The sequence below is a fragment of the Cornus florida genome, unplaced genomic scaffold (genome assembly GCF_030987335.1).
Source record: "Cornus florida cultivar Cherokee Brave unplaced genomic scaffold, ASM3098733v1 CherokeeBrave_3.0.0_Hap2_Chr10, whole genome shotgun sequence".
Lineage (NCBI taxonomy): Eukaryota > Viridiplantae > Streptophyta > Magnoliopsida > Cornales > Cornaceae > Cornus > Cornus florida.
The window spans coordinates 102,293,335-102,437,513 of record NW_026775580.1 but is presented as its reverse complement, the minus strand read 5'-3'; the positions used below and the strand labels follow the sequence as shown (position 1 = coordinate 102,437,513).

The window sequence follows — 144,179 nt, the reverse complement described above, 5'->3', positions numbered from 1 at the left end:
TTTAACCCTCTTGATTGCAACAATGAGAAAATAGCTCCATTGAAGAGCATTCTTCTTCTTTTTTTGACCGTCGAAGATTTTTTGCGATATGGGTTTCTCTTACATGAAATCGAAGCTGCTTCTGGTAAGTCCTTACTCAACTTCATGTTTGAACAAGATTGTGTCTCGCTCCCATCAGTATCTGGTTGAGAACACTATCAGTCCCATGAATGCAAGTTCATACATTCATGGACTCAAACATAACAGTTCGCCTCTTTTATTTGGTTGTGGAAGAAAATTTTACTCTTCAAATCCATACCCACTTGATGTTTTCACACACAGTGCTCTTCAAGGTTACATACTGAAGAAAAATTCATGGTGGCAATGGCTTAGAAATCGCAAGTACAGATTTGTAGAGCTCTTTATCATGTTTAATATACTCTATACCAGTTTTGAGACGGTTCCATACTCGAATCGAATCCATATGGTCACATCCTACGACAAATTGGAAAGATTTTTAGGATGGCTTCACTGGAAGAAGATGGAGGAGGAATACCAATGGAACATACTTCCTCCTTCACACCCACAAAGTGTTCGAGTTCAGTCCATACTGAGAAACATAGTTCAAGGAATGAACAATGGTCTAGGGCTTGAAAATGATTGCAATGTTTCTGTGTACGGATCTGAAGGCACTTTGCTTGCATCAAAGGTGGACCAGGAGTGCCAAAAGAGGCCAAAGAAATCATTCATCAAGTTTGGGACTAGGCATTTGGAAGGATTGAATTGGGAAGTGATGGTGGTGGACTCTTGTAAGACAAATGCTGAGCACCTCCCTAAGGGGAAGATTGTTTTTTATACAGGGATGCTTGAGTTTTGCAATTCAGATGCAGAGTTAGCATATGTTCTAGGACATGAGGTATGTATGTATAATGGCTGTGATTTATTCAAATTATAGTTGTTGAAATCCTATAACATTGGAGATATTTAGTGAATTGTACATCTTTCTTCTTTTGTATCAGGTTGGGCATGGTGTGGCAAGGCATGCATCAGAACATGTGTTAAGGGCATTCTGGATGACTGCCCTAATGTGGCCTTTTAATCGTCTGCTGATAGGACTTCTTCTACAACAACCAGTATATATGTACTTCAAGCGGAGGTATACCATATTACCATTTGGTTCTGATCCCCTAATTGAGATGTGTTAATATGCTTATTTTTCCTTTTCTTTTTCCAGAATTTTATAGCAGTGGTGCTGTATTTCTTGTTGCTTTGAAGTATCATATAGCTTCAGTGAGTCACTGTTTTTTTGTTGAAAATAATATCTTCTTGTTATTGTGCCTTTTTGTTTTGAATTTCATATGCACATCAGCGGAATCAATGAATCTCCTGATTTTGTCTCTTTTTAATCACCACCTGATTCACTGTGCATTAACAAGCAGCATTTGCGATAATGGGGTGTGTTGTAATTGACTAAAAGCTTCAGGTATAAACCAAATGTAGGCTATGCATGTTACAGTTTGTACCCTTTTTTTTAATTATTTTTTTGGTAGATTTTCATAATGATGTGTTGATGGCTTATATTTCTTGGTTGCTCTGCGTGTGTGTGTGGGGGGGGGGGGGGGGGGTTTGGGTTTGTGTTGGGTTTTGTTTTCTTCCTCTGACTTCTCTTTCTTGGTTAAAGTGGCTTGCTGTTTGCCTTAACAATGTACTGTAGAGCAGGATCCCCATTGCAGGCCTGCGTATCATTGGTTGGTTTTTCTGTGCCTTGGGCAACTGAAATATCTTTTGGAAACAGGCTTGGTAAATACAAATGGATGCTTTCATGTTAATTTCTTGTATCATCTATCCTTTTATGATAAAATGAATGGAACAAAAGTGTATTCAACTTTGATCACGTATATTCCTATTGTTCCCATATATGGCATATGTTTACAGTTCTTGCTGATGCTTTTTTTTTTTGGGTAAGTATATAAATTTTTATGCTTTTCACTGTGTCCAATCATACACATTCTACATATGTTCCTTTGTTGAGAGTTCTTGACCACATTTTGCTACATATAACTTGCTCATTCAATAATAACGGTCAGATTATTAAATGTCTAGAGAATCCCAATTTATTTACTAAATTATAATCTGTGATATTTCCTAACCATTCAAGAAAAGGACATAATTTCAACCCCCACCCTCTTCCTCCTGATCTTGCACTCTCTTTATACTTTATAACTTGTAAGATGCAAGAATGAAATACAAAATGGAGAAAGCAATAAATGTAAGAAAATATATGTGGTATAAACAAGTTTAATATTTAAGAGGGATGTTGTTATTGTCAAAGTAGAAGTGACTACTGCCAGATCAGATAATTCTACAGACAGTTGTATATGATGTTTCCACAGTTGTAAAGTAGAATTATAGAATTACTAAGAACAGGTTTCCAATTTTTGGAATACTTTCAAATTTCGATCTTTAAGGTGCAATTTTCCATGTACTTTATGAACTAGTATCAAACAAATTATTTGGATCTAAATATGTATGCTTAAAATTAGGGAATATTGGGGCTCACAGAGCTTGCTAATTCTGCTAAAGACCCTTCTGCTATTACTAGGCTGATTGAAGACTCTGTGAGGCTTAAGCTTAGCTAGTTTTAGAAGAGTTATTACTTCGGATTTGAATAAGAACATTCAACTCTGTTGGAACTTACATGCTTGAAATTTTTAACTCCATTTAGTTGGATGCCTTCTCTCTTGCCTCTTCAAGTTTTTTGGGGCTGCTTTTTATGGTTGATGTATTGGGCTCAAGTCTCCTTGAAGCAGAGGGTTGTTCAGTCTAATTTAGCTTTTCCTTATGGCGTCTTGATTTGGTCTCTTGATTGGCTTGGGTTGATTCCTTGCTTATCCTTCTGCAGCAGATTGCCTCTCTCTTGGAGCTCTAATTTTCCTTTGTACCACTCATCCTTTAGGGCTTTGTTTATGAGTTGCCTTTGGGCTTCTTGTTTTTCAAACCTTTTGCTTTTTTCATTGTTGATTGGTGGAGTATGCCCTATGATATCTGTATTGGGGTTCATTAGTATAAATTCAGCTTGCTTGTCAAAAGAAAAATTTATATATTGGGTGTCACAGCATTAGTGAATAAATTGGAGGTATTTGTAGTCTTGTATTATGTTATTGGCATTCTTGGATACTTGAATTTATTGTCATAATCCTAGCTGTTTAATATAAGTATAATTTCTTCCTCTGAGAGTCCTTGTTTCCCTAACCATGCTTCCTCAATGACAAATTGATTTACGGCACAAGATAGCACATGCCCTAAATATTAAAATTTTTGTTTGCAAGATTACACTAATTAGGGTAAACACCTACAAGTTTCACACTTTTCTCTCATGCTTCTTTCCTCTTGTTCTTTTTTGTACATCTTTTTTTCTTTTTTAATTGTGCTTTTTTATTGTTTGATAGGAGGGAATTTGAAGCAGATCACATTGGATTAATGTTAATGGCTTCAGCTGGGTATGACCCTCAAGTTGCTCCAAATTATGAGAGGGTTGGTTGGTTATTCTAAAGAGGATTGGTTGTCAACTCACCCAACTAGCGAAAAGAGAGCTAGGTTGCTGAAAGAAAACAAAGTGATGGGAGAAGCACTGGCAATATACAAGGAAGTGAAGTCTGGACATAGGGTCAAGTGCGTTGTTTAATCCAAATTTTCAATACCAAAACAGAGAATGCCACTTGATTATGCTCTTTGTCAAACTCAAGCCAAGTACTACCTCTGTCCTAATATAGGTGTCCATCTCGTAAACTGTGATTCACATAATTGTGAGTCACAATTTACGAGATGGACAATTATAATGGGACGAAGGGAGTAATATTAGTACTTCATTTTTGTGTTACTGCTGTTACTTTCTCTAATCCATACCAGCATTTTTGGAGTTAAAAAAGGAAGTGACTGAATTCTACCACGTTTCCTGCAAAACATTTACCTAGGTCTCATTTCTCTGAGGTTCAGTCTCTTTTCTATAGGAGTGTTTTTGTAGATTGTCAACAGGGGAAAAAAAGGGGGGAAAGAGAGACATTGATAAAATTGTACATCGTCAATGTCAATTTTCTTGTAGCTTTGGCTTCTAATTCTGATTATCAGTCCTTGGTCTCCAAACACTTGTATTTTGTCCTGTGATACCACTATAATTGTCTTTCAGCAAACAAGTTTTAGAATGCAGGCTGAGGATCAATTTGAATACTTAAAAGATCCTTGTTTCAATTCTGTTCTATTATACAGGCACTCTGGACAACTTAGCAAGATGTCCTTCATATTTTTGATGCAAAAGTACTAGTTTTGCCAAGAATTCAAAGAATATATATATGCTAAAATTAAAATAATGCCATTGTGAAGCATTTAACAAAAGTATCGTATGCTTTCATGTTACTACTTGGATTAAGTGCCGAACCTGATTAATCTCTTAATAGTTTAAGTTTTTGGATTGGATCAGGAAGCACCGTCACATTACATTAGGCCATTGAGTAATTACTTGTTTTTGTTCACTTTCATGCTTATCCACTAGTGTGGGAGGACGGATAATTTTCTGTATGGTAAAATAATAATAATAATAACATTAATTAGGATATTGTTGAGTATTTTGGTTGATTTTTTTTTTTATATATTTTTTTCCAGACAAACAAACAACACCAGTACAAAAACAAAACAGCATCACCAAACGGTACGGCAAGATATGGGCTACCCAGTAAATTGGGTCGGACTAGATGCACGAAGCCCAAATCCACCTGGTCTACTACCACTTTCTCACCCATCATTGGGCGTTGGATCTCCAAAGTTACACCCGTCGTATCAGAACCCTAGGGTCCATTTTAAAAGTTGATTTCGGAGTCAGTCATTGTCTTAGGCTTGTAATGTTGGATAGTTACTTGCTCACCGCGCTGATTGAACAGATCCATCATTGTTTCCGACTTTTGAGGAGCCTGACAAGCAAACACGGCTGCCATGGAGACCTAGGAGGTCGCATCATCCCGCCCACCGAACAGTAGGCAAATAAATGAAAGGGGAAAGGATGTAATCAAAATTACAAGCTTAAAATATATATAATGATTAAATTTGATTTTTTTTTTTTAATATAAAGCATAATAATAAAAAGATAAAATTTATTTTTGAGAGTACTAAAAATAGAATAATGAATATCTTATATGGGACAAGATAGTATGAATTATCTAAAACCAACAAGATTTATTTATTTTTTCACTTTCTTCTCTCTTTATCAATGAGGAATTAATGAAAAAGGCTTTTATGAACTTTAAATACTTTGTTACACGTATTATCAACTAATTATATTATATTATATAAATAAAATAATTTTATTTTAGTAGATTTATTATTATGCATCAATATTTAAAAAACTGCTAACAGTGGCACAATTAAGATTTGTTGTGATAAAATTAAGAAAACCCCGCCCCAACCCAAAATTTGACATTAATGCCCTCCTTGCTGGCAAGCTGTGCCCTTGGTAATCAGCAAAATGTGAAAGTTGCCTTTTCAGTTTCTGTCTTGTTTAACAAGCCATTCCATTAATTTCCTACTCTTTGTTTACAAAAGTAGTAGTAGTTCGATACATTATAAAATTCTTATTTATTGCAACAATGACGAAAGTTATGATCCATTGAACATCTCTTCTTTCTTTTTTCATCACTCCAATTATTAGGACATGGGTTTCTCTTACATGAAATCAAAGCTTGTTCAGGTAAATCCTTACTCAACTTTATGTTTGAAAAACATTATTAATATTGTGTCTCACTCTCACTCTCATCATCAGTGTCAGTATCAGTATCAGTATCACGTTGAGAAGGTTATGAGTCCCATGAATGCATATATTCATGGACTCAAACATATGAATGGATATATGGGGAAGTTTATACATGGTTGTGGAACAAGATTTTACTCTGCAAATCCATACCCTCTTCAGGTTTATACACCCAGACCTCCTCTGAAAAATTCATGGTGGCAATGGCTTCGAAACCGTAAGTACAGTTTCATAGAAATCTTTATCATATCTATGATACTGTTGACCAGATTTGAGAGAGTTCCATACTCGAATCGAATCCATCGACCACTGGGAAAGATATAAAGCACGGAATAACAGGGAGAGGACGGAGAAGCAGTACCAAGGGAGAACACTTGGTGCAACACACCCACAAAGTGTTGGAGGGCAGTCCGTATTGAGAGACATAGTTGAAGGAATGCACAGTGGTTTAGGGCTTAAACGTGACTGCAATGTTTCAAGGTATGGATCTGAAGACACTTTACTTGTATCATCAAGAGTACACCAGGAGGAGGAGAAGACCCAAAAGAGGCCAAAGAAATCATCCTTCATAAAACTTGGGACTAGGCATTTGGAAGGATTGAATTGGGAAGTGATGGTGGTTAAATCTGGTAAGATAAATGCTGAGAATCACGGCAACGGGAAGATTGTAATTTATACAGGGTTGCTTGACTTTCTCAATTCAGATGCAGAGCTAGCATATATTCTAGGACATGAGGTATGTATGTATATATATATATATATATATATATATATATATATGTATATATGGGTTTTGATTGGTTTATTGGAATTATAGTTGTTGAAATCCTTCCACATTAGGCATCTTCTTCTTCTTCTTTTCTTTTCTTTTTTATTTTATTTTTATTTTTTATTTTTTTATCAGCTTGGACATGATGTGGCAAGGCATGTATCAGAAGGCTTCATGAAGCTACTGTGGATAGTTGCCCTATGTTGGCCTTTTAGTCATCTGCTGATACTCCCATTAATATGGAAACCAATAAAAATGTACAGATCGCGGAGGTATATATATATATATATATATACACCATTTGGTTCTGATCCCCTTGCTGCTAATTGAGATGTGTTAATAAATAAATGTAAGAAAAATATGTGTGATATAAACAAGTTTAATATGTAAGAGGCAGGGATGATTCCCCCTGCAACTCTGTATTGGACTTCCTTCTTTAATTAAAATGATTTTTGTTATGCAATTTTACACTAATTAGGTAGGTAGGTAGGGTAAAATTAAACACCTACAAGTTAATTCACACATTAATTTGTTTCTCTAATTGGATCTTCATTTTGAAATGTATTTGGTAGGATGGAATTGGAAGCAGATTACATTGGATTAATGTTAATGGCTTCAGCTGGGCATGACCCTCAAGTTGCGCCAAAATATAGAGAGAGAGTTGATGGTTCTGAAGAGAATTGGTTATCAACTCACCCATCGGGAAAACGGAGAGCTAGGTTGCTCAAGCAAAACAAAGTGATGGGAGAAGCACTAGAAATATACAAGCAAGCGAGGTCTGGACACAGGGTCAAGTGCTTTGTTTAATCCAATATTAGACCACTCTTTCTCAAACTCGAACCTTTTACCTGCTACCACACAGCTTCAGAGACTCTTTTATAGGAGTATTTTTGTATATTAATTAATTGTCAACAGGGGAATTAAGGGGAAGGCACGGATGACATTGAAAATTTTGTATTATCAACTTTATTTTCGTAGCTTTGGCTTCTACCTAATTCTGATTATCACTAATACTTTGTCCTGTGATGCCACTATAAATCAATTTGGTGATTCATGTTAATGGCTTCATCTGGTTATGACCCTCAAGTGAGCAGATTGGTGACCGAAGAGGATTGGTTATCTACCAAGTGCGGTCTTGGTCTCGGTCTCGACACACACAGGGTGAAGTGCTTTGTTTAATCCAAATATTTCCAATAGAAGCAAAACGGAGAATGCCACTTGATTATGCTTTTTGTCAAACTCAAATCAGGTTGCTTAAATATTAGACTACTTCCATCTTTGTGTTATCCTACACTTTGAACTTCTCCTGTTCAAGTCCTGGTGAGCATGTGTTTACAAGTCTCTCACCATTGTGAAATCAAGGAGGTTACATGCATAAGGAGAGACCAGTTCTATATAATTACTATATTTTATTGTTGGCAAAGGAGAAATTATTAATAGTCCCGGATAAGTTTGATTCAATTTTTTCTTAGTTATGAAATAATTAAGTCAATCTTGGTGTGGGCAAAAACGTATGTGAGTTTATTTCTTGTTACTGTGAAAGTATATATATATATATGTTATTATATATGTATAATAATAAATAATTATTATAACATGTGTCCCTTCGGTTGCATTGAATTGTGACATATACGAGAAATTCTAAGGTTTCAAGTGTTCCAAGTTCCAACACAATTTGCAAATGTGAACATGGACAAGAAAATAATTTTCAACGTCCAACTTGTGCTTAAAAACGCAAATGTTATTACCAATGGTTGGAACAAAGGTTCCCCTAAAAATGCGCAAGTGTACCAGACTATGAAGGCTAAACTTGACCTTTACACAAATTTCAAGCATAGGAAGAAACTTTTTACTAGTATATATATCTCAGGCAATGTTCACAAGTTTCAATTGTTTCTATTTTTTTCAATGAATACAAGTATTACTTGTTTGTACAATACAGTGGCCGGGTCACACACACACACATATATATATCTGTAATGGACTCCATCTTTGACCACGCGTGACCCAATTTTTCATATCACAAACTCTAAACTTGGCAAAACTGGGATAACTTTAGTCTATGCATGTCATTAGTTAACTTTACCCAGCTTTGGAGTACTATAGTGATCAGGTCAGCCAGAGCTGCCCTACTCTGCTCTCTTTTTGGGTACACTCATATGCCAAAACCAAATTTCACTCTTTGTCTCCACTTTGATTTACCTTCTTTTTTCTACTTACAATATATTCTTCCGGAAATAGTCAAGAAAAATAGGTCATTGTTACCCTTGTCCCTACTGATTTAAGGTGTTTATGAATGCATTATAATAAACAAAGTGTTTATATATATATATATATATATGTATTGGAAAGAAATACATTATAATTAGCATAAAGTTGATTTGATGTACCAATCATGCCTTATTATTTACGTATATAACAATGAGACAATCTTACAGGCACAAGCAAGATTTCATTTTAAGGGACAATGTGTATTTGAAAAAAAAAAAAAAAAAAACTACTAACATGACAAACGTAGGTTATTCAAACCAAAAGGCAAAAAATATATATATATATCATTATAAAATAATATGTTAAGCAGTAAGCAATAAATAGAAAAAGTATAAAAAAGATAATTACTTACAAATATAAGAACCAAAATAATGATTCGTAATATTTATATTGAATACAATTACAATTATACAGACTAATTAGAAGAGGGAAAGTTACTGGACATTACTTACACCATAACCACTCACAAACGATCATATTTTGAGAATACTAAAAAGAATTTTCCTTGCAACTTGAACCATAGAGATGTATTCTCCATAATTTTGTGTTCCTTCATTCACCAAATTCCAAATAAGAATACACTACAATTTTAACACAATTTCCAAATGCTATTTCACCGGAAAGTCAAACCACTTACCTCAATTTGCTTTCATTTTCCCATAATTACTACATTTTTTTTTACATTAATTGAGTAATTATAAAACTAGTTGAAATAATTATTTCTGCATAAAATAACATATATATGTATGAAGAAAAAAAAAAAAAAAAAAATACACCTATCACGAGTTCTTGACACCCATCCACTTTTAAAGCGTCCTAATAGTAAGTCTGTAAACGGATTAAATTAATGTGGGTGCAACTAGGCCTATAAATGGATTGGATTTGGATCGGATCAGGCCTGATCCAATTTGATCCGAATTCGATAAATATTTTAGTTGATTCAATCCGATCTGATCCGATAATCCAATGAATATTTTGTAAGTTAATCCCAAATCCAATTTTGTTAATAAACGGATATTCAATCCGATAAAAATGTAGATTTTTTTTATTATATATATATATATATATAAATTAATGTTAAAAGAGAATTAAAAAAAAAAAGAATGATTATAAGAAAAAGATATAAAACAAAAGATAAGTAAAATATGAAAGGAAAAGAAAAAAAAATATTATTTCTTTTTTGTTAATGAATAAAGAGTATAATATTATTAGTATGTATATTAAGAGATTTATTAGCATGTTGATGACAATACCACACTATTGTATATATATATATATATATATAAAAAGTTTTGGGTTACCTTTAATACAAATCTGAAATGAGTATTGATATATATGTGTGTGTGTGTGTAAAATTATTAATAAATAATTTTATATATAATTATTTATACATATAATTTTATTTGGATTGGATCGGATTATTATCGGATCGGATCAACATAATTCATATCCAATTTGTTAGGCTTATGGATTATCGGATTCGGATCGTAATCGAGTTATCGAAATTTTTATTCAATCCGTATCCGACTAATCGGATCGAATCCGGATTAGGATCCGCTACATTGAGAGGTCTAGGTGCAACTCTAAACTAATAATCCTAATGCTTTAATGTTAATGACTCAAAAATGACTATTTAGTATAGCAACTCAAAATAAATACGGAGTATCAACTTTAAAAGAATATTGGGCATTCAATCTTGGAATGCTATTGAAATTATAACTCCGGCTAATTTCATTCGTTTCAAGTTCATTGTAGAGAATTTAATAGAACCGTAGCAAACAAAGTGAAGTAAAATTGAATATGTAAAACGAAATTTGGTACTCGACAATTATATGATCGAGATAATGAAATGCTCTAACATGTCATCAGACACATGTTTTAGGTTAACGTTATCTATTCTGATTGATTTTTTAGGTAAGTAATGAGTAATGGACTTCTTTATTTGTTTGTCAATCTCCTTGTCCTTGAACATGTGGTGAAATTGTAGACGAAATTTTTGTGCACTCCATAGAAATATGAAAATAGTGCTTAGTATGGTTCCCAGGTGTTGCTTTGGAATGCATGACCATTACTAAAGAAGAAATAAAACAAAAGAGCTGGCCCTGGCTCCATTATGGTGAAGGGGTGTCCAATTCTGTGCCCTTTTTAGTGCTTTCACACTTCCCCTCAATAACTACTTTGACTAGAAATTTAATTACATTTAGTAACAGCAACCTTCTATAATTATAAAATGTGTCTTTGAAATACTATATTGATAATATATATATATATATATATCTTTGAAATACCATATAAAATGATTTGTGAAGTGAAATAAGTAGCCATTTGATGTGTTGATAAGGAATCTACTTATTAAACAGTAAAAACTATTTTGTACGAGTTGTAGCTGTTAGATGCATTGATATAGAATCCATTGATAAAACGGCTAAAATTATTTTGTTCCATTTCGACCATTTGATGCATGGAATCCAATGATAAAATAGTTAAAATTATTTTGTCCGAGTTTTAGCCTTCTCAACTAATTGTTTTGGTCCAAATTGCTGGATTCACATAGAGTTTAAATGGGACTAACAACATTAAATGATTTTATAATTTCCCCCATCAGAATATTATTCCTATACAAATATTAAGTTTTTAAACATAGAAAATTCAAATCACACCATAGAATGATTGGTCAAGTGAAATAAAAACAGCACGTTGAAAGAGTTCTAGCCGTATGATGCAACGACATTGGATTCATTGCTAAAATGACTAAAAAATTCGAGTTGTAATCGTTTGATGTATTGACATAGAATCCATTAATAAAATGGCTAAAAACTATTTTGTTCGAGTTTTAGCCTTACCGATTAATTGTTTCGGTCTAAATTGCAAGATTAAAAAAAATTTTAAATAAAAAAAGAAGGAAAAAAAAAATGGGACTAATAACATGAAATGATTTTATAATTTCCCCATCAAAATATTCTTCCTCCACAAAATTAACCTAAGAAAATTCAAAATATTTCAAATGATAATAACCATAACAAACAATAGTGAACCTGATAACTCTTCCAGCTAAACTTGCTGTCTTTTACTTATCTCTTGGAGGACGATTTGGACATATCACATATCCCACAAAGATTATGCATACATTTGTCATCTCAAAAATGGTCACCTTTTAAAACCCTAGCTACTTCCCCTATCTTTTTTACTGTTTTTCACCGAGAAGTGAGAAAAGTCAGCATCTTTGGTCTTGTCACATTAGAGAGCATAGAGAGGAGAGAGACTAGCCAGCAGAGAGAGAAAGCCAACCATAGACAGAGAACCATATGGTCAGAGTTATAAACATGTAATGTAATGAAAGGTTGCTATTTTCATGATTTAAAGATGGCATTATAATTGAATCACAACTTCAAAATTTTTTTTTTTCTCCCTTTAAATGGATTAGAGAGAACTCAGAGAAGTTTGCTTTCTCTATTCAATTCTGATGTCAAATTGTGGATATTTTGTTCTGTGAATATATATATATATATATATATATATATATAATGTATATATATATGCTTATATAGAAAATATAATACTACAGTACACAATACACTACAGTACATATACCACCACCCCTTCTTTAAAGTGAGGCCAGCCCCCCTCTCTGTGTGTGTCTCTCTCTACTCCTGTTATTTCATTGGTAACAGTAGCAGTAGTATCAGTTGCAGGCGCCGTTTCTTTTCCCCTCTCTCTCTCTATCCTTGTTTCGTGGTGATGGCAACTCCACTAGTCCTTTCTCTATAAAACCTAGCCGTATTAGCCTCTCTCTCTCTCTCTCCCTCTGCCGAAGTTCAATAACGAATTGAAGATGGTGAGTTTTTTCTGTCTACTTTCTCTCTCTAGAACTGGGTTTATTTGGGTGCCTGAATTTGTATTTGAAAACTTATTGAATTGTTGTTTTGGCTCACAGTTGGATTATTCACATCTTCCTCGGTGGCTTGAAGTCCTTCTGAGTGAGAAGTTCTTCAACGCCTGTGTAATTCATGAAGAGGCAAAGAAGAATGAAAAAAACGTTTATTGCTTGGACTGTTGCGAGAGTATTTGCCCTCACTGCTTGTCTCCTCATCGCTCTCACCGACTTTTACAGGTCTCTCTCTTTAATTTCCCAACATAAATCATCAAATTAATTAAACCCCATCTCACCTTCTTCAATTCTCTCTCTCTCTATATATGTATGTATGATTTCAAATTTTGATTTCAGATAAGAAGGTATGTGTACCATGATGTTATAAGGTTGGGTGATGCTGAGAAATTGATGGACTGCGCTCTTGTTCAAGTAAGAATTTCAAATTTTAAAAAGTACCATTGCTGAGTTGTTCTTTAAATACTCTTTTAAAACAAAATTAAATGGGTTTTTCTTCTTTTTACAGTCTTACACCACAAACAGTGCTAAAGTGGTATTTTTAAATCAAAGGCCACAGACTCGGCCATTCCGAGGCTCCGGCAACATCTGCATCACCTGCGACAGGGGTCTGCAACACCCATACATCTTCTGTTCTCTCTCCTGCAAGGTACATACCCCCCCAAACCCTAATTTTCTGACAGCTCGGCAAAACCTCCATGATTTCCGATTCTCTCTCTTACCCATTTTTTAATTTCACCTATTCTCATCTGGGTCGGTCTTGCTTTTCTCACAGCTTCAACATATACTGAGAACTGCGGGTGGGCTCTCAAAGTATATCTTCGAGTGCAAGTACCTTACGTTGCCTGAACCGGGCTTGGACGACGGCCAAATGACGCCAGACTCGGTTCTTGAACCGTCCGGGTCTTTCAGGACGTCCTCCGGGTCGAGCGGCAGCGGCACCACCGCCACCGCCGGCGGTGGAATCGATTGCAGGACTGTTGCTTGCACCGCCACAACGGAGATTGTGAGGAAGAAGCGAAGCAGCTTGTCGGCTTTTCGGGCGGCGTGTCGGCCAATATATTCGTCGGTGACGGAAATCTCGGTGGCTATGATGAATCGCCGGAAGGGTACGCCTCACCGCTCACCACTTTATTAATTTGTGTACGGAAGAGAGAAAGGAAGTGAGGAGGTTTGGGACATAAAAACATATATGGTATTGAATTGTATTCCCAAGGTCTTTTTAGGGATGAAAGAATTTGAAACCCCCTCCTAATTTTGTAGAGCACAGAGTGAAACACTCTCTCTTTCTTTTGTAGATTTGTGTTGAATTGCAATGTTTTTATTGTTTACAAAGTTATAGTGTGACAATATACCCGTGTGATTGTTTCCCTTTTAATTTGTTTGGTGTTCTAGAGTAGGAGGGGTATAATTGAATTGTTCTTTGAATTAGACTGGTCCGTTGTTAATTTATTGCAATTTGATTGCTGTGTTTGGTCTGCTTATGATTGTTGAAATTAAATTTGGGTTTTCATTGACACAACTTGTAGGACCACCACCCATAATTGAAAGGGATCACTAGAATGTTTAGGAGGGGTATAATTGAATTGTTCTTTGAATTAGACTGGTCCATTGTTAATTTATTGCAATTTGATTGCTGTGTTTGGTCTGCTTATGATTGTTGAAATTAAATTTGGGTTTTCATTGACACAACTTGTAGGACCACCACCCATAATTGAAAGGGATCACTAGAATGTTTTGTCACTGCTTAGAAATAATACTCTCTCTGTCTCAAAATAGAGGGAGTAATGTTTACGAGGGCGTAACTTTGTAAATTGTGTGTAATTGTGTAATTTTTATGTATGTGTGTATATATATATTATTCATCACATTTAGCTGAACTTGTAAGACATATGGAAGAAGAAGACAATATTTAGCAAATATTGGGACTGAGGTTGTGTTTGGAAGCAGAAACCCTAGAATCAATGGTTACAGTGAGCACACCATGACCCACCAATGTTGATGGAAATCCTAGATTTGCAAAACCCAACAGGCTTTCCTTCTTTTTTGTTTCTTTCCTCATTTTTCTTTGTTTCCTTCTCTTCTTCCCAAGAACAGAATAATGACAAAATATAAAAAAGCTATTTTAATTAATTACCAACTGTTTTCCTTCCCCAAGGTCTTTTCCTTCTTTCTTGAGAAGGGAAACTGTCTAATTTTTAATTGTTAGTGTTTTTAATTATTAGTCTATGTTTATTGGGAGCTTGTTACATATACTTCCCTACCTCATATGTTTGTATTATATTACCATGCATCCATGTATGCGCATTAGTCATTGTCTCATTTCTAACACTTTAAAACTTTGGGTAATGCCATTTACGGCTATTTGCGTGGCCGAAGAATCTAACCGATAGGGTTTTTGTACTCTACTACTATACAAATAGGGGTCTAAGAATCATTTTTCTAAAATTTTTGAATGTATTGAAATTTATTTTTTGGCGCATTTATTTGCTTCATCTTCATTGATTTTCCTGAGGCTGCAGAGTCCTCAGATCTGTTTAAGGGCACTGTTTTTAGTTGCAGCCTTAGTTAGATACCATGGAAATATTAGTTTGGTCAACGGGATATAACATACCCCCTGCCAAGAATCAGGATCATTTCAACCTACTTCGAGTAAAAAAAAAATTTGCCCTAGTAACTTGTAACAGTGCTTATGGTACAACTTTGGAAGATATCAAATTTTACATTCGATTTGTTGTGGAATATTGTACCTTCATACGAGCACAATCAAATAAACATTTACATTAGTAAAGGATCTTATGTGGAACTTGGATTCTCTCATGTCTATTCAAGTAATAATATTACATCACTTACACAACAATTTTGATCCCCAATGATCAATACAGGAGGGTTTTATTTCATGGTGATTCTGTTTATACTGAGAATTTCATGATTCATTTGTTGTGTCTTCTATATTCATAACAATTCTTCTTCTTTTTATTATTATTGTAATTATAGTAATTAAATTAGGTTTGTTTGGTTCAGCAGAATCTTTGACCAATTATTTGACCATTTGGGCCATATTTGATTTAGTTTTCTGAACACAATTTTCATCAAGTCCTTACTTTTTTAAAGAAACGAGTTCAAGTTCAAGCGTGTGTGTAAATACTAATTAAGAAGAAAAAAAAAATTAAAAAAAATAAAATTCAAGAAAACAAAAGCATTTTTTAAAAGAAAAAAAAAAAAAGATTTGGATAATTGTAGAAAGAAAGGTATTTACATTATAGTGACCTTAAAAATTATAAGTTTGGTAGCAAAAGTCGCACCATTTCTCTCTCATTGCTTCTTTAAGATTTCTTTTCATTTCCTTTTCTAGCCTTTCTTGAACTTTGCAGTGCCACCTACAAGGTCTCAGTGAGCTTGTTGTAATGGTGCTTTACTGAATGACTGTCAAATACGCGCCAGAGCAGAGAAAAGGTGAAAAAGCTATTACAACAACTAATTTGCCTGCTTTTCATTTCAAATTGTTGACCAATTAATATTGTTATTATGCAAAGCTTTTTATCATTTTCCCAAATATATATATATATTTATATATATCTCATCTTAGAATAATTGACCCTCTGGCCTCTGCCAGAAAAAGAATGGCATGTTTGATTTGGTTTTCTAAGGGCTTGTTTGAGAGATGTTATTACTTCGTGTTTTGTGTTGCGGGTGGTGTATTGGTGGCGTACTGATAGAAAAATATTGCAATGCTTTTGGTAACTTTTGTCATTCAAAAACAATTGTTGGCGGTCTTTTTCTTAACTAGCCATTTTATTACTTAATATTGCGATGCTTTTTTATCAAATATATATATATTTTTTTTTATTTTCAAAAATTTTACATCAAAGTTTAGATTAGCAAACAAGCTTCCAATCACCATTCAACACACCACACAATAAAACAGAAATATGAAATAAAAACGGTTGCTAAAATGATATAAAACACTTAGAAAATGTAAAATTATTTTTAGAGAATTATAAAATATTGTTCTTTAAAAGCGAAGTCTATTTGGCTTGTAATTCTGAAAACAGTTGTCTAAGATCATTTCTAATATAAAATGCTATTTTTGCATGCCAAATCTATATTTTGAGAAAAGTTACAATATTAAAATGCTATATTTTAACAATTCTGCTTCAATGGTACATTTCATCCAAAATGTCATTTTTTTTATACGACAACCATTCTTTTTCAACTACCATTCACAATTACCAATTTTGTTGTGAGTGTTTATATTTTATTTAGTTTATTTGCCTTATTAAAAATAAATAAAATATAAATGATATATTTGATTATATTATTAGTAACCCTAAATCAAAAAAAAAAAATTAATTTTAGAGCAAAACTTGCCCTCTCAGCCTCCCCAGTCGCCTCCATCTCTATTCTTGTTCTGACTCTAAACTTGCCCTAATAATGTACATTTGGTAGACATATGAAAAGATTAATAAATCATATTTATTTTTTCATGCCAACTTAAAAAAATGTTGATCTTTTCAGTTATTGTAGTGTGATGTACTTGTGCATATTTATGTGATATTTTTTTATCTTTCAAAAAATATATATATACATTTAAATTATATATATTTAGTTGGATGATGCATATTTTATACAAACAGTGCTGGAAAAATAAAATAAAAAATACATATCTTATATAAATACGGAGTAAATTTTTTTTATTTTATTTTAAAGCACTTGTATGGATAAGTTTACATTTCACAATTTTTGTAAATTATTCTGCGATGAGTTTATGATTAATGATTATGATACGGGACTAATAATTAATTATGTGCCTATGTATCTCTCTCTCTCCTAAACAACAAAATGCATTCTCTCTCTACAACTGCAAACTACAAAATCTACAAGAATCAGAAGTTCAAAACCCATATATTTCAGTTTGGCAGAGGCAATAGTATAAGCTATATTTTGTGTTATATTTGGTAAAATATTTGATAAAATTATATTTTGGCAGCCCATTTAATAGGAGAGCCCGTGTTAAACTCACCTGCTATATTTTGAAATTGACAGCCCATTTGACAGTCCATTGGAGTTACTCTAATAACTCAAAAAATAGAAAATAATTTTTAGAAAACTATAAAATAAATTTCCATAAAAACAGTCATTTATAATTGAGTTTTTAAAAGACTGAACCAAGTAGAATGTTTTTAAATTTTTTTAATTTTCACTTCTTTGAAAACAGGTCGAAGAACCCAAGCAGACCCCAACATTTTTCATAATATTGTCAATCATTTTTTTATATTTTATATTATTTATAAATTTTAAACTTTAAAAAAAGAATTAAAGCAAACTCACCCGCACTTATTTAGACAATGATGAGTTTATGACACAAATTTTTGGTTGGAGGAGATATTTATTAATAGGATTTGGTGGGTATGATAAGCAATAAAGGCATATGATACCACATTAAAGCCAAATGCTGCAAATTCTGATTGTTCAGAGACCGTCCAACATGTTTCCTCCATAGGGGAATATCATTACCATGTATTATATTTATTGCATTATGCACACCCACCACACGTACTTACCATATAATTAATTTATTAAACTATGTATGTTTATTCTACAAATTTGAAACTTAACAAAATAAATACTTAGAATCTTTTACTCTTATATGATATCAATAATATATAGCAGCTCATGTGTGCAAACAATTTAGTATCTTCTACTACTTTATATAAATTTTTAATTGTGTAACATTTGGGTGGGATAAATTTTCTAATCATTAATTTATTACTCCTTCGTTTTGCTTGATTATCGTGATATGTTTCACGAAGAATAACAAAATAAGACAAGATTAATAGTCATTGTCTTATGTGGAGAAATTATATATATATTACATTTTTCTAATCTCATTTTAAACTGATATTCGTATTATATATAATGTGATTATTAGTCTTTAAAAATTTTAACTCATAAAATTTAATTTTCTCAATTGTATGTGAGACTCGTTTCATGATGGAATATAGAGGTACTCTCTAAAGATACACGGTTTTAGACAAAAATAAAAAGTATATTCATAAACGTTTAATCTTAACTTACAACTTTTTATTTGGAAAGTTGAAGACATATATATTACTCGTAAAAAGTTGGTGTTACTACTCATCATACTTTACTCTGTCCATTACATACACTTAAAAATATATGAGCTTTAAAAATAACCTGACAAATTATAATAAAAAAGAAAAATCCTTAGCAAAATGACAAAAACAAAGAAGAATAACCAAATTGCAAGTAAAGTGGTTAATACATATTATGGATGATTTCATATTGGATCACATAAATATATTTATTAATTATTTTTCTTTCATCGCTTAACTGACTTGGTTTTTTAAGTTGATTATTACCAATCATTGATTAAACTAGCATTTATAAAAATAATGTAATGACTCGGTCATTTTCCTTCTTTTCCATTCTCTCAAATTTTACAAATAAATTTTTTTTTCCGTTGATTTTTTTTTTTTTTCTGAGTTTTCTTTTTCCGTCATTTTTCACTGTCTTTTCATTTGAGTAACCTATTGGGTTGTGCTCGGATTTGATTCTAACCTTTCATGCATTCATTTTACTTGATTTCTATGTAATCCACATTTTTACTTTTGTAGAAAAATATGCTAGATGTTTACTTTTGCCCGTAGGGGTATAAATATAAAGATTCTTAAAAATTATTTTATTTACTTGGGGTATTTTTCGTAATTATCTTTTAATAAAATTTTGTATTTAAGATTCTTTTAAATGTATCTTTTGAATGTCATTTCATTTTGGGCTTTCTCAGAAATTCACTTTTTGAGTTTTTCAGTGGGGGGTATTTGTGTAATTATGAAAAGTTTTCAGAAAAATTTCTCGTTTTGGGTTCAAACTTTCATGAGGGGTTTATTTTCACTTTTTACTGACTTTAGCACTTCCAGAATATTTTTAGGATTTTTATTTCATTTATTTTGAATTTTCGAACCCCGTTAGTTGTCAATCTTATCCGGTGCATATGTCTTCGCTCGGGACTCGACTTTTGACCCCGTTTCTTCCATTGACCTTAGAATTCCATTTTGAAACTTTTTCGTTCACGGATCATCGGCATTTGAGCGCGTTTTCATTGATATCACTTTTTGGACCCAGACGGGGCCTATTTGGGACACCTTTTTGACCTATTTAGGATTAGCGGATAAGAGAGAAAGCATCTCTAACTTTTTATTTCATAAAGTAGCAGCCACTAGCCTCCATTGAAGAACCTTAGAGCTGCCCCTTCTCTTTCCTCTTTTCATCTATTTCATCTTTGATTTTCATCTTCGCGGTTTATACTTTTTTATCTCTTCAACGACGCAGTCATTTCTATCCGATCGGCTTCCAATTTGCAGCACTTTGATTTTTGGGCTGAGAGTTCAAGCTTGGATTTGGGTCTTCTCACTTAAGGATTCTTGCTCTCCTTATTGTCTCCATCAAAAGCCCGAAGTTTCGTCGCATTTTGTAGAGTTTGATTTTGGTGGGATTTGAAATTTTCATCTCAAGTGAGGTAAGAGGTGTTTCATATTTATAATCTTAGTGTTTTACATATTTTTTGAGGTTTATATAACTTATATGCATGTTTAAAGTTTAAATCTAGAAATAGTTTTTATTTTAATTAAATGATGATTTAATTTTATAGTTGAAACATGCTTAGATTTAATTAAGATTATGATTTTTGGAAAGCCCATGACTTGTAATTCAACATATATTATTTTTGAAATTTTTGGATAACTTTTGAAATCTAGAGATTTTTAATTAATTAAGTTAATTAAAAATTAATTAAGTATTTTAATGGCTTAATTAGACTTTTGATTTGATATTTGAGTTATTCATGATATGTTGATTATTATGTGTTAATTTCATGTCATTTAATTGGTAATATTTTGCAATCTAGAGAAATTAATTAATTTTTGTTTAATTTGTTTCCATTTAATTAATTTATGATTTATTTGCATCTTTGATGATTTGAAGACCTATTATATTACATGATTTGATATTTGAGTTATTCATGGTATGTTGCTTATTATGTGTTAATTTCATGTTGTTTTGTGATATTTTATGACCTAGAGAAATTAATTAATTTTTATTTAATTAGTTTTCATTTAATGAAATTATGATTTATTTGCACCTTTGATGTCTTCAAGGTTTATTATATTATATGTAATGATAATTGAGGACTTATGGCATGTCTTGTGTGTTCCTACATCTTGATTGTGTGTGATATTTGATTATGTGCATTTAGTATATGCGTATATACTTGTGATACACAACTTGTTGATTTTGGAAGGCTCGTAGGGACGTAAGTTTATGTGATGGCTAGGGTTCGGCTCTAGTACGAGGACACGGTCTCTCTTAGTCATAAGTGCGCACTAGGTAGCTCCTTGAAGGTCGTAATTACCCAGAACGGCTTACTCGATCTTGTGACTGCATGTCCTTATCCTTCCACTTGTTTGATTTCGCATTTCAAATTCCAAACTGTTTACTTTGTGAATTTATATTTTGTTATTTGACATTTGATGTTCAATGTTGTTTAGTTGCTTATATATTTTGGTTTATGATGTGGATGTTCTAATGTAGTTTAGGATGATCCCTTAGTCTTACCTTGGACATAGACGTTAGGTGGCATGAACCATATGGATTGATTTATATCAATTTATAAGGACTTGCAAAACTTTAGATTATACACATGTTCATTTTCTATGAGTAAACTTGTTTATTCTCTCTTATTGTTAGGACATTTTTCAGGTAAAGAACCTTACTTTTGGGATGTACAACATCCTTGAGCTTGCTTATGGCTTGATGAGATTGGAGTATTTCCATTCATGTACTTGCTAGCATGATTTTGCTTTATTTTAGGTTAAATATGTCAAAACTTGTAACTTCTATTTGGGATATGTAATAAGTACCTAAATGCATCATTTAAGACTTATTTGACACGTATGTGATGAGGCCAAGGGCCAAGAACCTCATGCTTTACTTTTATGCTATTTGATATTATGCTTAAAAATGAGAAAAAAATGGAAAATGCAAAACTTTAGCATGACAATTTCAGATTGGATGGTGGGAATTGTGTTTTATCATTTTTCATAGTATTCTTATATCATGTATGATGTGTGGCCATGAGCCAAACAATTCTTTGAATGCATCAATGATGGTTGACTTCAAATTTTGCTTAAAAAGGCCATTTTTCATGATTTTAGGACTTAAACATGTCGTATTTTGCATATGGTGTATTTTGATGTCATGGGTCATTGAGACGCATTTTATTATGTATATTATGTTTGCGAAAATGTTTACTTTGTACAAAATATCATGGTTGTATGTTGTGGTTGATGGTAGGCTTCAAATTTCCCATTCTCCATTTTTAAGGTTTAATAGGTCGAATTTTGCATTGGGCATAATTGGGGGTCATGGACCATTCCTGCATACTTTAAAATACTTATTACGTTTGCGTCCATAATCGTTTTAGCCCACAGCTTCATATTTAGTTATTTGAACACTCGGTTGCTCTAATTTTTACATTTTTCGCAAAATCTGGTTTAGGGGCATTTTGAAAATTTTCCTTTGAAAATAAATTCCGGTCTTGACATGGACACTTAGAAAATGTGATTTTAGGGGGGATTTCTTCACAACTTTTTTTAAAAAAATGTCGTCTCGGCCTCCAAAACCCTGTGTCAAATCTGATTTCCTGGTGCGCACTTCTTCAAGAAAAAAAGTGTGATCTTGAGGGTATTTTGGGGATTTTACGTCAAAAATAAAATTTTCTTTCGAAATGGTTAGTTTGAAAAAATTATTTTTAGGGGTTTTTTTTTTTTTTTTTTTTTTTTTTTTTTGTGTTTTCCAAAAAAGGTCATTTCGAGGTCCAAAATCACGTTTGAAGTCTGAATTTTCTAGGCACATAAAAGGTTGCAGCAACCCCTTTGGCTGCCGCGACGTCGATTTTTCGTCGGGTCTTTTCTCCCTCGTCCGGACTCTGTTTTGGGTGAACTTTTTTTTTAACTTCGTTAATTTTGCGCCGTTTATCCAATGGTGTGCTCAGTAGCACCCAAAACTTTTTGAAAATTATGATTTTTCCCCTAGGGCTAAATTTGTCCATTTTTAAAACTTCGTTTTCGCATTTTTGTTTTCTTTTAAGTTCCGTGGCTTCATGGGAAGCCATGTTTGTGTCTTAGGGATGACGTACATCTCTTGAGACTTTGTTTGCACGTGAAATGACCATTTTGCTCTTGGGGCATATTTGGTTTATTTTTACCTCTTGCATCTGCATTTGTTCTTGCTTCCGCTTCCGCATTCTGAATCTATTATCGGGTCAACTTTCAAGTCGCATTGACTTATCCGGGTTGTGAAAACTCAAAACGTCACAAATAGTAATAATAATAAATAAATGAGACCCCAATGAAGCTTAGAGCTGATTTGAGATTGCTTTTTAACCATTAAAAATGTACTTTTATTTTAAAAAATTGCATTAAGAAATCATATATTTTAAAACTGTGTTTTAAATAGATGTAAATTTTTTTATGGTAATTATATTGTTTTGGACAATTTAATCCCTCTTTACTTTTTATAATTAGGGGTAAAGTACATAGACATTCCATGAGGTTTGGTAAAAGAACACTCAGATAAAAGTTTGTCTATTTTGGGACAACCACACCCCCTTGCAAAATTTATCATCCAAACACAACCTTAAAACATGTGAAAGTTCTATTTTACCCTTCACTATTTTATTGATTTTAATTATAAAATATTAAAATACGTAAATGACCAAATTACCCTCAACACCCAATCAATCCAAAAACCCTACCACCACACCAAAATCCACAGCCACCACCATCCCCACCCCCAACCCACCGCCACCATCTCCACCCCTCACCACAAATCATCACCACCAATTAATTACAAAGCCAAACCAAAAAAAAAAAAGCAAGAGAGAGCAACTCATTTACAGAACAGTGAATCCATCACCATTGGATTTTTCTCCCTGGTCGTCTTTGGTTGCCGGTCGCCATCATCCAAAGCCGATTTCGCCGTCGCCACCATCCACAGCCGAGCCATGACATCACCGTCTTCAGCTTTGCATATTACTGAGCTCGCCGCCGCTTCCATCACAGCTGACATCATCAAAACTGAAGCTCTTCGCCGTCACCCTTATCTGCACCGCCATCGATTCATCTTTGCCATCGCCCATCACTGCCATCGCCCATTAGAGGAGGCAAAGTCGGCTTTAAAGCCAAGGACTATAATGGAGAACTCACATCCGCCAGATTCGTCCGGACCCACCTATTGAAGAAACCGGCAGCGTCTGTCCCCGTCGACGCAGCTCCGATTCTGCCTATATTTGACGCAATGACTCCCGGATCGTCCGTAACTTCAGTGCTTGCCCCTTGACCGGGAGGACCTCACAACACTTCACCTCCGATCTGCTTGTTTTCTTTATCGACGACGTCTTTGATCTGCCGCCGATCTGCTGGAAATGGTGGCCTTCTTTGAGTTACCGGCGGTGAAGAGAGAGTTGAGGAAACTCATAATCCCGCCGCCTTGTGTGTGTGTGTGTATATATATATGTGTGTGTGTGTTTGGATGTGTGTATATATATGTACGTGTGTATCTGTGTGACAGTATGTGTGTATTGGTGTTGGGAGGAAGAGAGAACAGAGAGGAGAGAAGGAAACAAATGGTTATGGGTACGAGGTTATAATGGTTATTTTAACATTTAAATTGGTTAATATAAAAGTCAAAGAGCAAAAATGTCAATTCATTACCATTAGGGTGTATTTGGTAGTTATATCAAGCTTGAGGGGGTGTTATTGTCCCAAAATAGACAAACTTTCATATGCTTCATTTTGGCAAACCTCAGGGGGTGTCAATGTACTTTACTCTATAATTAAATATAATTTTATCCCTAGTGATAAAAGAATATACAAAGATTATGTAAATCAATTTGTGTTGTCTGAAAAACTGGAACTTGCTAGTATTGTTGTTATTTTACCCTTCCCTTTAAGAAACCTATATATTAGAAATTTAGTATTATTCCTTTTAAGAAACCTATATATTATAAATTCAAGTTGTATTAGAAGTTTAGTTTAGTAGAAGTTGAGTTCCATAATCATCCATTTTTTATTTTTATTTATTTATTATTATTATTATTTTCCTCTACAAAATCTATATTTATATTATTTATGGTCTATATATCAATTATGGTCATTGAGATATTATGGCAACAACCTTAATGATTTGTGAAAGTCACATAAAGATACAATTAGTATATTCATGAAATAATTAGTAAAACTAAACTCCGATCTTGAATCTTATACCATTTGAATTTCATAAATATGATTGCTGAATGTTCTATTTTTTTTTTCTATTTGTAAGCAAGAATTCATATTATATAAAATCAAAACAAAATATACAAAATAGGGATACCATTAGTTAATTCGATAGTAAAAATATTTTAAACAACATTATTATAAAATAAATTTTAAAATACTTTAAATATAAAAAACACTTTATAAAATATATTATCCAACGCATAACATACTTTTTACTAATACAATTTTATAACAAATAGACTATTAAAAACGTTTTCATAAGTTTAACAACAATAGCAAAGGGGTACTAAAAACTCAAATTCAATATTAGCACTTTGGATTTGTTATAGTGATTAAATTCTCACTTGTCTCACCTGAGGTAAGGACAACTGTTTGGTATATATTGGTTTACTGCCAAGTCAGATACTGCTTTTGTTTTTGGCCTTTGTCTTTTATAAGTCTCATGTGTGTCCTCACTATATATATATATATATGAATTGACTATCGTGCATGCAAATGTTATATACAGTACATATTGTGGTCCAAGGGTACGTGTAAGAGTGACAATAATGTGACATACATATATAGAGATTTTTTTTTTCGGAAGGTTACATATATAGAGATTTGCAAACATGGTACTATTACCTCTTGTAATTAAATACACAATAGTCTCTGTAATGCATGCTTCCATATTGTCATCAAAACATATATGTATTGTATATAACATTTGCATATATGTACTGTATGACATACATATATAGAGATTTGCAAACATAGTACTATTACCTCTTGTAATTAAATTCACAATCCTCTGTAATGTATGCTTCCATACTGTCATCAAAACATATAGGTACTGTATATAACATTTGCATATATGTGGTCCAAGGGTATGTGTAAGAGTGACAATAATGTGACATACATATATATATATATATAGCGATTTGCAAACATAGTACTATTACCTCTTGTAATTAAATACACAATAGATTCTGTAATGTATGCTTCCATACTGTCATCAAAACATATAAGTACTGTACATAACATTTGCATATATGTACTGTATGACATACATATAGAGATTTGCAAATGTTATGTACAGTACATATATGTTTTGATGACCGTATGGAAGCATACATTACAGAGACTATTGTGTATTTAATTACAAGAGGTTGCAAATGTTACGTACAGTACATATATGTTTTGATGACCGTATGGAAGCATACATTACAGAGACTATTGTGTATTTAATTACAAGAGGTTGCAAATGTTACGTACAGTACATATATGTTTTGATGACAGTATGGAAGCATACATTACAGAGACTATTGTGTATTTAATTACAAGAGGTAATAGTACTATGTTTGCAAATCTCTATATATGTATGTCACATTATTGTCACTCTTACCTGTATCCTTGGACCACAATATGTACTGTATATAACATTTGCAAGCAGGTTAGTCAATTCATTTAGACCATATATAATTTTCCCATCCACCACACTTTAAGGCTTTTGGAATTTATAATTTGTGTTTAATTTGATACAATCACATCCGATCTTTTCAATCATATTTCAGCAGTTGCATGTAATTTACCTTCTTTTGTTTTTACTATGATTTACAGTTAATCAAACATGTACAGTGTGTTTGATTCATGCTATAATTTATGTTTTTTTAGAGAGAGAAGATGCGAGGGTAAGAGAGGAGAGAGAGTAGAATATGCAGTAAAGGGTACAATTGGAATTTCGTTTGAGTGAAAGGGGTGACGATTACATGGATTCGCCGCGTACGGGGAGATCCTTTGAATTGACATGATAAAATAGACCCGTGGATTTCTAATTTTTTAATTTGACTTTCTTGTTTCCTTGTACATAGGCAAAATTGCACTAAATCTGTCTGAAGTATAAGATTTTTCGGAATACATTTCTGAATTAATTTGTATCGATTAAATTAAAAATTATTATTTTATATCAATTAAATTTTTAAGAAACAGTCCAACTATATAACCTTTTGGATGATCGTCATTGTACCAAGTGGTGAGCTAGTCATTTTAGACATTTATTCTTGTTGCGGTCGAATCACTCTGACTATTGTCAACCTTATTTATAATAGGATTCAACTTAGCGTGAACATTTTGGCTTGATGCCTTGAGAAACGGTGAAACTATATTCCTTCCGATGATGGCCGTTGTACCAGTTGGCATGCTAGCCTTTTTACATATCTACCCTTGTTGAGGTTGAATAACTCCATCTCCCTTCCATCTTAACTATATGGAGGATTCACCTAGTGTGAATATTTTAGCTTGATGCCAGATCATCCAACTTAATAATAGGAGCTTCCGATAACAACTCAGAGTGTGAATATTTTTGTGTGACACCGAATTAAACGAGGGGGCTTATGTTATACCGCTACAAGCAACTAATTTTAGTATCTTCTTTTCATTTACATTGACAATAATGTATGCAAATTTGTACTAAATCTATCTAAACTATGCAGGTTTTTTGAAAACTTTTCTCAACTATTTTGTGTCAATTAACCCCTTAATTTTTTTAGAAGCTGTCAAACCAAACCCCTCCAAGGGGAGGACCTCCAAATGGGACAAAGATGACAATGAAAATATAACTATTCTTTTGCCCATAGTCCATGCACAAAGATGACTATGAAAGTATGACTGAGCCTTTCGTCTGTTACAACTCTCTCTCTCTCTATTTCTTATATCATTTTTTCTATTAATTTTTAATAATATATTTTAATTTTTATAATATTATTTAATTCAATAAATATATAAAATAATTCTCTTACTAATAGTCTCCTGCAAATTCTATATCAACTATACTAATAAAATTCTATACTCCACCAATTACTCCTAAAAATTTTATACACAAAATTATTTTTATGTTTAATTTTTATAATATTATTTATTTCAATAAATAGATAAAAGCAATTCTCTAAAATTTCATATCAACTACTATAAGCATTCAATGCACAAAATTATCTTATATTTAAATTTTTTTATAATGTATTTTTTATTTTGTATAACTTTATTTATTTCAATAATATATAAAAACAATTCTCTACTCCTAAAAGTTCTATATCAAACTTTTCAACTTATCCTAAGAATTCTATAGACAAAATTATTCTTATATTTTTGTTTTTGATCATTTTTTTTTACCTTTTAAGAATTCTAAATTTTATCAACTACTCCTAAGAATTCTCTCTACGTGGAAAATTATTCTTATATGTTTTTCTTATCATTCATAATTTTTTCTTAATTTTATGATCATTTAACACTTTCGCTCACGGCATCATATGTATTTTTTACTAGTGTTTGATGGTTAATTATTTATTTAGAAGAATCAGTGAAATTGGATTGAATTTATAGTTTAGACTATAGCATTACGATCAGAAATTGCAGTCCAGAACGAGACATTCCAAGTGAGTGATCTTTAATATATTTAAATTTGAGGCAAAAGATAAAATTTATACTTATTTGTTAACACAATTTTGTGAGAATGTCTTTTTTTTTTTTTTATATATATTAAAAAAAAAATTTAAACAAGAGACTACTAAATAAATTAAAAAGGGTGGAAGAAGAGAAATGGAAAAAGGGCGTATGCAACTTCTTGCTATAATTATGCAGAAAGTAAAAAAGCGAGGAAAAGGTGGAGGGTATTTTATTTGAGCTCATTATATTATTATTATTTTCTTTCCAAAAGTTAGTGAAAAGGAGGATTATAATAATGACCTTTTCTTTTTGTTTTTAAGTTAAAAAAATATACCCTTTAAACAACACCCTTCTTTTTCATTTACTTCCTCCAACCTCCCTACATGTTTAACCAAACAGACTGTTGCAAATTTCTTTTACCTTTCTTAGGGGATATTTCTCCTTCCTACCTTTTGTTCTTAACAAATTTTTTATTTTATTTTATTTAACCTTCAGCTAAACTATTGTAATGTAAGGAAATAATTATAGAATCAAAGCTTCTTTTTTTTAATCTATGATAACTTGGATGAGGGTCTATTAAGATACTTCTCTCTCTTTTCAAAACTTTGAATTGATTTTAATTCTTTTTATTTTAAATTTATGATAGTAGAATCTGGTTATAATTATAAATGTTCAAACTAAAAATACTAAAAGTATTATAGAACAAAAAAATTTTAGAGTCTATTTGGTTATATAGAAGCAAATTATGGAAAATGAAATTAAAAAAAGTAATGTGAACGAAAGGAAAATAAAATTTTCAAAATTTATTTGCTTTAACTTTAATTTCTTTTAAAGAAAATCATGTGAAATTAGCATGAATGAAATGCATCAAACTTTAAAAGCAAAAGGAAAAATTAGAAAAGAAACACCATTATTGTAAACTTTGGTAATTAAATAAAAAAAAATGATATAGTAATACTGATGTGTTCATTGCTGATTGAAATACTTTGAAAATATAGAAATATCCTTATTCATGACTAATTAAAAATCTTTTTTGAAATAATGAAAATAATCTATCTTTTATAGCATTACTCTAAGGGTCAGTTTGGTGCAATGAAAAAGGGAGGAAATGAGAGAAAAGGAAAGGAAAGGTGATGGAAGATGATTAAAAAATTATGTTTTACATGAATGGGTGGAAGAAAAGAAAAGAAAATGGATGGTTTTGAAAGAATATCACAAGATTTAAATAATAATTTTCTAATCTTCTAAAAAATAAAAGGAAAGAGAATGGAAGACTTGATGTATTATTTATGATTTCCAATTTTTCCTTACACAAACTCAAAATTACACTTGATTTTAGGGCGACAAAATTCACTGCTGTGAAGAAGAAATAGGAGAGAGAGAAGGGGGGAAGTGGGTTCAAGTTGTGGTACAGGAGAGAAGGGGGAAGTGGATTTGCTGCATGCGTTTCTATCTCTACATCAACAGCTTGCCAAAAGGATCCCCAATGCCCTTTTCTTAATATATTATGCGTATATTATATAGTTAGTTATTATGGGAAGTGGGTTCCTATTGACTCATCAAAATAATGTTTTTATCAAATTATTTTTTTATTTTATATTACATACTTCAATCTATAAATTTATCTTTTAAAATATAAAAAAATATAATATAGTAGTAAATTTATTAAAATAATTTATTTTTCATTCTTTTTTTCAAATAAGATTATTATTTTTTATTTTTTTCTTTTACTAATTAAAATTATTTTTTTCAATTCTTTCTCTCATAATTAATATTATTATTATTATTATTATTTTTTCTTCCTCACGTACCAAACATAATCTAATTCTATCAAGTGTAGCAGGACTCTAATTATTTAAAAATAAAAAATTTTAATATGTTTTTTTTAATTTTTTTTATAAAAAAATTAATTGGTTTACATTAAAATGCAATTATTTTAAATGAATGACAGGTAGAATTGGAGTGACAGTTGGATATTGCAATATTTTATAATTCCACATTGATTGGCAGCAAAGCCAACTTGGCTTGTCCTTTTTCTCTCCGGGCCTGCACAAATGACATCACAGAGTCTTCTCGCAGCACCCCTCACTTTTTCCCTTTTTACCCTTCGTGTTACACGCTCTCTTCTTACACCGCATATGAATAGTATGAACTTGTTTGGGTAATTAAGTAATAACGTTTCTGTCAGAGCAATTGAATCAAGATTCAAAAAAAGAGCGAAGAAAACGAGAACTCAGAGAGGAAAATAAAATAAATAAAAGGTCCGTTTCTTATCAGTTTCTCCGTGCGCCCGTCTCTCTGATCAATTATATCTTACAAACCCTAATTTTAGAATCTTGATTTATCCCTCAAATTGGGTATCGAAATTTCACCGATTTTTCGATTCTTCTCGTTGTTTATCTGTTGATTCAGAGTCATGAGTACCGTTGGCCTTCTCAACATTCAACCTAGCGAACTCAAATTCCCATGTAAGTGCCACTTGTTGGATATTCATTCTCTTTCTGATTGGTTGCCGAGAAATCGAGGACGATGAAATGCATTCTTTTTTCTTTCAGAATTTTCATGTTTGACGCTGTTTTGGCTATGACGAATACCCTTTTGTTTTATAGTGTTTTAATTGAGGAAAAATTCGAGAGTCAAAATTTCTTTCTTTTCAAAAGTTGTTTGTTTATTGATTCCTAAATTTCTTTTTTTTTATAAATTGATTCATGGGTATGGATTTCTTTATGGCTTGTTTGGCATGTGTTGTGAAGTTGAATTGAGAAAGCAAAGTTCATGCTCTATGCAATTGACCAACAAGACTGATCAATATGTTGCATTCAAGGTATTTTTGGTTGCCATCTTAATTATTTGATCAGTTTTTGTTGCCTATGGATAAGATCTCTTTTGTACTGTTTAATTGATGTATGTGGTAATTTAAAAGGTTAAAACAACCAACCCCAAGAAATACTGTGTTCGTCCCAACACTGGTATTGTTTTGCCTGGCTCTAGCTGCAATGTTACAGGTGAAATTCTAACACTTTCATGTAGCATACAAATTTATTTTCTTTATTTTGGTTTTTGTTTTGTTTTAAATGTAACTATTGAATGATGGGTTGTATGGATTTGGTCACCCTTGGTAGTTACAATGCAAGCCCAGAAAGAGTCACCACCTGATATGCAGTGCAGGGATAAATTTCTCCTTCAGAGCGTCATGGCAGCTAATGGTACAACTAGCAAGGACATAACCACAGAAATGGTGGGATAGTTTTGCCACGAAACTGCCTTTGTTGTTGTAATAGAAGTAGTAGTAGTAGTTTGCGTATTGTGTCTTAGGCAGTATCTATATGGGACTCAGTTATTGTGTTTATTATTTTTGTAGTTCAATAAGGAGGAAGGGAAAGTTGTTGATGAGTTCAAGTTGAGGGTTGTTTACATTCCCGCTAACCCTCCATCACCAGTGCCTGAAGGATCTGAAGAAGGATCTTCTCCTAGGGCATCTGGGGTTGATGATGGGAATCAAAATTCTACATTGTCTGATGCTGTAAGGGTTTGTTGCTTTCGTCTTTTTTCCCCTTGATTGGTTGTAGATGTTACTAAAGTTTTTACATTTTCCATTTACAACTGTTAGGTAACAAGATCTTTTGAGGAGCCCAAAGAGAAATCTTCATCCTCAGAGGTATATAATCTGTCTCATTTTACTCACAGATGAAACACTCAAATACATGAACACACGCAAAAGATAGTTGGCAATGGATGGTTATAAAGTTTTAGGTTTTATTGCTCTCTTATGTGCTTTATTCTTTCTTTAGTGAGGTTGATGCTGTATATTTGTGTAGACATGTAGGAGGACCTATACTAATGAAGCAGTATGCTTGATATTGTGCCTAATTTTTTATGGGGAAAACTATTTGAGTTGGGACGGTCTTAAAATGTTAGTTTAGTAGAATGATGCTGTAATTGAGGTTTGTACTCACGGAACTGTTAGATGCATGTTGCTTGTTAAAACAGAGGAGCTTTTAAGCATTGAAGTGTTGCTTTGAGCATTTAAGTGTGGAGTTGCTGCCTACTATGTTTTTCCTTTACGGTTTCTCCACCTAATTGGGATGGTCTTGGAAATATTTTGATGGTATTTTCACTTACGGGTAGATATGTGATCCTTTAGTCAAAATTCATTCCATGAGAATTGACAGTTGTGGCCTATAATGTTGTACAAACACACGGTAACTTCTTGTCATCAGTTAATTTTCATGTGGTTAGTAGATGTGACAGTGGAGGGACTCCTATTACTTAAAAATGAATGTTACAATAAAGGATATTTCCATCTGTCATCCTACATATTCATGGAAATACTTATTTTTTTGCCAGTCTTGGCTTGTATTATGCCTCTTTTGTGTTATTTGCTTGTGGCTATGTTACATTGATCTGAGTAAGAGTATCAGGTGGTGGAGTTCACCTTCCTAAATCCAAGATCTTATGGTGTGGGTCTGTGGGAAATTGACTTGAAATGTGTTTAAAACTAGGATACTGGAACGTGGACATGTCTTGCACATGTAAGTGCATAATATTTGATACACATCTTGCACGTTCAAGTACATAATATCTGATATAACAACGTAATATATAATTCTATGATTCTTTAGAAACCTACTCAATTATAATTAGATTAAATGGAATATGAAAAAAAAAAAAAAAAAAAAAAAAGCAGGAATTTATCTGTATCAAAAGGAAGAAAACCTTCTTTGCTAATTTCTATCAAATTTAAACTTTTTTTCTTCTTCCACTATCACATGTATAGGATTCGGGTGTCCTGTTTGGATATATGCGTCTGTGTCACATTTTCCATATCATGTCATATTGACATAGGTACGTTATTGGGAACAGAATAGTGTGCTTGCTCCAATTTAGGTGGCCTAGTGGCGTGCTCATATGTAAGGCAGTGAATAAACATGTATAGTCTTCATGTTAATAAGGCAGTGAATAAACATGTATGGTCTTCATGTTAATAAAACTGTCTTTTTTCTTCACAAAAAATAATAATAATGAATAGTATTTTCTGTAAGTTATCCCTTGTGTTTAAATAATTCCTCATGTTAATGAAACTTCATTTCTTTGTAGTCTTACTGAGACTTAGTTTGTGGAAGTGAAGGGGCCTGTGAGACCATGATGTTTTGACCACCTTCTCATGTTTTGTGTGGGTGGTTTGGGAGGGGTTAGTTTTTGTTAGGTCAATAGGATGTTTTAATTTCTAGCTTAGGCTAGAAGTTCTCAAAAGTTAGTTAGTACCTCCCAAGGTCAAAGAAGAAAATCAAAGTTCATCATTTGTAGTATTTGTGAGTGTGATTATTATGTGTTGACCTGCTGCGTACCGCAATTGAAGAGCTCAACACAATTATTTGATCCAGTGATCTGAGATTGAAGCCTGGACGACTAGTGGCTGAGATTGAAATTACCGGTGGAGAAGCAGTTTCACGAGGAGCAAGGGTTGTTGAACCTGGGGACTTTTGGGAAATTTTTTGGCTCATATGTGTTAGTGAGTCAACTAGCAGATTCTTGGGTTAGAGTCTGTTAACCTAGGTGTAAACTTCTTTTCTCATATATTTTTTCCCTTGGGGTTTCTACATAAAAATCTCTTTTTACATTGCTACATGTCGTTATTTACTTATAACTTTTATGGATTGATAGAATTTTATTTTCTGCTGTAAACTGAATTTGAGTTTTATTTAGTTTAAAAATCAAAAAGTAAAGTTCTGCAATTAGTTCTACAGACTTATTCACCCTCCTTCTAGGTCTAGATCATTGTCCGTGTGCAGCTCTTTATTAGAGCCTCGAGTTCCATTCCTTACTATCAGCATTCTAAATTGTATAGAGAATCCACATTTAATTTAATGTAACTTTTCTGAGGTAAATTAAAGTTTAATGTATTGCTTATACCATACAATCATGTGCTATGTCTGTGTTTTGGCTTAAAGCTGAAGGGTAGTATGGAGAAATGAATACTTTGGAATTCAAAAAACCTGAATTGCCTGGTGAATTAATTGGAGTCTGTTTATCAATATTACTTCTGTTAAACGATTCTTGTTGACTAATTCATGTATAAAATAATATATTGATAAAATGGATATTTTGTGATCCCATAAATATTATATACAAATGGACATATTGATGATATCAATTGCATTTTTCGGAAAAGTTGCATAATAAATAGTGAGAACTTATAACATTCGTGGAAAATGTAGGTGTATCAGAACTATTATTGTGGTCTTTAAAACATATATTGGATACATTGCACTATTTGCAGGGATTGATTCCATGTTTTAGCATGTTGTCACATGCACTTGATTACCATGTCGGATATATAAGTGTATGTCAAATTGTCAGATTCAGTTATAGGCAGGTCTTTTGGACATGAGAAATTTAGGTTCTAATAATCCCTAATTTTCTTTTTCTGTATTCCAGGATAGAATGATGTTTCTGCATGTATTGTACTCGATTTGAAGTATTCATGCCATGGAGTATTGGATTACTAAAACACCCACTCAAATGTTGAGAGAAATAAGAATGTTTCCTCTCTATGTTTGTTGGACAGATCTATGTGGTATTTGTGTAACTTTTTGGTCCGTCAGTCACGTTGCGTATCTATATCCATGCCATGTCATATTGCTTTTGACGGAGATATTTGATACATTAAATCAGCATTTTCTAATATTTGCACATCCCTCATCTTTCAAGGGATTTCACTCTCTTCTTTGTTATCATTATTGTAATGTTTTCGTAATTATCATCATTAGTAATTGCTCATATAATCACCCAAACGCAGTGACAACTCATTACGTGAAATTTGCAATACATACTATAGCCTATATTGCACAAAAAGATGCATGTACAGTTATTATAATAATAATAATTTTTAGAATTATTTCTATTTTCATCTGATTTGATTGTTTTATTACCTTACCATTCCCTTTAGCAATTTCTCAAAAATTCTTTATTCTTCAGGAATGGTCTATGATTTCAAGGTTGACTGAAGAGAGAGCTTCCGCTATGCAACGAAATCAGAAACTCCGTCAGGAATTGGTATGTTGCTATGTATATATGTCCTTATGGTGGTCATACTTTCGCATTGTTTATCCTGGGTAATTTATTTTCCTTTAATGCTTCGTGCAATGTTTGTGCAATCTGTCTTTGTTTTGTGCACCTTCCTTACTCCATTTGAAAAACCTCTCCACATGTTTAATCTAAATAATTACAATACAGTTGCGTTATTGATTAATATTAAATAGGAATTGCTGAACCCACAAAGTTATTTGAGTGACTTTTTGTTCCTTTGAGAAGTTAAGCTGTTTGGTAGGCTTTTGACGTAGTTGTAATTTGTATGAAGAAGTAGGAATGATTTTGGAGAATAGTCACACAAGTCAATTGTACACACACAGAAGTCCGTAGCATACTTAGGTAGCGTGGGGCTTCTTGAATTCTTCAGAAGGGCTTTTCAGCCTTAGAAGCCCCTTCAATTTTATTTTTTATTATTATTAATTTTTTTTTTTTTTTTGACGTGTTTGGTTGACATAATCATTGGAGGACTTCTATGAAAAACTGGTCAGTCCCAAAGTCCTTCACAAAAAAGTGAGGGATGCTTCTAAAAGTGACTTCATGGGAAGTCGGTGTTTTATGTGAATAATTTTAAATCCCACAGTAGTCCCTGTTTCTTCATCATTTATAATACCATCCATACCCTTGTTTGTCATTCTAATTACTAACCTTTATACTCACACATGATGATCACGATCATCATGATGATCAATGCTACATTTGGTCAAACAGAAATTTTGCTAGTCATCAGTCTGACAATAGAGAGCTCCTGTTTTGTTGGTATTCTGAATTGCTCAAAGTTCACACACACCCACACAATAATTTGACACCACAAACATTTGGCATCATATTGAAATAATCTGCCACCATGGACGTTTCAATATACATATATGATTGGTCAATGTTGTCATATATATGTGCGTGTCTGCATTTTATGACTGGCTGAGCTCTCTTTGTACATGAATTCACATTAAATTATATCAATCTTACATCAAGGTCTTACTTGCTGATGTCTGCACAGAAACCAGAAGTGATTCAATTTATAATTTTGCTGAAATGGGTCAAGATTAATCAGATAGGTTATTCTTATCTCATTTTTTAGCAGAATTCGGGAGTATTAAAATAACAAATTTACTAATGTTTCTTATTTTTATCATTGGCTTTTGAAGGGCCACTCATGAAGACCAATGCTTCCCATTGATGAGATATTTTGTGTTTGGACCTGCTGCTGTGAAACATGATACTGCCTTGAGCAACTCTATTGATGTTTTTTCTTTCTTCCTGCCAATAAATTTTTAATTATTTAAATTATGAAGTGCTCTTAAAGAGGGTTTGTCTTCATTTTAGAGCCTTAGGTCTTATGAATTAGAATGCTTGTGTGTACTAAACATGATTCATTTTATCCGTTTCCACACATGATGCCAAGTAAATAGCTATACTCGTTTTTGTTTATGCTAGCAAATGACTTGGTGTTTTATATTGAACAGGATTTAATGAGAAGAGAAATCAGCAGAAACCGTGCTGGCGGCTTTTCCTTCTTGTTTGTGGTGCTGATGGGTTTACTAGGAATTCTGGTGGGGTACTTTGTTAAGAAATAAGAAGACGTAGGAGCTGCAGTGAGAGCGAATGTTAGTAATAGTCAGACACCAAGATCAACTTTTGCGGTGTTCTGAATTTCACTTAGGAAATTGCGCAAGACATTTTAATTTTCTAGTGTAAAAATGTTGTGCGTTACCTTAGAAAGTAATGGGAAACATTTTTACTATTTTGTCAAAATTGATGAGTGGTCGGTGGGCCTTCAAACTCGTCTGAAATTATGTGTGGGGAACGTATTGGTTCGACATTAGAAGTGTTTTTGTTTGCATTTTCTTTTCATTTAGTTGAAACATATGGTCATTTTTCCTGACTTGTAGGTGTCACAGCACCCTCTTTCTCTAACATTAAAGATATCTTTACATTAATGTAAATTTTTATTGATTTTTGAATGTATAATTGAACATATTTTGAAGAATCTTTCTTCTACCAAATTATGTTGCTCGCATGTAGCTCATTTGCACTTGGATGGTATGGTCGTGTTATTTTGAAACCTGGTCCTTTCTATAAGGAGATGCGATAGTGGATTGAACAAGGGATGTGACCTTTAATAAAGCATAATGGAAACATACAATTTATCTCTCAGTGGAGTACACCGTATTTTTGCTCAAGGTTTTTTAAATGCCAAAATTTTCTGAATTTCTCCTGTTGTTGTGTGAATATTGTTTGTTTTGTAATCTCTATTAATTTTTAACATATTTACTGATTTTCAAAACGCTGCTAGAAATATAATTGCTTTGCACTCTGTACAAATTTAAAACAGTTTAGGCTATGATTGTTTGGTGTGAGTGAATAAAATAAATGAAGTGAGAATGGAATATTTTTGTTTTCATTCTTTAATTTGTTAACTAACTTTAAAGATGGAATGATTATTCTTGTCCATTCTTCAAGAATGGTGATTCCTATTAATTCATTTCACCTTCCAATTAAAGAATGACCCATTCTATTTCTACTAAAAAAAAATAATAATAAATAAATGAATAAAAAAAACATTTGATGAAAGGTGAACTACACACACATATTTTTGTGTACAACCAAACATGTCCATTCTCATTCTATTTACACTTTATTTCATTTAAATACACCAAACTAGCCCTTGAAATGAAAATAAGAACTGAACCTATTACAAATTATCGGGTCGGGTTTTTGTTTCTTTTTAAATTGTTTTTGGAATCACTAACAATTGTGCAGTTGTTACACGGTGTAACGGGTCGGCGCTTGCCCATTTATCCAAAAGGCTGCATACCCACCCATTTATACCCAATCTCTTTCCCATCCGATTCCGATGTGGGACAAAATGACCTTTGTTACATTCTCCCCCACCCAAACTCGCAACGCCCTCGTTGCGGTTGGGTCACCCTGCCTACCCGGGATGACTCACCCGGACGCCTTCCGGGCAGGGAGCTTGGCCTTCCGGGCCGGGCGCTTGGCGTGGCACCGGATCAAGGACTGGGTCTGGCTCTGATACCAACTGTAACGGATCGGCGCTTGCCCATTTATCCAAAAGCTCGAACGGTTAGGTAAAGCTGCATACCCACCCATTTATACCCAATCCTAACCTCTCTTTCCAAATAGAATCCGAAAGCTGCGATTGTTTTGTAAATGAACCCAAAATTTGGTTGCTAAAACTAAGCAGGTATGAATGATAATTCTCAGATGCCCAATGCAAAAGTTATGAAGAAAAAACTTGTGAATTTTCAATCTCTTTTCCATTCGATTCCGATGTGGGACAAAATGACCCTTGTTAACTTCTTATAGTGAATTATGTGATATATATATATATTTGGTTCAAACAAGAACTGAGATAATATAGCAGAGTCAAATCAAATTCAATGCACGTCGAAGAATAAGTGGGCTAAAACAAAATTATATATAATAAAAAATAAAATTATGACGAGAAGGGAATTTCGACTACACCCATGAAGAAGACCAACAAAGCAAACCCTAGAAATATAATACTACTACTTCTAATTTCTAATTTCCCCAATTAAGCAACAGGAATTGGAGAAAAGAATAGCAAAAATAAAATGGGTGTATTTGTGAGTAGATAAAGATCAATGGTTGTCGTCGTCTTCTTTATTCTTCTTGGGTTTGCGATAGTTCTCCTCTAGATGCTTGGCCATGACAAGGGCAGTGTTGGCGAGCATCTTGATGTTGGGTACGTTGTAGTTTTGGGCAACATAGACCCCACAGACTGTCCCCATCATGAATAAGAAATTGCTCCTTATTATACCCATCGCTCCCGATTCCACCTGATCTGCAACTCTTGTGCCGCCGATGATCGGACTGGACTGGACTGGATTGGGTTTTTAGTTTTGACACAGAGGAATCGTCTTATATGTGGATTGATGATGTGATGGGTGAGTCTACTTTATATAAGCAAGGCGAGTTTTGAGGCGAATTTCGTAGTCTCCAAGCTAACATTAGGGTTAGGCTAACCTTTTCCCCAAGACTCATGTGCGTGTGACCTATCGCAGCCCCAGGTTGTTCTAGATTAAAATTTAAATTTTAGCCAATACAGAAGAGTTTTTTTTTTTTAAATTTCTTCATAGTTAAAATAAATAAATGAATATAGTTAGTATATCGTGAGAAAAATGAAAAAAAAGGTTGGAAGTTGGAACAATTGGTTAGCGAAAAAAGTTTTAAGGTATCAGGTATTAATAATATAAAACGAAAATGATTTTTCCTTTCTTTTAATTTTTTTATTACTATTTACTTAAATGCCATATATCTTTGTTGGGAAACAATGTGCAAAATAAAGAATTTTTAAAATAGATAAACGTCATATATATATATCTATGTCTATATCTATACTATTATTAAATGTGCGAAGAGTTTTAGTCTTTTAACATTTTAGTATTTTAGTATTTATTTATTAATATAAAAAAATTATTTATTAATTGCTTCATTAGTTCAGTATTTATTTATTAATATAAAAAAATATTTATTAATTAATATAAAAAAAGTTTCTATAAAATATACCTCAAAAAAAAAAAAAAAAAAAAGTGTTTCTATAAAACTCTAACACAAATTACATAATAAAATTTCAGTTACCTATTTTATTTTCTATAAAACTTTATCACATATATATATATATATATATATATATATATATATATATATATATATATATATGGTCAAGCTTGTGGATTCATATTTTTCATTTTTTCTTTACTTTCTCTTTTTATAAACATTATTATTATGTTATTATTATTTATTTTCTCTTTCTAATATTTGTTTTATTTTTATTTTTTCTTTCTAATTGATGTTTAGAAGTGGTTGATTTTTTTTCTTCATTTTTTTTTATTTTATTTTTGATTCATTCTTAATTTATTATTATTTTGAGTCATTATTGTTTTTTTTTTTTCTTCAGAAGTATCATTCTTCTTTTTCTTTAGTTTTTATTTTTATTTTACTCTTTGTAATTGATAAGAAAAAATATAAACATACCATACCCTCGATAAGATTGATTAGATTTCATTATCAAGGATAATGAATTCTGACGTGGTTCAACAGGTAAGAATAATCCTATTATAAGTAAAGAAGGTCAAAAGGATTAAATCATATCTTCGACAAATCTGGCAACAAATTTCCTATGATTTCGCACAAGCGAAAGATAAGATCAACCATCGACATCGGCGGAACGATTTTGATTCCAATCGATAGCCATAAATAGGACATCAAGCCATTAAAGAAGGTACGATGTAAAAACTATTATTAATCTCTACCTTCTTTTAAGGCCTCTGTGACTAATTTGATCGTCAGAAAGCTCTTGGCATGTACCACACCGGTGCCGTCAAGGTTTATCGATCTTCTCCTCTCTTCCTTGCAGGAAAAAGGTATCGTATCGGACTGTGCGAATTTCAGCCTCAACAGTTGGCGCCGTCTGTGGGAACGACGATTCCCTTGAATCAATTAATTACTCGTTGGGTATATACGTTTGCAGTCCGGTATGGTTACCGAAGGAACACCGTCACTGGGATCTGGTCAAAGGGTAGAGTCGGGTGAAAACTTGGACATCCCAAACGACCAGGCACGGCTTGCAGCGTTGGAACTGCAGGTTCAAACTCTGAGTCAGGGTATGAACCAGTTGATCCAGCAAAATGCAACACCTTGTTCCACCAGTTCAACAAAACTTTCCAGGACAAGATCTCTCAAGTCCAAACGAAGGTAATGGGAATCTTGAAGAGAACGATAATCATCCCCCCTGTGATACCCCTCGATTCTAGAGCCACGGGTGATCAAGTCCGAGCACAGATCCGAGGGATACCAAACAATTAATATGTAAAGAAGCAGAAATAAAAATGAATTAAGAACAAATTAATAATACGTTGAAAGAAATCTAATATAAGAATCCTCAAACTTGAAATAAATAAATTAATATGATTTAAAACCGTACAACTCGGGAATCCACCTAGTGGACCCCTAATCCCAAATCCTTGAATAAATTTAAGTTACATAATATTAAGGCAATTAATTTAAATAAATTCAAATAATATAATTAAAACAATCGCAATTAACATGTAAATCAAATACACACAAATATTAATTAAATCAATTAAGCAACCACAATTAATCAATGAAAAAATTAAATTAAATTTCCAATTCTATCATTTATTAAATTAAATTTTCAATTCTATCCTTTTGAAAAGTAGGGGTATTACATTCTTCCCCCCTAACAAAAGGAATTCCGTCCTCGAAATTCACGAAACTCTGAATTAATGACTTTACCAAATTCATTTCCGTTTTCGTGTGGCACAACTTCATTAGATGAGCTCCACCAAATTCCAACATATCCAACAATATACCATGTATAAGAAAAAGCATATTTGTACAACTCCCAGATTGTACCTATCAACGATCCCATCGTACCCCCATAGATCAGACGCACAGAATTCTGATACATGCAGCGCTTTAACCATTTGGTAACGCTATAGTATAAGCAACTGCCTAACTCGTTTACCAAAATCCGTGAAAAGGCAGTGTAATACAGAAAACTAACCTTCCTCCAAAACAACCATTTCCTGATAGAGAATTCTTATGTACGAGTTCAACTATCTACAAAATTCGATTGGCGCCTCTAAACCGTACACACTCATTACCAAAACAGAGTATGTTTCTCCGATGTATCCTTACATAAAGTCAAGGTCTTACCATATAACCTCGCTTCCAGGCCGGACCAACTAGTGAGAGATCGGCACCACCTACTATCCAAAATCCCAGACATTATCGCACGAACCCCCTTTGTGCCAACAATAGCACAGATAATATCTGAAAGGCTAAGTAATGCGTCCAATTACCCATGCTAACCTAGGATATATCCTAAGCATATTTGCCGTGATTTAAATATTATATCACGATCACATTTCCCGTCTGGAGATGTGAAACATAGTTGTTGCTCCAACACCTTTAGAAGACTTCGACCTTACCAGAATCAGAAAGACAACTACCCCTCCTCCTTCAGTACCCTAAACCCATCGGAGTAAGGTACTACCTCCTATGGGGTCAGTCCAAACATTCAAAGTTGATCGCCTCCATTTTCCTGGTAATGGCAAGTGTTATTATTTTCTCATGCGAAAACTTAACTGACTTTCCAAAATAATCCACCGAAGGTTTAATTACCATAACGGTTGATAAAATCAGCCTTCTCCCCAGCACTTCCACTAGACGCAACTTAATGCAAAGTGTGAATCACCACACCTGTCCATCTAAGCCATCTCGTTATTTGTACTATTCGTAGGAATTGATATCTTACTAGTTCTAAAATAGTCAACACAAAGCTGATTTAATTGTATCAGTCACCCAGAATCCTGATCCCTGTGTAGAATCAGCAATCGCTCATCTAGATCCGTGGAAACTACTCTATCAGGCCCGCTCTAGCACGAGAAATGGCCACAAGGATCTAATGATTTCTGACCGTCCATCTAGATTATTTACTAGATATCAGACTTTGCGACAAAGCATTATGTCCTTCCTCCTACTTGCCTCCCAATTTGTCTAACGATAGTATCCCTAGTCTGGTAACACTAGCTCCCATATTTAGATGTTCGATCACACCCTTAGGAACCAAATTCTTGATTAAGGATAGACTGACGAATAGTTAATCCCGTCTACTATCCTCAATTGGTGACGTTCCTACAAGTACCTAAACCAGTACCAAAATCCTCCTGCTGACTTGGGAACACCCGCTTAAAGTTTCCGAGAAGATATTCAGCCAAGTCATTTCTTCCGATAAACGTTACAGTCTATCAAATGATTCTTTATCATTTGACTCGAACCACTGGGTTACCTACTCTATCCCGAAAACGTATTATAACTACGCATGTCCAAGTTTGGCAAAAGTTAGATATACCTACCAAATCCTATAATCCCATGCCCAAAATCCTAGCTTACTCAACGCTATTCCTCCAAAACGGTAGTTGACTGATCACTCACTTGTATCCCCACGGAAACCGTAATCCCGATCCTGAATTATTAACGAAAAGGAAATACATAAAGCACACACAATAAACACAACAAAAACACGATAGAACCCTACGTAAAACATCGTTCCTCCTAGCAAAGAAAATCTCCTTTTAGAAATCAACTTTACCTGATTGGTTCACAATCTCCCTTCTACAATTTCAGAGAAAAATCATCCAACCTCGAAACATAAGCTCAAATCATAGCTCAACACAATCCATTTGCTTCAGCAATTTCCAAAGGCTTAACCTTCATCCTCCTTATACCCGGAATACCAACTGTCCAAAGTAGCTTTGTAAAGCAACTTAGAACATCCCAGCCTAATCCCAAAACTCCTCTGAACGTGATATAAAATCATCGCTTCAGTTTGAGAAGAATTCCATCCGATCTTAAACTCCTGAAGAGTTCACTTTATCTACCTTTTCTAAAGGTAATCCCTAAGGTTAATTATTTGTAGGTCGATCCATGCCAACTCTACTAGTATCGTTCACTATACTATTAGCGAACAAGATCACTCTCGCTTGATCCTTGCTTTTCAACATTCAAGTCCCTCTTTCTTGGATATGTTGAAATCTCCTCTACTAGAATCCTCTTTGGACTCCCATTCCTCGGTTGTCTCCTTTACGAGAACCACTGAAATCATGTTGGTCTTGTTATGCAGTGACCTAAACCGTACTCCTATATCCCTCTTTGGCTTATACTTCTAAAAGTAGCGCCAACCGAAACTAAACCTTCAATCCCAAGTTCTGCTTCTGATCGAGAACTCGATAACGTACTCCTCTACTCCTTCGGGTCTGATTCGCTATCGCCGCGGACTCCATCTTTCTTCTAGTGTCAACCATTTCATAAGGATGAAAAATAATTGACATCAGCTCCTCCTAACGAACCGTAAAAGAGTGCAACGAATCCTAATATGGCTCTAAGTTTTTTTTTTAAGAGACGCAACGCGGAAGACTTTTAACGAAAGACACTCATAAGGACACTAGAACTTGGAGTACTCTGATACCAACTGTGATACCCCTCGATTCTAGAGTCACGGGTGATCAAGTCTGAGCACAGATCCGAGGGATACCAAACAATTAATATGTAAACAAGCAGAAATAAAACTGAATTAAGAACAAATTAATAATACGCTGAAAGAAATCTAACATAAGAATCCTCAAACTTGAAATAAATAAATTAATATGATTTAAAACCGTACAACTCGGGAATCCTCCTAGTGGACCCCAAATCCCAAATCCTTGAATAAATTCAAGTTACATAATACTAAGGCAATTAATTTAAATAAATTCAAATAATATAATTAAAACAATCGCAATTAACATGTAAGTCAAATACACACAAATATTAATTAAATCAATTAAGCAACCACAATTAATCAATGAAAAAATTAAATTAAATTTTCAATTCTATCCTTTATTAAATTAAATTTCCAATTCTATCATTTTGAAAAGTAGGGGTATTACACCCCCCAAAATGAGACTGAAGTGAAACAAAGCCAGGTGGGAACCCGACATAGAGAGGTGGTTCACCTATCTCTCCCACGTAGTTCCCGACCTCCTGAAAGCATAGCCTTCTGTCTTAAGGAAAAGACAAAGAAAGTTACCCATCTCGACTTGCAGATCAAGGATCTCAAGGGAAAAATGGAGGATGTAATGCAGGCTATGAAAAGGAAAGGTCCTGCCGCCGTAGATGACCTGGTACAAAGGACCAACCTGCCTTTCAACCCCGCCGTTATGAAATGTCCACTACCGAGCAAGTTCAGGATGCCCTCATTCGAAAGCTTCGATGGGACCAAAGATCCCCTCGATCACCTGGAAACTTTTCAAGCTCTTATGCATTTACACGCTGTGCCAGATGAAATCATGTGCCGAGCTTTTCCCACTACACTTAAAGGATCAGTAAGAGTTTGGTTCAACAAGTTGAAGCCAGGAACCATCAACACCTTCGAAGAATTGAGTAAGCAGTTTATGAGCCACTTCATTGCAGGTCAAAGGCATAGGAAGCCGGCTACCTACCTGTTTACCGTGGAGCAACAAAAGGAAGAGTCGATTCGGGAATATATCACCCGATTCAACGCAGAGATGTTGCAGGTAGAAGAGGTGGACGACAAGGTAGCTTTGACCGCTTTCATAGGAGGACTCCAAACCTCCAGATTCTTGTTCTCCTTATTAAAAGAACCTCCCACCAGCATGATAGAGTTGCTGGTCGGAGCGCAAAAACACATCAACGCTGAAGACACCATGAGTGCACGAAAGGAAGGAGAGGACAAGAAAAGGCCAGCCCCTCTCGCCAGGGATGAAAATAATACCAAATATAAGAAATCGTTCTTCAGCCAGAGCGACAGCACATATCATGAGAATGACTCAGATGAGTATACCGACTAGAAATTGTCTCACGGCTTGAATTAGCCTTATCAAGTCATTCACAATAAAGACTGGGGGTATCTTAGTTAATCATTTTAAATGAAGGGTAGCTCCATTACGTATTATTTTGTTTTTAATAAGCCTTGAGGCAATGATGGTCTTTAATAAAATTCCTTTTAGTTTATACGTGCAGTATGCCCGTACTATAAGGGATAGTAAATGAGTGTCCTGTATTACAAGGACCCCGGCTGAGTGAATCCCGTAATCCGTATCCCCGTACTATAAGGGATAGTAACTGAGTGTCATGTATTACAAGGACCCGGGCTGAGTGAATCCCGTAATCCGTATCCCCGTACTATAAGGGAATAGTAAATGAGTGTCTTGTATTACAAGGACCCGGGCTGAATGAATCCCGTCATCCATATCCCCGGACTATAGAGGATAAGTATCCTGTATTATCAGGACCCGGGCTGAATAAATCCCGTAACCCATATCCCTGTAAATATAAGGGATAATAAATGAATGACCTGTACTACAAGGACCTGGGTTGGATGAATTCCGTAATTAATAACCCCTTAAAATAAGGGATAGTAAATAAAAATCCTTTATTAAAGAGGTGAGTTGAGTAAAACTCGTAAAGTTCAATTCCGTTACTAAAGGGACAAACTGAGTAAAACTCGTAAAGTTCAATTCCCTTATTAAGGAGTGAAACTCATACGATTTATTCCCTTATCAAAGGAAAAGTACGGTTCCCTCGGGTGCAAAAAAAAAAAAAATTCCTAAGTTACTATTCATGTGAATAGTGTCCGCGGGTACTGTTCACAGGGGTATTACAAAAAAATAATCCCTGAGTTACTATAGTACCCGCAGGTACTGTTCACAGGGGTTGAAAAAAAAAAAATTATTATTATTTATTATATTCCCAAAGCTAGACGTGTAAGCTTGGGAATGGGGGGGCAATTGATAGGAAAAAATATAAACCTACCCTACCCTCGATAAGATTGATTAGATTTCATTATCAAGGATAATGAAATCTGATGTGGTTCAATAAGTAAGAATAATCATATTATAACTGGAGGAGGTCAAAAGGATTAAATCATATCCCCGACAAATCTGGCAACAAATCTCCTATGATTTCGCACAAGCGGAAGATAAGATCAATTATCGACATCGGCGGAACGATTTTGATTCCAATCGACAGCCATAAATAGGGCACTAAGCCATTAAAGAATGTACGACGTAAAAACTATTATTAATCCCTGCCTTCTTTTGAGACCTCCGTGACTAATTTGATCATCGGAGAGCTCTTGGCAGGTACCACACCGGTGCCGTCAAGATTCATCGATCTTCTCCTCTCTTCCTTGTAGGAAAACGGTATCGTATTGGACTGCGCGAATTTCAGCCTCAATAGTAATTATACTTTGGATGGTTCAAAATTTGTTATTCTTAATTTGTTGTATTGAGAAGGTTGGATTGTTAATTTTTTTTCTTTACTCTTTCTTTTTAGAAGCATTATTATTATTATTTTCTTTTATTTTATTTTTATTTTTCTCTTTCTAATTGATGTTTAGAAGTAGTTGATTTGTTTTATTTTATTTTTCTCTTTCTAATGGATATTTAGAAGTGATTGATTTGGTATTTTACTTTGGATTGTGATTTTATTTTTTTAATTTTTGGTTCATTCATAATTTATTATTATTTTGAGTCATAATTGTTATTTTTTTTCTTGACCTTACTTTCTGCATCAAAATAATTCTCACGCCTCCAAGGAAGACCGCTAACTAGATCACTGCTGATACATTATTCTTTTTTTTATGGTAATGATAACTAATTATTATTTTTTATTTTTTATTTTTTTTACTAACAAAAACTAAATTTGAGAATTCAAATTTTCAAATCAAATAAGTTGGTAGATTCTTTCACTTTTCTTAATGTCCACTTTCATATTTCCAAAGGTCAAGGTCATATTTTCTACAAATGATCATTGCATTGGCACTAACTAAGAATACAAATTTCTATAATGAAAATAAAAAAATTTCTATAAAATTTACCACAAATTAGCAATTTTATTTTCTATAAAACTCTATCACATTATCGATTTATTATGAGTTTTATAATAAAAAAAAATCTAATTAGACAAAGATATTTAAAGAAAATAAAATAATTTCAATAAAATTCTACCATAAATTACCTATTTTATTTTCAATAAACCTCTATCACATAATTCACATTAGACAATGATATATTTAAAGAGTTTCTACAAAACTCGAACACAAATTACCTATTTATCTATTTATTATTAGTTTTTTAATGAAAGAAAATTTATTTAGACAAACATTATAAATATAAAAAGAGATTTTAAAAGAGTTTCTATAAAACTCTAACACAAATTACCTATTTATCAATTTATGGGTTTTTCATAAAAATAAATCCAATTAGACAAGAATTATTAATAAAAAAATATTTATGAATTGATATAAAAAGAGTTTCTATAAAACTCTAACACATATTACCAATTTATTTATTTATTATGAGTTTTTTTTTGATAAAATTAAATCTAATTAGAAAAGAATATATTTAAAAAAAATAAAATAATTTCTATAAAATTTACCACAAAATTAGCAATTTTATTTTCTATAAAACTCTATCACATTATCTATTTATTATGAGTTTATTCAGCAAAAAAAAATTATCATGAGTTTTATAATAAAATAAAATCTAATTAGGCATAAATATATTTAAAGAAATTAAAATAATTTCTACAAAACTTTACCACAAATTAACAATTTTATAATCTATAAAACTCTATCAAATATGACATGTATTTACCTATTTATTATGAATATATTTAAAGAAAATAAGATAATTTATATAGAACTCTACTACAAATTACCTATTATATTTTCTTTAAAACTTTATCACATATAACATGTATTTATCTATTTATTATGAGTTTTTTAATAAAAGAAAATCTAATTAGACAATAATATATTAATAATAATAATAATAATAATTTTTTAAAAGAGTTTTTATAAAACTCTAATACAAATTACCTATTTGTCTATTTATTATGAGTTTTTTAATAAAAGAAAATCTAATTAGACAATAATTATTTATTAATCGATATAAAAGATAACATAATTTATCTAAAACACTACCTCAAATTAACTTTTATTATGAGTTTTTTAATAAAAGAAAATCTAATTAGACAACGATATATTTAAAAAAAATAAAATAATTTTTATAAAACTCTAACACAAATTACCTACTTTATTTTCAATAAAACTCCATCACATTAGACCAAGATATGTTTAAAGAGTTTTTATAAAATTCTAACACAAATTACCTATTTTTCTCTTTATTAAGAGTTTTTAAATTTATAATTAGACAAGAATTATTAATATAAAAAAATATTTATTATTTGATATAAAAATAGTTTTTAAAAGAGTTTCCATAAAACTCTAACACAAATTATCTATTTATTTATTTATTATGAGTTTTTAATAAAATAAAATCTAATTAGATAAAAATTATTAATTAATATAAAAGTTAAATAAATTTTCTAAAACTGTACCACAAATTACCTTTTATTATGACTTTTTTTAACAAAAGGAAATCTAATTAGACAAGAATTATTAATATAAAAAATAATCTATAAAACTCTACCACAAATTAGCTATTTTATTTTCTTTTAGTATTTTACTATTTATTTATTAATATAAAAAATATTTATTAATTGATATAAAATGAATTTGAGTAAAAAAGTTTCTATAAACAAAATGAATTAAAATAAAAGAGTTTCAAATCATTATTAAAACAACTAAAAAATAGGTAAACTAGATAATTGTTTAGGAAAATAATTTACTAAATAATAAAATAAGTTATAAAACATTCATCACGTGCATCGTACGTGTGTTTTCCTAATCTATATCTATATCTATACCATTATTAAATGTACAAAGAGTTTCAGTGTTTCAGTATTTCAATATTTACTTATTAATATAAAAAAAGAGTTTTTATAAACAAAAAATTACCCAAAAATTATTTAAACAGTTTAATTCAAATTACAAATTACCTAATAATTTTTTTAAAAAAATAATTTAAAGAGTTTAATTAAAATTACAAATTACTTAATAAAATTCATTTTTCTAGTCCCACATTGGTTTTAAGTAAAAATGATTGCATGGAAGTCTCTTATAAAACTATAGACCTAAAGAAATAATAATCACACATTTTTCAGCCTTTTGACTAAGATCTAGTGTAGTACTAATTTTTTTTGGATTGGCTTTTTGGCTAACCTTTCTTGGTCTTTTAGCTAAAATCAAGTGTAATACTATTTTCTTTGCCTTTTAGCATTCAGTAATTTTTTATTAATATAAAATTAATTTAAAGAGTTTAATTAAAATTATAAATTACCTAATAAAATTCATTTTTCTTGTTCCACATTGGTTTTAAGTAAAAATGATTACATGAAAGCCTCTTATAAAACTATATACCTAAAAAAATAATAAGCACACATTTCTCAGCCTTTTAGCTAAGATCAAGTGTAGTACTAATTTTTTTGGGGTCGGCCTTTTGGCTAACATTTCTTGGTCTTTTGGCTAAGATCAAGTATAGTACTACTTTCTTGACCTTTTGACTAAGATCAAGTGTAGTACTATTTTCTTGGTTTTTTGCTTTTTTTGTTTATTAATATAAAGAAAGAGTTTTTATAAACAAAAATCACCTAAAAATTATTTTTAAAGGTTTAATTCAAATTACAAATTACTTAATAAAATTCATTTTTCTTGTCTCATATTGATTTTTAAGTAAAAAGAATTACATAGAAATCTCTTATAAAACTACAGAGCTTTGTGTAAAGAGTTTCTGTATTTCAGTATTTATTTATTAATATAGAAAAAGAGTTTTTATAAACAAAAAATTACCTAAATTTTTTTTAAAGAGTTTAATTCAAATTAAAAATTACCTAATAAAATTTATAAAAATTAATTTAAAGAGTTTAATTCAAATTACAAATTACCTAATAAAATTCATTTTTCTTGTTCCACATTGGTTATAAGTAAAAAGATTACATGGAAGCCTCTTATAAAACTATAAACCTAAAGAAATAATAATCACACTTTTCTCGGCCTTTTGGCTAAGATTAAGTGTAATACTAAATTTTTTTGGATCGGTCTTTTGGCTAACATTTTTTGGTCTTTTAGCTAAGATCAAGTGTAGTACTACTTTCTCGACCTTTTGGCTTTCAGTATTTATTTATTAATATAAAAAAAGAGTTTTTATAAACAAAAATTACCTAAAAATTATTTAGGGAGTTTAATTTAAATTACAAATTACCTAATAAAATTTATAAAAATTAATTTAAAGAGTTAAATTCAAATTACAAGTTACCTAGTAAAATTCATTTTTCTTGTCCCACATTGGTATTAAGTAAAAAAGGATTACATGAAAACATTTTATAAAACTATAGATCTAAAGAAATAATAATTACACTTTTTTCGGCCTTTTGGCTAAGATCAAGTGTATTACTAAATTTTTTTGGGTCAGCCTTTTGGCTAACCTGTCTTGGTATTTTGGTTAAAATCAAGTATAGTACTACTTTCTCATCCTTTTGGCTTTCAGTATTTTTTTAGTAATATAAAATACCTAAAAAATATTTAAAGAGTTTAATTCAAATTACAAATTACTTAATAAAATTTATAAAAATTAATTTAAAAAGTTTAATTCAAATATCTAATAAAATTCATTTTTCTTGTCCCACATTGGTTTTAAGTAAAAAGAATTATATGGAAATCTCTTATAAAATTATAGACCTAAAGAAATAATAATCACACCTTTCTCGATCTTTTAACTAAGATCAAGTGTAGTACTAATTTTTTTTGTATTGGCCTTTCGGCTAACTTTTCTTAGTCTTTTAGCTAAGATCAAGTGTAGTATTACTTTCTCAGCCTTTTGGCTTTCAGTATTTATTTATTAATATAAAAAAAAAATTTTATAAACAAAAAATTACATAAAAATTATTTAAAGAGTTTAATTCAAATTACAAATTACCTAATAAAATTTAGAAAAATTAATTTAAAGAGTTTAATTCAAATTATAAATTACCTAATAAAATTCAATTTTCTTGTCCCATATTGGTATTAAGTAAAAATGATTACATGGAAATCTCTTATAAAATTATAGACTTAAAAGAAATAATAATCACACCTTTCTCGGTCTTTTGGCTAATCTTTTTCGGTCTTTTGGCTAAAATCAAGTGCAGTATTACCTTCTCGGCCTTTTGGCTAACCTTTTCAAATTATATAAAGTCTAAAAATTATTACCTAATAAAATATAAAAATTATTACCTAATAAAATTCAAATAAAATATTTATTAAAACTTTAACACGAAATATATTTCAAATTATAGAAATCTAAAAAAAGAAAGAGTATCTATAAAACTCTAAAAATTATTATCTAATAAAATTTAAATTACCTATTTTGTCTATTTGTTGTTTCTAAAAAAAATATGTACTCTCTCTATATATAAGTCTTTTTTTGCCTTGCTACACAAAATATATTTCAAATTATAGAAACTCTAAAAATTATTACATAATAAAATTCAAAGAAAATATTTATTAAAACTCTAACACCAAATATATTTTAAATTATAGAAATTTTAAAAATTATTAACTAATAAAATTCAAATAAAATATAAAAATTATTACCTAATAAAATTCAAATAAAATATTTATTAAAACCCTAACCCAAAATACATTTCAATTTATATATTTCAAATTATAGAAACTCTAAAAATTATAAACTTATAAAATTCAATTAAAATATTTATTAAAAATCTAATACAAAATATATTTCAAATTATAGAAATTCTAAAAAATAGTTTTTATAAAACTCTAAAAATTATTATCTAATAAAATTTAAGTTACCTATTTTATCCATTTGTTTTTTCTAAAAAAATCTATACTCTCTCTATATATAAGTCTTTTTTTGCCTTCCTGTAATCACATCAGTTTTATATATTTTTTCCAAGGTACGTGTAACCCTAGATTATGCATTGTTTTATTATTTTTTATTTGTTTCACTCCCATATTATGCATTGTTTTATTAATTTTTATTTGTCTCATACTCAGATCATGAGTTGTTTTATTAATTTTTATTTGTCTCATACCTAGATCATGCATTATTTTATTATTTTTTTGAGTTATGAATTCTTTTATATGTCCATGGCTTATGCCTTCTGAATATGATGTCCTCTGTAGAATAACTCTCAACATTTTAACCCCTGAAGAAACTGACTATTTGACTGGCCGAATTCAGAACGATGGAATGTCATGTGTTTTCCCTTCTTGCTTCCCTAAAGGTAAAGTTTCTTTTAAAGCATAAGGGAATGGAGCTTTTGGCTCACATGACTTTGTAATTTGAGAGGATGATGGATAAGATTGAGAATTCTGGCTTCGAGTACTTATTTTTTTCAACTTTTCATTTTCTCTGATAAGAAAATTATTTGGGATTTTTACCAATACATGGGCTTAAGGCCCAAATACTACAATGAGATGGAAATCCGGCCAAGAGAGGTGGGGAAGATGACCAAAATCTGATTTTTCACTTTAGGGCATCCTATTTATAGTAAGTCTCAAAAACTGCCCCACATATTAATTCAGCTAGAAAATAATAAAATTTAAAGCTAAGCATGAACTATCTTCGTTTGGCATAAACCATCTACCTAACTACTTTACTCTAAGGTTGTTGAATTGACGTTTCTTAATAACACTTTGAGGAGCTTGAAGTAATAAGCTTAGAAACAATTAAATTTAATTTTATAGACTTCAAGGAGCTGAACAAGTACATTGATGCAAAAGAAAATACGGGTTACTTTTAGTTTAATTCTCAACTCTCCATATATATGTTATCTCGTGTACATATATAAAAAAAAAAATTAAAATTAAAATTAACATTAATATTTTATTTTTTATTATATTTTTTATCTTGCTAGATGCTTTGGAAATTGTTATTGAGGTATCTCCTTCATTGAACATATGTAAGAAGAATAACAAAGGCACAACTAAAAAATGGGAAGTCATTATAATGGATATAAGGTACGTCATTAGTATATTACATATACAATCATAATTAAATTGATATTATTTACATTATATATTATTAAGTAAATCTATAATAATAAATTTTTACAAATAACAATGTATATTCCAGTCTTGTCTCTTAAAACACAAAAAGGATCTACATTGTAAATTAATATGGATATTGAGAGTGTCAAAGCATTAATATATTGATTCGTTATTTATTGTAACTACTTTTACCTTATATATACACTATTTGTAAAAAGAGAACATGTTTTCTTTGTTTTATTTATTTAATTATTTTACAAGATAATTTATATGTGGACAGGTCCAAAGAAAACATAAATAACAAAGATATAACAAGTTTGATTTCCAGTACAAAAGATCAAAAATTCAATGATGCTGAAAAGTCAAACTTCAAGACATAATAGTTCTACAATGTCCTTTGAGGTATTAAATTTCAGTACATTTCTTAATCTTCCTTAATTGTGTATCACATTTTTATATTCAATTTATAAATTGAGAAGTTATATTTTGTTGCACAACCTGTAGAAAACAAATTACTCTTTAGAAGCAACAATTGAAAATGTCGTCAATGATCGCGAACCGTAGTACAACGCGTATGAGAAATGCAACAAGAAAATTAATATTGAAAAAGATAGAATATATTGTCCTTGATGCAACACAACAGACCCAAAATGCTTTCAAAAGTATTATTATATTTTAAAATCTTATTATTGTATTTATTTCAATGGTTTAATAATATTACAAATACATAATTCTTTATCTTTACTGATGTGCAGATTCATTATGATAATTAAAGTGCGAAGTATGGAACATATTGGAACACTTGCAACCCTAACAGTGTTCAATGATTGCCAAATATTAATAAATTGTTCACTAGATGATTTACTACAATTACAAATTGAGGTAATTTTTGATCCTTATTTGTAAAATTTTAATTAAATTAAAAAATATTTACTTGAATTTCTTAATAGCTCTAAATTATATTTGTTTTTTTTTGCAAGACATGGATGAATTCAGCAACAAATTAACTGACAAACTACAAAGGAAATTTTTTTTTTTTTTTTTTTCCTGGTGAAGATAGACAATACTCAATAACAAGTCGTGAAACCTTATTTTGCGGTGGAAGAATTTAAAAAATTGACACTTGACAATGATTCATTTCATGAAGAAATGAGATATGCAAAAAAAATAAAGATTGAGAAATAAATAATTTAGGAATACTTTTATTTTTAAATAGTTATAGTTTTGGATTTTCTAATATATTTTGTTTATTTTGAGGTGACAATTATTACAATCTAAAAATTGTTGGTATCCTTTCGAATTTTATAATATATAGAATTTTTATATAGTATTTATTTATGAATATTTTGTAAATTATAGAATTTTCTTTTCATATATATTTTTAATTTTTATTGTTTTCATTCATACATTAATGGAAAACCTTACTTTATTTCTTTTGAGGTGATAATTATTACTCTCTAAGGCATTCTGGGCCTGAAACTGTTTTGCCTATTCTTTTTATAAAACTATAAACAATTAAAAAATATATAAAAATATAAATTATATAAGTTAGAAACATTCATCACGTGCATCACACGTGCCTTTTACTAGTATTATTAAATGTGTAAAGAGTTTCCGTCTTTTAGTATTTATTTATTAATAGAAAAAATATTTATTAATTAATATAAAAAGAGTTTAATTGTCCCATTTTTTAGTTATAAAGATTGCATGAAAGTTTCTTATAAAAATATGGACTAAAGAAATATTAATTACACCTTTCTCGCCTTTTGGCTAAGATCAAGTATAGTATCTGTTCTTATAGGTTTAATATCTTATATAAGGGCCACTGGGCCCGGTATTATGTGGAACATGATATTGAACTAAATTTTTAATAAAATAAATTACCAATTAAAATTAAGGTATTATGTGGAGCATGATATTAAACTAAATATTTAATAAAATAAATTACCAATCGATGTGGGACAAAAAAAAATGTTTGGTAAATTATTTTATTAAATAATTACCTATTTTATTTTAACATCCGCTGCTGCATGTGCCTTACCTTTTGGCTTTAATAGGTAATTATTTCATAAAATAATTTACCAAACAATTTTCTTGTCCCACATTGGTTTTGAGTTATAAAGGATTATATGGAAGTCTCTTATAAAAATATAGACCTAAAGAAATATTATTCATACCTTTCTCAGCCTTTTAGCTAAGATCAAGTGTAATATCTATTCTTATTGGTTTAATATCGGATACAAGGGCCACCGCCCTTGTATTATGTGGAGCATGATATTGAACTAAATTTTTTTAGGTTGGGTCAACTAGAGTAGCTTGCTACTTTAGTGATCCTAGCATCTCCTTGGTGTTGCACTACTGCCAAGTTTTGGTGCATCCTCCAAATCAAAGTTCAAATCTTGCTGAAGTGTGCTTATTAGGGATAATTGAATATTAATAATTAATTCTTACATTATTTATATTTTGGTTTAGGATGGAAAGGACTAAAAATATAACAATGCACAATAACTTTATTTTTTTCAAACTCTACTCTCATCTAAATTAATAATAAATGTTTGAATATCACAATATAAGCCCATTCAACGATGTTTGAATCTCTTTAAGTTGCACTTACGCCCCTAACCTTTCAAGTGCCCTTTCTCTCAATCTCTCCCAAACCCAACCTTTTTTTTAGTCGATATAAGTGGAAAATGGTATGGACATTTCTTGGGTATGGTAAGACTAGTCAAGCTTTGTGTATTTTTTATTTATTTATTTTTATTTTTACCAAATAATAAAATAACTTACCAATTAAAATTAAAATTAAATAAGAAATTGTTTAATTGAAATTCAAGATGTTTCGAATCATTAAATAAATTGCTAATTAAATTTAAATAGGTAATTATTTAATTGAAATTCAATCAAGATGTTTCAAATCATTTATAAATAAAATAATAAAATAATTTACCAATTAAAATAAATCATATAAGTTATCAATTAAAATAAATAGATAATTATTTCATAAAATAATTTACCAAATAATACAATAAATTATCAATTAAAATTAAATAGGAAATTGTTTCTCAACATGGTTCAAAATTCTTTGTTTTATTACAGGGACATTATTCTTCGAAATGAATTAATCATGTTGATTTATTTTTTATTTTTATTTTTTTTGTGTTTGCTTAATTATGCTTTATTCTTTGAATTGCATTAATCATGTTGACTTATTTTATTTTTTTAAGTTTGTTTAATTATGTCATGTCTGAATTTATTAACTAAACAAATAAGTTTTGTAATATTATATATTTCCTTTTCTATAAGTTTTTAAATATTATATATTTTATTCTCTAATTATATACATATTATCCAAATAATTGCAACAACTCCTTAAACTTGAGGTTTTATTCTTTAATTAGAATCTTGATAATACATTGCGCTTCATAAATATTCAAAATTTTATTTAGCCAAAAAAATTACTAATCAATTATTTAAAAAAGTGAATTTATTTTGATAATTTTTTTAATTAAGATAATAAAAAAACTTTTCATCACGATGTTTAAACTCAAATTCCAAAAGGATCAAAACTCTCTTTGAAAAGGAGTGAACATGCTATTAGAAACTCTTGGTGATAGACGTCAAGTATATAAAGAACTTAAGGTTGGGAGTTTAATTTCTCTAGAAGAAATTCACTAAATTTATCAACAAATCAAATTCATACAACATGAAAAAAGAAGCAATAAACTAAATATAGAAAATAGATGGAAGTCATAGATCTTTTAATTCAGCCGGAGTCTTGCATCACCTATTAGTTGTACAGGTAAGGAACGGATAAGACTTGAGTAGGTCATTTCAACTTACCATTAATATACTATAATTTGTAATTATAAATTTGAGAAAGTAATAAATAAAGAAATTATACAAGATGATTAAATTTATTTCAAAAATAATTACTGTCCTTATTTATCATTTTCAAGATTTTGTAATTATGACTATTTGTGCATTTGACCTACTCACGCCCTAGATATTCTATGTTTTTTTTTTTCAGTTTTTGGAACTACATGTTGTTGGGTCATGAGATTTTGTTGATTTCACATAATTTGGGCTGGTAAATTTTATTATGAATCATGGGTTTTAAGTTTTACTACCATCAGATTTCGGACTGGAGGCCCAACAAGAATACCAGAGGCTAAATTTTTTTAAAAAATAAATCAGTAAAGCCTTACAGCTTAAATATGTTTAACTTTAATGGATTGATATATCTTTCTATTTCTGTCCTGCATAACATCTCACTGCAAATGATACTTAGGCCCAATATCTCGGTCTTTCTATTGCATTTCACTTCATATGATACTCATATCCAGAATTTCGACTAGAATGTTGAACCTAAGTATCACAACTTTTTGAATTAATCCGACAAAATTGTCGTATGGAATTTTTAACAAACATTGCTTGAAGTATGAGAAACATTCTAATCATTTTAAAATAATAACATGCATACATGATTTTGCTAGCTAATATGTTACATTTTATAGTCGTATATAATGTATTTAATTGGTTGAGAAATGGGATTTTTTTTTTTTTTTTTTTTCCAGGTTACTTGGAAGAATCAATTACATAATGAATGTTTCAACATGGTTTCTTTAATTTGGCTGAGAGAGCCCTACCGTGTGTAAAAATAATATAATAATAAAAAATCAACAAGTTTGTTTGTTGTGAGATGGATGTAAATGTACTTTTAGTACCTTAGAATATAAAGTTGGAGTAAACAAAATCCAACAAAGGGGATTAGATTTAGATGAAAAGCACTTTCATCCCATCGGAATTGCCAAATCCATTGACTTAATTGTCTCTTAGTAAGGGATTTTAATAGAGAAGGTTTTTTTTTTTTTTTTTTTTTTTTTTTTTTTTTTTTTTTTTTTTTTGGGAAAAGGTGAGATATTTGTTTGAGATTTGCTTTTTTTGTATGGATGTGTAATGCTCTTAAGAGACATCCTTTATCATGACAAGATTGTAATGTCCTCACTATAATTGTTTGTTTTTTTTATTTTTATTTTTATTTTTTATTTTGTTATTCTGATGGCTCAGGCAAATATATGCAGAAAAATAAATTCTCATCTCTCACGACACTAAGTGAGTATCTAACGGTGGTGATTAACGTCACCTCCCCCTCCCCCTCCCCCTCCCCCTCCCCCAACATAGTCTAGTCATCATCAAAAAACAAATTTACTCAATTACCCTTTGTTTTATCATATGTACCAATACCACAATATACAATATAAATACCTTTTTTTTTTTACTTCTTATTCTTTTCTGCATCAGGAAAGAAACTGTTCCAACTCTAGTAACTCTTCTTCGCTGTTCCGTTCTTCTCTCTAATTAGTATATCATCTGTTTTTCTTCCATCTCAAATTGATCTTATCAAAAATTGAAGGATTGTTTGTATCAAACAAAAAAATTCACAAATTTATCTTTTGACGAGATAAATTTGTAACAGGAGGTGCTTTCACTGTTGTACCAAAAAAGAAAGGTATTTGTCAAATTTGGACGGTGAAGTTTAAATGGAGGTCCTACCCTCTTAAATATTGGACGGAGAAGTTTAGTATTGACAACATGGAGGTCATCAATCATGCACGTTTTAAAGTGATTCTAGACGTATTCTCCCTATCAAGAAATTAAGCAGAGGAGAGAAATTTATTGCTCGAGACCAAAATTCTAAACACCATGTGGCATTGTAGTTTTCAACTTACAAATATCAACTCTCTCACACACACACAGCAACTGAAAGTCTAGACTAACTGAAAACTGCCTCTCCATTATTTATGACCAATCCAACCACCACATTCCACAATATGCCTACCCATGACCCATCCATATATACTTATATGTTTCATTGTTTTGTGTGTGTTGCTAAATATATAGATCTTCCATACATGCATATATATTTTGAAAATTAAAGCAAATCTTATAGAAATGTGTATCAAAATGTACAAGCCCAGGAAACTGTCCAGCCCTTGTATATGATATTATATATATATGTGTGTGTGTGTGTCTGCATATTTAGATTGTAGGAGGGCACTCAATATAAAGAAGGAGAACACACACAACTTTTATAAGACTCTCAAATATTGATATATTTCTTTCTCACTTCTTGCTTACAAAAGAACTTAAGAACATGTATTTATAGGCACCAATACATGATTCTAGAAAGACACAAATTACAAGACAATAAATAAAACACTAAGTTTAATACAAGTGTTTCATCTCCCAATGAGATAGTGCATGTATTCCACACATGAGTTGGTTCATGTATTCAACATTTGAGTTAGTTCATGTATTTAGTTTATTTTTCCAACAATCTTATATATAGAATTAATCTAGATCTTTTATATTCTTCTTCCATATACGCACAACTTCTTAGCAAAAGAGAGAAGAATTGTTATTTATTGACGTAGCCAAAAGGAATCATCACCATTTTCTTACTAGCTGCAACTATTCTTTAACATAGACAAAATAAAATGTAACTCTACGAATAAAGAAACTAGTGAGGGTTGGTAGAGAATAGAATCTAGAAAAGTAGTATTCAATATCTCATATCACTGGGATATACCAATATAAACAAGAACTATTTTGATCCTCTATATATATATATAACTCTACCTATATATATATATACTTCAGACTTGGATGCATATGCATGCAGAATTAACTGCACGTGCCAACCGTTTTTGTATCCAGTTTTCATGATACTATGCATGAAAATTAGATAATATCATGGCGAATTCTTCTGAAAAATTGTCTTTCACAATGGAATCTGATAAGTGAGAATTCGAGCAAGTGTTCACATAATCTTCTTCTGTACCTAACTAAATTACAACATCTGAACCGGGCACTACATGCATGGGGCAACATATATATATATACACATACTTGAAAGTGGATGCTATATCTCATCATGTGAACTCTCCATCAGTCGTTATGATGGTTCTAAGGATAATTAATAATAATGCTAGTAGTAATACGAAGAAGTATAAGAAAATTAAAAAAGAAGCAGCAACGAACTATACCTTTGGAAGAAAGTATATATATTATAAATATTTATATAATCAATTGGCCAGCATCATAGTAGCTCAAATTTTCTTTAAGACATTATCCAATGTACATCAAACATAAGAATATTTCTAAACATGATATATATATCACATAAAATCCACAATGTTATCATATATGTGTTAAGACAGTAGTGATCATATATAGAAGCCTTGTAGTTTGTAGGTTTATGATATATATATATATACACACACACAGGGGGCTAGCTTAGTTGTGAATTCCTGGGTGTGGCTGTGGAAGTGGGTAGTCTGAGTTAATCTCCGGTTGCTGGTCCTTTTCTTTCCGGTGAGGCACGTGCCAAGAAACAGAAATAAGAGTGGACTCATTTTTTGCAGAACCTGATGAAACTATCACTCTCTTGTGGTCTTTCAACTCTTTCTTATCTGCTCTGGCTTGTTTTGGCTTACTATGCCTATCTTCATGGACCTCATCACTTTCCTTAAGCAGCATTCTTTCTCCATTAATGGCTACTCCAACTTCATTATTCCACACGGTAGCAGGCTTCACCTTCTCATCAATATTCTGCACAAAACCAGAAATTCAAGACTGCACTAATTAGCCAATGTATTTATGTGAACATGCATGTTATCGGACTACACATGTAAGCACTATAGTGGAACATTTATCTAAAAAATTGAATAACTCAGTGTATGGACCACATACAATATGGGGTAAATTTGAAATAAATAGTTGGAAATTTGCTTGAGGAAAGAAATAATTACAGTAAATGATAGCAAACCTTGGTGGGAAGGTGAAATTGTTTCTGAGACTCCTTGGTGATAGCACCGAGAGGCCGAGCATTGCATACATAGAAAGAAAGACATAAAATACATAGAAGAAGCGAAGATGTTCTTGACATATTAAGCAAAATATGTGAACCTAAATGGTTGAAGAGTTTTTGAAGGCAGAGATAAAATCTGTTGGTCTTGTGTTTGGTGATGATATTGTTAGTGGTAGTAGTAATATTTATAGGGGTTGTATATTGTAGTGTTAGAAAGACAATGGGGGCATTAAATGTAGATTTTGAGGGAGTTAAGAGGTTTCTTTTGGAGAACATGCAGGTGTATGGGGGATGAGAAGTAAGAAGGAAAATGGAGATATGGGTAGCCTCTCTTTTTGTCCCTTTTCTCCCTTGCTTATCAATCAATTGGGACCCAATTACTTGACTTTCACACATACCGCAAACCACTTTCCTAAAACAACAAAATCTCTTTCTTCTACACAAATAAGTTACCATAAAAATATGGTAACTTATTTGTGTAGAAGAAAGAGATTTTGTTGTTTTAGGAAAGTGGTTTGCGGTATGTGTGAAAGTCAAGTAATTGGGTCCCAATTGATTGATAAGCAAGGGAGAAAAGGGATTATCTGTTTTCATAAACAAGGAGACATTGATCAAAAACTATGAATTTCATTCTTCAAGACTACTAATTGACATGCATAGAAATGAGGTGGTGCAGTATGAGGCTTGGCTATACCTATATGGAGTTGGAATCTTTTGTCTATGTTTGGGGTTTTTTCTACAATGTATTCTTACTTTAAATGGTATTTAACAACATTTTGGGGTTTCAAAAATGGTCTCATTGTGTTGTATTGATTCATAATTATACTTTTGCAATGTATCTTTCTTTTATACTTGTTGGTTGAGGATTTGGGATTATCAAATTTTTTGGTTACTCACTTTTTTAGGCATTTATGCGGAAGAAATTGGTTTTTGTAAGTTTAAAAAACTTAAAATAAGGAAAATAGTGAATTTGAAATATAGCCATAACATTATATACAACGTAAGCATATTTGGTGTAGAGAAAGTTTCTTACAAAAAAATTAAGAACGAGATTTATGTTATATATGTTTGAAAGTACCGAATTAGCATTTTAAATTTAAAATTAAAAAATATATATTAATGTAAAATTTAAACTAATTATTTTAAAATTTTAAACCTAAGACACCTATTCATTTTCCTAAACATAACATTAACATTAAATTACTAGTGTGTAATAAGAAGAATTGCAAGAAAGGAGTATTTGAGAAAGTTAGAGAACAAGAAAGCAAGAGTCTGTCCTTTTATTTCCACCTAGGAACTCCTTGGCTTGTCTTTGTGTAGAGAGAGTTGTATTATTTCATAACTTGTGGTTCCTTGTTTCTTGCTCTTACCCACCTTAATTATTAATTATTACCTTACATTGAAAAACTTACTAACTAGGATTATTTTAAACTATACGAAAAGTAACAACCCTTTTTAGGTTGATGGGGACCAAGCCTAACTAAAATTTACATGGTGGCCCTTATCCCTATATGCTGTTAGAAGGAGAGAATTCATTTATATATATATATATAAATCCTACTTTAATTCGATTTCCTAAACATAGCAAACATCTGATCTTTTTGTGGCACGATTTCACATTCTCACTCACCTTATCTCATCCGCGGTCGCATTTTCGAAATTGACTTAGATATCATTTACTACAAATTATTTATATTGTATATTTATATTTAAAATTTTTAAATATATATATTTATATAATTAAAAAATATCCACATGCATAAGTGTCACCAACACACCTCTATCTCATATTAATAGTTTATTATTTTATTTTTAGATGTCCCAAATTAATTGTTTATTTTGAAAAGTCAAAACAAATAAACTTTATTTTTCCATCATTACTCTTTATATTTTCAAAAAAAATTTAAACTTGGTAACTATACATGCCTAAAGTAAAAAGAATACGGAGGGCATCCAATAAAGACAAAGGACAGCCAATAAATTTTTAACTTATACTCCCTCTATCTCATATTAAATTTTCTTTTTAGGCAGTAGAACTATTTAAGAGAACATACAATTATTGCATTGTTACCTTTAAAAATTACAATACTTCCCTTTCAAGTTTAAATATATATATAATCAAGTTTGAATTTTTTTAAAATTTTAAGAGTATTTTATGGAAAGTTATAAAATATGTTGTTTAAATTTGATAAGTGGACAATTATTTTAAAACAACTCAAAAAGAAAAGATAGACAATTAGAGTATAAGATAGGTTTAATTTACATGCTTTTTTCAGCATAGTTAGGGGTGTGTACCCTGTGTGTGTGTTTGGGAAATGAAGAGCTTAAAGGTCAAAAAAAAAAAAAAAAAAAAAAAAAACAGAGGCTACACTACGTTATACTCCGTAATTGAGATACCAGTGGTGACACTTAAAACGCTAATTAAGCACAGGGATGCACAATTTAGAAGTGGGGCCTACTGAAAATGTGGAAGGCAGGGTCGTGACACAGAGGAGACAGTGAGGCGTGGGCTTGCTCCTCTTTCAAGGGACTAAGGAGAGTGTCCAAACCGTCAATTCAGGTCTATATGCCACGTGGCATCTACCCATGTGACCCAATAGTATTGCCACGTGATCACAGTCCCCACTTGGGCCCTCAAAAGCCCATTTCCTAGATAGTGGTCCAACACCCAAACCCACCCTCCACCCTCTCTGTTTGTTAGTAGTATACTAGTACTTGTTTTCTTTTCTTATTCATTAATAATCCTAGTGAGTGGATCTTTATGTTTATTCTGATAGAAAATGAAATATTCAAATAAATTCTTTTTTTTCATCGAATGACTATTCATCTACTGTATTTTCATGAAATAGGGGGCAAGAAAACTCTATGGAAAAGTGGTGGTTCAATTCGATGTTGTTTAAGAAGGAGTTAGAACACAGGTGTGGGTTGAGTAAATCAACGGATAGTCTTGGTCCTATTGAAAATACCAGCGAAAGTGAAGATCCAGATAGAAATAAAAACATTCATAGTTGGATTGATAGTGACAGTTTTAGTTACAGTAATAGTAATGTTGATCATTTATTCAGTGTCAAGGACATTCGGAATTTCATTTCTGATGACACTTTTTTAGTTAGGGATAATAATGGGGACAGTTATTCCATATATTTTGATATTGAAAATCAGATTTTTGAGATTGACAATGATCATTCTTTTCTAAGTGAACTAGAAAGTTCTTTTTATAGTTATTGAAATAAGGGATCTAAGAGTAACGATCCCTACTATGATCGTTACATGTATGATACTCAATATAGTTGGAATAATCACATTAATAGTTGCATTGACAGTTATCTTCATTCTCAAATCTGTATTGATACTTACATTTTAAGTGATAGTGACAATTACAGTGATAGTGACAGTTACATTTATAATTCCATTTATGGTGAAAGTAGAAATAGTGGTAAAAGCGATAGTTCCGGTATAAAAACCAGCATGAATGGTAGTGATTTAACTATAAGAGAAAGTTCTAATGATCTCGATGTAACTCAAAAATACAAGCATTTGTGGGTATCATTTGAAAATGAGTAGTTCAAATATAATCGAACTTTCAATTGATCCGGGCACTTGGGATCCACTGGATAAAGACATGGTCTCTCTGGATCCCATTGAATTTCATTCGGATGAGGAGCCTTATAGAGATCGTATCGATTCTTATCAAATAAAAACAGGGTTACCTGAGGCTGTTCAAACAGGCATCGGCCAACTAAACGGTATTCCCATAGCAATTGGGGTTATGGATTTTCAGTTTATGGGGGTTAGTATGGGATCCGTAGTTGGGGAGAAAATTACCCGTTTGGTCGAGTATGCTACCAATAAATTTCTACCTCTTCTTATAGTATGTGCTTCGGGAGGGGCACGCATGCAAGAAGGAAGTTTGAGCTTGATGCAAATGGCTAAAATTTCTTCTGCTTTATATGATTATCAATCAAATAAAAAGTTATTTTATGTATCAATCCTTACATCGCCTATTACTGGTAGGGTGACAGCCAGTTTTGGTATGTTGGGGAATATCATTATTGCCGAACCCAACGCCTACATTGCATTTGCGGGTAAAAGAGTAATTGAACAAATATTGCATAAAACAGTACCCGAAGGTTCACAAGCGGCCGAATATTTATTCCAGAAGGGCTTATTCGATTTAATCGTACCGTGTAATCCTTTAAAGGGCGTTCTGAGTGAATTATTTCAGCTCCACGCTTTCTTTCCTTTAAATCAAAATTCAAGCAAGTAGAGCACATTAAGTTCAATTATTTTATTTGTAGCAAACAAGTAGTTAGTTTATCGAAATCAAAGTCAAAATCAGAAGAATAGAGTTTTCTTTGATGACATAAGATCTAATTGTAGAAAGAATAAAAAATTGTGGATAATTCTTTTTTTTACCTATATTACTGACTAGTAATCAGGAAGCCTCTAGTAACAAGATAAAAAAACGAATTTCATTTTCCTTTCTTACGTCTGTATATAATTCAAATATAGAAAATATAGATTTTTGTATCTTTCTATATCTCCCGAGAATCCCCATTTTTTACTAAGAATCCCCGTTAGGTCGGATTCTAACGAATCTTTCGGTAATTTGTAAGAAACTTTTTTTTTATTAAATTTAAAGACAAGAAGAAAAGAAGAAGACTAACAAAATTGATTATCATACATATATTTTATTTAGAAAGTAGAAAGATGAATAAGTCCATTTAGTTAGTTCTACATTCCTTGCGCTTATTATATATACTCACTTAGATATATACTAATTAGAATTATAATTATTATAAGATATCTTTAATAGTAAATCGAGGTACCCATTCTATGGCAACGTACCCAATTAACATTAAGAACTTTTCATACTGGCAGAGTATTCACAGGGGGTACTGCAGAACATGTACGAGCCCCTTCTAATGGAAAAATAAAATTCAATGAGGATTTGGTTCATCCGACACGTACACGTCACGGACATCCGGCTTTTCTATGTTCTATAGACTTGTATGTAACTATTGAGAGTGAAAATATTATACATAATGTGAATATTCCACCCCAAAGTTTTCTTTTAGTTCAAAATGATCAATATGTAGAATCAGAACAAGTGATTGCTGAGATTCGCGCAGGAACATCCACTTTGAATTTTAAAGAGATGGTTCGAAAACATATTTATTCTGACTTAGAGGGAGAAATGCACTGGAGTACCGATGTGTATCATGCACCTGAATTTACATATGGTAATGTTTAGCTCTTACCAAAAACAAGTCATTTATGGACATTATCTGGGAGGCCATGCAGGTCCAGTCTAGCCTCCCTTTCGCTCCACAAGGATCAAGATAAAATGAACGCCCATTCTCTTTCTGTCAAGCGAAGATATATTTCTAACCTTTCAGTGACTAATGATCAAGCAAGACACAAATTCTTTAGTTCGGATTTTTCTGCTAAACAACAAGATAGAATTCTTGATTATTCAGAACATAATCGAATCATATGTACTGGTCATTGTAATCTCACATATCCTGCCATTTTCCACGAGAATTCGGATTTATCGGCAAAGAGGCGAAGAAATAAATTCATCATTCCACTCCAATCGATTCAGGAACGCAAGAAAAAACGAATACCCCGTTCAGGTATCTTGATTGAAATACCCATAAATGGCATTTTCCGTAGAAATAATATTCTTGCTTATTTCGATGATCCTCAATACAGAAGAAAAAGTTCGGGAATTACTAAATATGGGACTATAGAAGCACATTCAATCGTCAAAAAAGAAGATTTGATTGAGTATCGGGGAGTTAAGGAATTTAGGCCAAAATACCAAATGAAAGTAGATCGATTTTTTTTCATTCCTGAGGAAGTGCATATCTTACCCGGATCTTCTTCCATAATGGTACAAAACAATAGTCTCATTAGGGTAGATACACAAATCACTTTCAATACAAGAAGTCGAGTAGGCGGGTTGGTGCGAGTGGAGAGAAAAAAAAAAAGAATTGAACTTAAAATCTTTTCTGGAGATATCCATTTTCCGGGAGAGACAGATAAGATATCCCGACACAGCGGCATCTTAATAACACCAAGAACGGGAAAAAAAATTTCCATGGAATCAAAAAAATTGAAAAATTGGATCTATGTCCGACGGATCACACCTACCAAGAAAAAATATTTTGTTTTGGTTCGACCTGTAGTCGCATATGAAATAACAGACGGTATAAATTTAGCAACACTTTTCCCCCCGGATCTATTGCAGGAAAGTGATAATGTGCAACTTCGAGTAGTCAATTGTATCCTTTATGGAAATGGCAAACCAATTCGGGGAATTCCTAACGCAAATATTCAATTAGTTCGGACTTGTTTAGTGTTGAATTGGGGCCAAGACAAAAAAAGTTCTTATATCGACGAGGCCCATGCTTCTTTTGTTGAAATAAGGACAAATGGTTTGATTCAAGATTTCCTAAGAATCGACTTAGTGAAGTCCCCTATTTCGTATACCAGCAAAAGGAATGATCCATCAGGTTCAGGATTGATCTCTGAAAATGGATCGGAGCGCACCAACATCAATCCGTTTTCTTCCATTTATTCCAAGGCAAAGATTCAACAATCCCTTAACCAAAATCAAGGAACTATCCATACGTTGTTGAATAGAAATAAAGAATGCCAATCTTTGATAATTTTGTCATCATCCAATTGTTCTCAAATGGGTCCATTCAACGATGTAAAATATCACAATGTGATAAAAGAATCACTAGCCTTTGACGTTGGGGATTCTTCATCAATGATAGAAAAGCAATCTCAAACTCCTTTATTTGGCTACGTTCTTTTAGTTGATTTTCTTGCAAGAATATCCGTTCAACAGACAAGATTCCGTTGTTGTTCCAGTGTAACTTACTCTTTCAACCGATCTACGTATCTATCTTGTTCTTTTTTGGATTTTTTTCTCTCTTTTTTTTATTATTATTTTTTCTCATAATCTATTTCTTGTGAATGGATTATCCTATCTAACTTTTTTTTTTTTTCTTCAGCATCCATTCACATCACATTAGTTATTATTATTATTATATATATACACACACACATATGCACATATCCCCACGAGAATTGATTAAAAGAGGAGATAAGAAGAAAGATATAATATAAAAAGATATTTTTGTCTAAAATGTAATATTACTAGAATCTCATAAAAATAAAAATTCAAAATAATTAATGTATTTAAAATTAACTAATTCTAAATGCAACTTTGAATGGACAGTCACTTACGCTGACTGTAATTAACACTCCTCTTATTTATTTATATACCAGTATATAACACTGGTGGTATACTACTATCGATGATGGTGGTTGGTGTCCTGTTAGAGTCAGGGCGACGGCGCGACAGCGCTGGGTTCCGAGGCGGCTTCGCGATTCGTGTGACCAGCGTTGACGATCCACTCCATTCCTGCATCCTCCTCGGTTGCCTCACCGCCTTTGTCCCCATCTTCTTCTATTTGGGATGTTTGGATACTGAAAATAAATTCTCTCTTCTCACTACATTCTCTTCTTCTTACCATTGTCCAACAAAAAACCAAACATGAAATAATTATATTAACAAAATAAGTAAAATATTTAATCAAGGATTAATAGATGTCAAATAGTATAATATTAAATTAGGATAAGTTAAATACGAGTGGTTCCAACCACTTTGGGTGATCAAAGTAGAGCTCTAAAATTTAAAGATAAAATGTATACTTGATAATTCACATTAATAGATGACGGAGGAGATCAAAATTTACAAGGTTAAGACAGCAAAGAAAAATATGCATAATACCTAAAAACAGGAAGAAAAAAAAAATGCATAAACTGTGGTTATTTAAACTAAAATTATGGCATTAATATAATGACGAAACAAAATTCATATACCTGAGATAAGATTCCATTGAAATGAGTTGTGTAAAAATAAAATAGATATATTTTTATTTGAGTTGAATTTTTAACGTTAAATTATTATTATTTTTAAAGTTGACAATTCGATCTATTATTTGAAATATAAAAAAATATTTAGAAAATTTTTGCAAAAGTTGACTTTTGTCTTTGCTCAACATGATCTTGATTTAAAGTAAAAAAAAGAAAACAAATTATGAATAAACTGTTTGTTTGATAAGCTTAATAGAGATAGGAAGATGGAAGGAATGTGCTGACAGGTGCAAAATTTCAGTTAATATACTATGTATCAACCCTTATAAAGCAATCTGATTTATCAATTTTTTTTTTTTTTATTTAAATAAACTGATTTATCAATTAAATACCAACTTAGTAGTAGTAGGTAACACGAATGATTTGAAATCAAATAAAAATAGGAATCAAATTGTGGTTGATTAAACTAAATCAAACATAACATAATGATTAGAGTTGAATTTAATGTCATGCAGTCTTTAGTTGAACCACATTTCGTTTACAATTCTATTTGTTTTATCATTAAACTTTTAAATGTTTTTTTCCCCTCTTTCCCGATCGATAATCAAGTTATTATTTTTAAAGTTGATAGTTCAATCTATTATTTGGAATAAAAAAATATATTAAAAAAACTTTTGCAAAAACAAGATTGCTTATCAAAGGCTAATCTGCTTTGAAGGACTAAACTTTTAATACCCTAGTCATAGATTAGGGCTTCGGTTAGCAATAATAGTGTGAGAGATAGAGTTAAATTATGATTTAATTGGAATCCTATTGGGTCTAATCGTTAACCTCTTAAATTTTTTATTTTATTTTTTATATTTAGGAACGCTTAACATTTTATTTTTACGCCACATCTATGATAAGTATGAAATTCATACTCACCAATAAATAGGCAAATATTGTCCATTTAAAATAATTAGTTAGTTACGTGATTTAAGTATTTCAGTTTATTTAGAAATATATATATATAAATATAAATAAATAAATAAATAAGGAAGAAGGAAAGGAAGAGCAATGGAAAGCTTTCCGTTAATTGATAGAGGAAAAGATAAAAAGAGGAATGAAAATCATTCCATCATATCCCATTTTTTCTAAAAGTGGGAGGAGAGAAGTAGGGAATATTTCATCTTTCTTTTAAAACTTTTTTACACCTTTTAGAATTTTTTTTTTTTTTTTAAAGGCTTTTATGTTTATTTTTATAGTTATGAAAGAGTTCATAACTATGACTTATTTTCACTTTTCTCTCTTCGCATGAAAGATTGAGAGTTCAAAGTTCATTTGTATGACTTTCTCTTTTATTACTCAACTAGTGTTCGTATTTCTCTTTAGTGGTATGTCTTCCATCCTCATATGTTAATTATTTTCAAATTTCTATTTTTTTTTTTATGCCAAATAGATATTGAATGGTCATCTTTAGAGTTAGGAGTGTCCGACATACTACGACTAATTAAAATACATAATTTAAGTTGATTGATGGCCATTTTTATAAATTAGTGAGATCAAATTTCAAAGTGTATAGTGAGGGTTCGAGTCTTTAAAGCTCCAAATTAGGTACCTGAGTGGTATGTGTTATGTACCAATGAAAAAAGAAGGAAAAAAAATATGTATTCTTATATAATTTATTGTGATTGGTAGGTGTGCATACGGTCCGGTTTGGACCGAATTGGGAATATTTTGGGACCAAATTATTTATAATGGTTCTACTATTTTTGAAACTAGACCGAACCATAATATCCATGGAACCAAACCAAACCAAACCGCGAAAAATTGATTTGGTTTGGTTCGGTTTGTCGATTTCAGTTGATTTCCTTTTTATTTTATTTTAATTTAGAGGGGACAAAGTTTTCAAAAAATAAATCAACTAACATTGATATAACACGTAAAAAAAAGAATTTTAAGAAGAAATAAAGGAAAGAAAATTGAGATATATTTGAAAAGAGAAACTTGACTCTTTTAAAAAGAAATTTAAATAACAAAAAAACAAAAGAAGACACGTGAGAACTTTACTTGATTTAGGTTTAGAATATGATACACACACACACACACATATATAACATAGTAACGGTTCAGTCCGGACTAGTCCGATCTAGCACAATCCTAAACCAAGACGGGACCGAAAAATTACGGTTCCATAATTTTGAATCTAGGACTGGACCAAACTGCTATATAACTAGCCCAAATCGCTTAATTCTGTATGATCCGGTCCGGTTTTTCAATTTACCGGATTTTTTTAACACCCCTAATGATTGGTTAGACATATCAAACTTAATTTATACCCAAAAGCACCGAGTGAAATTAAACACTTCCATAATTTCCATTCGTGATGACACTGATGCATGGAAAAGTTTTGGCAATTGTTAATGAACCTAAATCTGATTTATAATCACAACCCACCTAGGTTCATGGGAGTCCAGGCCCATTCCACTCCTCTTTAGTATAAGATAATAGCACTTGGGCCAGGCCCCAATCAAGGTACAGACCTAATGTCAGGGCCTCCAACAAGTAACGAAGATCATCAATTATTCATAGTGTTGGATGTAGGATTATTAATTATCCAGAAACTAATCCTCACCTAATTACACATGTCTCTATGGAGTATATATGTTATGTTGTATAATATATACTGTATGTTATATTATAAGTAATAATTAATTTCTCTCAGTACAATACATTATCATGTTTATACTATATTATGTTAAAATTTTATGTTACACTATATGTTATGTTATATTATAATTTATAAGTAATAATTTTGCATTGGGCGGTGGGCTGTGACGGCCCATTGTTCCCGTTGGCCTCATCTATCCATTTGTTCATACAATTTTGTATTTTAATTAAACAGAGTAATTAATAAATTTGTATACTGTTATCTTAGGGAAAGTGATCAGTTCTTGATTGATGGTGACTAGTCAGTTAAGCTTCATGGGTTTTGTAATAATCACGAGTTGTCAATAAAACAAATCAAATCCCTTAATTATTTCATGAAAAGTTTGGCTTGAAAGCCTTACTAAAAATAATAATAATAATAATAATAATAAAATAAAGGGACTTGAAGGCTTTAGTTGTTTAGATTAGGAGTTGTTTGTGCTTGAATTCATGGGAGTAGGATGCCTTGAAGGGAGAGAAAAGAACATGTTATCATCCCTTTTAGCCAATAAAGAAATATATATGTGTATATGTGTGTATATATATATACAGAGAGAGAGAGAGAGAGAGAGAAGGGTTGCAATTAAGAATATGAAATTATGAATAGAAATCTTAAAATTAAAAAAAGAGGGAGGCAATTAGCAAAGAGTGTTTGGGTTTGATACACTTTCCAGTTCATATATAGAAGAAAAAAGAAAGAAAGTAGTTGTTACCCATCACATGGGATGAAGGGGGGATAAACAAGGCCTTGTTCCTGACGAATCAAAATCATGCTTTTCCTAAACTATTCATCCCATACCTAAGCATGTCTCCTCTTCTTTTCCTCATGCATACCTAAAATTTCAATCTTGTCTACACAACTAAACCAACCTCCATAACTTCCCATAATGCCCTCACTATTTCATATTTATATATCTTCATTCCACAAACTAACCAACTTCTATCTTCTATTAATTGGTACAGACATACACAAGTATATAATATGATCATCTATACAATATGGAGCTTACAATGCCAGTCAGCTGAATCTTCGCACCAAAAGATGAATATGAGAATTTCATACTTTGTTGGGTGAAATAAGAGAAGTGAATTCATTATAGTTAAAACTAGTTTCTAAGGTTAGGTTCTAATTTACTCCGTAATCCATTGTCTGTGTGTGTGTGTTTCTGCACATAGTAGATGATCCCTAAAACCCTGTGTTGAGGATCCTAAACTATTTCTTTGAGTTACAAGGCTGCACGCATTACTTGAGTTCACTAAAAACATTGTTGCATCAAATCATACACATGTAGAATGGTAATTTGAGCATGAAAACTAAAGGACGAGTACTAAGCAGAAACCAGCTTATCAAATTCAGTAAGTTCAACATTTCTAGGGTTTATATTAACAAGCAAGCAAAATATATGATCATTCAACCAGATCGACAACTTAAGCAGAGAGCTCGAAAAGCTCTTGCTCTTTGTTATCTCTTAAACACAGCAGTCCATGACATGGTATGGACTAGTAAAGATATTGGAGATCTAAGATTTTTTTAAATGTCAAACATTGGCATTGCTAAGTTGGATTAGGATTGAGATATCATCTTGAAAGCAAGAACAACCGACAACTTTGCAGCAGCTCATGTGTGAAATAGAATTACCTACTGCACCTTGCTACTAACTACCAGTGGTGCAAAGAGAAAACCTAAAAACAAGAACTTCTTGTAATTATTAATATGAATCAAAATCTGTCAGTTAAAAATTATGCATGATTGAAACGAGGCATATTATAATGCATTTATCTTGATTTCATAAAAAAAAAATAAAAAAAATTGAAAGTCCATGGAATCAACACGTTAACAATGCCTCTAATTAAGCTTTTCACAATGAACAATTCTTGGATTTCTATATGGTGATAATCAATTTTGGAGGAAAACTAGGGCATAGTTTGATAAACAACCGTCATATTTATGGAGGAAAGATTTTGAAGAACAGAAGCAGTAAAATATCCCAAAGGTAGCTAGTGTGTATTGTATGTGTGTGTGTGTGTGTGAGACAGAGAGAGAGAGAGATTTATTGAAATGTTATGTAAAAGATGTAGAATCGAAATGAACTCATTGAACTGTCTATGCGTATGATGACATATTAAGGAGAAAATCCTTTTTGGAGTTCCAGCAAAACATGAATGTCAGAAAAATTCAACATCTTGTACCTTTCATAAATAATGAAGGCAACATTTGACAATAATGAAAACAGTTTCAAAATTCCAATTGAAGTGAATAACAGAATCTAACAATTTCAATCAGAAAACATCTCACATGAGGGAAATAGGCAGAGTTTGAAGGGCTTTTGTTTGAAATAAATCTGAAGACTAATTGATTGAGAAATATACAATGATTTTAATATCAGCCGACATATTGGCAGTAATTAAGAGATGTCATTATCCTGATATGAAATTGATGCTACTATCAAAGCAAGTGTCGGGTGTTTGTGCTCGAGTCTTTTACTCTTTCCTCCTCTTGAACAGCTAATCACTAGCATTTTTGTCTTAAAATATATATATATAATAATTTGATACTACCAAGAGCTTTTAACTCTAATAAAAATCTTCTCCCCTTTACAATTAAAAGGTTAATTTTGATTTTGTTTTCTTTTTTCATTTTCTAGATGTTGGTGGTGTTAGATTTCTCTCAGAGCAATTCATAATTCACAAAATTACACGTATTGGAATATTTCGAACTTGCTTGATTTGTAACTTTAAATTTTTTAAAAAAAATTTAAAAAATAAAAAAATTATTCTAAAAAAATAATTTTTTATAATTATCTGAAAATAGATATTTTTATAATTGAAATTTCTGAAAACCCTTATTTTCTTTTTTAAAATCAGCCCAACAAAATTCGAACTTCCAACCCCACCAAGAAAAGGTTGATAATTCAAGTGCGTCCCCATACAAGGCAAAGCAGGTGTGGGTATAAATGACTTGAAATAAATCATGCAATTTTGGAAAATTGTTTAGTCGTTTTCTTGAGAGTGTGTAGTCTACAGGCAAGCCACAAAATATAGAGAGGGAGAGAAAAAGGAAATTAATAAAAAATAAGAGAGAGAGAGAGAGAGAGAGTCCCTCACTACTTTTTTTTATGTTGCAAACTTGCACGCATCCATTTTGGCAGTGGCAGAAACAGAAGGAAGACAGTACTGCAGAGACACAAGGAGAGAAGAGAAGAAGAGAAGGACACAACCACAACCAAAACCAAGACCAACCCAAAAAAAATAAGAACAAAAACAAGATAGCAAACTTGGGGTTTTGAGATATATATACATATGATAGAAAAAAAAAAATGTATGTATGTATACCAAGATCACTCTCATTTCTGTTTGTGGTGAGTTGGGTTTTTTAAGCTGCTGTGTATTGTCCATGGGTCAGAAGCTCTGATTTTTTCCATTTACTATGGCCTTTTGGTCCAACACAAACTAATTTATTCATATTTGTAGTCTCTTCTCAGTTCTCATAAATATATAATCTTTGTTTGGGAACATTTGGGTGGTGTTATTTTTGGTTTTCCAGAACTGGAGAGAGATTGTGGGCTTGTGGGTTGTTTTGAATGAAGGCTATGCCCTTACCTTTTGATTTTGAGGGGAAGGGGGTGTTAGAGTTTGTTGCAGAGACTTCATTTCTTTTATCATCACCATCTTCAAACCCATTGGTGAATTTTTGGAACAAAGAATTTTGCTTTGTGGGTAGTGAGCCTACCTCTGTCCTGGAGACCTTCAGAAGCCCAAGCCCTCCTGCTTCTACTTCAACCCTGTCTTCTTCTCTGGGCTTCGGCGGAGGCGGAGGAGGAGGCAGAGGAAATGGTGGTGGTGGTGGCGGCTCTACAGACACGGCCGCCGTGGCGTCGATTTCACGCAACTCATCCCAAAAATGGCCGCCTGTGCAGCAAGAAACCAGCAGTTCGAATATGAGGATTGAATCAGTTCAACCCACTCTAGAGATCGGCGGTGGCGGTGGCGGTGGCGGTGGCGGTGGCGGAGGGGAGAAATGTGGACTGGGGATGGAGGATTGGGAAGGGGAACTGTCGGAGACGGTGGCGGCATCGCCAAGCCAAGAGCAGTCTATACTGGGGTGGATCATGGGAGACATGGAAGACCCATCTATGGGATTGAACAGGTTGTTGCAAACTAGCTGTGGACATGACTTGGAATTCAATGGTGGGTTTGGTGTTGTAGATCAAGGTTATGGGGCAGACCCAGTTGGGGTGGTGGCTTCTGGTGGAGGAAATTTGATGGCTGGTGTGAATCTTTCTTTGCCCACTTCAGGGTTTTCTCAGGGATTCAACAATGAAAAGATTGGTTTGGCCCCAAATCCATCAACTCTTCCTAATCACAAAATTCCAAACCCTCCAAACCCTATGTTCTCTCCATTACCTAGCAATCTTGTACCCATTTCTTTATCTTCCAATGCATTCAATCAACCACAACAAAGTCCACATCAACAACCACCATTTGAGTGTGCTGAAGTAAAGCCACAGATTTTCAATCCACAAGTGCTAATTAACCAGCACCAAGCTCAGCACACACAAAACCCAGCTTTCTTCTTGCCATTGTCATACACCCAACAAGAGCAACACCTTGTTTTGCCACCACCAGCAAAGAGGCACAACCCAGGTGGCATTGAGCCGAATTGTTCAATCCCAAAGGTTCCTTTTTTGGATTCAGGACAAGAACTATCTCATCAGCTTCAATTGATGCCTCATTATCTGCAGCAGAGGCCAACAATGGTGGCAAAGCCGAAAATTACTGGTGACGAAATGGTGCACCATCACCAGCATCAACAACAGCAACAGCAGCAAGCTATAATCGACCAGCTATATAAGGCTGCAGAGCTGGTCCAAATGGGGAATTCTGTACTCGTGCAAGGGATATTGGCGCGGCTCAATCACCAGCTTTCTCCAATTGGTAAGCCTTTCCATAGGGCTGCTTTTTATTGTAAGGAGGCACTGCAATTGCTCCTTCACAATAACAATATGACACCCTTGGCAATGAGTTCATCTCATTCTTCGCCTTTTAGTTTCATTTTCAAGATTGGTGCATACAAATCTTTCTCTGAAGTGTCCCCTTTTGTTCAATTTGCCAATTTCACTTGTAACCAGGCTCTCCTTGAAGCCTTAGAAGGATTTGATAGAATCCATATTATAGATTTTGATATAGGTTATGGAGGGCAATGGGCTTCCTTTATGCAGGAGCTTACATTAAAGAATGGTGGCGCGCCATCGCTTAAAATCACAGCATTTGCCTCTCCCTCAACTTGTGACCAGCTCGAGCTTGGGCTCACTCAAGAAAATTTAACACAATTTGCTAGTGAAATTAATTTGGCGTTTGAGTTTGAAAGTGTGAGCCTTGATTCATTGAACTCGGCATCATGGTCACTCCCTCTTCACATCTCTGAGAATGAGGCAATGGCAGTTAATCTCCCGGTTGGTTCGTTCTCAAATTACCAGTTGTCCCTCCCTTTGGTTCTTCGTTTTGTTAAGCAACTCTCGCCAAAAATTGTGGTCTCTGTGGACAGAGGATGTGATAGAACTGACCTCCCGTTTCCAAACCATGTAATTCATGCCCTTCAATCTTATTCCAACCTGCTCGAGTCTCTTGATGCTGTAAATGTGAACCTAGATGCCCTACAGAAGATTGAGAGGTTCTTGCTTCAACCAAGCTTTGAGAATATTGTGATGGGTCGCTACCAGTCCCCGGAAAAGACACTGCACTGGAGGAACCTCTTTTTGTCATCTGGGCTCTCCCCGTTAACATTCAGTAACTTCACTGAATCCCAAGCTGAGTGTGTTGTGAAGAGGACTCCAGTTCGGGGATTCCACATCGAAAAGAGACAGTCTTCGCTTGTTCTCTGCTGGCAGAGGAAAGAGCTCATATCTGCTTCTGCTTGGAGGTGCTGAAGAACAGCATTTTGTCTTTGGAATAGCCAATTCATTCCTGCTTGTGAAGGTTCCTCATAAATCATTACTTACTGAAATAGTCTCTGATCCTTCTCTGTATTCTTGCTTGTGATTTCCCTTTGCTAATTGTCCTCGTAGGTTAAGCAGATTGTCTCCAGTAAAAAAGAACCAGGCATCTTAGTAATTGGATGGTCTAGTTAGTTCTTTCTCTTTTAATCTCTTATGGGTATTACTGTTATGATGTTGTCATGCTGTTATGGCAAGAGGCAGAATTTGGTTCCAACTATGTTGGAGCTGTTTGTTGTACACCTGACAAAAAGACAACCACAAATGAAAATGAGAAGCATTTAAACCTTCAAATTGATGTCTTTGAGTTGTATGATCTGCACGCATTTTCTCAATATCTTGCTGTTGTGTGTTCTTATCCCACAGTTTGGACAATTTGACATTGTGAGAGCATTTTACTTTACCATGCATGTCTGATTTTATTGTGTATAGTTGAACAATGTGTGAATTATTCACCCCATGAGACAAATAAAATTATTCTTCAAATCTTTTTTGAGTTCTGCAATTTTATTGCAATCCTGATACTTGCCAACATGCATGCATGGCTATCCCCCCATCTCTGAACCATTATGGAATGATTGCCCAATATTCTTGCTGAATTCTGTGAAGCCACTGGTATATTGACTATTTCAAGACTGTTTTCTGATAATTTTCAAATTCCATTATATTCCCCGGGTTCGAATATTTCATGTATTCTGAATTTGTCAGCTTCAGAGAGTGTAGAAGTTCTATTCCAGCTGGTTTGCAGGTTCCTGATCCACTGGGCAACAAAGGTTTTCTTAGGCCTCACTAGTATTGCTGTTAGTTTCTACTCTATTATGCCAGCTATATGATCGAAGATCATTATTACTGCTAAACCATTCACTTGTTTTCGTGATACTTCTATCATGTTAGTCATATAGCTTTTGAGTTTCATTTGAATGCTAAGCTATTACTTATCAAAAAAAAAAAAAAATTTTGAATGCTAAGCTATTATAATTGTCTAACCATCTTCTTAGAAAGATCTTATTTAAATCCAATGCTTGATTGAAAACTTAGTTGTTCCATTTGCTTTGCCATTAGATGGTACTTCTTAGATAGTTTGCCTTGTCATTTGTACTGTCACAGCTCCTTGCATAAAACTCTCCTCTACATAGATGGATTAACCCGATTGAAAATAGACGTGCATACACATCCAAACACTCTCATTGTTTAGGAACTTCAAAGTCCACAGTTTAGGTGATTGAACCAGTTTGATCTGTCATCTATCTTCTTATGTGAAATATAATATAAACAACGAATGTTATCCTACTGGCAGTGCCCCATAGAATTCGGCATTGTAGGTCTCAATGATCGGATGTTGGCCTAAATTCCTTCTAGTTGCATGCATATGTAGGAACTTCACCGTTGTCTCTATTATTTTCTACTAATAATCAATAATTGTTGTCGCCCTATTCCATTGCTGATCATTATTATTATTTTTTATTGTATACTTATATTTTCTCATAATCCATCATCTTATTCATGCACGCAAACACTTGTATTATTATACATTGAATTTGTTGATGCTCTGGTTTATAATTTTTGTGTTTCCTAATCAAAATCACATGGGACTTGTACTATTGGAACCCTACATGATTAGTTTAAACTATTCTCTTTCATCACCTTGGAAGCTCTCCATTTATATTATAATCTGCTTTTTTCAGCACAACATTATATTAAACCATTCAGGCCATGTTGCATATGAGAGAGATTGCATATGTGAGAGACATGTCTGGCTCTTTTATTATATAGTATTATTATTGTTAATTTTTATATAGGAAAACCAAATAGGTCCATTGTGTAAACAATGTCTGATCTCTGCTAACATTTCTATTACTATAATAATTGTAGTTATAAGTATATAGTTTAAGTTAATATGGTTATATATATGTTGAAGGGCTCAACTACCCTCCTCTTTACCAATGGGGTCCCCAATCTCAATGAATGGGTAGTAAAAGCCATAATAGCCGAGTTGATATGGCCATAGCGGTGGTCCAATTCTGAAAGCAGTGTGTGGTACTGCCCTTTTCACCTGCAGGGGCACCCCAATATTAACAAGGGTGCAGTTTGTATAGGCTTGAGCTTAGACATAGCATGAATTTTGGATTATCTCGTAGCAGTTGAATTTGCGATGACTGATGAGTCCATCTTTATCGAAGATGTTCGATAGAGTTCGGAAATATGAAAGATGAATGTGTTCATTAGGAGTTTGTGGTGATGACATGAATTTTGGATTTTCTCGTAGCACTTGAATTTGTGATGACTGATGAGTCCATCTTTATGGAAGATGTTCGTTAGAGTTCAAAAATATGAAAGATAAATGTGTTCATTAGGAGTGTGTGTGGTGATGACATGAACGTTGTGTATTTTTTGTACCTAGCTATAATTTGAATGGTGTGGCTTCATTCTAATGTGCAGCAACAATTTGTTTCACAGTTTTATTTATTTTTTTGACAATGACACTGACAAGGTTTTGAACTGGCTTTGCTTAATTGATGTTTAAGTTTGTTGATTAAAGTAAAGATATTTCTTTATTAAAGAAATTTTAGGGTCATAAAGAGCAGAGGGTGACAGACTGACGTGTCTTTCTTAACTTTACTCCTCACTCGCTCAAGAGTTTTTATCTTAGGAATACTATATAGGCTTTACTTTTGTTTAAATCACTTGTACACATGTGTTTGTGGGTCCATCTGAATTGTATAGACCAAGTCAGATATATCATTGAAGGTTTGTTCTTGATCAGTGAGTTGTGTTTGACCTATCTAAAGATTAATGCCTCCACCAGTGATGGCCTAAATGAACCACATAGAAATCTCTGCTCAATTTTTAATGTAGTTGATTTGATCTGATAATATCAAATTTTGATATCATAGTGAGGTTTTATCAACTTAATGGTGTTGGATTGCAGTATCAATAGTACCAGATTTGAACCATAACAATATATGCATATACATATATCCTGAAACAAATATTGCAACAAAATTTTGAAGATTTGAAGTTGTTCTCATCATGCTTAGAAAAGTTAATCCAGTGTGGATTTGTTGTCCCCTGTCTAAAATTGTCTGGATATGTCCTATAGACCCTTTATTATTTTAGTATTTTTTAGTCCATAATGGCATTTCCATTTCTCATCTTTAACAACGGCTAACATATCCCAACTATTTTCATATAGTGACAACATTGAGAGAAAGAAAGTCTACCCCTTTTTTTTTTGGGAAAATATTGAAATTAAATTTATATTACCAAGAGTTTTGTTAGTAAGTCACTTAAGGTTCATTTGACAATGTGATTGAACATACTTGATAAAGTATAATTGGCTGCAACATTTTAAAAGTAAAAAAAAAAAAAAAAAAAAATAGGTGCCAAATGGCTACAAATTAATTACCTTTCAAAATGACATTGTTGCTTTTTATTTTGGTACTGTACAGTGTACATCACCATCTGCAACACAAAACATGCAACAAAAGGGGTGGTAAAGAGTGAACTTCATCCCACTGCATCCTGATCGAACACTTTTCACAGTGATCCAACGACTGGGATCCATTGTGTCCTGCTCGGCATGGTTGGGGGAATACTGAACAGTTTGATGGAATTGGCAATTGACATCAATGGGAAACAACTTGAGTGGGACCCAAAGCGAATACTGAATTGTCTCGATCATGATTCACGCCACGTGTACGGCTGATGCAGGGGAGGGAATGGTCCCATCACATCGTTTAATTTCTTGAAGGACTTGACAGTTGACAATGTGTACATGCACACAGATGATAACGATCGAACGGTCTACGGATGCGAATAGAACAGCAGAAGTGGACCCCATCGTTGTGACCATACCTAAGGTACAGCCCACTGCATTGGATCAATGTTTCGACACCTTTCCTTGTCACCATTTTATGGTAGCACTAGGCAAAATTGAGACCATCAACGTTAATATATTATCAATTCATTTCGGCTACCGACTTAATTCAACTGAATTTATGTAGTCACTCACATTATACGTACAATTACGACTCTTAGGATAATCATACGTCAAATTGCTTAATAAAAATTAATATTTGAATTCAAGAAATTTAATCTCACACCCCGCATACCTCTTTTAATGCTAGAGACATTATAAAATTTTCCTCTAGAATAATTCTTACCTTCACAATTGTTCCTATAAAAAAAAAATGAAAAAGGAAGGTAATCCTAGAAAAAGATGGGAGTATTTTTGCAGCTGAATAATTAATGACGAATCCATTTCTATGCATGGATATTATTACTTCGTTGAAAATATTTTGGCAGAGCTATTTTTTGCGCGTTCAGTGCATCTTTTATTGGAATATAACAAAAAGGGATGAATTGCGTAATTTAAGTGGTAAAGGCACTTCTTAAGTCGTGTAGAAGTTTAGGTAGACTAATTCCACCCTATCCAAAAATTGGGATAGACCTAAAGGGACCCCAATACACAATGTAGACATGGTTGTGATCATCGTTTACATTTTTTTTTTGAACAACAAACCTTAACTCTTAAAATGATTAATATTTTTAAAAGACATGAATTCTTAATTTTAATCAATGAATTGAAATATATATTAGATGATTTATTTGAATTTTTTAACCAACTTAATTTAGTGAAAGGTCTCTTTAGAGCATTACTCTAAAGAAGGCAAAACATGCAGAACCATGATGTAAACAATGAAAAAAAAACTAAGTGGATGTTTGAGCATGTAAACACACATAAATATATTAAAAACAAAGCCAAAAAGGGTGAAGCCGCAAATGGCAAATACTTTTTGACTTTTTGAGAACTAGCTGCAAATTATTCTACTGAGAGAAAATCGAAAACTTGAATTATATATCCAATAAACTGGAAACTGGAAGTGGGGTTGAGAAAATCGGAGCTCTATTGAAAAGAAGCATCAAGGGCAGGCTAAACAGACTTCCACGGTATACAGACTCATAACTCTATTTATTATTGAATTTATAATTTATTGTTTATCCTTGAATGATTGAATCCTTTTTCTGGATTGATTTTTTTCCCCCTAATATTATTAAATATGGACAGTGCACAAATTGCACAATTATGTTATCGTTATGATTGTTATTCATTAATGAAGTTATCATACGGACTTTTCAAGATATGAAAAGTCGAGGATAATTGTAAATGTACTCAAAGGAATTATCAATGAACGTTTAATTTGTTTTTGTTTATTAGAATGGTTTCAATTTTTTTTTTATCTTATTGTTGTTAAAGGTCGCCCCCCTCACATGAATTTTTAAGTCCGTTCCTGCGTGTCGATATAAGGGTATTATACTAAATAGGTAAACCCAAACCTAACCCATTTAATAATTGTAAAAAAAAAAAAAATTGTCACAATTAACCCAAATATTCAAAATAAGAAGAAAAATCATAAGTCATAGACAATGTTTATGTTAAAATAACTTCACTATTCATAATAACTGGGTTTAAATGGATAACATATTACATAAGTCATATTTATGATTATAACATGTTGGGTTAAATGAGTAATAAACGGGTTACACAGGTTGAACCTCAACCTTAACTCGACACGATTAAATAAACGGGTTAATCGTGTCGACCCTTTTATAACCCAAACCCGTTTATGCCAAACTCAAACCCTTTTAATCCGTGTTGTGTTGTAATTTGCCACCCCTATCTAAAATTGTAAAGTGGGGTATTTTAAAAAATTAAGTAAGAATATTTTTAAAATTTTAATTAAAACTATAAGCGATAATGTAAATTGAAAAAATTATGAGTCCATGCCACAAGGAGGGGGGATAGCCTAAACTTGTGATAAGGGCTGGAGCCTGATTGCCTAAGCCCTAGCTAATATGAAGGCCCCAAAATTTTGAATTTTTTTATATATTTTAACTTTTCCTAAACAGATATTTTTCGCTTCAAATTTATATATTTTAACTTTCCCTAAAAGTATTAAACCTCAACTAATAAAGAAATTTGATGGTGAGCCTAAAAGATTTCTATCCTTTCTCACCTTCTTTGTTTTGGAGGTCTCAATTTTTTTTTCTTCTTTATATACTGTAACTTACCTAAAAAATTATTTATTTCTATTAATAGTGGGCCAAAAATTTTTCTATCCTTTTATCAACTTTTTTTTTTTTCTTTCACTGTTATCCTCAATTCCTCATTACACACACACACACACACACGGTTGGAATTTGTAAAACTTTTCATATTTTTTGAAGACTCCTCATTACACACACACACACACACACGGTTGGAATTTGTAAAACTTTTCATATTTTTTGAAGACTCTTAATTAACTTTTATCTTCCCTCTTTTTCGTATTCCACACATATTTTTCATCTTCTCTAATTGTAGCTTCTTTTTTCTTTTCTTTTTTTCCTCTTCGACTCCATAATTGTCACAATCGGTCGGAAGATTTTGAATATAGTTTTATTCTATAGAAGAATTTGTTGGAGCAGATTGATTTTTTCTCTATGGTTTTATTACTTAAATTATTTTATAATTTTTAAAATTTTTGTTATCATAAATTATATATTTTATTAATTTTTGTTATCATAAATTATATATTTTGTTTGTGAGTTGCCATAATTTTTATTTACGTTGAACTAAAATTTTAAATAAAAATTCTACAAATGAATCATAATAATATGAATACATTATTGTTTCTAACTTTTGGAGTTTCTCCTTGTTCGGCCATCAAACTCCCTATTTCACCGACACTGTGGCCACAAACAGCAAATTTCTCATACATATGTTTTGCAAGATTGTGTACAACTTCTACCTATACTTTCACTCTCTTATGGCATATTATTATAAATTATACTTCTACCTATATATAGGCATTATCCTCCCTAATCAACTATCAACTCTTCTAGAATTTATAAGTTAGTTTTTAGAGTTCTCCACTTAAATCTTTACATATTCACAAATCCTACAAAATTGTCAACTCTTGTAGATTTTTTTTCAATCTATCAATTTTTACAAATTCTTCAATATTTTAGAATTATCCATTTCTCTGTACAATATTGCACAATCTTTGCACATATATCAAAGACTCTAGAACATAACTTTTTTTATTATCATACAGAAGTCATGTAAAGCCCTCCTTAACACTTAGGTGTCATAATCTCCTTACAAATAGACCATGTGTGACAAATATCAACCTAAATTTGTGGCTTGGAATCTTCACTTGCTATAATGAATATCATCATTACCATTGTATCAGATTTTCTTTTTGGATTATCAAGATTAATATTATTAATTCTTGTGCAATTGTAAGTAAATAGTCGTGAACAATTCCCAACTGGACATTTAGCTTTGAGAACCTCAAATTAAAAGTCTCCTTTCACATGTCGATAGCAATTTATCACAATAGAGCATAAACTAAAGTTCAAATCCTTTTGTTTATCAATATATATGTATATTAAGTAAATAAAAACAAAGAATGAATGAAAGAAAAAATTGTGGTACCCTACCTTATCTTGGTAAACTATTGGATTTTCCAAATTATTTGAGAGGCAAGACCCAAAGTTGCTTCTCTCTTAATACATTAAGGGGTTAGTTGTACAAATGCCATAAAGGGTTTATGATTGGGGGAATCAATTCAAATGGCCTAAGAACGCAAATAGGATTTTCTCTATCTATTACTGTGATTTAAAAGGCAATGAAGAGTCATTTTCAAATACTTAAAAAGGATGTCTTGGAACACATAGAAGAGATGAAAACCTTGCCCTCCTTCACACATTGGTTCTATCCACCTGAATTTAAGACATTTATTTTCTGGACTGTTATAACTTAAGCTTGAGTAGCTTTCAATACAGAGTTCATAAAAAAGAGCACAGTACAATTGTACATTGACTCTTTAATTCAAAGTTCATAGATATTTTAAATAAGGAAACAAAACTCTTGTAATTCACCCATTATATCATTACATGTGTGTGTGGAACAAAAACATTGTAGAGTTGAGCATGACACTGATGTTTAAAAATAATCTTTAAAATGATTTTCTACATGGCCCAAAAAGTAAGTTATGGACCAATCTTGAATGGGAAGAGAAAGGGAAAGAACACAAGCAAGTGAATGGAAAAGATGCATTCTCTTATCACTCTCACAGACCAAAATATATGAATTGCTCTTTCATGGTCCTGCCATTGTTGCCTTTAGTCACCTCAATAGGTGAAAGCAGATTCGAGAGAGAGAGAGAGAGAGAGAGATAAAGGGGGAGAGCACCATCTGAGCATCTTGAAGACATAGAAGCCCATAAAAGTTGCACAATTTTTACAAGCACAATTTTTATAAAAATCAGCCTTCAATAGAAAGTATAATGATAAGCAACTTTTCATTAAGGAAATGAGATATAGGCACTTTTGTCATGGAGAAGCCTCCTAGGAGTGAGGGATTTTGAGTTGTATTTGAGATATATGCTTATGACCCAGACCAGACATATGGGCAGCTTTTTTTGCCTTCTTCAGAGATACAAATATATATATATATATTTGTATATAGTATGTCTGGTAAGGCCACACAGATGAGTGAGTGGGTCACTAAATAAAGAGAAGCCTAATATTGAGTAGTCATATCTACTGTCCACCCTTTCTGCACCACTTAAAAGCAGCATACACTTTTATGATTTCAAATGTCTGCCTGTGATTACAATAACAAAAGAAACAAAGTGGACCCCCACTACATGGTTAAAAAAAAACATAACTACTTTGGATTACTCAATCTCAATTCACTGCCCCTCCTCATGATCTCACTCACTCAACAGTGAATTGAGTACCTTGTTTTTTCACCCATTAGTTAGAATTGAGACAAAAACAAGTTAATTTTATTTCATTTAGGCTTTAACATGGGCAGGCCCATTGTTATGAGTGATGGAAGTATAAGTAAATAAAAATGGTAGGTGATTAGATATAAAAATGAAGAAGAAGCCAAGGGTAAAGCCAAAAACCAACCATGCATTGATTTGAGCATCCAAGGCAAATGGAGAAAGAAAAAGCTATGAAAAGAAAAGGAAAAGGTGTGTGTGTGGTGTGTGTGTGTGTGTGTGTGTGTGAGGTACATGGGTGTGCGTGTGCATGAAAAAAGATGGGGTTGTGATTAGCCAAAGTTTTTTTTAACTTCTCTCTCTCTCTTTTAAACTTTTATAGATGCTTGGCAACCATATCTCCTCCAAATCCTCTTTAAGCTTCCTTCATTGTTTTATTTTCTTTTCCTTTCCTTCCATTTTCCATAGTCAGCTTGGAAACAACGCCTTCTTTCCTTCCCACATATATTTTCTTTTCTTTTATACCAAAACCCTAAAGCAAGCACTCAGGCTTGTCAAAAGTCACTTATCGTAGGCCCCTCAATAACAACACAACATCCTCATTGCCCTCTCTCTCTCTCTAGTGGACATTTGGCTCCACAAGGGGCATTGCATGGATGAGTTACGCAACCTCCACAGTGCTTTTTTTTTTTTTTTCAATTAATTTTATTATTATTATTATTTTTAATCCAAATTGCTTCCTTCTCTTATCTCATATCTTATATATGGAGGTCAACCCAACATGCATTTGTCACGTCTCTTTCTTGCATTTTTCTACTATTTATCTTCTCTCAAATTCCTTTTCCTCATAATATCAATTTGGATTGGATTGGATTGGTTTGGTGTCTATTCTCATTGTTTCAATTCCTAGGTCAATGTCCTCAATAATTAGCACTCTGTTTGTTTATGGGACCAGGAAGGCATGAAATTTCATGCATCCCACTAATAATTTTCAATTTCTTTTTAATCCAAAACAAATGTGGGCCAAATTCTGGATAGGGAAGACCCATGCATACTCCTAATATTTAGATGGATAATTATTCTCCAAATAATTTGTAATTTTAAAAAAAAAAAAAATTTTAAATGCCCTAATATATATGTTTGATAAGTTTGAAGACAAAAAATAATAAAATAAATAAATAAATAAATATATATATATATTTCACTTATTTAAAATATGTACAAGTTCTTGTAATGCATCTGATGATCAGTTTGTGACCTCTAGCACACATCTGGACTGTGCAAAAACTTAAATTCCCATTTTCTATTTAAAATGAGAAGGAAATGTTGCTCTCAAGAAAATCCTATTGTTTGGAATCCAGAGTCATATCTTGATCCAATAAATTTGGGCCTACACAAGTGCCAATGAAAAATAAAAACCAGGACCACCCACCGTCCCTCTTATGATAAAACATTGCAATATAAGATGTAAAACCTAAAATGGCATTAAGTTAGTTGAAATAGATTTGCCAAAAAAAAAAATTTGAAATCGATAGCTGAAGCAGTGCTCTTACAACACAATAGTTGTCTTTCTGATGCTTACAAAATAATAATAATAATAATAATAATAAAAAGGAGAGAGCACATACTAGTCATAATGAAGAATTAAATGGCCTAAATTAGCTGCTGAATCAATTGACTAATGACAAAGATATGCCCCATAATCAAGATGAAACTCTTTAACTTAACAATAAGCTACAGAATGACATGAGGTTTAGGCCACTAATTTAGGAATTCCTATCATGGCTATAAGAATAACATGAGGTTTAGGCCACTAATTTAGGTTTGTACACTATAATGAGGGCTTCACTCAAGATCTCATGGCTCATGGCTCCTATCATCTTTATAGGAATTCCACAAATATTCTAGCCCCCGGATATTTTTTATGGCATCCAAACTATTAAATATTTTCCAATTGTAAGATCATATGATTCCGAAGGGGATTTAAACATGGTGTGTATTGCTAGAGCCACGTGGAATTGCCCTTGCACTCTCAGTTCCTCCAGTTCTTTTCCATTCTGCACTGTCCAAATTTGAGAAAGCGTTGGTTCAAATTTGGACAATTCACCAGAAAAAATCCAGCTTATTCATGGCACCGACCTCGATTTCTTGATATCAAACTCCATAAAGTGGGAGTAAGGTTTTCACAAAGGAGTACACAAGCGCTCCAGTAAATATGTAGCTGTCCACTCTGTCCAGTATTCCACCTGTACAAAAGCACTGCCTTAGTTTATAAACAAATTTATGGAACTGAATTTAGACATGAGATTGATAGCCATGATATTTTTTAGGGCTCAGACTATGAATGATAATTGTTTGAGAGAATATAGATGTAGAAGTTCATAAAGGCTGGATTGACCCTCGCATCCTAAGATAATAATACTCCGTCATATAAAATAGTGCTTTAGGGCTTCAGATTACATGTCGTGTTTTTGACATGTATTCAACTCGTCTATATACATGCACCAAGCAACAAGTCCGAACAATCAAGTTTATTATTAGCTTACATAAATTATCTTATTATGTTTCTTCTCTTACATTATTACTTTCAAAATGAATGTAGTGCAAATATTGAATACTCAATGTTACATAAAACATCATTTTTTTCTGCAAATATTAGAAACATGAACATTTAGTGGTGCTCATGTATTCTTGGGGTTGGGGACTTAATAAATTCAATACTTATACACTTATAAAACACCAACATGTAACATCAAGATTGGATTAGGCTCGCCCTGTTTCAGTCAGGAACAGCTTCAAGACCTAATTTTGATAGATCATGCATACTGACGAAAGCATTAACCAATATTGCTGGCTAAGTAATCCTACATAACTTATCTGTTATAAGGCATAAAATTAACATCTCATGAAGTCAAGGGTGATGACCATTAAAACACAGCACATATATATAATTAATACAGAAAAAATGAGAATGTGGTAATGACACTAGTAAATTGAGGATGCAAATAATTATTAGTGACAAATCTCAATATCCCCTTGCATGCCGAGACAATAATAATAATAATAATAATAACACAAAAATGTCACCAAGTAGAGCAAAAGAACAAAGAATACATATCAATTCTGGGAATTTAGTAAAACGAATGCTATAGTGAGCACAATTTCTTTTGTAAACACCATGTAAATGCATCCATATAGTAGTGAAAGAAAGAAAGAAAGAAAGGGGAAAAAAAAAAGAAGAAGAAGAAGAGAGAGAAGAAAAGGAGAAGAAAGGAATACAGCTCAGTTACATATTTAAGATATTTCTGGCAATGTTTCTTTCTTTTTTGGAGGGGGGGGGGGGGGGGGATACGCCCCAATGGGGACTTGAACCCTCATCAGAGTTGCCACCTGAGCTTAAGGCTCGGTGCTAATTTCTTACAAGTTTGACAAATCATGGGTAATAGCAAAATATTGTGGGACAGTCATGGATGTGTAAATACTTCATACTGCATAGAGTACATAATAATTGAGCTCTCTTACACACATGGAAACATTAAGCAACTTTATTGAAGTAAACAACATAACAACATATGTGAATGAAGTAGCAACAAACACCTCCACTATCCAAGTACAGAATTCCAACATGAATAAAAAGGTAGTTACCATGTCCAGGAATCAGAGACCCCGAATCCTTGACACCCGCATCACGCTTGATCATCGACTCAGTAAGGTCACCAAAAAGAGATCCAAAGAAATTCAAAACCCCCAAAGCTATTGCACTGATAATCAAGTAATAAAATACATTAATGTATGCAAATACCAGGTTTACAAACATTTCTAACTTCAAATTTTTGTAGGTTGACCATAAATAAAGCCGATGAATCACCTTGCACACAGAATATAACCAATCAAAACTTATAAACACACACATCGGCTTATTAATTTCATTTCCCATGGAACATCCATAAAACGTTTGACAGTTGAATTCAAAAGATTTGAGCTCGAAACCCTCGCTAAAGATAGAAATCATAAACTTAGAAAAATACACTGGTCATCAGATTGATTGTTCAACAAGGCAATCAGTAGGATTTACAGGTAAAACCAATTCAAAATCATATTCATGTAACATTATGGATCAGTTAACAGCCATTTATTTGATCCATTTCAGATTGATTTGAAGGTAGCACAGATACAACATCAGATGGATTAGACAAGTGAACATAAGACGGATTGTTACAGAGCTTAGACAATTCCCAACCACCATACAACCCTTTCCCCCCCACACCACCCCCAAAAGAAAGGGGAAAAAAATAATGATAATCGTAACAAATAAACTAAAAATTGGCATAGGCATGGAAGCACACTCACACTTAAAGAGATAATGCACACAAACAAGCAGCTGGCTTTGGTAATTTATGACAACGCAACATTGACTACTGAGAAACCATCCAGTAATATGTTCAACACTTATTGAACTCCTAACTATACCCCTAGATTGTTCCATCAAACACATTCACTTATTATGTACAGATATGCCAATTCAATTAACATTCAATTTTCATTGGATGTCTAAACTCCATGAACAACAAAGTGAAAATATAAACAAGTCAAAACATTATTATTGCACTTCAATATTAAAAAGGATAAATGAAATAGATTGTGATTTCCAAAATAAATAGTAATTCTGTAACCTAAATTAACACTGAATAGAATATATATACCTCAGGAAAGACGTTGGCCAACAAAGGATCTTTGATAATAGAGCAGAAGTGGCTATACAACCACCTAAGCCTGCAACAGTTCCCTCCCATGTCTTCTTTGGACTAATATTAGTAAGTGGTGTTCGGCCGAAAGCCTGCCTTAATGTTCAAAGCATATCATTTGGTGTCATTATAGGCTACCGCATATTATGTAATGTATAAGCAAGATTATAATTAGATAATTGTACAGAAAACAAAGTATCATACATTAAGGAATGAGAAATGAGCATTATTTCCATTGGAGTCCACAATATGTAAGCTAAAAAATCGTTATGTCTCCAACTTGGATACCTAACTGAGAGTCCATGGAATAACATAGGAATGAACATAGCAACTATATTTCACAAAGCATATGAAGGAAATTAACCATGGGTGCTTCATTAATAAATACATAAGAATAAGTACTAAATATTAACTTTTTAAACTTCTAGTACTCTATCATGAATGAATCAAATGAAAGACATAAATTAATTATAGAAAACGCATGTACATGTTGATATGATCTTTTAATATGCAAAATATAATATGCATTAAGGATGCCAAATTGCCAATAAATGAGGGCACAACCCAATTACACGTTATGCATACATGAACGTGACATCTACCTATCTATGGACAAGCAGATCTCCTCCAAACACATACAAGAGGCTCAAAAGTAAAAGGGAAGGATTGAGAAAGGCAAAACACTAAAGATATTATACTGTGCCTTTTAACTTATGAATAGGAAGTTCCTCTCCCTCAAAATCTCATTTCTCTCTCTTCCTCCACACGCTCTTGAACCTAGCATCATCCAAGATAATCCCAGAAAATAATAAAAGGAAACTCCACAAATCCCTCGCAAACTCACTCAAGCAAAAGGTGGTTAAAAACTTTCTGCCGAATCTTAGCACATATAAGAGCGCACTGTCACGAGCTGGAACCTCTTCTCGGATTATAACTAGTCAAAATACCTTTCAAAGCAGCCATAATAATAATAATAATCCACCTTTTTGGAGTGTTAGTATGCCAAATTCCTTTTCAAAGAATAATTAACCAAACCACAAATTTGCTTCGAATGTGGAATTACATGGACTCGAAAGTGTGTGTCTAGGTGTGAGACTTCCCTAATCCCAAATCTTAAGACGTGGGGGCTTGGCTTGAAATGTGTCCAACTTAAATTTGGGTACATGTACATTTTTTTTTCTTTTATTTATTTATTTATTTTTTATAGGTAAGTAAACTCACATTGAATCCTCAGCCTCCCCTTTGGGGAGGTCATAGGATAAACCAAGCCTTTGGCAATATTACTGAAACATTAATGCTATCTTTACTTGAAAATATACTTAGTTACAATTTAAATTAAATATGGTCAAAAAAAAGGGGATTCCATCTATTTTAGAAGTAGGAACCCATTTTTTGCAATCAAAATTGTTAATTTTTTTTCTTCTTCTTCCATCATTGCATCTAGAGGATCCGGGGGTCCAATTTGGGTATGTGCGTCAGACACATATTCCATTCTGATGTTATGTCATGTCAACACGGCTTCATTTAGGGGAACAGAAGAGTCCATGTAATATAAGATCACGTATAATAGCTCCAAAAACTCCGTAACTGAGCCAACATCTCAGTCCTGTAAAGCTCTTCTAGGCATGGGAGTCCAAACTGCTTATCTAAGAAAATCCACACCGCTTATCCAAGAAAATCCAGTAATCTAATTACCTCAAAGCCAATTATTTCTCAGAGATCCCCTAACCCTTCATAACACTCTTTTTCTAAACAAACACCATGATGGCTCTTAACCTCCCTTGACATTCAACCACCCAATCACTCCCATAATTCCTCTGTCTTGATATCCCCAACAACTCCCTTAGACCTATACTACCATTACAACCGGAGAAAACAGCACATCCTGATTAACCAAATGTCACTTACTTTCATCCTGCATTTCTCCCCTCATCAAAAAAACTATTTTGAACTTCTCAGGCTTCTTGACAAGGCAAATAAATTGAGATTAAAAAGCTCAGCTTTATCATTCTACAAAAAATACTCTCTTTACCCCACTAGCCACCTTTTAGACCTCTCAACAAATACATCCCAGGGCTTCATTAGTGTTAAAAGAAGAGTCTTCACGGAGCCCCAAAAACACAATAAAAAGAAAACCAACTCTACAACCTAAATTTTCAACTGAGGCTTCAACATCCCCAGCTTTCTCACTCGAAATAAGCTCTCTTAACAAAATTTATCTTTAGGTTAGATACTGCTTCAAAGCATACTAACTCACACCTGAGGTATCTAACCTGAGCTTCCTCCGGGCTCCACCCTTGAGAAAATGGCGTCAGTAGCAAAAAGCAGATGGGAAACACAAAACCAGTCCATCATAATGACTACTGGATAAAAAATCAACAAACTCCCATCAACAACTCCTCTCTACAACCCACTTACATTGATCCCTCTGTAAGGCCCCTCAGGCACGTATATAAACCATACAAGTAGCCATTCACCAATATAGAAAGCCACACTGAGGTAATACAAGCCTTATCCATATCCTCACCTTGCCCCAAATCCCATCATCTCAAGAAAGCAAGGGAAAAGAAAACACCTAATAAGTATGGCTGTAAGTCTTCTCAATGCCGAAATGTGTACCACCCCATATCACCACTATCTGTGCTCAAAAGCATACATACATTTGTCTTCGAGACAGCATCCAAAATATAGCGGGCCCCATAAATAAAAGCACTATGAGCTTCAGCAGCAACAGCTTCAATAACCTTATATGTCTGCCTTAAAGGACTTCGAACACCAACTTATGCACACTACGAACCAAATTGATAGTCTAAAGTCCCTGATGCCAACTGATCCCCTTTTATAGAACCAGCATTTTAAACAAGGCAATTTAGGCTCTTCTCAAACTCATCATGCTCAAAAGTGCTAGTTGCCATGACATTCTCCCTAACAACACCTCATCATTGCTGGAAGAATGCCATCAAAATACCATCAAGCCAGAATCGGGACGCGCATCCAAACTCTCACATACATTGATCACCTCCTTCATAAAAGGCCACCTCGTCAAGAGATCGAAACTCATCAAGCAGCGGCCTCCCATTGTGGTGTTTGAATATAGTCTCTTGTAGAAGAATCCTCTTTTTAACGTCCTAATGCCTGCTAAACTCCACTCCATCAATGACAATGTAATTAATATGGTTGGATCTTCTATGTGCATTCATCATTCTATGGAAGAATCAAGTGTTCTCATCCCTTTCTTAATCTTTTCTTTTTTGGGGGGTAAAAATTAATGCCGATTTTTTTTTGCCTCCGACACGTTTAACATAATGATTCTTATTTATTATTATTTTGTTTTACATGAAAATATGGGCATCCTTACCTACATATAGTGAGTGTGCAACAAGATAAAATACCTTAGGAAAAGTTCATTAAAAATTGCACAGTAATTAATCGTTGAAATGCCAAGGTTGCAGGGTGAACTATGAGACCACGGATCAAATTGGAGAGAAATATCTTTATAGTTCTGTGGTGATTATATTCTCCGAAAAATTTATATGTGTGGTGGTGATTAGTCAAATAGAAGCCTTTCTAAGCCCCTCTATGAGGCCATGCAATATGCTGAGTTGATCTGTTCTAATAATGACAAGGATCATAGAAAGCTAATATAGCTGTATATCGAGGAGAACAATTATATAATAATCAAACTGTCAAGCATCTGTTATGACATAAAAATATTTTTAGAAGAAGATAGAGGTCCAACTGATCAAATTAGAAGCATAAATACCTTGCCACCAATAAAAGCACATGTATCTGCCGCAATTATACTGCTGATTGAAATCAAGGTTGCCACAAGACCGACTGTCCACTGAGTTTGGCCACCAAGAAGTATAGGCCATGCTGCTCCCACTCCTGCCAAAGCTACACTGCTTAGGAATTACCAATAGAAGCAGCACCAGTAAACCACCATAAAATCAGGCATACAATTGGAAATTTAAAAGCAAGGTGTGTGTGTGTGTGTGTTTGAGTGGTGGGTGGGTGGGGGACAGGGGGTTGATGACGTTAACCTAAAAAAAAGATTTAAAAGAATAGATAGAGTAGCAAAAGTCCAATGTAGAGTGCTGTAAGAAGAAAATCCGTATTCTCAAAAAAGAAAAATTACAAAGCATTAAATTTATGTGTGCAAGAATGCTATGAATATGTGAAAAAACCAGTGTCATCACAAACCTAAATGGATGTTTAAGATTATTTAAGTCCCCATTCTAATCATCTTGTTTAAGCATATGATTTCAAGTGCGGAACAAGAATTGCAGAAAGGCATTCCAAGTTAATTGTCCAAATGTAGATATTTGTCCTCTATAAACACACACAAAAATTGATGCACTTCCTGTTTCTTAAAATCTTTCCAATATATTGGTTGTCAGGAGGCAAAACACATACACATATTGCATTAGTAATTTATTACAAGCAAATATACACACAAATATTTCAGATGAGCCTTAAATTATGGAATTCAAGTTAGAGAAAACTAGTGCTTGTACATTATGCTATAAATTACAGACTCCAGATTACTGTCTCTTACAGAAATTGATGCGTGTACATAATGCATTTGTGCATTCTACCCGTCTTTCCACTTTCAAACCAAAATCTTCATAAGCATTTCATAGGCCACCTTCAACAGTCTCGAAACAAGGCCACACCTCTTATTAAGACTACTCATGGATCCCATGCACCACAGCAATATTGTTCTTCATTGGCCTTGTTCCATAATGAACTCTAATTCAAGTCTAATTGGGAAGAAGATAGAGCCATGGATACAAATCCCATTATAGATACAGAATAGCTGGTCAAGAAATAGGGTCGTTACCTAGTGCAGTCCCCAAATCAAAGGTGCTGGGAGGGGTGGACAAATTATAGCCACAAAGTGGAGCTCTTAGGTTAGGAACACGAATTTCTCACACTTGATAGCATGAGCATTTTAACAGTGCACAAAGCAATGGCCCCAGATGAAGAATATATCATAAGTTTGAAAATTAGAGAGAGTAATCCAAATGAATGTCATTGAACTTCCCATTGAGTTTTAACTTCATGCATCTAATCAGTAAATTTAACATACTTGGATGCAATTTCCAAATGTCTAGCGCACAATGCCGGCTAAGCTAAGAGAATAAGTAACATCACACATTGCATCTCACAGGCTCACAGCTACAGCAAGCTTCAGGCCATCTTAAATTTCTTTCCCACAATGAAGCAATTCGTGATGGCATTTGCACTTAGTTTGATTACTCCAATGATGGAGTCATCCATCATGAGGATAGTGATAAGAGAAAACACCGCCCAAACCGGATTTGCACCCCAAAACAGCTTCCATGAACTCTAATCAGCCCAATCCTCAAATCCATGCCAACAGTTACATTTTCTGACAGAGTAAGAATCTACTTAAAGCTATTTGGAAGACATTGAAATTTAATTGAAGAGATACGATCACCACACACACACACACACACACACAAAAAAACTATCAGTCTAATGACATGGGGTAAGAGATGAGAGACCTCACCTGAAAGATGTTTGAGGTTCAAAACCTAAGCACAGGAGGTCACAGAGGTTTGTGATACTTGTATCATTTGGCAAAAGAGATGAATGTGATACCTAAATGGAGGTTGCATTAATGATAAAGATCTACGGAGAAACCGCTAAAAAAAGACAGAACATGTGGGAGGATCTGAACGAATTCTGCTTTGATTTCCACCGTATGGAGCACTGAGTTACTTCTATTACGGTCTTCGGCAGGCAGGCCGCCCTCTAGGCAGCTAGGAAGGCTCACTAGACTAATTGAATGTAGAAAGGTGATCCTAAAGAAAGAAAAAGAGTCCTTGACCCCTTTTTAGAGCTTATAAGGAAGGTCGAATTCCAAAACTTTTCTCTCAAATATACCCATTAGCTTACTCCAAGCTTCCTTTTTATGCAGGATTACAATAATACTGAAAAAAATGTGGATAGCATCGTACGATACAATACACATACCAGAAAAAGACAAAATGAAGGAAGAAGGATAAAATGTAAAGAAGAAAGTAAATTGAAAAACCATTTTTATCTATATCTACCGACTTAGAAATTCAGTAACTTCTCCATCTACCCAAGCTTTTTTTTTTTTTTTTTTCGACAAGTAAAATTTATTAGAAAGCGTTCAAAAGGGGAATGTGTCCCAAGCCATACACAAAAAGAAAGAGGAACCTATGAACTCAAAGAGCCCAAAAAGTCCACAATATCCTCAAGAGAAGAATAATCTCTCCCCCATGCCCAACAAAAAGAGTAAAAATAATAGAAAATTTCAGCACCCAAATGGAGGACTCCTTCCCATCAAAAGATCTTCTATTCCGCCCTTTCCAAAGGCTCCACCAAATGCAAAAAAGGGTCACCCTCCAAAAGTCTCTAGCCTGAGCCCCCACCCATTGGCCCCTCTAGATATCCAGCAACTCCCGTGGAGTTCGAGGCATCACCCAATGAATGCCAAATAAACTAAGAATAAGACTCCAACAGTCATGGGCCACAGGACAATGCAACAGAAGGTGATCGACGGACTCCCCAAACATCTTACAAAGACAGCACCGATTGACAATGTTATGTCTTCTCTTCCTCAAATTGTCCAAAGTCATAATCTTACCCCAAGCTGCGGTCCACACAAAAAAGGCAACCCTAAGAGGCACCTTAGACAGCCACACCGTCTTCCACGGGAAGGTGGTACCATGAAAACCAGAGAGACACACAAAAAAGGACCGGACCTGGAACATCCCCTATGTAGAAGGCACCCAAGTCAGGGAATCCGCACCAGTGCCCTCCATCTCCTGTCTATACAAGAGAGTCAACAAACCAGTGACATCATCCAACTCCCAATACTAAAAAGATCGTCGGAACCGCACATCCCAAGACAATCCCCCGCTATCAAGGCAATAGCAGTCAGCAACCATAGCATATTTGTCAATAGCAGTCCTGAACAGCCTTGGGAACAAAAGAGACAATGGCCTATCCTTGCACCAGGTATCCTCCCAAAACCGGACATTCTTTCCATCCCGAACTCTGAATCTAATATGTTTGGAGAACTCATCCCACCTCTTCCCAATGGACCTCCACACCCCCACTCCACCAGCAGACCTGACTGGCCTAGCTGACCACCCCCCTCTCTCCTCTCCAAAACGACAAGAAATGACCTTTCTCCATAATCTATGTCTTTCACTGCCGAACCTCCAAAGCCACTTGCCTAAGAAAGCACTGTTGAAAGGGGCCAATCTCCTAATCCCAAGCCCTCCCAACTGAAAAGGCCTGCAAACCTGCTCCCACTCAACCCAAGCTAACTAGACAAGATGACCTCAAAAGGGATTTAGTAAAGAACCTTACGATATTTATCCATAAAATTCAGAATATATGGAAATTAATTACTTAAACTGATGCATATGCACAAAGCTAGACATATTGCTTGCATTTTTAGAACATACTGTAGTGCCAGTTGGACCTCAATAAGCATATCTACTACGAGGGTGTTTTTGAACATAAATGAGAAATAACCACGAAATAGACCTTATTTACTAAAGTTTGATATTGACAATTCTACATAACAAGCGTAGAGGGTAGAGGGTTCAAGTCCTCATAGGGGCAAAGTGGGTGTTTGAGTATCAAATAGTAAATATATATATATATATATATATATATATATATATTGCCTGAATAACTAATTTGCTGACAGATAAAAATATTGCCCATATACTTACTGGTATTTAAGGCAGGGGCTGCCAAACCACATCGAAGCTTAACCCAGAAACAAGGAAGGTAACCACAATAGAATAACCCAAACATGGCACTACTGAGCTGAGCAAAACGAGGATTTTCCCTCTGTAAAAGCAATGCCATAGCAACTACGAAAGCGGCAGATGTTACCGAGACATCAATGTTACCAAAGTACCTGACAATAATTAGAAATACTGATCAGTGAAGCAAATCCACGGAAAAACATGAATATTCCAGGTCATAACAATTAAGTTCCCAGTTAAAAGTTACACGCATAAGAGGGGAGGGGAACATTTACTTAACCCCAAAAAATCCCTTTATCAAGGTCTAATAATTATAATACAGGCATTGTGCGTGCGTGCATGCACTATGGATATGCAAAGACAGGCTAAATAAGTTAACTTGTGCACTCGGCACTCCATATTAATATTTGAAGCTTAATATTAAATATTTATATCTCCAGCATCCAGTTGTTAAATTTGGTAGCACAAATTATGAGTGTATCCTATGAATGGAGCAAAAGAAAATTAAATAAATAAACATCATACAAGATTCGGGATTGAATTCCCACAAGAAGTGAAAGTATTATTAACAAATCTTACAGTGTGAGTATAGGCATGAGAGCACAGATAACAGAACAAACTCGTGATACATATCGAGGAGGAGGAGTCATTCCTGTAGCGATTCCACGACTTCTAACCAACTCAAAGTACTCCCGCGCACCAACAAAAACAGCAGCAGCAATAACCACCGTGAAAACCCATCCTCCAGCCAATACTACACCTCCAACAGATATTCCGATGCCTAGTCCAAAAACAACTCTTTTCCTCAATTGACTTGCTTTTTGTTGGCTCTCAGAAGCTGAATCCTTCATCAATGGTCCATCAACTTCCTACAACATACCAATCTAAGTGATTCTATTCAATCATCCATGCAGGCTTAGAAAAAAGCATTGTTCTTATTAAACAAAATGCAGTTAATTTCACTCTCAGAAATTCCTAAATTATTACTCGACTTCAAAATTTATCACTAGATATTCATCAAATTAACGAAATAAATATTCATTATGCACATTACAATAATTCACAACTAGTTTAACATTTTTTTACACTACAAAAATTTGAAGACATAAAGTAAATAAAAGTATGATAAACTACTTAAATTAAAACTTAATTTGTACTCATACGTAATATATTTGTATATGAAGAATTCAGAAATAACAAAGGAAATGACTCAATAAGAGTATGTATAATTCTAGAATTTCTTAAATTATTTAAAATATAAAAATACATGATAATAATTTAGAATAAGTTACGGGACAATTTAACATGTCTACTCTTCTTACTGTATTTCTAATATGACAAACCAGCTAATTGACATTCAATACCCAGACTCCATGGCAAAACTATTTGGTATTCCACATTTCCCTTCCATGCTTAGATAAGTACCTCCTACGTGAAATTATTAGAATGTGTAGAATAACAAGAAGTATTTCTAATTTTTATAACGTACATCACTTTATTTTATTTATTTTTCTTTTCTCTATACCGGTTTCGAACCATTGACCTTGAGATTGGGTGTTTAAACACAAACCCACTAGGACAAAGCTAGACCAGTACATACATCACTTAATTTACTCTAAATTTCAAAATTCAGGCTTCTATAAACTGTAGTCAATACCTAGCTCTTGAATTCTAAAATTTTCCAATGCCAATTAACTTCAGAATACTGAAGTTGCAACTATGAGTACAGAAGTTCGCAAAAAAATTGTCATTTCAAAGTAAATTCAAAATATGTGTGTGTGTCCAACATGCAAAGCAAGTAATAAATACAACCATTGTTTCAATTTTTTTTAACGCTCCATAACTCTTCCTCAGCCAGGCTTGGCTTTGGCAGAATAGCATTCATTTGCATGGCTAAAGCCAGTATGCGAAAAATCACTTGAATTCATAACTAAGGTTACTGCTCTGAGCCATCAACACGACAAACTTTAGTGATCCTATATTTGGATGCCAAGAAAACCAAGGAAGACAAAATGTTTAATATCATATCTAAACCCTTTAAAACTTCCAGAACATTTAGAAAAGGAAAAAAAAAAACACTCCAACTAAAGCCAAATAGCTGAATTCTATTCATTTGACTAGTGTTGTGATATTTGGCATCTAAGGGGAGAGTTAAAAAAAAAATTCAAAGAAGAGTAACTCATTTATAGAGGTTAGATTTTTCACCTCACCCAAGTACTCACAGTACTCAATTAGGCCTAGTACAACTTTACACCTCAGGGGAGCAGAAATCAAAATACCATTAAGCATATCAATTTCTAGTTTCTTTTTCTCAGCAACCAAACAGTTCGAGAACACTGAAAACAGAACAACTTTCGAGGAATGATTTTTTCAGATAGAGGTTTCCAGAAAACACATAACTGACGAAATTTTAGAATTGATATGATGTTATCTGTTCTTATTATCTTTTGGCTAATTTTGCACTAAACCCGTTTGCCACTTTTTCAATAATACACGGGTGTTCTTTTTTTTTTGATAGTTCAGGGAGTATTGCCACAAAGTGACAATAATTCAGGGGGTTTAATGCAATTTAATTCTGAGATAGAAGAACCTAACAATCCTTTAATTTTTTCCACGTTTTCTCTGAAACCAAACACAGGGTACAAGTGACAATAATTCTGAATAAGACTAATCCGAACTCTACCTCTTTGGTTTCGCCTTCGTCGATACGGTCCGGTTCGGCTCTGGCCACAGCCTTGATTATCCGATGATGATTAAGCGAAATGCCCCTTTTAAGTCGGACAATGCGTCTCGATGATTCATCAAAGAACACTCGGAGATTCAAATTCGAATAAGGAGGGGGAGTGAGAATTAGGGTTTTGGATGAGGAAGAAGATGGAAAAGGACAACGAGACCGGCAAGAGCATAAAGAATTTAGAGAGAGGGAAGTGAGATTGCATCTATAGATTTCAAGAAGAGACGCCATTAGAAATGTTTGGTACTTTCAGGGGCTAATAATATACTTACATAGCTAATGGAGACAGCGGAAGTTTCATAGTATAGACCAGAGAGAGAGCGGGGTTTCGATGGTTTCGGTGCTGTATCCGGTTGTCACTCGCAGTCAGGTATATAACTTACTGTAAACTCCATTTTCAATTTTTAGAAAAAAAAAAACCTCCAAATTAGCTGAATGAGTTACTTTTTGACATTTGGCCTAAAAATACACCAACAAACCAAAGTATGCTGCATATGTATTTAATTAAAAAAATTTCTTTTTCTTTCTTAAATAATATTTGAATTTATAATTTTTTATTACATTTATCACAATCCTTTAAATTAAAATAAAACTTAATTCCTCAACTTGGGGTTTTGACTTGATGAGGTATTTAAACAAAAAGTAATTCCTCAATTACTACGTTTATATATATATATATATATATATATATATATATATTCAAGGCAAGAAGCACCTCACTTGCTCCAATATGGATTTCAACTTTTAATCTTTTACTAGGCTACACATCTTTGATATATATATATATTTAAAAGATAAATTTCCTGCAAAATTCTACGAGAGAAATTGATGAGTATTGAGGCTACACAATAAAGGGTGAGACGAAAATACTTTTTCCCATTTCTCATTCTTTATGAGGTTGTCTTTTTACATGATTTGAGAACATAAAATTAACTAAAAATGCATTATCCAACAAGCATAAAGATTTATGTTACAGAAGAAAAGAAAAAAAAAAAAAAAAAAGACGATTTTATTTCAATTTATAAAAGCTGGATTGAGTATAAATTTAATTTTATTAATGTGGATTTTTTATTTTATATAGTATTTTTTGTCGGCTCAAACCTTAGAAAGAAACTAATTGGACACCATTCAAATTAGTTCAGTTTAGACAGTCTATTGAAATAATTCAATTTCACAGAAAAAGAATAATTTTCAATCTTTGAGATTGGTGATCTAATAACATTTTAATTGATTTGATTTTTTATTTTTTTTCTTAAATTAAAAATCGAGGATGTTACGACCGACTCCACAATGATGGCACCAATTAAATCAAAAGTTATAATGGAGCGTTGGAAAGTCGAACCCTGGACATGTTAGAACCAGGGTCCTTTCCTCAATATTTGCTATATGATATGATTTGATACGAGGGCTTAGGATGTTGTTGAATGTGACTCAGTACTTCCTATATGATTTCATGATAGTGACAAAAGTCATTCAATAGGTTAGCCCCCAGCTAGAAGCTTAGTTCATTTATGGTAAAGGTTTCTTGTACATGACATCAAGAAAATATAGGCTAAGTGTCTTTTAGTGATGATTTGAGAATATAGACTTCACTAAAAATGCTTTATCGAAACAAGCATAAAGAAAATTTCATTTAATTGCCAAAATAAATATATATATATCCCCAAGTAAGACTTTAATCGAACCGTCCTTAGACTAATATATAACTTTCGTAGCCAACCTTTCAATATGTATTTTAAAATTTTAAGAATCCTTCAAGTTCATCCATTTAAACGCAACCCATGTAATTAACATGTGAACAAATTTTGAGCATTTCAATTTCAACCCTCAATCTGATCATAACTAAAAAAACTGACTCAAAACGGCAATTAAATTTGTCAACAGAAGAATCAAAAAAAGAAACTCAGATTCCCAATTTGAAAAACGACTTCTAAACAGAGGATTTTAGAAACCCCATGAAAATAAAAAATAAGAGAGAAAAATTAATGAAGGATTTCTTTAAGTTACCAAGGCATGTTAATAAACCCAATTAGTCACACAACGAAAGCCCATTGGAGTCTCTGCCCAGTGTCCAGGCAATTACATAACCCATCATCAAACCCGATTGAACATTTTTTTTCTAAAGTCAATTACAAAGCTAACACAAATACAAAAGCTCTCCCCTACCAGTCACACACTTGTCTTCTCCAAATGTTCTAAAATCTTTTAAACAGCTTGAGGAGCAACAGATGAAGAAGAAACAACACAAGGCACACTCCCCTTCCATCATGTCTTCTTCATAAGATACCCCAAAAGAAGGCCCAGCAAGCCAACAAGAACGACGTATATAAAGGATATACCACCGCGGTTTCTCATGCCTTGATGCCTCAAAAGCTCCTGCAAGTAGCAAACACCGAGAGTAAGTTCTTAATTTAAGAGGGCTTCTATAGTTCCATCACTCAAACCACAAGTCATATTTTGGATGTAAGCAAATGAAATTCACCATTTTTTTTTTATTCTTTTTTTTTGGAAGGTAACAATAAAAGAAAAGTACCAACAGGCCAGTGGTCTAGCGATACCAGGCCCCTACTTTTCAAAGAGACGTTAGTGGTTCGAGCCTCAGTGGAGGCATGTGTGTGTGTGTGTGTGTGTGTGTGTGTGTGAGTACCAACTAGGAGAAAAAAAAAAAAAAAAAAATGGTCTGTATTCTGTGATAATGTTCAGAGTCAAATGGAGTACCAACAAAAACTATGCTGTAAATCTTGTATTGCACCTCTTCGAGCACAATCATATTAATACAATTATATTTATTTATCAGAATACAGAATAACCACACAACAATTTGTTGACGGTTTTTCCTATTCTGTTCCACAATGGACAATATTATTGCTTCTACAGCTTAGGCAAACCAATGCCTGAACGTTTAGGCCAACAAACTCTTAAAAAAGATGATCTGTTATAATATCCAAGCCAATAAAATGGAAGAATAAAAAAAGCTTCGTAGACATCATGACATTATTTTAATGATTTTATCTACAGATTTTGCAATACTGTTCCACAAAGAGAATTAATCTTCTCCAGCTACACCAAATCAATGTTTTGGCCACAAAATAAATACTAGTAATATTTAACATTTGAGGAATCTGAAGCCCTCTTTTCCAGGAAAAGGTTAAACAAAAAAACTCTTCTTCTCCATGGCATCTCTGTTCTTTTCTTTCTCAAATCCACTACCCTTGGTACACACGGTTTTTCGGACATGGCTTTCTATAGCATAATCTATTCCAGAAGGATGTGTTTGGTACAATTGGGTGGAATCTAGAGGCACAAAACCATAAATGCAGTTCATGCTCTTTTTTGGGGGTTTAATTATCTGAGTGATATTTTATAACATACACACACACATATATACATTAGAAAGAAGAATCTGGGAGTGGGTGATAATATGACATATAAAAATGTACTTATAAAAGAGTTTGGGTTGTTATAACTGTTGCTGGTATGAATTGTATACATATAAATTTTTTTTATTTTTTTTATTTTTTATAAGTAATATATTGTATTGTATATTGTATACATAAAATATATTATGATCCGGGTGACATAAAATAAGTGAGAAATTAGGCTTCATGGCGTAGAATTGGTTTGCTCACAGGATGTGCGGCAGTGGCAGGAAGAAACAGATGTAAAACCTTAACAGAGTGTATTATGCATACGAAGTAGAAAATATGTTACCTTTTTTATCTAAAATTCAATAGCTTCTGTGTCTAATATTTGATTTATTGGGAGGTCCGGGAGATATGAAATATAATGTCAAACCTTTTTCGATTTCAGAATAGGGTCACATAAATTTACAGTAAACTAAATGCATTACTACACATACGATGCACCTTTTTTAAAATAAAACAAAATAATTTGGTGAACTTCAAACTGGTGAAACAATGAAACCAAGTAACACATAGTATCATTTAATGGCTCTACCAAAGCCCTTGGCAAATACACTGATGAGATGGCTTTCCTTTTATTCTAGAACTTTTTAGCATTTTTGTAGATTTTTCTAGGTAAATGAAAATTAGTGGTTAATTCATAACTATTTTTCCAGTACAAAGAGGTTTAAAAGTAAGAAAAATTGTTTCAAAATTATCCCTTACCAATTCTTGCTGAAGCTTGTTATTCTGCTGAATAGCAGAATTTCTCTCCTCAGTCAACTTAGAAATAATAGCTCTTCCCTGAAAGCATAGGAAGTTTCTTAACCACACGATATCAATGTTTGTAATCAAAATCACAGCAATAATATATTAATTTACTGAATAATATAACAACAATTCATTCACAAAGCTAGGAAATTGAACATTATTCATTTTTAAGACAAATTCTACAAAGAAAAGCGTAAATGAACAGGTTATACGTGGAGTGTGCCTCCCAATGACTACCAAATAAAGCTACGAAAATTATAATGGAGTCAAAAGCTCCAAAGCAACGTGAAAAAGAAAAAAATAAAATAAAATCATGAAGTACAAGAAGACCAGTAATGATTTCAAGAAACAGATTCTTTCTCTTAGCCTCACTCAGCATTTTAAAAATAGATATAACATCCTTAACTCACCATCTAAAAACAGAGTGCACCAACACTCAAATACAATTCAAGTGAAACTAACATGCTGATAATATAAAAGTGGAAAACTTATGTTCAAATGAATGAGTTTGCATCAATAGTTGAAAGTTCATGCACTGAAAAGGGAAAAAGGTTCATGAAGAAATGATAAAATTAAGAGGAAAAAATAGTGTAAGCATTCTTGGATTGTATACTTACAAGTAAATCCAAATAAAAAATAAAAAAAATGTTCGTGAATCAGTACATGGCCCAAATAAGATCTTCCTAAATATGATGCTATTTTGCTATATAAAACAATGCTGCATGAGGAAAACAACAGCCAAAGAATACACTATGAGCAACACAGAGTTATTTAATATAAGAAAATACACCTAAAAACTCAGTTCCAAAACAGTGAAACCCTTAAAACTCACAAGCAATGCTTATGGCAAAATAACATTGAATCCGCCCTTACCTAAGAGCTAACTGTTATAAACCTTAACATTCCATTATTCCACAATCAACAATTTGCTCTGAGCTTTCTAAGAGTCATTATATATTTAAAATTATAAAATATACACCTGCTGGATCACTATGATGTTCCAAAGCAAAGATTTCTGTTAAATCCATGAAATTCATATTACTAACCAATAAGGATGCAATGAGGAAAACAGTAACACAGATAAACTTGACAACGCAACTCCCCTATCATACAATTTAGACATGAATCTATAGTAACAATGTAAAACCCAACACTTAATGCAGCATGATATATTGTAGACACGAATTTACGATAACAATGCAAAATACAACATGTGATAAATTACTGTTCTCAATGCTTTACCATATGGCACATTGGCAGCATATAAACAATGATCCTATTATCAAATAGGTCAACTCAACTAACAAAAACTTATTCCATAGGGTTGCCTGTGACCCTATTATGGTATTCAGCCCTATCTAGAACAAAGAAAAGAGCTTTGAGATTTTTTTGTAGAAAAAAGATGCCACATTTATCCCACCAAGAAAGGTTCACACTACAATGGATGATAAGTGTGATATAAATAAGACAACAGAATATGATTATGATTCCAAAATTTGATTAATTACTTTAATTTCTATCTTCCAGTACCAGCTGTTAACTTCCTTTGCCATTTTTATTAAAAAAGCAGCAGCGCCCCCACCGCCGTGGGGGGGGGGGGGGGGGGGGGGGGGGGGGTTGTTGGAGGGAAGAAGATACAATTGTCAATCAAAACACAGAAGAGGATACTTATCCAACTACACATTGCTCGGTTATTTTTGTGCAATGTACATTGAATTAGAATCTTATTTACACAGTTTAGCAACAACTATACAAGCAAAAAGCTCTGAGCGAAAAATTAATACAAAGTACAGCATAAGTAATGCTGGCAGAAGTATAAAAATGAACTTATTAGTATTCGAAACTCAGAGCTTCCAGCATAAAACCATTGTGTGGAGATGCAAAAAAATGAGAATCAGCAGAAGGCATTTGAATAAAAAGCAAACAGTACTAGTGCCTTGGGAACTAAATGACTAGATCAGCTGAGCAGCTCTTTGAGAACATAAAGCAATCTAAAACAAACTTTCATTCATTTTTATGACATAGATATTGCATCTCAGACAAGAAGAAAAAAAATACATCATTAAAACCAAGCTCAATGTGTAGAGCAGCATATAAAAAATGAAACTTCCAGGTACAAGGAGCAATTCCTAGACCTGAAATATCAGCCCGGCAGGAAACTATATTTACATTTTATATTCACACATTTTTATTTCTAAATGACAATGCAATTTCTATAATCCTGTATAACCCCCTCCCTTAAGGAAAAGTAGAGATCTAAAATAAAAGAAGAAAAAATCAATATCAAAAGACAAAAAAGTTGAAGAAAATGTCTACCATGTATTCATTTGTGTGCACTAAAACAAGAGGGGGAACCCTAAGATTTGCCTATTTCCAAATCACAGGATATGGAAAAAGCACTAAATCATAAAAGATTCCATAGTGTAACTACATAAATGCATAGAATTTAAATATACAAGACAAGTGAAATTGATGAAGGAACAGGGCAGCAAAACTATTATGATCAGTCCCTTTTTTCACAACTGCAGGGGAAAAGGGAAAAAAGTGAAAGATATGACTGCATTAGTTCGTAAAATACATTTTTCAAAAATGGCTAATTTGCATATGAATAATGATCTATAAAAACAGCTTTTTATTCAATTAAAACCTATATCTTACTTTGTCCATCTGTAAAAGGATGAAACCCTAGACCCAACTATATCACCACCACCAACTGCTTTTGTTCACCTCTGACAGTTTATTTTCTCTGTGTATAGTGATGACAAAAGGTCACACAGACGGATGCTCTGATGTCTTCTTTTCCACTTTAAAACCCTTTGTTACTCATCAACAACTAGTTCATCTACTTTGGAAACAACAGGAATGTCCCAAGGGTAAATCTTCACTTCAAACAATCAAATTTAGACTTGGATCCAGAAAGCCTTAAATCTTAACTCAGTTAAACACCTTCCTTGGGCAATCAGGCAAGTCCATGTATACCCAAGGTAGAGTGAAATAAAGGGAACGACATTAACAAAAAGGAACTTGCGCAACCATGATTCTACCCCTAACAGGAAATCTCTTGTTTTCCCTGTTCTTTTTCATTTTTCTTTTTTGGTGGGTCTCAATTAAAAGAAACTAAGTGGTGAAGTGACAAAATCCAAAAGGGCTTCAGAGCAAAGTGGTTCTACTGAAAGGCTTGGGAAAAGATAAGAACATGAGCGATGTCAAAATGCTATAACAAATTGAGAGGGGGAGAGAGAGAGAGAGAGAGAAACCAAGTCATTGTGTGATTCTATATACAATAACTTGGATACAAGAGGAAGTTCCAAAGGTGCACAGAGACTTGCATAGAAGAGTTAAGAACAAAGCTCCGGAAATATTAGATGTATAAGGGAATGCACAGAGAATAAAATTAATCTGAACGACAACTATAGTGTTAAGAGAAGTCAATTATTTATAGATATTGTCAGACACAGAAAATGAAATACGCTTCTGGTAACTGGCCTCGGAGAGATTATGGTAATGCATGCCAACATAGAATATGGTTATTGAGCTGAAGAACCAAGTATTAGCAAAGATGAGGAAAAGGACTAAATGTTATCCTAATAAATATTCTACTAAAAATTTGTAATATGAAAGGGAGAATTAAACTAATTACGTATTAGGCCAAAGGAAATGGTTGTAAGATATACAAACATCTAGCAAATGTTAAGATATTCAAGATACCAATGAATCTTTACAATTAAATGGTTGAACAAATGAAAACTGTTATAAAGAGAAACAGAAGTGAGTCTACCAATCAGATGTTGAAAGAAGCAACACCTTAAGGCTGACAAAATCTTTTACTCAGGATGGAACACATCAATTGACTAGTATAGTCATATTAACAAATATTCAAGACATTCAAACACAGGTTAAATGTGGTTAAGTACAATTTTCTTAACAAATAATACATGAAAAGCCACAAAATATGTCTCCAGACTCGAGGACTAAAACCAGGAAAGGTTAAATTTATACCTCTGATGACTGCTCTTGAGGCTCGACGAATGCCCTTGAAGCCTGCAAATAATGAACAAGCATGTCATAATTAACATGGATTAGAAGGTTTTTAAAACATAAAAATAACTTCTTTAGAATTAAAACACTAAAAAGACATCACAGATACTGACAACAGTAAATTCAGCCATGTTTACAGTCCCATTTTCCGATACTGAAGCCCTTGGCGAACCTTCCTCTGATCCCTCTCGCACAGGTGATGGTGGTTGTGGAGGTGAAACATACGCCACTCTCAATTTGCACTCCTCAACCTGATTCCCTGACTCCTTGTTGAACTATATTTCAAGAAAAAAGCAAAAAATAAAATAAGAAGTAAACTCACTTATAAAACCAACAAATTGTGCTTCAGATTCTCAACCTCATATTTGAAATATGGTCACGTATATAATTACCATCTCTGGAGTTATATCCTTTGTGGTGGCTCCAGGAGGTGCAACTGCACTTTGAAGTAGGAACTTGTCCTTGCATTGCAAGTCAGGAGGAGCCTCCTTTTGTGCTTGCATGGTAACTAAACAATATAATTTCAAAATTAATCAACAGATTGAGAGATAGATACAAGAATTCAAGTGCAATTGACTGACAAAGAGGAGATAATTGAACACAAAATTCACAATCATTCATAATTAAACAGAGAAAAAAAAAAGAAAAAGAAAAAAAGAAGAGGAAGTGAAAACATTGAAAATTAAAAACAGACCTATAACATCACAAGTAGAGTGTGGCAACACAATTCCAGTGTTAGGCCGAACACAGTACTTCTTCGGATTCGTGGTCTTCACCTGAAAAACCAGAAATTCAAATCAAAATCTTACATTGCTACTTTCCTAGGGCACGATTAATCCCAAAACAAACAAAGCAAAACTGGAAAATCAAATAAAAAATAAATAATAAATAAAAAATAAAAAAAGAATACCTTGAAAGCGACATACTTGTCGGTCTTATTAGTTAATTGCAGAGAACACGAGATCTGCTTCTTCAGTTCAACTTTCGACAACAAAAACACAAATCAGTGAAAAACACTCAGACCAGAGAAGGCAAAAAAACACAGATCTGAACGCAATAGCAAATCCTCCAATAAAAAGGCCCCAAATTTTCTATACTAGAAAGCAAAATTATTCAAAGATAAAAGTTACATGGAAACTGAAGCTCCTGAGGTTCGATGCTGAGAAGCTCTCCGGTACTCATCGCGAAGCGATCGCTGAGAGATCGCCGGAAATTGAAGCAAACAGTGGGCTTCCGGCGTGGGGAGGTGGTTTTCCGATTCCGTCGGACGTGTAAATAAAATTTGGGGGCAAAAGATTTAGAGAGAGAGAGAGATCTGGAAGGTGTCCGATTTTCGAATTTCGGCAATGTCTGGTTTAGAGAGAGAGAGAGAGTGTGTGTGCGTATGTGTGTGCTCAAAGAAAAAAGAGGCGATGTGGGACAGTGTCGTTGTCGTTTGTCCCTGTCCTCCCGAAATGCGTTTATATACGGTAGTTGCTTTAAAGTTTGTTAGGTTCTGTCAAAGGTAATTGTAATTTGTTCTTTAAGTCACGTCATGTGTTTGTTAGCATGAATTGATAAATTTTACTTCACACTACAATTTGTATATTAAAGAATAAGTTACACTTACTAGAATAAAATTGTAAGTGATGAATAATTCAATTTGAACATTTTAGCTTTAAATAAGTATAAAAAGTTTTTGGATTGGTAATTAGTACTAAATATTTTAATGATTCCAGGTATTCAAACACCACTTTCAAGTCTAAACCTCTATAGGTGGATGCATCATTGCCCTCATCATTTTGAGTTCAATGCACTAATAATCTCATACAAATTGAATTGAGAAATTACAAAATCTTTTTTTCAATTTTCGATTGAAAAAATGAATATGTAATGGATATACATAAAATGATAGAAGGCAATAACACGCTTGTTTCAAATTTCATGATTTTTTGTGATGAGGTGGGCTCCTTGAAAGTTTATGGTTTATAATTAGGTCATTAAGCATAACTAAGTTGGCTATGTTTTGGACGGAAATTATTCAAATAATTATATGAAATGTAATGAAATTTAATCAAATAATCCAGTTTATGGAATTTTTTAAAATAATTCCATGAAATGTAATGAAATTTAATCAAATAATCCAGTTTTATGAAAAATTGGGCTATTCATTATTCAAATAATTCTATGAAATTAATAAAATTTAATTAAATAATCAAAAAATTGCACTGTCCATTATTCAAATAATTCTAATAAAATTTAATCGAATAATTCAGTTTTTATGAAAAAAATACACTGTCCAATGGTTATAAATTGAAAAATAAAACACTTGCTAATTAAAATGTAGCATATCATGTCTAATGGAATAGATGAATTATTATTTTCGTAATTAAATTATATGATACTTATCCGAAAAATGAGGCATAGCACAGAAGATAAAAAAGAGGACCCTACCGGTCGGCTAAGGCACATTCTTCACTTTTTAAGAATCAAGAGGGAACGTAAGCATGGGGGGAATGTTTTATTTATCCAACAAGTTTTGGTTCGTAAATAGATATGATGGCGTTCACGAAGTTTTGCAAAGGAAAAAGATACCAAACCAAGAAATGGAAAGCAACGCCACACCAATTCTAATATATATTAGTGGTTGAATTTAAACAAAATATGAAATATCAGCAAACTTAAATAGCAATTAATAACCATCACAATAAAGATGAGTGGGACTTAGCCAGAAAGTATTATTTCAAGTAGCTCAAATGCCTGTAGCCAGACAAACACTTTGCCACCATCTTCCCAAAACATTATGAGAATTCCAGACTCAGATCAGCACCACCGCAACAGGGTTTAACCAAATGTTTGAAGAAAGATGAGGGACAAGGACACTTCTTTCAACATCTTTGCTCAGTTGCCGGGCTACAAATATATCCACCAACTCCTTGGTGTGGCCGCCGGCGGGTGGGGGAGACGAAGCCATCTTTGTAGACGGTGATATCCAACATTGTTGCATATGGTTTTATGGTTTTGGCATCCCGAGTATTACAGTGTGAATCAATGTCGTCCCTCGGACCCGGACGATAGGGAACAACAACTCTCGCACTGAGCTTTCCATCAATGCTTTTCCATTTTTGCACATCTTCATTTTCTCATCTCAGGGGTTTTCTCAAATTCTTCTCTTTGGAAATTATGAGCATGAATGCCAAGCAATACAGTAACAAATAAGAAGAGTAAAGCAAAGTAGATCATTGAATGATTCAAACGGAACGAGAAAATATTGGGTCTAGACTTGCATACCATTAATTATAGGTTGTTTGAACTTAATGTTTTTCCATTTTTTTGGTCCAAAATACTAAAATTTATTTTAGTACAACCATATACCGTGCGAGACAAATCAACAAGGTCTGGACATACTCTCTCCCATCACTTACAGACAACTCTACCATGAAATGCGCTCATGAAAACATACCTAAAAAGCTATTTATAATTAAAAAGCAAACTGCAGTATGTATATTTATCGTCTTCTTCTTCTTCTTCTTCTTCTTCCCGATGAAAAAAGGGAGGGGTCTTTTTTTATGCATGATCACACCTACAAATATATTATTGTATACAAAGAGACATAATCACACCTATAAATATATTATTGTATACAAACAGCCACAATCTAAAAATTAATTATACCTTAACCAGTGAAAAAGTGGGCGAATGATCCGTGCTTTTTGAATGTGATAGATCTCAGTGGCTCGTATTAAAGAACCACCTTTTGAAATCTTCACTATTAACAAATATTAATTACCATCAACTAAAGCAGAAGCTTGTTGTCGACGAGCACGGGTACTGAAGCCAGCATACCAAGCTACCCTCATGAGCTGCACACCAAGGATCAGCACCCACCAACACACTAGCCCGCGAATCGTGTGCATCATCCAAGCTGGTGCACTGAGCTCAGCACCTAGCTTCAGCCCCCTCATCAACTGCAAAACACGGTAAGCTTCATATATAACCGGGGTCACCAACCACACTGGTGATTGCCAATGCCATGTAAGCATCTCCGTGAGCATTTGTACTGATAGAAGCAAAAGGTAGGGACCCAACAGAATAGCATATGAAATAGAAGGCAGCTGAGGTTGGAGGAAGCCCTTGTGGGAAACAAACAGCATTACGAAGGGGAAGATAAAACCCATTGTGGTTGCAACCATGTTCCAGAACCGATAACTAAAAGGAGCCTTGCTGCTGCAAGCTTCGGCAGGGTTTCTCGGACGCGCACAAGAATCAGCCATGAGGAGAAAGAGAAATGTACCAAGATTAAAAATGCAGTCAAGTCCTGTCAAGGAAAGAAGGCTGGCTATGTTAGGGCCGATGAAAATGGAAGTTATGGGCAACCACAAGGTGGGTGCCATGCCAGTGGCAAGGAGAACAGAAGGGCCCAGAAGCCACATGGGCCACTTAAGGTAATGAAGCTGCATGGATGTCTGATTGCTTGCTTCTGTAAGTTCTTCAACATTGGTTACTGGAGCTTTGGCTGCCTTATCAGAATTCAGGGTTTCAAAGATATTTGTAGTTCCCTTCAGGAAGTCACCTCCTCCAGCATCATCGGTGGGAGCATATGTGACAGGTGAGGGTTCCCATGGAGACAAATTTGAACAGCAAACAGGGACACGCCTAATCCTTATATGAGGAAAGGTGCATCCATTGGGTGCATTTGGGAATTTCCACAATTTCAGGCTCCTGGAATGGACTAGGGGAAAAGTAATAGTTGACATAGTAGATAAGGGTTGGGCTAGAGATGCCATTCCTTGGTGCACGAGCTAAAACCGTAGCAGCTTTGAGGCACAGCTGTGCATGCAATTTATCTGAGAAAAAACAAAGAAAGTTCTAGTTACAAATTGTAACAGATAAAAATATGATGAACTACTGCTCCCTTTGTTAGAACACAAATCATTATATTTTTGTGATACAGCAGTAATCTTTGGTTCATAAATCACAATTCATTCACAAAATTAGAATAGAAATTTTACAAGCTGGTGATACAAAGGTTTCAGGCCATTCTCATGCTAGAGAAAGCATACCTCTAACTCCTCAAAAAGTACGATAGGAATTATCTTTCTAAAATACATTCACAACAGTTCAAGGGAATCAAAAGTAAAAAATCAGAGTCGAAAATGGTAGCGCAGAATTTTAAAGTTGTATGCAAAAGGGACATAGAAATGGATGACAAAATAAAACAAATATTCTTTAATTGAGGTTCCATTCTTTTCTATTTTCTTTTTAATTTTATTTCTGTACCTTTATTAGCATAGCTAAACTATACGTTAGTGCAGACCCAACTGCACCCATAAACCCTAGCCTGCCTAACAACAAAGCAGATTAATGATATAGAAATGGATGACAAAACCTAACAAGTATACTTTAATTGAGGGTCCAGTCTTTTATGTTTTCTATTTAAAAAAATTTGTTTCTACACCTCTATTAGCATATCTAAACTATAGGTTAGTGCACACCCGACCACACCCATAAACCCTAGCCTGCCTAAAAATGAACCAGCTTAAAGCTCACTGATTTCAATCTACGTGGTCGATATATATTATGCAATTAGGTCCAGGTCTAAGTGTCTAACTACCAAGTACCAAATCCTATTCACGAACAACTGAGCTCCCTACTTCAGAGATCATTCTGTGCAATGAACTATGACTTAGGTAGGCCAGAATAAGCATATGGACATTAACAATAAATTTTACCAAAAATACATCAATCCAGAACAAACAGATCAAGCTCCACTGCCACATCCCTGATAGCAACATATGACATCGAAAGGCATTGAGTCAAGGTATTTAAATCAAATTCAAAAATAGTGAAGAATATTGACATCCAGATCCAATAATATCAAACACACAAGATACATATCGGTTAATGATGCTTTTAGACTTGAGAAACCCAACAATAAGTGGCAATTTGAACAATAAGCCAGAAATTTTTGGACCTCTTGCATCTAAATGGAGGCTAATAGTATGTGTTATATTATCATACAAACACAAGATTAGTCAAATAGTTATGGGTAACTTATGTTTATCAAATATTAGATGTTATATACTATCATTTATGCACTTTCTTGATCTATGATCCCACCCCGTGCATAGCTTTCATTCCCTTTACACATTTAACCCACTGAAGTTATCTAGAAACAAAAGAAATTTAACAATCACTATGGAACCCAATATTGCCAAATCATAAAGCAGATGTATGGCTAGAAACGTCATGTTGGAACTTTGGAACATTATTTCCCAAGGAAAAATCAAGTAAAAGGCAACTTCATGTCAATTTGTCCTCGAATAATGAATATCTTGAAATCAACGTGTAAGGATATTGATGCTTAGCTGCCTGCAGAATTATTCTTAAACCTACGTACACTGAACCTCAAGAGCAATTATGAGTAACAACTTTTACAATAATATGATAGCATTATAAATGACTAAATGCATTTGGTGGATTTTTTTCTGTACTTGGCCCAACTCAACAAAGCCTCATCCAAACTGTTTAACATTGAATATGTAAATCCAGAACTCTAGTTAACCAAATGCTATCACATTCTTTCCTTACTACTTCAATTAATGTTAATTTTGCTCTTCTCCTAGCCCACTCATCGCCTTCAATGTCAACCACATTCCTGCTGGTGCAATTATTAGTCTTCACTACACAAGACCAAACCATCTAAGCCAATTTTCTCTTATTTTATCTCAAATGGGTGCTACTTCGACTGTTTCATCAATGTATTCATTTTTAATTTTATCATTTATTGTTAATCACACATCCCTCTCAAGACCACATTTCAATGACACTAATTTATGAACAAATTATTTTTTAACCACACAACAATTTGGTCTATGAACTGTTCTATAGAATCTACCTTCCAATTTTTAGAGGTATATATCGGTCACAAAGTATGCCAAGAGCACTTCTCCACTTAAACCATCCTACTTAAATTTTATGGAAAATATCATCTCTCGTCACTTTGTGAATAATCAAAACTAAAAAATAGAACTACTAGTTTTTTGGTATCTCTTGGTTGTCATTCTTCACCATATTCCCACTTGTGTTCCTAACTTTGCCAAAATTACATTCCATACATTCAATTTTAATCCAACTTATCTTCCCTCCTTGATACTAAACTCTAATTTGGATCTTCTTCAATTTCATCAACTAGAACAATATCACCTAACAACTAACATAATGTAACATCATTTCATACATGTCTTCAGTTCATCCTTGATTAAGCAAAAAGATAGGTTTAATGCAGATGCATGAAAATTCAATTATACCCCCCCTCTCATCTCTTGGTATTTCAAAGTTGAATCTAATTACCTTAACTGGAACTATAACAAAAACAAAGATTTAAGAACCGCAAATAATGAGAATAAATAGCAAAGGGTGTCAATTATCAAAAAAGAGAAATAAAAAAGAACAAATGATTTTGTTCTTAAGTTATTTTTTAACAAATAAAAGAGAATCATTAAAAGGAGTCAAAGTGAATACAACCAGTGCAAACTGGATGTACAGGACTATACAAAAGTATGCTCATATCTGCCACAAAAATATTATAAGGAATTAGTATAAAGTAAGGATCTTTCATTTGTCCAGAAGAAGAAATGAGCTTAATATGTGATACTTTCATCCTCTAGATAGGCATTCTCAGCCTTTCAAAGGAACGCCTAATCCTCTCCTTCCGAAGGCACCACCAGCAAATAGCGGGGCTGCCACACTCTCTAACTCTCCTCACTCTAAACCATCTCCAAGTGGAAAAGGCCACAAAAAACAATTGAGGCATAACCCATTGAACTCCAAACAGGTAAAAGAGAAGCACACATAAATTTCTAAACACTAGACAATGCAAAATCAGATGACTCACTGAGTCAACATATATTTACTAGTAATACCAGTTCACAATAAGTTCTCTCTTATTTATCAAATTGTTTAAGGTAAGAATCTTTCCAAACTCGATTTTCCTAGAAAAGGCTATCTTGGCGGAAACTTTAGCAGCCTAATGACTTTCACTGGAAAATCAGGAAGGCCTCCCCTTCTCAAGTCTCAACACCCAATGGAATGAACTTCTCCATTCCCAACACCACCGTCTTAAGAAGTCCTATGCCCTCAAATGAATAATAATCTAGAGTAAAACGAAGAAAAAAAGCATGTATTGCCTCCATCCCCCAATCTTAACGAGTATCGAGTCCTTTTAAAGCAAATATCCCAAACAGCCTTGCAAAGCAATGATGTAATAAAACAGTACAAGAAATAATAGTTATCATGGTCATAGAAATACTAGAAAACCAGAGATTCATCAAAGCTTTGTAATAAACATGCAGAAGTTAATTGCTTTTGTTACAAACATACTGACTTTATTGCTTACTAACCGAATTAAAATACTGACTTAATTGCCTACTGTGTAAACAAAATACTAGCTTTTTATTTTTTTTACTTGGCAGGAAACTCACCCACCCATTTGTCTCTATGAGAACTTCGACTGTCACATTTCACTAATGGAGGTAGAGGAGATACCTTCATATATAATCACAAGCATGCCTACATACAATTTATCATGTACTTATAGGCATCCATGCCTTTACATTGGTAGTATTGATGCTAATGACTAGCTAGGTCATAAAGCTAACCGAGGTTAATCGAAATCACTCTATAATAATGGAAAGGATCATGCTTTTTCACCAATAGAACGAATTAATTACATACTACAGAAACAAACTCAAGAATTCAACATCTTGATGCATATATGTAGGCACGTATATCTATACATATACATACATACATGTGGGTGTTGATGGATTACTCAAATAATTGTCCGCGACAAAGAATGATCAACGACGACGACCGTGGCTGCAGATATGGCCAAACCTTGGAATTCAAAACGCTCGCTAAAAGGCCCGTTTGGTTGCTGGTAAAGTGGTAAATCGCAGGAAATTGAAGGAAAACTGGAAACTGGGAACTAGCGCTGACCCAAGTTTCATTTCACTCGGATTTCCCAGGAATCAAACATGGCATGAAATGATAATGAATAATATTTATGCAGTTAAGAAGGCAATAGGACTGAAATTAGGGCATGAACAAGACTCACCTCATAAGCAAGTAAAACGTATGCCCATTCCTTCGAGGTTGATTTACAATTTTTTTATTTTTTTATTTTTTTTTTTGGGGGCCTTTATAGGAGGATGGTGATAATTGATTAATCAAATATATTTTTAAAGATCTTATCTCCTGGTAATGGTTTGATATTAATTTTTAGGGAGCTAATATTGCCCCCAAAATTATACTTAGTCGCTCTACTTTCTTTTTCTTTTTTTTTTTTCATAATTAAATGATAAAATTAATCCATATTCTACTCTTTCTGTAATACTCTTAATTTTTAAAAATTTATTTAAGTATTTTAATTGTATTATGTGGCTAGTTGATTATTTGTTTTTATGGTTAATTATGTGATTGTTTGATTATTTGCTTTTAGTTGTTTTATTTATTTTTATTTTGTTTATTTTAAATTTATTGATGTGCCTAATTGAGTATTTGCATTTTTTTTTTGATTTTATGTGTGATATGTTTATTTAATTAAATGACTTTTAAATGTTTAATTGTTTAGTTAAATGGTTTGTTTATTTAATTTTTATTTTATTTTGAAAGGTTATAGATTAGGCTTGTAGTTCTTGGACCAACTAAATGGGTGTTGGACTATTTAAAAAAATTCAAAATTTATTAGATTGTAGCCCATAGGCTTTTGAAATAAATAAAAGTTGTCACCACGATTTGTAAGTTCTTTGATGATTATGGATCATGTGGAAGTTGTGGCTTATTGATTAGCACTTTCGAACCATTTTATATCGTGTCTGTAATGTCTTTCGTGTATCCATGTTACGAAAATTTATACAAGATGAGGATCGTTATTAGCAAATAGATGTTGGCGATATTGAGTCGCAGCTCGATGCGACATACGTCGAGCCACCATATTGTATTCTTGACCATAGGGACCAAGTTCTTTGCAACAAAATTATTCCTCTTGTGTGTGTTTAGTGAAGTAATGAGTCTGAGTCCACTTAGGAACAGAAAGACTTAATCCTTTCAAAGTTTTCAGAATTATTTAATTAAGTTATAGGGTGAATTCTGACCATTGTTAGGGTGAAATAATATAATACTCCTAATTTATGAAAAATTATTTAATTGATTTAGTTATATTTTTATTTAATAAATTGTTTGTGTAATGTGTTTATTTAATAAATTGTTTTTAAATGTTTAATTGTGTATTTAAATGTTTATTTTATTTTATTAATGGATTTGGGTGCTTTTAAATGAAAATGTTTGTTTGGTACAAAACAATTTTCAAATGAAATTTATAGTACGTAATATGTTACGAGTAAATGGGGGGTTCATCTGACACGATTCAAGTAGACGTCACAATTAATTAAACAAATAAAAATGGATTAACACAATATTATGACGCGAATAGATTAAAACCCAAACTCGGTTTGCTAATGTGGTGCTTTGATTCGCATTCAATATTTCTCCAAAGTAAAAGAAATCGAGGAAACCCTAGGATTGTAACTGAGATCGGAAGATGAAGTTGTGCTTAAGTGGAAAAGTAATGCTCCAAGGCTCACTGATAGAGTACTTGAACCCTTTCTATGACATACATCGTCCGGGTCCGAGGGACAGTTTTGATGAACGTTACGGTATCCGCGATGCCGAAACCGGAATACGATATGCAGCAATGTTCGAAATCGGAGCTACAGATGCTACCACAGTCGACTATGAAGCCTTCTTTCGCTCCTGGGTCGATGAGTTTGAGGATATATTTGTAGCAATGAAGAAGATGAACATGATCAACAATCTGCGGCGGCAGCAGCAGAGTACGAGAAACTGACTCGAGAAGTTCAAAGGAGTGTCCTGGTCCCTCATCATCCCAACATTCTTGGAATCAAAGCCATATTCACTGATCATATTTATAAGAGTGAGTTCTATGTGGTCATGCCATTCATGGAGTTGGGCTCTCTTGTTCCATCATGACATATAAGTTCAACAATGGTCTGTCCGAGGAATCTATAGCTGTGGTCCTCAAGCAAACCTTAATGGGTCTCTCTCATCTCCATCTAAATGCCCAATTACACAGAGATATCAATGCTGGACACATCTTCTTTAGCCACTATCACGGTATCAAACTCGCCTTCGCCGCCACTGTATACGAACACGACTATGGTAATCACCATCTTCGCAACAGTACTGTTTCAGTCTCTACCGTCTTGGCGGCTGCGCCCGAGGTTTTCTACTCCAATGATAATGATGATAAATACACCCAAAAGGCTGACATATGGCTTATTGGAATCACCGCATTAGAGTTGGCTTATGGTGGAATTTCAGTGTCTGGTAGAAAAAAACTACCCCCAAAGAAAGAGAGAGGACTCTCATCTTTCTTCAAACCATTGGTTAAGCCCTGTTGTGGTGGTGGTGGTGGTGCTGCTGATCTGAGTCTGGAATTCTCAGAATGTTTTGGGAAGGTGGTGTCAAAGTGTCTGGATACAGAACCGGCGCAGAGGCCCACGACATTTGAGCTTCTAGAGGATGAATTCTTCAAGAATTGCAGCGAGGATGTGAAATACTTTCTGACTAAGTCCACTCCTCTTCCTCATCATTATTATTAATTGCTGTTTAAGTTTGCTCATACTTTGTTTCCATTCTTTGTTGGTTGATTTTGTTTTTGTTTTCCTTTGTTGAATTTGTCTCATCAAAGTTTTCATTATAGCCTCCTCTAGTCATTACCACTCTTGAATTTGTTCTTTTTTTTTTTAATTTTTTTTATTATTTTTTTTTATACACATGTTAATGCTTGCTTTGCTTCGTCTTCTTCTTACTATTCAACTTTCTTTTCTTGTTTGTGTCAAATATGGTTTAGAAGTGGTGAAAATATAATTTGTTATTAATTAAGCACAAAAGTGCATGAAATTGAGGTTAGTATAATTATTTGCTTGTAATATAATTAAAGCCACAAAATGATCAACCATTTAATAAAAAGTATAAGTAGAAATTCAAGCGAGCATTGTTGCCTGGTTCAAGAGTAAAAATGTCTGAGCAATTAATTAGTGGCACTGTTGCAAGTTCAATACTGAGAGCAATCACTTTTTGAAAAAAATCTAAGGTTAAGTCTGTCTCAAATCTCCCCTCCTTAAGAACCTGCTGTAGGTTTTTAGGTAGAAATTCAGGTTCAAGGACAAGGGAGTTCCAACGGAAGATGAGAAACAAGCTTACATATATTGTTTTCTGCATCTTCTGTGTTTGGCCAAACATAAGGGATTAGAACAACCTCTTCATCTTAAGAAGAAGTTGGTGTGGAAGATTGAGAAATGGATTGCCTCCTATTTGTATGTGATTACATTGTTGAATTTATCCCCAAGTCCCAAAAACTGAATGATCTGACATCCATTGTGCTAACAACTTTTTTAAAAAAATTCCAAAGAAATTTCAACAAGTTTTGGTATCTTTGCTTGTTTTCAAATGATAAATTATTAACCATGATTGCCTTTTTTTCTTTCTTTCTTCTTCCCTAAATTGTCATGATTAACCATATGATCAAATATCTACATCAACAATCCAACCAAGAAATCCCAAGCACCACCAGTCCAAATTGTGCCCTAAAAGAGGCACAGAACAACATTCAGTATTACAGGGATAGAAAAGCTAAGAATACTATTTTGAAGTTAGAAAATTTCTTCCTCTTGGTTGCTAGACTTTCTTAGGGTAGTTACGATTGATGTGACTTTTTGAGTTGGAGTTTCCAGCCATTTCTTGTATTTTGGTTCACTACTTTTCTTTCTCTTGCATTTTCCGGCGTCTTTCTGCATTTTCTGGTTGGACTTTCTTGCATTCTTCCTATTTCTTTGATCTTTCTTAATTTCCTACAACAATCTCGTCTGGTTTATTGCCTTTACTTTCTCTGTTTTTCCATCTGCTCTCGCGGTGCTTTTCTGGCAATCTGACAAGGGGTACAGTTCAAAATTATGCTTACAATTGGTCAAGTGCTGTTGAAGAAGGTGAATTTCATCCCTCTGATCATGAGACTGAGATGGATATGGGAGACTTGTTGATTCAGGTAATGATTCTACAATTCGTGATAATGATCTTCTCCATTTGCCCAATCAGTCTAGATCAACTATGTGCACATGAGCAAATAGGTATGAGGAGGCCCAGGACGACATGGGCCGGATCTGACTTGCAAGCACTACATCCGGTCCGTACAGCTGGGTCGGCCCATATAAAGACACTGCTATATGGGCCGAAAGCGAGTAAGCCCATCAAAGGTGACCAGGACTTATGGAGGAACAGACCCAGATCCAGCAATCAGTCAATATTTGTAAATATCTTGTAAATATCTATAAATAAGAGAAGGAATGGAAAAGATAGGGGGATCTTTTGGTTGAAGTGTAAGAATTCTAGAGAGAGAGAAAGAGGGAATGAATTTCTTGCATCTTCAATTGGCGCCGTCTGTGGGAAACGCATGGAAGTTGGTTGATCAATGAGGAATATCGAGTGGATTCAGACCAATTCGGTTGATCGAGACTCGATCTTTGGGATTTGGATCCAGATCTGAGCGATTGTGACCTACTCTGGAGGAATTACAATTCTTGAAGCTTTGGCAGAAGTGGCTTCAGATCTACGCAACAACGAGTTGTTCGATTGTGGCAGGATCTGACGGATTTAGAGTTCAGACAATTCAGATCTCGTAGACAGTGAGCATAATTCGGAGAATTCGAAGCCAGATCTGAAAAATTCCCACTCACGAAGCTTGGATCTACTCGCGAACTTGAGATTAATGCCTTTACTCCGTTCAGGAATAATGATAGGTGAAAGCTCCAATCCGATGGAGGCTGTCCAGCAAACAAAGCTTGAGGAGTTGATGAACTTGATTGAAGCTCTCAAAAAAGAGAATGCAGAATTGAAAGCTGGAATGCAACATCGGCAAATACCTGCGGTTTCGCATCCACTTCCGGTCGGTGAAGGAGGTGTTCAATCTAATATCGCGCGTCAAGGCGAGCACGACGAGAACAATCAGTCAGCTCACCACCGTGATGAAAGGATGATGGACAATTTGCCGCCAAATGTTCGTCGAATTGAGGATCACGAAGGATCGACTCACGTTGATCCGCGACATGAGCAGATTAGACGGGATGAAGCCATAACCTTCGATCCGCATCGGGAAAGGTTCAACCGAGAGGAAGTGATAAAGGTTGATCGCCGTCGAGTAGCGTCGCCTTGGCAAAGAGAGTTCATAGAGGAACGGTCGTTTGATCCGTCTTACCGGCCCTCCATGGCTACTATCACTCATCGCGGTTCGGAGGGCAGAACCGTAACTCACAGAGCTACCGCTGGACTCCAGAGAGAGAATGAAGCTCTCCGATCCGCAGCTCGGACGGTTGATTCACCATTCACCGACGAGATCTTGAATGCCCCGCATCCAAGGAAGTTTGCTATGCCAGTCTTTATTCTGTTCGACGGAACAACCGATCCGATCGATCATGTGTACCATATCCAGTTGAAAATGGCCCTGAATACGGAAAACGACTCTTTAATGTGCAAATGTTTCCCTACAAGCCTAGCCGGACCGGCGCTCAGCTGGTTCAAAAACTTGCCTAGGAGCTCCATTGGTAGCTTCAGAAACCTGTGCGATCGGTTCATAAGCCAGTACTATGGGAACAAGCGCCCGCCGAAGGACATCTCGAGCCTATTCACGATGAGGCAGCACAAGGATGAACGTCTCCAGGCTTTTCTTACCAGGTTTAATCTCACTAAGAGTATGGTGATCGAATGCCACCCTTCTACAGCAGTTCAAGCCTTCAAGTTAGCCATGACACGTGGAACTCCGTTTCACACCAGTCTGGTAGTGAACACGCCAACTACTATGGATGAACTCAATGAAAGAGCCGATGGCTTTGTGCGCCTAGAAGAAGAGGAGGCAGCTAATGCTCGGACAGCGTCGCTCGTGTCGACCGAGGAAAAGTCCAAGGCAAAGATCAGGCAGAAGCAGGCTCAGCCGCAACGTCCGACCTCTTGGAAGGCAGAAAAAAGGTCCAGGGAGGAAGAGCTGATTACTCCGCTGAAGGTCACTCTGGCGAGGCTGTATCAGGAGAACAAAGATAAGTTTCATCCACCACTGCCAATTAGGCAACCCCTCGAACAGAGGGATCAAACTAAACATTGTGCTTTCCATTCTGACTTCGGTCATCAGACTAACGAATGCAGGAACCTGAGGAGGCAAGTGGAGATGTTGATAGCTAGAGGGGAGTTCGCGAGTTATGTTCAAGGTTCGGCGATAGAGCAGAATCGACCGATGGAACAAATAAAAAGGAGTCATAAACAAAGCTTCCACAATTCACAACCAGTTCGTATAATCAATGCTATCCATGGTCGACCCGAGCCTAGTGAAGAGTCAGATGAGCTACTCCGGGCGCGCCTGCGGCAGGCGCAGATGAAGAAAAGGGTCAGCAGTGTGAATACTCTACACCAGCAGAGCCCGTCGATGCAGATAAAGTTCGACTGGACAGACCTGCAGCGTGTTCAACTGCCCCATGAAGACCCGTTGGTAGTCAGTTTGACAGTGGCAGACTGCTTGGTGCGCAGAGTTCTGATCGATCCTGGGAGCAGTGCGAATGTCATGCCGAGGGACACATTTGATAGGCTCGAGATTCAACCAGAGAGGCTCAAGCCCACTGGAAATCCCTTGTTAGGGTTCGATGGGAAGAGGGTGGAGCCCGTCGGGATGGTGGAAGTGGAAGTTCAAGCTGCAGAATGAGCTCTTATGGAAACTTTTGTGGTTGTAGAAATTCACCCCTCGTATAATCTCCTGATGGGAAGAGGATGGATTCACAGAGTCCAAGGTGTACCCTCAACTCTGCATCAGGTCATGAGGTGCCTCGGACCCGATGGAGATAAAGTGATAGACATTCGAGGGGATCAGGTTGCAGCCAAAGAGTGTTATTCCGTCACACTAAAGCATGCTGGGAAAGGGAAGGCGCCCGTCCGTTCGGCAAGCCCCAGATAGCAATTACAGGAACCTCCGCCCGAGCAGAACAGGGTGGAGGAGTCAGTCGACTTGACCGAGGAGCCCCTTCTGGATGTGCAGATCGATCAGTCCAGGCCAGAACGAACTACCAGAGTAGGTATAAGACTGACCAGAGAAGAGCAGCAAGAGCTAGTGGATTTCTTGTCCCACAATGCCGACGTATTTGCATGGAGTCACCTAGACATGCCTGGAATTAGTCCCTCCGTATCCTGTCATTCCCTGAATGTCAATCCCAATTTCAAACCAGTGAAACAGAAGCAGCGAAGATTTGCTCCAGAACGTAATCAAATCATAGCGGAAGAAGTCGATAGGCTGCTTGATGCGGGATTTATCAGAGAAGTGCACTACCCTGATTGGTTGTCCAACGTCGTTGTCGTGCAGAAGAAGAATGGGAAATGGCGAGTATGCATTGATTTCACCAATTTGAACAAAGCCTGTCCGAAGGACAGCTTCCCGCCGCCTAAGATTGATCAAATGGTGGATGCCACCACCGGGTATGAGCGTTTAACCTTTCTGGACGCTTATTCGGGTTATAATCAGATCCCTATGGACCCCGCAAATGAAGAAAAAACTTCTTTTGTCACCGAGCGAGGAACATACTGCTACAAAGTTATGCCTTTCGGACTAAAGAATGCGGGAGCAACTTATCAAAGACTTGTTAGCAAAATTTTTAAGAATCAAATGGGAAAGATTGTGGAAGCCTATATTGATGATATGGTGGTAAAGAGTAGGAAGAAGGATGATCATCTGAAGCATCTGCAAGATGTATTTGATGTACTGAAGCGATATGGGATGAGGCTCAATCCAACCAAGTGCTCGTTCGGTGTGAGTTCCGGACAGTTTCTGGGACACGTGGTCAACCGCAGGGCATCGAAGTTAGCCCCGCTCAAGCAGAGGCTTTGATTAAGAATGCCGAGCCAAAGACGATCAGAGAGGTGCAAGCCCTCACAGGACGAATAGCTGCATTAAGTCGATTTATTTCAAAATTGTCAGATCACTGCAAACCGTTCTTTGACACGATTCGGAGCCATGGAAGGCAGGTCTGGGGGGATGAGCAACGACAAGCATTGACTCATTTGAAGGAATATATGCAGAATCCACCAGTCCTGTCAGCCCCAGATCCGGAAGAAAAGTTATTTCTATATCTTGGAGTATCTGGTGTCGCGACGAGTGCCGTTCTGATTCGTTGCAAGGAAGGGGTGCAATACCCGGTATTTTATGTAAGCAAAACAATGACAGAGGCAGAAAAAAGATACTCAAAGGCCGAACGGGTGGTACTTGCACTTGTAAATGCAAAAAGAAAGTTGAGGCATTATTTCGAATCCCACCCCATAGCTGTTCTAACAACCTTTCCAATCAGAACGCTTATGCACAAGCCAGAGCTCTCGGGCAGAATGACAAAGTGGGCCATAGAGTTGAGTTCATTTGACATAACGTATGAGCCGAGAACAGCTGTTAAAGGGCAAGCGGTGGCCGATTTCCTGCTAGAATGTGATGCCGAGGATACGGAAGAAGACCTTAGATGCGGCTCTTGGAAACTTTTTGTGAATGGCTCCTCTAACCAGATGGAGGCTGGAATTGGGATCAAACTGCAAACCCCAGAGGGTACTTCCTTGAGCCAAGCACTCAGACTTGAGTTCCGAGCCACCAATAATGAAGCGGAATACGAGGCGTTGCTAAATGGATTAAAGTTGGCCAGAGAGCTACAGATCAAAAGTTTGACTGTGTATAGTGACTCGCAGCTGATTGTTCGGCAGGTAAATGGTGAGTACGCGACCAAGGATGACACGATGGGGGCGTATCGTTCTGCCGTTCTGCATAAAGCCAAGGACTTTGCAAAGATTGAATTCATACAGTTGCCGAGGGAACAGAATGCAGATGCGGACCGGTTAGCATGTAGTGCTTCGAGTTGCGGTGAAACATTGGCGAGGGTGATTCCAGTAGGAATACTGACCCAGCCATCTATTTTCGAAGAACCCTTGGACTCTGACCCTTGGCAAGTCAACGTCATACTGTATGAACCGAGTTGGATTGACCCCATCATTACCTATATTCGAGATGGCGTTTTGCCTATGCAGAGGGATGAAGCTAGGAGACTCAAAAAGAATGCTGCAAAGTACGCCATCGTGCGTAACCAGCTGTACAGAAGGTCCTACTCTGGCCCATACTTGAAGTGTGTCACCCCCGCGGAGTCGCAGCAGGTATTGCGAGCTATTCATGAGGGTGTGTGTGGCAATCATTCTGGGGGGCGATCGTTAGCGCATAAAGCAATGACACAAGGGTATTTCTGGCCAAACATGTCAAGAGATGCGGAGGAGTTCTCTCGAAGGTGCGATAAATGCCAACGATATGGACCATTGATCCACCAACCACCTGAAGAATTGCACGTAATGGCCTCGCCATGGCCTTTCGCGCAATGGGGGATGGATGTGGTCGGTCCTCTGCCAACTGCAAGAGCTCAGAACAAGTATGTGTTACTGGCCACGGATTATTTCACTAAATGGGTGGAAGCAGAACCATATCCTAGCGTGACTCAGACTCATGTGAGACGATTTATTTGGAACAATATTATCTGCCGTTTCGGCGTTCCCAGATCAATAGTCATGGACAATGGCACAAACCTCGACAGCAGGCAAGTAAGAGAGCTGCTGGAGGAGTATGGAATCAACCAGAAGTTGGCTGCAGTAAGTCATCCTCAGGCCAACGGACAAGCAGAAATCACAAACAGAACCATTTTCGCCTGCATTAAGAAGAAGCTGGAAGATCATAAAGGGAAGTGGTTGGATGAACTCCCGAACGTTCTATGGGCTTACAGAACCACCCCAAGGCGGCCGACTAGGGAGAGCCCGTTTGCAATGGCATATGGTACCGAGGCAGTTATACCGGTTGAGCATTTGGTCCCCACTATCAGAAGCTTAGCATGGAGTCGAGATCAGAACGACAAGATGTTAAGATTGAACCTCGATATGATAGACGAAAGGAGGGACACAGCGGCTATAAGGTTAGCATCGTATCAACAAGTATTGGCGAATAGTCACAACAAAAGAGTAAAACACAGGGATTTTGCCCCTGGCGATCTGGTTCTGAAAAGAAAGGTGGGGATGGTCAAAAAAATGATGCCACCCTGGGAAGGCCCATACAGAATTGCAAAAGTCATAGGCAAGGGGGCATATACGTTGGAAACCATGGCGGGAAGGTTGGTCAGCAAGCCCTGGAACACCACGTCTCTGAAGAGGTACTACCAATAAAAGCTAAGTTTCGGCTTTAATTGGATGTTGTTTGTTGTCAATCAAATACGTATGAATGTGCAAGTTACTGAAATTTACAAAAAAAAATAAATAAATAACTTTCTTTTCCAACGGCCTACTAAAAAATGAAAAGCCAAGTGGCAAGTGGCATTCTAGCCGAGCGCCAGGCACTTAAGCAAGATAAGTGGCAGCTGGCACCATAAGCCGAACGCCAGACACTTGCTAAAAATTTAAAGCCAAGTGGCAAGTGGCATTCTAACTGAGCGCCAGACACTTAAGCAAGATAAGTGGCAGCTGGCACCATAAGCCGAACGCCAGACACTTGCTAAAAATTTAAAGCCAAGTGGCAAGTGGCATTCTAGCCGAGCGCCAGGCACTTAAGCAAGATAAGTGGCAGCTGGCACCATAAGCCGAACGCCAGACACTTGCTAAAAATTTAAAGCCAAGTGGCAAGTGGCATTCTAGCCGAGCGCCAGGCACTTAAGCAAGATAAGTGGCAGCTGGCATCATAAGCCGAACGCCAGACACTTGCTAAAAATTTAAAGCCAAGTGGCAAGTGGCATTCTAGCCGAGCGCCAGGCACTTAAGCAAGATAAGTGGCAGCTGGCACCATGAGCCGAACGCCAGACACTTGCTAAAAATTTAAAGCCAAGTGGCAAGTGGCATTCTAGCCGAGCGCCAGGCACTTAAGCAAGATAAGTGGCAGCTGGCACCATGAGCCGAACGCCAGACACTTGCTAAAAATTTAAGCCAAGTGGCAAGTGGCATTCTAGCCGAGCGCCAGGCACTTAAGCAAGACAAGTGGCAGCTGGCACCATGAGCCGAACGCCAGACACTTGCTAAAAATTTAAAGCCAAGTGGCAAGTGGCATTCTAGCCGAGCGCCAGACACTTAAGCAAGACAAGTGGCAGCTGGCACCATGAGCCGAACGCCAGACACTTGCTAAAAATTTAAAGCCAAGTGGCAAGTGGCATTCTAGCCGAGCGCCAGGCACTTAAGCAAGACAAGTGGCAGCTGGCACCATGAGCCGAACGCCAGACACTTGCTAAAAATTTAAAGCCAAGTGGCAAGTGGCATTCTAGCCGAGCGCCAGGCACTTGCCATAAACAAACACACGGCAAAGCTAATATAAAAGCAAAGAGAGAAAAGATATATATGTATTGAAAATAGGTTGAACAGAGCACAACACAAAGGGAAAGAGAGTTCTGTCATTTCATTGATATTAAACATTGAGTTTACAAAAAGTGAGATGTCCATCGTTACAAAAAGATATGGAATCGAAGAGTTCGAAGGAGCCCTAGCTAGACGCCTCAGTACCAACAGCATCCTGGTTATGCCGACCCGCCTCCTCGGCCCCATCAGCCGTCTCACCTTCACGAGGCGGAGAATCAAGATGAATGACTGAATCGTTCGGCTGGGGCTCAGCGTCAGCAGTGGCTATGGAAGGTACCACAGTTGACGATTGAGGAGCGGTCAGAGGCAGAGCGGTAGGAGGAGCTGTGATGATCCTTGAGGAAGCAATGTCCTGGCACTCATCGAATATGCGCTCCGCTTCGGTGGGTTCTGGGTCGACATAGACCCCCAGAGGTTCGATCCCTAGATCCTTGTCGACCTCATCTGGAGTGGAGCTGGTCTGTCCCTCATCCGGAACTCGGTCGGCGAAACCTTCCCGGAATCCTTGAGCATATCTAAGAGCACCGACCCTTGAGAACCGAGCGTGAAGAGCCAGCATCCCACCGCTCACTCTGCTGATCGCATCGATCAGAGCGGTACGCTCGTCCAGAGCTATTTTCTCAAAAGCCATCCGAGCAGACTGTTCATCAGCCAGAAGGCGCTGGAGTTCTGCCTTTTCGTCTCTGATTGAGTCACGCTCAGTCTGCCAGACGCTCTTTTCAAGCTGGAGGGCATCCTTCTCATCCTGAAGAGAGTCATTCTCCTTCTTCAGGACATCCCTCTCTTGTTCAGTTTTTTCAAGCCGAGCCAGTACCTCGGTATTCTTCATGGCGAGAAGGTCGTTTTCTTTATTAGCCACCTCCAGGCTATCAGAAAACTTACGAGCCCTGGCGTTCCCCATCTCCACCTGTATCTGCATAGCCATCATTCCGAACAATGTCTGCATAGGTGTACATTAAAAACGGTTAAGCCAATAGTCAGGTCGGGCGAAGGCAAGACCAAATAATATGAGAGAATTCATGAGTTGGAAAATAAAAGTCACCTCCATAGCAGATTGGGGAAAGCGGCTGAACACATCCTTCTGGGATAGGCCCTTTGCCGCCTCAAGGTCTTTCGGAGTCCACATGCTCCTATAGTACGCCATGGCGGTCTGGCCATCCTCCAGCATGGTCTCGTTCGGTTTCACGAACGTCCCATCCGTTCGGGTGTACCGAGGGGCCCATGGCGGTAAGGTGGGGATAGAAGGGGGGCCTGAAGCAAAAGCGGAGCCACCAGCTGCAGTAGGCCCAGAGGGAGCAGGAGCTCTGATCGCACGGTGCAAGAGAGCACCCGGCCCGGAGACCCGGGTCCTTCTTATGAAAGGCTCCTCCTCAGGATCGACTTCACTGTCAGGATGAGGCCTTTTGCCTCGTTCTTTGTCCCGAACGCCCCCAGCAGCAGCAGGAGCTGTGGTAGTTTGGGGAGACGCGCTCTGGTTGGCAGCAGGGGTGCTGACAACAGAGTTAATAGCCACTGTGCTCGGGACAGTGTCAGAGATGGTGGCTGAGGAAGAGGCTGACGCTGGAGAGGAGGTCGCCCCAGCAGCAGGAGTGGCTGGGGGAGTATTTTTCTTCCTGCCAAAAGAAGGAATCTGAAGCCTGCTCATGTTGTAGCCGAGTGATGAGAGCGCTAAGAGGTTGTCTGAAGTGAGGAGATCTGAGCAGGAAGGAATATCGTTCAGAACGTATTTCTTCAAGTAATTACTCCTATCCCTGCAAACACTGTAGCTCAAGTCATCACAAGGTATTCCTAAGGAACGGCATAAGAAAGTACAAAAACGGGGAACGCATGTTTCGCAGGGGCAATCATGTTTATGAGATTTGAATTTCTTATAGGAGGAGACAGAACAGACACCAAAGGCGCTCGGGATTGGGTAACCCTCTGCAGCCGGCGAAGACCAAGCCCCACTAATGCCCACGATGCTATCCCTCCAACCCTTTTCAGATTTTATTGTGTCCGTACATATGGACATCTTCTCGAACGGGTAGAGGTGGTAGAAGGGTTCGTTAGTACGGATCTTACTGACCTTATAGCACAGAAGAAGGTCTATGAGGTCAAGGTCCAGATTTCTGTCACGCATCAACAGGAGCATAACGGATATGATTCTAAAGAAGTTGGAGTTGACCTGCAGGGGGGATATCCCCAATCTATTGAAGACATAACTAAAGAAAGGGTGCAGAGGGAACCTAACAACATTCAATTGAAGGTTCGTGAATAAGACTTCGCCGGGCAGGAGGCCGGCACCGGTCATAATGTTAACGTCCTGAGGGCAAACCCTAACTTCGATGTTGTCAGGAAGTCTAAGTCTCATACGAAGAACATCCAGATCTACAACCATGGTGGAAGTGCTTGAAGGATCTAAAAGGGGGTAAATAGAAGCCTGCCGAAAGTAAAAAGAAACAAAACTAACCTCAGAGGACTGCAAGATCGCTGGAAGAATGACTCTTGAAGGATTTCACCAGAAAAAGCTTAGCACTGTTCTAGAAAGAGAGAGATTTGACTGATGATGGAGACGGTAAAAGGACGTGAAGTGGTATTCTAGAGCCTTATAAAGGCGAGGGGGGCCCGAGGGCCGAAGCGTCGGGAAGGCGAGAAATTCCTCGAGCCCCGAAACATTGATTCTGGATCTGACCGTCTGTTCCCCCACGTGGTTTTCTCGAGCCGTCAACGTCATGATGAGACGCCATCAATAATTACCCCTTATTAAATAAGGGGCAATTATGGGGGCAGTTGAGGAGGCCCAGGACGACATGGGCCGGATCTGACTTGCAAGCACTACATCCGATCCGTACAGCTGGGTCGGCCCATATAAAGACACTGCCATATGGGCCGAACGGGAGTAAGCCCATCAAAGGTGACCAGGACTTATGGAGGAACAGGCCCAGATCCAGCAATCAGTCAATATTTGTAAATATCTTGTAAATATCTATAAATAAGAGAAGGAATGGAAAAGATAGGGGGATCTTTTGGTTGAAGTGTAAGAATTCTAGAGAGAGAGAAAGAGGGAATGAATTTCTTGCATCTTCAAGGTAACACCAGTTCTTAGAGCTCTTTAGTCTCTTAAAATCCTTTTAAATTTTCCAACCATGTAAAGATGGTGATCAGATCTCTGTAAAAGGTCAAAGTGGTCTTGGTTCCTCTGGCTCTTTCAAAGTGGTCTTGGTGGGGTATTTCTTCGGTTGCAAATTACAACATTCCTTGGTGTCAGACATTGCTAAGAAGTTGTGGAACAATGAAGGTATTCAAAATTTTCTTTCAAATGATCATGGGTTCTACTTCTTCCACTTTCAGGTTTCTTTGATTCATGTTTGATGGGTGGTCCTTGGTTTTTTGTTGGTTGTCACCTAATTTTTCAGAGATGGCATCTCAAAATACAACTAAGGGTGCTAGTCTGGAAGTTCCTATCTGGGTTAAAATCTATAATATATACACCTAAAGGTTTAAGTTACATTGCATGCACCATAAAGCCTTTGTATGTTGATGCTTTTTTTATTTTTTATTTCCCCTGAATTATGATGATGCTTTCACCGAGTCTATGTATGCAGCAGCTGAGTTTTGCAAAGATTTGCATTGAGGTGGACTGTAGTTGCACATTTCCTGCATGGAAGATGATGAAGAGCCTATCGAAATTCAAGTTGAGTATGTTTAAATGCCTAAGCTTTGTGCCTAGTGTAAGAAATTTGACCACACTTCTCCTCAGTGCCCTATTAGTGTTTCTAAGGTTTGGGTTCCAAAAAAGATTGATGCTCCATCTAAGGCTAAAAGCTCTATTAATGAGTGGGTTACGGTATCTAGAAGAGGAAAGGAAGTGATGGTTGAACCTTACATTTCAGTTGATGTTCCTGCTATTCACACTGAAGCTGAGATTGGAGAACCTTCCAAGCAGTTACCAGTAGATGCTTTAAACTAATCATGGATTCTATAGTAAAGAAGGCTATTGAAGCCAAGAAAACTTTAGATCATAATCATCCTATTAATGATTGTGGCTCTAACAGTCAATCAGATGTGCAGTCTAATATGGTTCTCTAGCCAAGAAAACATCCTCTCTCAATCTAATCAATTTGAAGCTTTAGCTCCTACGGATGAAAAAAAATCTCGAGGCAGTAGTTTCTAAGGATGAAAATCATCTCGATGCAGGAACGCCTGTTGAAAACCAAGAGGCTATCCTCTCTACTATTAAATTTCTGCAAAGCTTTCTAAGTCTTAGAAAAGTCTAAAAAACAGAAGGGCTCAGGTGGAACACCTGAAAATAAACTCATCCTCCCTCTCCATGAATTTTGCGAGCTGGAATATTAGAGGTATGAATAAGCCTCTAAAACAAGCTGAGATTAGGAATTTGGTTAATCTGTCAAACCTTGTCTGCACTATGAAAACCATATTTAAATCTGCTAATGAAGATAGAATTACTACTTCTCTGTTGACTGGTTGGGGTCTTTTTATCATAACTATTCAAATGCTGAAAATGGCAGAATTTGGATTGACTGGGATCCATCTTTGACTTCTCTTAAAATTTTAAGCTCTTCAGCCCAAATAATTCTTTGGGAAGCTTTTATTGTTCATTCTACTTCTTGTTTCTCTCTCTCCTTTGCCTATGGTCTGTTCACACTACTAATCTTAACATATATCTGGGTTCATCAAGTATTTTTGTGCCAAACCATGCTTTTGACATTTAGCAAAAACCATGATTTTGACATTTAGCAAAAAGGACACAATTCCATTTTTGTGCAATTATGTTTGTGTTTTATTTATTTATTTATATTGTTTTAGTACTGATTTTCTTCTATGTGCCACGTGATTTACTGGGGTTGGATTGATGCTCTCACTTGAAATTGTACCTAGGTTGCTCGATTAATACTGTGAATGTGAATGAGTTTTTCTCAATGTACTGTTTGAGGACGTGAGCTCAATATAGACTTTTAACAAATACTTGTCATTTACAATATGGATTAATTGCAAAAAAATCCACCAAGGTTCTAGTGGTCCTCAACTTCCTAAAATAAAGGCTGAGAATCTCTACAAACAAGGATGGAGCCGGAGCCAGAGAGAAATCTTTTCCAGTTACTCTCTCACTGGACGCCATCCATTGAGCCATTGGTGCTGTGGTTGACTCTTTATTTGCCATATCATCAAGCTAGTTAAAAATATTAATCAAGCTAAGTTCTCTTTTACTATAAATACGAATACCCATATTCAAAAATACTTTATACGTTATACAATGTATCATATACAATATTACTTTATTTCCTTGTTTTTGACTCAAATTCAAAATTCAAAATAGTGCCACCTAATGTTCTCAAAGAAAACAATAATCTCAAACCAAATCTGTATCCACTTGCCTCTTTAGATGGCAGTCGGCCATCAAAACAACCAGCACCCAGTCATCGATGGCGTCTTCCCCCACTCTCCCTCTCCTTAAAGGTCTACTTGTTCACATGTACAGTCATATGATGATGGCATTTTCCCCCACTGCATGAATGTGTGATTACAGCTGTATGGGATCATTCCTGTCAGGTTGCCAACAAGATTTTTTCAAACAGCCTGTGGCTTATTAGTGAATCTTATGCTAAAATGGAGACTATTTATAGGGGTTCTGGACATGGCTTCTTGTATATTTTGCAGGAGGGAGATGGGTGTATCTTAGCCTCGAACTTTCGCTCTCCATATATCTGCTTCAGAGGTTTTATACTCCCCCCTTCTCTCTAGCTTTCGTTTTCTTATATATGTGTAAATACATATGTTCACTTACAAACTTACATGCTTCTTAATTATCATCAGTAGTAGGAGTTGACATGTAAAATTCAACTGATTAATTTGTTAATTATTTTGTCAACAATACAAGTGTAATTTTGTGCATATATACCTAGCCTTTTATGCTATTCCATATTTCCATGTACATACATTTTGATTACGATTGTTTAATTAATGTGAAAGAAAATGATTTTTGATGAATGGAGTTGGTTTTTTAGGTCGAAGCTCAATTTTTATTTTATTTTTGTTTTTTAAGAGTAAAACTCATCATTCGTGGAGAGAGTTATTGACAAAAATACATATGTTACCAGATAGGCACAAAAGCACGTCACAAGAGCAGCATTACTGAAAAGTCATTGGTAGAAGTGTATAAGCATGGCACATACCGTTTTCGAAACAATAGAATGTACCTGCAACAAGAAACTGTTTTGGATAGCACATTCCCAGAACAATATGCTTTTTCAACAGCCAGCACCTTTTTATTTATTTTTATATAGTTCTACAGCAAAAGGTGCTTCATTAGAAGCTATAACAACTTAACAGTGCTAAACAGTAACCAAATTAATTAGTTGCATAATTGCCACATTGCAGTTTGGTGGCCGACCCTGCTAGACCCTGTGTTCTATGGTGATGTAGGCTTTCTGGGTCTTTTTATAAGATTTGCTTGCTTGCTTTTGTTTTCAGCTAGATTATCCTCCCAAATTAATCAGCTTAATATTCTTTTTAATCCATTTTTGTTAACCATTAATGTATTGTATTTGTTTTAATTTTATGGCTTACCTAGCCTTCACTGCATATTTTGCAGACTCCCTTTAGTTTCTGATGGGTGGTCATTGAGTATTCATTAGTTCTTTTATGTTTAGGGCATGTTTAATTGTTCTCGTAAGTTTTTGGAATTGGTATGTGAGAATAAGAAGGAAAAATTCATCTCGAAACATAAATGGACTTGGTATATTTATTATATGTGATGAGACGATTTTAACTGCAAACTTGTATTGTTCTTTCTTTAAATTGAGTTGATGATCTCATAAATCTATGACAGGTAAGTGATATATATGCTCACCGACTAAATCATGGACTCCACCCTTCTTTTTCTTTTTTTGAATGAAGTTTTATTAAATAAAACAATTATACAATTTTGAGATTCCAACTGGTTTGTTACTTAATGGTGTTATATTTTTGGAATCATCTCTTGAATTCCAATTTTGAAGTTGAAAATACTAAAGAGACAAGTATTGAAATGAAAGGAAAAGAAACAGGGGAAGTAAGAAGACAACTGAGTGGTCTGGAAATGATTTGTGCAGTGATGAAAGAATTGACAAATATGATTTGCTCAACACCTTAGTCGGGTCATTGAAGATGATGCTTCCGTAAATGAATTGAAGTTTAGACTCAATGAAGAATTGAAGAAGCTGCCAGGCTTAAGCGGATTTGTTGGGATAGTGACTTGATTCAAAATTTTCATACAATTGATTATTTTTTAAAGTGACAACATGTATGCAAGTAAGAGCTTCCTTTTTTAAATTTCTTCTATGGTCAGTAGTAGTAGACTCAAGATTGTAGATAATTCTTATTGACAAGTTATGATTTGTATAGAATTTTCTACAATCTTTAAGTATACTATTAGGTAAAAGTATCAATATACTTTGAATGAAATTTTGAAATATTATTATGATAGTTCTGGAAAATTAGTGTGAACAATTCAATTGTAACAATATTCACCGTCTATTGAGGAGGTGAAAGGTTATTGAAGATGCAAGATAAATTCTCTCTCAATTTAGAAAGAACAATTTTACACTTCAAAAATTTTTCAACCCCTTTTCTCTATTTTTTCAGTCTATCTATAGACTGTTACAAATCTTCTAGAAGCTTCTAAACTAACTCCTTGCGTTGGGCTGTCCTCCTGGGCTCTTTTTGATCATGGGCCCAATTCTTTAGAACGGGCCTCCAACATGATCTTCCAGTCCTGGGCTTGACTAGTGAGGACTTGGTTTGGAGCGGTCGCTCTTGCCCAACCCCGTTTCGAGCAATTTGGATTGTGCCTGGCCCAGGACATTTTTGGTATCCTCATCTGCCCCCATAATCTCTTTCTAATTAATTAGGGTGAGATTATCGAAAGGACACAATTATGACATGACGGCTCGAAGCGGTGACGTGGGGAAGCGAACGGTTGGCTCAGAGACCCATGCTTTGAGATCTGCTGCACCATTATTGCCGTAATTCCTCGGGTGTTGAATCACTTTCACTTTAAAAACCCAGGCCTCACACATTTCGTCCTCCTTCTATCTTTCTTACTTTCATGCCCAAGCTCACACATTTCGTCCTCCTTCTATCTTTCTTACTTTCATGCCCAAGCTTCATCTGTTCTAGCTGTCTCTGTCAAGTACTAGTTCCCTCCGACGAGCTTTCCTTATCTCCTCCGGTGAGTTTCCCCCTTTGTGACTCTTCAACTTTTGTCTTGATACGGTGCACTCTGCAAATCCCCTTTCCAAGGTTAGTCCCTACTCCTTGCTGTATTTTCAAAAACTTTATTCCTTACTGTTTTTCTCGACAGAAAGAAAGTTTAAAATCTTTTCCGATTATTATGGCTCCTGACTTAGAGGCCTTTCGTTCGAGGAACAACATTCCTAACGATGTCTCCCTTAGGCTTTATCCCACGAATTTAGATTAGAAATCCGGTGAGGGTCTCCTTCCAGGAGAGGTCCTCTTCTCTGCTCTTCACTTAAATGTAATTAGATTTCCTTTGCACCTGTTCTTTTGTTATGTCTTCAGTAAATTAGGGCTTTCCCCTCTTCAGGTTAACCCAACTTCCTTAGGGTTATATCAGTCCTTTTAATTTTAAATCGTGATAGGGATCTTGACTTAGATATCATAGACCTTCTCCTTTGCTACCGAGTTACCAAAATCAGAACCCATGAAATGTATTTTCACTTCTTTCCCATCAAGAAGCGATCTATTTGTACGGACAAGCTCTCTTTTGAAAAGGGTTGGAGGAAAAATCTAATTGGGGTCAGTGGAAATTGGCGAACTCCATTCGCTCGGACTTTCCCCATCCCGATTACTTTTGGAGAGTGCTTTGTCCCTCAGTACAAGAAATTTAGGAAACACCCGACCGATTGCCACTGTGAAACTTGCCTTCCTCGTTTCTGTACTTTTCTTTGTGACTGCTTTCACATTCATCATGACGAGTTGGTTTACAACGTTTGCAGGGTCAGGCTTGACGTTCTGAAGGAGAGAGTTCTGAACGATATCCTCTCTGCCACTGACTTGCTCACCCTTGACAATCTTTGACATATCTGTCCTTGGAACCAGCATGGAGAATATCCAAATTCATTCTTTCAGCAGAAGGAAACGTTTTGCAGCCACTCCCGCAGCTACACCTACTACCTCTGTGGCCATTCCAGCCGTTCCAGTTATGGCTCAGAATGCTGACCGTCCTACCACTGAACCCTCTGCATCCGTTTCAGCTGAAGTTCAGCCCACATTGCTGAACGATAGACCTTCTGAAGCCCATAATGAAACTTCTCCACCAGCTGCTCAAAATTCTGAGGGATTTCCTCAGAACGCAGGGGGATCTTCCCCTGTCCAAACTCGCGTTTCAGAGAAGAGCCTAGGCAAAAGACCTTAGTCTGAGGGCGGCCATGATCAGAACGATATTCCTTTGGCCCAAAGGGCTCAGTCTTTTAGGGTCACTACGACCCTTCCTTCCCTTCAGGTGGCCATTCCAGAGGGTGAAGCAGCCAGAACCTCTGCCTCTTCACCAACAATGGCTCCATGGCGTCCTTTGCTCAGACTTGAGGACGGGTCAATCGTTGGTCCCACAGACTCTTTGTTTAAAGACTCAGTCACCTCATTTGTTTTCTACAAGGGCCTCTGGACCCCAAAGGATTTGGAGGTTCAAAACAAGTTGACCTTCAATGAGATGTATCAGCATTTCCCTGCAGCTACTGTTGAGGTAGTTTTTCCCGTTCTGATTATTTAACACTTGTACTTTCTGAAACACTGTATCTTTGTGCAGACTCTATTTGGGATGTTCACATTCCAGAAGAACATTGAACACGCCAACAAGAAAATCAAGTCCTTCTCCGCCGGTCTCAAAAGATCTGTTGAATCAGAGAGGATAACCGAAGCCAAAAATACAGAGCTGTTGGTTAAACTGAGGGATTCAGAGAAAGAGATGAACACTCTGAAAGCCGAGCGGGACGCTCTAAAGGTTGAATGGGATTCTCTCCAAAATGAGGTAGACGTTCTGAAGATAGAGAAGAATGTTGCACATGCAGAAAGGGATGCTTTGAAGGTTGAGAAGCTGACCCATTTTGTCTCTGTAGAGAGATTCTCGAATGAGAGCATTGCTCTGCTGAACGTCATAGGCAGAGTTGATGATGGCATGAGGGCTCTTTATGCCTGCTTTTTTAGAATCGGGGCTCTCAGGTACGTCGAGGGGTATAGAGACGGCTTTACTGACCATTTTCCTCCCGAGGGCAAATCCAATTCCTATGCAAGTCTGGACGAACTGGATGCCTCCCAAGACATTGTCCCGCCGAACGTTTATATGGATCCATCCCCTGCTCCTGCTGAAAATATATTCATTGAGTGCAATGAGATTGCAGCTTCAGGGGTTATCCCTCCAATTCGGCCTCTGAATGTTCCTCCCATCACAACCATTGTTCCTTCAACATCTGTTGCATCTGACAGAACTCTCCCCAATGAGGAGATCATCCACCTTGATTCTCCCACCAGAGACAATGAAGTAGCCAACGATGGTGAGAGAGACAGTGAGCCGGCCGGTGATGATGGGGCAGGCAATGGATCTGGCATAGGAGATGATGCAGCAGAGTAGTGTTCTGCTATCTTTTGTAGTTATTTCCTTTCATTCCCGTGTCACTTCATGTATTACAAGAACTATTTTATGATGAATGAAATGACAAAACTGATTCATACTCGCCATTTCTCATGTAGTAATTATATACCCACTCATAGCTAAAAGACAAAGTAAAAAAAAGAAAGAAAAGAATCTATAAAAAAGAATAGAAAGAAATATACACACATGTTTTTATAAAAGCACTTTTATGTTATAAATTTATATTTTAGATTCATGTTATTCAGTTCGACAAATAAAAATTATTTATGTATAAAATATAATGGAATTCATATTAAAATATAAGATAATTAACTATTTAAAAAATTATAATTTATTTTTTAAGTCTCATCTTAATGTAGCATCTTTGTTAGGCCAAAGGGTCAATCACCATATATATCAAATGACAGAGAACTCTTGAGATATTTAAGACATCTCCTATATATAATTAGATTGTTCCTATATATAATTAGATTGTGTATATGTGCTTATATATAAACCATTGTATCTTTGATCATTAATGTATATCAATTATTTTGATAGGTATTTGTTAATTATTATAATGATCAAAACTAATGATTTATCTTATTCCTAGAAATAAAAATAAGGAGAGGAATTTTTAAAATATTTGTAAAGTATTGAAAAAACATTGTAATTTTGTTTTAGATTTTGTATAAATCAAATTCTTATATTTGAATACCATGAAATTTGATGTGAAAATAAAGGAAAAGAAGAAAAAGAAAAAAGAAGAAGATAATACAACCACAAATAAAAAACTGAAAAAATAAGAAAGGAAAAAAAGTCTCATCAATAATATTATTTTACTATTTTAAATGTGGAATCTTAACCCATTGCCAATTGGCGTAAAATTATAACGCGAATAGGTTAAAACTCAAACTGGTGCTTTGATTCGCATTCATTCTTTCTCCAAAGAAAAGGAATTGAGGAACCCCTAGAATTGTAACTGAGATCAACGATGAAGTATTACCTAAATGGAGGATCAATGATCCGTGGCTTACTGTGTGAGTTCTTGTACCCCATCGATAAGATATATCCTCGCCTTCCTAGAGAAGGCTTGGATCGACTTTATAGTATCCACTGTGCCGAATCCGGATACCGATATGCAACAATGTTCGAAATCGGAGCTACAGATGCTACCACCGTCGTCTATGTAGCCTACTATCGCTCTCCCACCCCGGTGGACTTCTCCCCACCCCGTTGGACCCGTTGGACGATGGGCTTAAGGATATGTTTGTAGCAATGAAGAAGATGAATGTGGATCAACAAACTGCAGCAGCAGAGTACGAGAAACTGACCCGAGATGTTCAAAGGATTGTCCTTGTCCCTCATCATCCCAACCTTACTGGAATCAAAAGCGCATTCGTTGATGATATTTATAAGGGTGAGTTCTATGTGGTCATGCCATTCATGGAGTTGTGCTCTCTTCGATCCATCATGACATATAAGTACAACAATGGTCTGTCCGAGGGCTGTATAGCTGTGGCCCTCAAGCAAACGTTAATGGGTCTCTCTCATCTCCATCTAAATGGCCAATTACATCGAGATATCAATGCTGGACACATCTTCTTAAGCGACTATCACGGTATCAAACTCGCATTCGCGGCCACTGTATACGAACATGACTATGGCAGTCATCGTCTTCGCCACAGCAGCATTGCTGCTTCAGTCTCTACAAGCTTGGCCGCTGCGCCCGAGGTTTTCTACTCCGATGGTGAATACACTAAAAAGGCTGACATATGGCTTATTGGAATCACCGCATTAGAGTTGGCTTACGGTGGAATTCCAGTGTCTAGTCGACGAGGTTTGGAGAAGATGATCAACAAAATTACAAACAAGAAAAAACTACCCCCAAAGAAAGAGGGAGGACTCCCTTCTTTCTTCAAACCTTTGGTTAAGCCCTGTTGTGCTGCTGCTGATCTGAGTCTGGAATTCTTAGAATGTTTTAGGAAGATGGTGGCAAAGTGTCTGGCTACAGAACCGGCACAGAGGCCCACTGCATTTGAGCTTCCAGAGGATGACTTCTTCAAGAATTGCAGCGACGTTGTGGAACACTTTCTGTCTAAGGCCACTCCTCTTCCTCCTCATTATTATTAATTGCTATTTAAGTTTGCAGGCTCATACTTCTTTTCCATTCTTTCTTTGTTGGTTACAGGTTTTGATTTTTGTTTTGGTTTTTTCCTTTGCGTTGAATTTATCTTATCAAGTTTTCGTTATAGCCTCCTCTAGT

General features: G+C 34.5%; 10 protein-coding genes and 3 pseudogenes across 14 annotated transcripts; 8 read left to right on the top strand and 5 right to left on the bottom strand.

The window, feature by feature from the left end:
- The first annotated feature begins 12,368 nt into the window (after positions 1-12,368).
- On the top strand, positions 12,369-14,128 carry LOC132279554 (protein RGF1 INDUCIBLE TRANSCRIPTION FACTOR 1). Its single transcript, XM_059781569.1, has 5 exons — positions 12,369-12,651; positions 12,751-12,927; positions 13,042-13,116; positions 13,211-13,351; positions 13,478-14,128. The coding sequence occupies exons 1-5, from the start codon at positions 12,649-12,651 to the stop codon at positions 13,838-13,840; spliced, it is 759 nt and encodes a 252-aa protein (XP_059637552.1). The 5' UTR covers positions 12,369-12,648; the 3' UTR covers positions 13,841-14,128.
- A 16,547-nt stretch (positions 14,129-30,675) lies between these two features.
- On the top strand, positions 30,676-37,560 carry LOC132276507 (vesicle-associated protein 1-3). The gene is made up of 8 exons (XM_059777961.1): positions 30,676-30,949; positions 31,235-31,305; positions 31,405-31,486; positions 31,604-31,719; positions 31,843-32,004; positions 32,092-32,139; positions 35,460-35,537; positions 37,037-37,560. Exons 1-8 carry the CDS (start codon positions 30,898-30,900, stop codon positions 37,145-37,147), a joined length of 720 nt encoding a protein of 239 aa, XP_059633944.1. The 5' UTR covers positions 30,676-30,897; the 3' UTR covers positions 37,148-37,560.
- Positions 37,561-38,993: 1,433 nt separating this feature from the next.
- Positions 38,994-39,635, bottom strand: LOC132279551 (uncharacterized). Its single transcript, XM_059781567.1, has one exon. The coding sequence runs from the start codon at positions 39,377-39,379 to the stop codon at positions 39,197-39,199; it is 183 nt and encodes a 60-aa protein (XP_059637550.1). The 5' UTR covers positions 39,380-39,635; the 3' UTR covers positions 38,994-39,196.
- Positions 39,636-55,846: 16,211 nt separating this feature from the next.
- On the top strand, positions 55,847-55,965 carry LOC132280245 (U2 spliceosomal RNA; annotated as a pseudogene).
- A 304-nt stretch (positions 55,966-56,269) lies between these two features.
- Positions 56,270-56,478, top strand: LOC132280244 (U2 spliceosomal RNA; annotated as a pseudogene).
- Positions 56,479-61,201: 4,723 nt separating this feature from the next.
- Positions 61,202-62,101, bottom strand: LOC132279678 (uncharacterized). Its single transcript, XM_059781708.1, has 2 exons — positions 61,925-62,101; positions 61,202-61,707 (listed from the first exon to the last, which is right to left on the bottom strand). The coding sequence occupies exons 1-2, from the start codon at positions 62,042-62,044 to the stop codon at positions 61,393-61,395; spliced, it is 435 nt and encodes a 144-aa protein (XP_059637691.1). The 5' UTR covers positions 62,045-62,101; the 3' UTR covers positions 61,202-61,392.
- Positions 62,102-64,781: 2,680 nt separating this feature from the next.
- Positions 64,782-66,416, top strand: LOC132279549 (acetyl-coenzyme A carboxylase carboxyl transferase subunit beta, chloroplastic-like; annotated as a pseudogene).
- A 9,124-nt stretch (positions 66,417-75,540) lies between these two features.
- LOC132276504 (scarecrow-like protein 6) lies at positions 75,541-78,834 on the top strand. Its single transcript, XM_059777946.1, has one exon. The coding sequence runs from the start codon at positions 76,129-76,131 to the stop codon at positions 78,472-78,474; it is 2,346 nt and encodes a 781-aa protein (XP_059633929.1). The 5' UTR covers positions 75,541-76,128; the 3' UTR covers positions 78,475-78,834.
- Positions 78,835-88,821: 9,987 nt separating this feature from the next.
- On the bottom strand, positions 88,822-102,966 carry LOC132276503 (phosphatidate cytidylyltransferase 4, chloroplastic). Of its 2 annotated transcripts, none has more exons than XM_059777944.1 (7): positions 102,530-102,966; positions 100,426-100,715; positions 99,808-99,998; positions 95,826-95,959; positions 92,021-92,154; positions 90,963-91,078; positions 88,822-89,563 (listed from the first exon to the last, which is right to left on the bottom strand). In XM_059777944.1, the coding sequence occupies exons 1-7, from the start codon at positions 102,809-102,811 to the stop codon at positions 89,472-89,474; spliced, it is 1,239 nt and encodes a 412-aa protein (XP_059633927.1). In that variant the 5' UTR covers positions 102,812-102,966; the 3' UTR covers positions 88,822-89,471. The 2 variants fall into 2 exon arrangements, with proteins under 2 accessions (XP_059633927.1, XP_059633928.1); XM_059777945.1 differs by having other exon boundaries at positions 95,826-95,950; positions 102,530-102,963.
- A 1,583-nt stretch (positions 102,967-104,549) lies between these two features.
- On the bottom strand, positions 104,550-112,191 carry LOC132276502 (vesicle-associated protein 1-2). The gene is made up of 8 exons (XM_059777943.1): positions 111,921-112,191; positions 111,701-111,771; positions 111,485-111,566; positions 111,183-111,298; positions 110,904-111,065; positions 110,752-110,793; positions 106,708-106,785; positions 104,550-104,956 (listed from the first exon to the last, which is right to left on the bottom strand). Exons 1-8 carry the CDS (start codon positions 111,970-111,972, stop codon positions 104,846-104,848), a joined length of 714 nt encoding a protein of 237 aa, XP_059633926.1. The 5' UTR covers positions 111,973-112,191; the 3' UTR covers positions 104,550-104,845.
- Positions 112,192-114,229: 2,038 nt separating this feature from the next.
- LOC132276501 (uncharacterized) lies at positions 114,230-119,961 on the bottom strand. Of its 4 annotated transcripts, none has more exons than XM_059777941.1 (2): positions 119,888-119,961; positions 114,230-115,616 (listed from the first exon to the last, which is right to left on the bottom strand). In XM_059777941.1, exon 2 carries the CDS (start codon positions 115,554-115,556, stop codon positions 114,552-114,554), a length of 1,005 nt encoding a protein of 334 aa, XP_059633924.1. In that variant the 5' UTR covers positions 115,557-115,616; positions 119,888-119,961; the 3' UTR covers positions 114,230-114,551. The 4 variants fall into 4 exon arrangements, with proteins under 4 accessions (XP_059633924.1, XP_059633922.1, XP_059633921.1 ...); XM_059777939.1 differs by lacking the exon at positions 119,888-119,961 and adding an exon at positions 119,578-119,881; XM_059777938.1 differs by lacking the exon at positions 119,888-119,961 and adding an exon at positions 119,582-119,881.
- Positions 119,962-121,817: 1,856 nt separating this feature from the next.
- Positions 121,818-135,235, top strand: LOC132278277 (serine/threonine-protein kinase BLUS1-like). The gene is made up of 2 exons (XM_059780078.1): positions 121,818-122,402; positions 135,026-135,235. Exons 1-2 carry the CDS (start codon positions 121,818-121,820, stop codon positions 135,233-135,235), a joined length of 795 nt encoding a protein of 264 aa, XP_059636061.1.
- Positions 135,236-143,191: 7,956 nt separating this feature from the next.
- On the top strand, positions 143,192-144,046 carry LOC132278276 (serine/threonine-protein kinase BLUS1-like). Its single transcript, XM_059780077.1, has one exon. The coding sequence runs from the start codon at positions 143,192-143,194 to the stop codon at positions 144,044-144,046; it is 855 nt and encodes a 284-aa protein (XP_059636060.1).
- Positions 144,047-144,179: the final 133 nt, after the last annotated feature.

Coding starts and splice junctions, on each gene's coding strand:
- LOC132276503 (XM_059777944.1), bottom strand. CDS start 102,811: ATGGCGTCTCTTCTTGAAATCTATAGATGCAATCTCACTTCCCTCTCT. Junction 99,999..100,425: donor CTCATGCCTATACTCACACT/GTAAGATTTGTT, acceptor AATTATTGTCAG/GTACTTTGGTAACATTGATG. Junction 95,960..99,807: donor AGCCCCTGCCTTAAATACCA/GTAAGTATATGG, acceptor TAAGCAGTGTAG/CTTTGGCAGGAGTGGGAGCA.
- LOC132279551 (XM_059781567.1), bottom strand. CDS start 39,379: ATGGGTATAATAAGGAGCAATTTCTTATTCATGATGGGGACAGTCTGT.
- LOC132276504 (XM_059777946.1), top strand. CDS start 76,129: ATGAAGGCTATGCCCTTACCTTTTGATTTTGAGGGGAAGGGGGTGTTA.
- LOC132276501 (XM_059777941.1), bottom strand. CDS start 115,556: ATGGCATCTCTAGCCCAACCCTTATCTACTATGTCAACTATTACTTTT.
- LOC132279554 (XM_059781569.1), top strand. Junction 12,928..13,041: donor GCTCTCACCGACTTTTACAG/GTCTCTCTCTTT, acceptor TTTTGATTTCAG/ATAAGAAGGTATGTGTACCA. Junction 13,352..13,477: donor TCTGTTCTCTCTCCTGCAAG/GTACATACCCCC, acceptor CTTTTCTCACAG/CTTCAACATATACTGAGAAC.
- LOC132278277 (XM_059780078.1), top strand. CDS start 121,818: ATGACATATAAGTTCAACAATGGTCTGTCCGAGGAATCTATAGCTGTG. Junction 122,403..135,025: donor TCAAGAATTGCAGCGAGGAT/GTGAAATACTTT, acceptor ACTTCTCCTCAG/TGCCCTATTAGTGTTTCTAA.
- LOC132278276 (XM_059780077.1), top strand. CDS start 143,192: ATGAAGAAGATGAATGTGGATCAACAAACTGCAGCAGCAGAGTACGAG.
- LOC132279678 (XM_059781708.1), bottom strand. CDS start 62,044: ATGTCAAGAACATCTTCGCTTCTTCTATGTATTTTATGTCTTTCTTTC. Junction 61,708..61,924: donor AATTTCACCTTCCCACCAAG/GTTTGCTATCAT, acceptor GGTTTTGTGCAG/AATATTGATGAGAAGGTGAA.
- LOC132276502 (XM_059777943.1), bottom strand. CDS start 111,972: ATGAGTACCGGAGAGCTTCTCAGCATCGAACCTCAGGAGCTTCAGTTT. Junction 111,567..111,700: donor ACAAGTATGTCGCTTTCAAG/GTATTCTTTTTT, acceptor CTGGTTTTTCAG/GTGAAGACCACGAATCCGAA. Junction 106,786..110,751: donor CTCAAGAGCAGTCATCAGAG/GTATAAATTTAA, acceptor CTATGCTTTCAG/GGAAGAGCTATTATTTCTAA.
- LOC132276507 (XM_059777961.1), top strand. CDS start 30,898: ATGAGTACCGTTGGCCTTCTCAACATTCAACCTAGCGAACTCAAATTC. Junction 30,950..31,234: donor TAGCGAACTCAAATTCCCAT/GTAAGTGCCACT, acceptor TGTGTTGTGAAG/TTGAATTGAGAAAGCAAAGT. Junction 31,720..31,842: donor AGGACATAACCACAGAAATG/GTGGGATAGTTT, acceptor TTATTTTTGTAG/TTCAATAAGGAGGAAGGGAA.